Source organism: Lissotriton helveticus, chromosome 3_1, assembly GCF_964261635.1.
Source record: "Lissotriton helveticus chromosome 3_1, aLisHel1.1, whole genome shotgun sequence".
Lineage (NCBI taxonomy): Eukaryota > Metazoa > Chordata > Amphibia > Caudata > Salamandridae > Lissotriton > Lissotriton helveticus.
The window spans coordinates 298097494-298241672 of record NC_136061.1 but is presented as its reverse complement, the minus strand read 5'-3'; the positions used below and the strand labels follow the sequence as shown (position 1 = coordinate 298241672).

The 144179-nt window shown below is 45.6% G+C and overlaps 1 long non-coding RNA gene across 2 annotated transcripts; it reads right to left on the bottom strand.

The window, feature by feature from the left end:
• Positions 1-50566: 50566 nt before the first annotated feature.
• On the bottom strand, positions 50567-117556 carry LOC144824515 (uncharacterized). 2 transcript variants are annotated; one of them, XR_013608992.1, is made up of 3 exons: positions 117479-117556; positions 76644-76851; positions 50567-50773 (listed from the first exon to the last, which is right to left on the bottom strand). It is a non-coding gene; the product is annotated as an uncharacterized LOC144824515 (long non-coding RNA). The 2 variants fall into 2 exon arrangements; XR_013608993.1 differs by lacking the exon at positions 117479-117556 and adding an exon at positions 69414-69464 and having other exon boundaries at positions 76644-77710.
• Positions 117557-144179: the final 26623 nt, after the last annotated feature.

The window sequence follows — 144179 nt, the reverse complement described above, 5'->3', positions numbered from 1 at the left end:
GCCTGCGGAATCAACCTTCTGCTTTATAAGTTTTGTGGTGATAGATTTTTTTAAAAGAATCGAAACCCCTCTTGTGGTAGTTGTTTGCGAAGTTGAAACAGACAGATCTATCCACCTGTTCTTTTTTATTAAGTCTAGCAGCTCGGCTTCAACCAGGTGTGTCTCCTGGAGTATTATGACATGCGCATCTGAGTCCCGTAGATATTGAACGATCCTGTTAGATCTAGGTTTGGTGCACAGGCCTTTAATATTCCAGGAGAGAATCCTAAGCATGCTCATGGCAGGTAAGATTAATTCGACCAGTCATGCAGTCATTAACCACCAACTGAAATACAATGCCTAAAAGTGCAGTGCCTGTCCATACTATAAAGGTAGAAATAAGATAATCAACAACCAAATCGGAGATGAGGAATATTTTATGCTTTTTCCCCCAACCTTCCACAACCACATGGAAACCCACCCGCCCACCCTTGAGGAACCCTTGTTCTATCTAACTGGAACACGTCTGGTTTTTGGTACCCCTAACCCTTTTCTGAGCCCCTACAAGAGCGTATCTTATAATACTGAGGGCTGCGTGATGCTCCATTTATACTTATTTACTTTGGTGCACCCAAAAGATTTAAATCAGACCCCCTCAGTGCAAAGTGGCTACGTTTAAGTGTTGAATGTTTCAACCTCATATTTTTTTATTTTTTTTTAGTTATATCTTTTATGTATTTATATTTATATTTTTTCTTTCCTTTTTGTTTCCTTTTTTTTCCCTCTATCCCTCTTTTATATTTTTTTTCTTATTATCCTCCCCCATCTTCATTGTTCTACTCTCTCCATTATATTTTCCAAATTTCTCTTAAGCTTGTATTCACTTTCCCCCTTTCTGAGAGGAGACACTGAAATTTTGAGAAATCAAAGGATAAAGGAAAAGATTTAAAAAAAAAAAAAATCTAGCTCACATAGTTTTTATCCAGAGCCGCTTTCGGTCCCCTTTGCAGCTCCAAAGGACATCAATAAGTCATCTGCAGCCTGAACCGTATGAATACTAAACATTTTATTATTATTCATAATCTTCAGAGCTGCTGGAAATCTCAGCTGTACTGTTGCACCGAGATTTCTAAATGCCTCCATCCTTCTGCCCAATTCCCATTGCCTATTTAAGGTGGCCCTTGATAGGTCGGATCTTATTTGGAAATTAAAGCCATCTCCTGATAGGGACTTTTGTTTAAGGGTTAGATTAAGAATCTGATCCTTTAGTGAATAGGTATGGAAGTTTACTAATACCTTGCGTGGTTTGGTCCTCTGTGAACTCAGCCTAAAGGGGTCCCTATGTATTCGCTGAATATCTACAGCTAGTTCCTCTTCCGTGTGATCAAGATTAAGAGATTTCTTTAAGAGTGGGATGATGTATGCCTTAATATTTGAGTCTTAGCTGCCTTCTGGCACATTCAAGATACGAATATTACAGCGCCTTGAGTTATTCTCCAAAATCTCCAATCTGTCTGCCAAGGCTGTATCCTCTCTTTTTAGTTTAGTGATCTCTTCCTTGGCATTATCCAATTCAAGAGAGATCCCAGCAACTGTTTCTTCAAGCGCACCAGTCCTCGAAAATAGACCATCTATCTTGCTGTCTAAAGATTAGCAGTAAGATCTGATCTCTTTCTGGATTTTCGTTGACTCGACGAAGCCCCGTTTTATATCTGCTGACAAGTTAGAGAACATGGGCAATAATGAAGAGACCGTAAGATCTGGGGGGGTGTTAATGATGGAAACAGGAGGGCTAGATAACATAGCACAGGAAGAAGAGGAATTGGGTACCGACTGTAGTGGAATATTCAGATTCAAATCTAAGTTAGAGTCCCCCTCTAAGCACTGAATTTGATTTTGCATTTGGACATCAAGCTCAACAACACTACTTGATGTAGTGGGAGTTACAGATAACAAAATAGATTCCGCCGAGGACTCTCCAGTACTGATGTCATTCCCAGCATTCAGCTCTACCAATAGTGTAGTAGAAAGGGGGATGCTCGAGGTAGTTTTAGCGTCAGCCAACAGAGGACTTATAGTGGAGTCAATACGGGACATCTTAATATCATTGAGTGCAGGAATAACCACATCCAAACAACCAGATTGATCCGTCTCCATTTGTGGGTCAGAGGATGCGCTCACTGAGGGGGGATTGCTTTGTACCAGGTCTATCTAATACTTGAGGAATCGCCTTGAAATAGGAACGGAGAGATGGTGTTATCTTTGAGCTAGAGTCCAGGTCTTTTTTTCGCTGCCTTGTTTTTTTTGCTCGTTTGGCTTTCACGTCGTTAGAAAGGTGAGAGGAAATTTTAGAAGGGGTTTTAGAGCTACTTGCTATCTCAAACCACTCATTACCCACTTCAGCAATTCCTGGATCGGGCTCTCAATCTCAAAACTAACTTTCGTCTGTACTCCGATCACGGGGGATGCACTTCCGCCCCCTTTCCTTTTTTTCGTTTTACCCCCTCGATTATGGTGTTTATTGGAACCTTTTCCTCTATGCCCCTTACTGGGAATCTCAAGCTGTGTGCAAGCACTAGGACCCCCCAGCCCCCGTTGGTCCCAAATCTAAACCAAGGGCTCCCTGAAATTGACTACCACGAGCTAGCCCCCCCCTCCAGGCTTCCCCTTCACCTCGTTTATCGAAGTTACTTGTGAAGTTGCTTGTAATGTGAAGTCCGATGCTATAGCCACTGCAGGCGCTGGGGCTGCTGCTGTTGTTAGTTCTGCTTCGGCTAGATCTGCTTCCTCTACCCCCTCAAGCTGCACCACTTCCTCCACACGGTCGCAAGAGCGGAGGTCCCTACGGAGAGACCGCAAGTGTCTCCCGCGGCAGAGCTCCAAAGCGGCCCGATGCCACAGCCAAAATCCAAACAGTGAAGGTTGCTGTAAAGACTGGCTTCGGGAGAACGCCGAACCAGGTGAAAATGCGCACCTCTCCTGACACATGGAAAAGGAAAAAAGACTACCACTACCAATTAGAGAAAAACAATCCTGCGGTGCCGATATTCACTTTTCGAAGGTTTTAGTGAAAACAGCGTTTCCTGCAGAAAATAACTCCAATGTTTTCGGCAGTGGTTCCTCAGCTTTCTTACGACGAGAAAAACGCCCTCATTCTCCGTTGAGATTAGAAAAAGCGCACCTCTCCGCTAGAGCTCAGAGCGGAGTACCGCGACAGCTAGCCTGCTGCCGCCATGTTCCTCCTCCAAAAATTTGTCGGGGTTGTCATTAGTTGCGAAGTAGTAGTCAATGGCGGTTTGCAAGCTTGCCGCTTCGACTGGGTCCTGAAGAATGTGCAGAGGCAAGCACCAGGGCGGGGTCTGAGAGGCGCAGGCAGACGGGTCTTTCAAAAGAAGTTCAAGATGGGCGTTATCTGAGACAGAGATGTCAGACATGGATGCTGAGAAAGATTCGCTGATCAAGGAGTGGGAGATAAAAATGTAATCGATGCGGGAATATGAGCGGTGCACATGAGTAGTATGAATATTCGCGCGTATCAGGGGAATGGTAGCGCCAGGAGTCCAGTAGGCCAAGGTCCGATAGCTGCCTCCTGAGAGCCGAGGACATAGCTCCTGTCCCATGAAAGGAGGCGTTGGTGCGATCCATTGTAGCGTCCCGCGCAATGTTAAAATCTCCCCCTATGATTAATGAGAAGTCTGCCTGTAGGACGTGTTCCCGCAGGATCGCCCGGAGATAGGAGTCCTGCGCCTGATTAGGCATGTAGATATTACACAGTGTGAAGAGGCGGTGCCCAATCCTAACCACAACCGTGACAAAGTGGCCATTCTGGCTACGAAGTACCCTAGATTCCCCCTGCCTGATGCCAGGACTACAGAGTATCGCCACTCCAGCCATTTTAGTGGGGGCTGCAGCCCAGAATTGAAGAGGATATCGAGGGTGGGCCATACGATGGATATCCGCCTTGATAATGTGGGTCTCCTGGAGGAGGATGATGTCTGGGTTTTGTTGCAAGAGGTAGCACCATATTTGGTGTCGCTTGTTGGGGGAATTAAGGCCCTTAACATTGAGGGACAGGATCTTATGGGGAGGGGTGACAGCCATGGTTTTGTCAGAGCCTGAAGTAGTCCATCATGCCACTGTAGAGAGCAGGGTGGAGCATCGGGGAAAAAGGGCAGAGAGATGACGCTCCCGTTGAAGTGGGAAAGTCACCTTGAGAGGTACCCCCGCCCACCATAGAAAGGGATACAGAGGAAGTAGAAAGAGAAGGGAGAGAGAAAAGATAGACAGGCAACCAAAATATTTACAAATAACATAGGCCAACTGGGCCACAGTGCCCTGTTCCAGTCATGGGTCAGTCGGGCCCTGAGGCACAAGTGATCCTGGAGAAGTCACTCTTCCAGGAACAGGGAGGGGGCGGGTCTCCAGCCGTAGGTGGTGTCATCCGGGTGGACAGTCCAGCACCGTCAGCACTGCAATTGGGGAGCTGGGGTGAGGTCGACTCAGGACGCAGGACGCCAACATATCAGGGTCATGAGACAATATCAGAGTGGAATCTGGGCAGTCAAGGAGTTGAAGGCTAGGAGCTGGTTGCAGAGTGTTCCCCCTCCATAAGGCGGATATGCTGAATTATGTCATTCTTGGCTTGCGAAGGCGATTGCTCTCCAGGATGTGAAAGGCGCCGGTTGCGGCGTACTGTAGACCAGGATGGTTTGGCAGGGCCAGAGTGAGAGGCGGAAGACATGTAGGACTAGAAGGCGGCGTTAGGGAGAGGTAGAGAAGTTGCGCCGCTTCCTGGAAGGACCTCACCATCCGACGTTTGGACTCCCGCTAAAAGATGAGTGCAACCGGTTGGCCCCACTAATATTTAATATTCAAACTACGCAGCTTGTCCATCACAGGTTTAAAATCTCGGCGTCTCTGGAGCATGGTGGGTGCGAGGTCCTGGTAGATCTGTATTTTGGCACTGTTAAAGATAAGCTCCGGTTTAGAGCGTGCCGCTTTGAGAATTGCCTTCTTTTCCGTAAAAAAATGGACCCGGGTCTGAATATCAGGGAGGAGGCCCGATCGGTCGGAGGGGCCAGAGACTCGAGGTGCTCGACCCAGAGCCAATGGTGAGGCGTCGTCATCTCCCCAGACCTCGTGTAGGAGCTGCGCCACATAGGTCATGATGTCTGTCCCCTCTGCCCCAAGAGGAACCCCCTTGATGCGGAGGTTATTCCGGCGGCACCGATTGCAGGTCGATGTGTTGCTCCTCAAGGGTGGCCAGGCGCTGCCAAAGTTGTTCTTGGTCTTCTGTTCGTGCATCCACAGTCTTCTCGAGGCCATCCACTCTTTCCCAGAGGTCAGTGACCTCCTTCCTGAGCTCCCGGACACAGGAGTGAACCTCTGTACGTAAGGAACCAATTTCAGTTTTGAGCTCCGTCATGAAGCTAGCCATGAAAGCCTGGGTGACAGGTGGTGAGTCCTCCCCAGTCTGTGAGGCCATCTCCCCAGAGGCTGCTGTTCCCGATTTGCCCCATAACGCGGCAACAGAATTGTCCTTTGGGGGTGCCGCTGTGTCCTTCACTGACTTGGTGCGTGTCATCTCCTGGCTGGGACCTGTACCCACCAATGCCAGGCTTGGTGGTTAGGGGTGGTCGAGGGGCCGTGAGAAAATAGATGAGGGTACTGGCTGTGCCTGCTCCAACCCAGATGACGAGGACCGGGGTGTATCAGGTGAGGTCCCACAATCAATATGTTGAGGGGGAGGGCAGGCAGGGATGCAAAACACAGAGTTATATCTGGGTACTTGCCTATAGGCCGATCAAGCCCCAATGGTTGGGTGGTGTATGCGAAGCCACTCCAGGCCGCGCATCCAACACAGCACAGACAAGTCAATTGTGGCCCCAGGGGCAAGGGCAAGCTCGGGCCGCTGGGTCGAAGGCATGGAGCCAAGCCTCAGCCGCCAGTAGCTTCACTGTGGGAGATGAAGGGAGGATCCATCCTCATGCGTTGGCCCGCAGCTCCAGGGGCGGGCACGGCTGGTAGCGATATTACTCTTCCTTTATGGCTTGTAGGGGCTGCACCTTAAATGTCGCTCGCCTTACATGCACCGCAAAGCTCAAGGGGGCCACGCCTCGCCCACGCCATGGCATGGTCCGCTGACTCAAGATTCTGCAAGGCGCTGTATCCCACGCCTCAGAGCTGGGATAGCACCGGGTACCAAAGGCCACCAAAGGAGATCAAAAGCCTGCTAGGGCCGTATTGGTGCAGAGTAGCTTCTACAATGTCCCCAGCCAGCAGGTCCGCGAGGGCCCAGACGGTCCAATGCTGGGGCGAGTCCCCCCGTAGGGCGAGTACGCCGTGGTCAGGCCGGTTCCCCTGTAGACCGTAACCGCGTGGTCTGGTGCGGCGCAGCCCGATATGGCTGATATGGTCGGGGGAGGCCCCAGGCGGGCCCCGCGGAGGAGCGTCATGGGAAGGCAGCCAGGCAGTCAAGCATGGTGGGTAGCCGCAGCAGAAGCCTTCTCCCAGGAGCAGCAGTCAAGCCCCGGCCCCTCGCCTCTTTCAGCAGACTCTCAGCGCTCCGAGTCGAGAGCAGGTCTCAGCAGGATTAGAGCCGGGCGCTCCTCAGCCGGGGTTCTTCTGCTCACCACCACCGCCAGCCACACAGTAGCGCCACTCACCGCTGAAGGGCTCAGGTGCCAGGGAGTTTGCTTCGCTGATCGCGGCCCCGGGCGGTCCCAGTCATGGTCGGGGCTGCGCCTGGACCCAAGATGGCAGGCAGCCGGAGTGGCAGGAGAGGATCCCCCTCCGATTGTCAGCGCCACAGAGGCGTTGGCCATCTCAAATGTGCACCAGAGGCTCTGTCAGGGTCATGCAGCACTGGGGGGTCCGGAGGGGCTCAGGACATCGCTCACCAGCTACAAGGGACGCCCAGGCCTGGGAGCCACAAGATGGCGGCCGCCCTGATCCAGGCTGGTAGGCCAAAGCAAAGTGGCTGCCCTACCACTGCAGGTGAGCCCAAGTCGTCGTCCGCTCATCAGGGGGGCCCCTCACACTCCGCCACATATGCGCCCTGAAAAATGGTGCCGATAAAGCCCTAGCTCCGCTTTAATTGCTTTGAAATTCAGCGAGCGGCCGGAGCTCCCACGGCGTGCGTCTCACTCCATTCATAGCGAGACCACGCCCCGTAATTTAATTGTTTTAATTTAGATGTGGGTTGTGAATTGTGTGGTGTTATAGGGTAGGATAAAGTCACTCAAGAAGTGCTCTCGACTGTCACACCATTGTCTGCTGAGGAACTGGTTTAGGGCAGCTGTTACCAAATGAGGTTGACCATTACTGGTGTTAGGTGAGTGAAGCAGGAAAAGACTATGATGAACGGAGATTGGGCCCTAAGGGGCTATGCAAAGCTCTGAGGTATTATATATTGAAGACATAAAAATATTAAGAGCAAGTCATAGATTGGCTATAAGCTGATCCCAGTTAGCAGGAGTTCATGAAAGCCCAGTAAAGTGTATGTTGCCCCAGGCTGTCATAGGTCCATAAGTGATTCAAGAATGGCGTTAACACTATTTTTTTTGTTTGCTGGGAGGTCATAAGTTTGAGATATATATATATGTGAAGAAGTCTTTTTGACGAAACGCGTAACAAGCATTTATTAAATACAGCGACTAAGTATACCTAAGACTCCGAGTGTGTATTACTTGAAGGATTTGGAATATATGGAAATTGCAGAATCTGGGCATGATCGGCGACATGCACCAACTGACGACGGGCTCGGTTTCCAGTGACCCGATTCAATGGGAGTAAATGTATTTAATATTATAATATGTTTTCTTTGAAATTTTAATATTAAATATATTTGTATTTGAATTTTTAACATATTTATATATATTTTAATTTATTTAGATTTGTTTTCTCAGTATTTTTATTGTTCTTAAAATTTTGTTTGTTTTTAGTTTTGAATTGACTGTAGTGAGAATATTAATTGTTACTCCTCTGCAATCCGACATTTTACCTACTGTTTTGCACTCACTGGAGTGGGAATAGTAATTTTTACTTCTCCGCTATCCAACACTTTCCCTGCTGTTGCACTCACTGGAATGGGAATAGTAATTTTTACCCCTCCACTATCCAACACTCTCCCTACTGTTGCGCTCACTGGAGTGGGAATCGTAATTTTTCCCCTCCGCTGTCTAACACTTTTCCTACAGTTACAGTCACTGGAATGGAAATAGTAATTTTTACCCCTACGCTATCCAACACTTTCCCTACTGTTACACTCACTGTAATTGGAATAGTAATTTTTACCCCTACGCTATTCAACACTTTCCCTACTGTTGCACTCACTGCAGTGGGAATAGTACATTTTACCCCTCCACTATCCCACACTTTCCCTACTGATCCACTCACTGGAATGGGAATTGTAATTTCTACTCCTCAGCTATCCAACACTTTCCCAACTGTTGCATTTACCGGAGTGGGGACATTTAAGTTTTAAATAGTTTAATGTTTTAATTTATAATAGAATATTTTTTTAATTACATTTTATGTTATTGATACACACATATATATTTTTGTAAATTTTTGTATACTTTTAAAATGATAAAATAAATTAAAATGGATAGTTTATTAACTGTTTTAAAGTAAATATATACAAATGTTTATGTGTGTGCTTAACTTTTTTTAATTAAGTTTATTTATTATATTTTTTAAACTTACATTAAATCTACTTCATTTTTGTATATTTATTGTATTATACAACATATTTAATATTCATTATATTATAGTGTCGTATCTGTGTGGTTGGTGCAGTTATGGGGAGCGGAGGTGGTTCCTGCAAGGCATTATAGAGGTGGAAGCATTCCGTGAACATTTGACATCGTTGATGCGGTGCCGGACCAGCGCACTGCATCCTGGAAGCGGTAGTTCTGACGCACTGGGCGTCCTACCACGTGTATCCTGCGGCTAATGACACTCTGAGCTGTGGGGGGCGGAGTGCTTATTCACCTGGCAGGTCGGGACCAGGTACACTCACCGGTCATTTTGCCCAGATGCTGCCTGAACCACGTCGCGCTGAGGAAGGCTCAAACGGAGCCGAAATGCATTTGCTTGGACTTTGGTTCTCAGATGCAATAAAGGAAACCCCCATTTGACTCCCCTGTGTGGCCTCACCTTCTTGCTGCTGCAGAGGTATTCCGTTCATTAATTAGCGCGCACACCAGAATCACACTGTGAGAGGCCCCTGCACCGAAAAGAGGTTCCTGGCTGCTGGTATCTGCCTTGGTGGAAATTGTGATGTGCCCGAGTTATTGGGATTCCAGGAGCCCACCACTAGGAAGCGGCACGAAAACACGGCAGTGCTGGATTATTGTGCTTCACCTCGGGCACCGGATCATTGATCCCGCCCCTGTCGCATGGGACTGTCGTATCTGTGTGGTTGGTGCAGTTATGGGGAGCGGAGGTGGTTCCTGCAAGGCATTATAGAGGTGGAAGCATTCCGTGAACATTTGACATCGTTGATGCGGTGCCGGACCAGCGCACTACATCCTGGAAGCGGTAGTACTGACGCACTGGGCGTCCTACCACGTGTATCCTGCGGCCAATGACACTCTGAGCTGTGGGGGGCGGAGTGCTTATTCACCTGGCAGGTCGGGAGCAGGTACACTCACCGGTCATTTTGCCCAGACGCTGCCTGAACCACGTCGCGCTGAGGAAGGCTCAAACGGAGCCGAAATGCATTCGCTTGGACTTTGGTTCTCAGTGCAATAAAGGAAACCCCCATTTGACTCCCCTGTGTGGCCTCACCTTCTTGCTGCTGCAGAGGTATTCCGTTCATTAATTAGCGCGCACACCAGAATCGCGTTGTGAGAGGCCCCTGCAACGAAAAGAGGCTCCTGGCTGCTGGTATCTGCCTTGGTGGAAATTGTGATGTGCCCGAGTTATTGGGATTCCAGGAGCCCACCACTAGGAAGCGGCACGAAAACACAGCAGTGCTGGAGTATTGTGCTTCACCTCGGGCACCGGATCATTGATCCCGCCCCTGTCGCATGGGACTGTCGTATCTGTGTGGTTGGTGCAGTTATGGGGAGCGGAGGTGGTTCCTGCAAGGCATTATAGAGGTGGAAGCATTCCGTGAACATTTGACATCGTTGATGCGGTGCCGGACCAGCGCACTGCATCCTGGAAGCTGTAGTTCTGACGCACTGGGCGTCCTACCACGTGTATCCTGTGGCCAATGACACTCTGAGCTGTGGTGGGCAGAGTGCTTATTCACCTGGCAGGTCGGGACCAGGTACACTCACCGGTCATTTTGCCCAGCCGCTGCCTGAACCACGTCGCACTGAGGAAGGCTCAAACGGAGCCGAAATGCATTCGCTTGGACTTTGGTTCTCAGATGCAATAAAGGAACCCCCATTTGACTCCCCTGTGTGACCTCACCTTCTTGCTGCTGCAGAGGTATTCCGTTCATCAATTAGCGCGCACACCAGAATCGCGCTGTGAGAGGCCCCTGCACAGAAAAGAGGCTCCTGGCTGCTGGTATCTGCCTTGGTGGAAATTGTGATGTGCCCGAGTTATTGGGATTCCAGGAGCCCACCACTAGGAAGCGGCACGAAAACACGGCAGTGCTGGAGTATTGTGCTTCACCTCGGGCACCGGATCATTGATCCCGCCCCTGTCGCATGGGACTGTCGTATCTGTGTCGTTGGTGCAGTTATGGAGAGCGGAGGTGGTTCCTGCAAGGCATTATAGAGGTGGAAGCATTCCGTGAACATTTGACATCGTTGATGCGGTGCCGGACCAGCGCACTGCATCCTGGAAGCGGTAGTACTGACGCACTGGGCGTCCTACCACGTGTATCCTGCGGCCAATGACACTCTGAGCTGTGGGGGGCGGAGTGCTTATTCACCTGGCAGGTCGGGAGCAGGTACACTCACCGGTCATTTTGCCCAGACGCTGCCTGAACCACGTCGCGCTGAGGAAGGCTCAAACGGAGCCGAAATGCATTCGCTTGGACTTTGGTTCTCAGATGCAATAAAGGAAACCCCCATTTGACTCCCCTGTGTGGCCTCACCTTCTTGCTGCTGCAGAGGTATTCTGTTCATATATATATATATATATATATATATATCAATGCTCGAAGGTGTCCACCTTTGAGTAGCATGCGAACAGCAGCTTGGTTTATGTATAGGTGAGGACGGGGATCTACTCGTAGACGCCGCTCCGTACGGGATCTGCCCGACGCGTTTCGAAGCTCCATTTGCTTCTCTTCAGGGGCTTTAACGGAAGCGGTGTGCGCAACCGCCGACCCACTTCCCATTTTATATATAACACACCCACCGATGGGAGGCTCAAATGAGACTGTGCATTCTGGGAAGTGTGGTCCGGGAAGCACACAATCAAGTCCTGTATGGACTCCACAAGTGGGCCCGTCCTCGATTCCAAGTACGACTGCTGCTTCACTTTAGTGACCCCCAGGGTGCCGGGGTGGTGCATACTCCGCGGCTGGACGGCCGCGTATAAATCAATGCTCGAAGGTGTCCACCTTTGAGTAGCACGCGAACAGCAGCTTGGTTTATGTATAGGTGAGGATGGGGATCCACTCGTAGACGCCGCTCCGTACGGGATCTGCCCGACGCGTTTCGAAGCTCCATTTGCTTCTCTTCAGGGGCTTTAACGGAAGCGGTGTGCGCAACCGCCGACCCACTTCCCATTTTATATATAACACACCCACCGATGGGAGGCTCAAATGAGACTGTGCATTCTGGGAAGTGTGGTCCGGGAAGCACACAATCAAGTCCTGTATGGACTCCACAATTGGGCCCGTCCTCGATTCCAAGTACGACTGCTGCTTCACTTTAGTGACCCCCAGGGTGCCGGGGTGGTGCATACTCCGCGGCTGGACGGCCGCGTATAAATCAATGCTCCAAGATGTCCACCTTTGAGTAGCACGCAAACAGCAGCTTGGTTTATGTATAGGTGAGGACGGGGATCCACTCGTAGACGCCGCTCCGTACGGGATCTGCCCGACGCGTTTCGAAGCTCCATTTGCTTCTCTTCAGGGGCTTTAACGGAAGCGGTGTGCGCAACCGCCGACCCACTTCCCATTTTATATATAACACACCCACCGATGGGAGGCTCAAATGAGACTGTGCATTCTGGCAAGTGTGGTCCGGGAAGCACACAATCAAGTCCTGTATGGACTCCACAAGTGGGCCCGTCCTCGATTCCAAGTACGACTGCTGCTTCACTTTAGTGACCCCCAGGGTGCCGGGGTGGTGCATACTCCGCGGCTGGACGGCCGCGTATAAATCAATGCTCGAAGGTGTCCACCTTTGAGTAGCACGCGAACAGCAGCTTGGTTTATGTATAGGTGAAGACGGGGATCCACTCGTAGACGCCGCTCTGTACGGGATCTGCCCGACGCGTTTCGAAGCTCCATTTGCTTCTCTTCAGGGGCTTTAACGGAAGCGGTGTGCGCAACCGCCGACCCACTTCCCATTTTATATATAACACACCCACCGATGGGAGGCTCAAATGAGACTGTGCATTCTGGGAAGTGTGGTCCGGGAAGCACACAATCAAGTCCTGTATGGACTCCACAAGTGGGCCCGTCCTCGATTCCAAGTACGACTGCTGCTTCACTTTAGTGACCCCCAGGGTGCCGGGGTGGTGCATACTCCGCGGCTGGACGGCCGCGTATAAATCAATGCTCGAAGGTGTCCACCTTTGAGTAGCACGCGAACAGCAGCTTGGTTTATGTATAGGTGAGGATGGGGATCCACTCGTAGACGCCGCTCCGTACGGGATCTGCCCGACGCGTTTCGAAGCTCCATTTGCTTCTCTTCTGGGGCTTTAACGGAAGCGGTGTGCGCAACCGCCGACCCACTTCCCATTTTATATATAACACACCCACCGATGGGAGGCTCAAATGAGACTGTGCATTCTGGGAAGTGTGGTCCGGGAAGCACACAATCAAGTCCTGTATGGACTCCACAATTGGGCCCGTCCTCGATTCCAAGTACGACTGCTGCTTCACTTTAGTGACCCCCAGGGTGCCGGGGTGGTGCATACTCCGCGGCTGGACGGCCGCGTATAAATCAATGCTCGAAGGTGTCCACCTTTGAGTAGCACGCGAACAGCAGCTTGGTTTATGTATAGGTGAGGACGGGGATCCACTCGTAGACGCCGCTCCGTACGGGATCTGCCCGACGCGTTTCGAAGCTCCATTTGCTTCTCTTCAGGGGCTTTAACGGAAGCGGTGTGCGCAACCGCCGACCCACTTCCCATTTTATATATAACACACCCACCGATGGGAGGCTCAAATGAGACTGTGCATTCTGGGAAGTGTGGTCCGGGAAGCACACAATCAAGTCCTGTATGGACTCCACAAGTGGGCCCGTCCTCGATTCCAAGTACGACTGCTGCTTCACTTTAGTGACCCCCAGGGTGCCGGAGTGGTGCATACTCCGCGGCTGGACGGCCACGTATAAATCAATGCTCGAAGGTGTCCACCTTTGAGTAGCACGCGAACAGCAGCTTGGTTTATGTATAGGTGAAGACGGGGATCCACTCGTAGACGCCGCTCCGTACGGGATCTGCCCGACGCGTTTCGAAGCTCCATTTGCTTCTCTTCAGGGGCTTTAACGGAAGCGGTGTGCGCAACCGCCGACCCACTTCCCATTTTATATATAACACACCCACCGATGGGAGGCTCAAATGAGACTGTGCATTCTGGGAAGTGTGGTCCGGGAAGCACACAATCAAGTCCTGTATGGACTCCACAAGTGGGCCCGTCCTCGATTCCAAGTACGACTGCTGCTTCACTTTAGTGACCCCCAGGGTGCCGGGGTGGTGCATACTCCGCGGCTGGACGGCCGCGTATAAATCAATGCTCGAAGGTGTCCACCTTTGAGTAGCACGCGAACAGCAGCTTGGTTTATGTATAGGTGAGGACGGGGATTAACTCGTAGACGCCGCTCCCTACGGGATCTGCCCGACGCGTTTTGAAGCTCCATTTGCTTCTCTTCAGGGGCTTTAACGGAAGCGGTGTGCGCAACCGCCGACCCACTTCCCATTTTATATATAACACACCCACCGATGGGAGGCTCAAATGAGACTGTGCATTCTGGGAAGTGTGGTCCGGGAAGCACACAATCAAGTCCTGTATGGACTCCACAAGTGGGCCCGTCCTCGATTCCAAGTACGACTGCTGCTTCACTTAAGTGACCCCCAGGGTGCCGGGGTGGTGCATACTCCGCGGCTGGACGGCCGCGTATACATCAATGCTCGAAGGTGTCCACCTTTGAGTAGCACGCGAACAGCAGCTTGGTTTATGTATAGGTGAGGACGGGGATCCACTCGTAGACGCCGCTCCGTACGGGATCTGCCCGACGCGTTTCGAAGCTCCATTTGCTTCTCTTCAGGGGCTTTAACGGAAGCGGTGTGCGCAACCGCCGACCCACTTCCCATTTTATATATAACACACCCACCGATGGGAGGCTCAAATGAGACTGTGCATTCTGGGAAGTGTTGTCCGGGAAGCACACAATCAAGTCCTGTATGGACTCCACAAGTGGGCCCGTCCTCGATTCCAAGTACGACTGCTGCTTCACTTTAGTGACCCCCAGGGTGCCGGGGTGGTGCATACTCCGCGGCTGGACGGCCGCGTATAAATCAATGCTCGAAGGTGTCCACCTTTGAGTAGCACGCGAACAGCAGCTTGGTTTATGTATAGGTGAGGACGGGGATCCACTCGTAGACGCCGCTCCGTAGGGGATCTGCCCGACGCGTTTCGAAGCTCCATTTGCTTCTCTTCAGGGGCTTTATATATATAATTTGATATTTTGTACAACTATATTTTTTACATCAATAATTTAGTTCGATATTTTTGTACTTACCTATTTAAGTATAGAGAGTCGATATTTTTGCATTCTATATTTTTGCATCAATATTTTTTACTTCTATTTGGCGGATTACGGGGTCCCAATCCCGCGGACTCAAGTTGTAGCGGGATTGAGACCGCCCACCTGTTATGCCGCGGTCCCGCACCCCTAATTATGATGCGATCCCCACCGCGGCCGTCACATCTGGCTATTTATCATTTTGCCTGGTGCTGCTGGCTACAGCACCCGCCGCAATCTTAAATGGACATGTTGTGCATTTCTCTGCACAACGTGGCAGGCACCGCACGGTGCATGCCACCTTGTGCATGGAAATGTAGGGGGGTACCATGGGTCCCCTCCCAGTGCACAACTGTCCCCCCTACGAGGGGGCCTCTAACAGGCCTCCCGAACCCAGCCTCCACCAGTCTTTCCATGGCAGTTCAACCGCCATGGAAAGATGGGGGGCGGTGCCTGCAGCGCATCGAATGCCTGTGGCAGAAGCGTGGCAGGCGCTCTTTGTCACAATTCCCCCGCCATCCTAATGTGGCGGGGGGAAATGGGGGACATTGAACCCTTACTATCATGCGCATATGTGATAAACTCTGCATGACTCTTTCAAGGAAACTACTGCAAAGCACTGCTTCTGCAGAATAATAGCTGTCATCCAAAAGGTGTAAGGGACAACTTCCCTTAAGGGTAGTTTATCTATATACAGTGACACTGCAAATTGTAAGAGGATTTCTTTAAGTAATAGATTTGAACTTCTAGGTTGAGAGGCTGAGGCTAGCCCAAGAGACTAATGTAGTGACTCCCAAAACATGGAAGACCGATTCGGATATGTCTTCACTTTAAGCCATTGGAACATTCTATCACCAGCACACAACCATTTGAGAGTCCATAAAAGGTGGAAGAACTTCAAAAAACCCCAGTGAGACCAGTTACATCCACACCCATCAGAAACACCATCACAAATCCTTCTTGTATGCAGTGGTGTAACAAGGGTGCCATGGGCCCCAGTGCTAGCAAGGAAAATGGGCTGCTAGTTTGGTAATAACATACAGCAATAATCAGGGTTAAATGGAAACCTCAGTCCACTAGGCCCCAGTCCACTGCACCTGCTGCATCAATGACAGCTACACCCCTGTCTGTCTCTAATGGTCGGACAGTATGTGGAGACTGTTGTGTGTGATGGTTCATTTATGTTACCAAGGAATTCAGACACAACACTACACCCACTCCAGCCATGTGGTATATTACCATGGCAGGTGAATTTGTTGCCAAACCCACTGCATTGTGGGTGGCACACAACATAGGGTGAGGTTTTGAGCGGGGCGGAATTCCACCCAAAGTACTCCTATTGCTCTTGAAATTATCAATATTGAACACATTGGTAGTTGTAGCGGTGGAAGGCTTCTCCTACACATGTTTTTGGGTAATAGCATGAGGGAATCACATTAGGTGGCCAATAATTGAGCAGGCAGATGGTAGCATAATGTGGTGGTGATAGTGCCGCCCTTTTAAACACGGGGCAGTGCGGTGAATTGATCTGCTTAATAAGTCAATTGACAATAGCAGTGATTTTTGCATTCAATCCAGTGCCCTCGTTATTGATGGTGCAGCCTGAGCAGTGGCACCGGGTCACCACGGCTGGATGGGCCTGCTGAACCCTGCTTGTTAGTACTCAACAAGCCGTCAGGACGGGCATTTTCCTTCCTTGCACTGGGGTAGATATCAACCTTGTTACGGCACTGGTATACTCCCAATGGTTGTACCAGCTCCCATTGTTTTATCTTGTTGATATGCTGTTCTGTTAGTTTACTAAACTTAGAAGGTTTGCATTGATGCCCGTGCTCGAGCAATACGATTATCTTCTTAATATGAATTTCTGTTATTTTACTACACTGAAAATGTTTACATGTTTCAATTTATCAGTTGAAATAGCTTGTGCATGATACTGGTCTATTCTATATGCAAGCATGGTCATTGGACATTACTTACTTTAACTATGTGTAATTTACTTTGACCTGATGCCAAGATCACTTGATTATTTTCTGTGACCGTGGTAGGTGTACTTGCTATAGCACCCTGTGCTCTGCACATTACGGTTATAGGCTTGGTACGCATGCAAAGCTTTTGGGTTATGCCATTCTCTAGTCTCTTGTTTTCAGTTTCATGCCTGAACTCTGATCTCCTTGCCTGTCAGCAAATAAATGTATATATGGTTGAAGTCATACTGAGGGGAAGAATACTGACCTGCATATATGTTGCTGCTCAAAATCGACTTACCATCAAGACTTTGACAATACGTTGGTTAATATTGCAGTGTCAAAATAAATGCAGTTCGATATTAAAATTTTAATATTGTGAAAGAACACCAGTATTTGTCAATTGTCATTATTTTATAAAAACACCCCTCGCTTAATTTCAAATTCAAGACTTCTGCACCAATTTTATTTAAGGTAACATTTTACAAACCGTCAATACAAGTGTGAAGGAAAACTCTTCCTGGTGGCAGCCACTTTGATTCTCATACACAGCCTGATCCTGTATATTTCTTAGCTTGTTCTAGATCGTTGAGATTCTGGCAATAAGGTGACCACCTCCCTCCAGATTATTAAGGACACAGATTGCAGCCTTGTACTTTTGTGTGATAGCATAATTCACTGTGGGTGTTGTGGTCTTGTTCGGCTTCCATTGAACTAATTAGACTAACCCACCCAAAAATAATGATTTGTATGTGAAACGTTCGGGAGTGGGGACAATGTCCGTAATCACTTGGAGTAAAGTGGTCACCCTAATTTGACATAGTCTAGTCAAGTCAAGGACATTTGTATTGCGCACAAATCACATCTGAGGAGTCTAATGGCTCTTGCAGACAGCTCTGACAAGAGAATTAGGATGGTTTAATTTACAAAAAGCCAGGTCTTGGATGATGCAAAGATTAAGAGGCATTTTATTCCATGAGGCGGGGGCAAGAAAAGAAAAAGCGCGACCGCCATTTCTGGAGGTTTGCATTCTGAGGGGCGTCAGCAGAGACTCATTACTAGATCTGAGTTCTCTTCGAGGCTGGTACCATCTTAGCTTTTGAGACCAGTATTTTGGACCGTTTCCATACATGTGTTTATGAACCAAGCATATAGTTTTGAAAAGGATTCGTTTTTTCACCGGAAGCCAATGCAGGCTTTTTAAACAGGGGGCCGATGAGGATCTTCATGGAAGATTAAAACCCAGCCACGCTGCAGTGTTCTGAAGAACCTGGAGCCTGTTCAGGTGGTGTTCATTTATGGAGAGTAAAAGCGCATTCCCATAATCCATTCTATTTATGATTAGACCCTGAACTAGGGGTTTCCGGGCCTCAACGGGAATCCACTTACAGACCTTCCTCAAGCTGCACATCAGTCCGAAGCAAGTGCCCACGATATGATTGATTTGGTTTTTCATGGATAGTTTGTTATCCATGTAAAAACCCAAGTTCCGGACTGATTCCTTAGGCATTGGACAGTTGCCCAGATTGGTTGGCCACCAACCATGTGTCCAGTGTTCTGCAGCTTTGCCAAAAAGCATAATTTCTGATTTGCTGCCATTTAGCTGAAGGTGGTTAGAGTTCATCCATTTCTCAACATGGGTCAGGCAATGTTTGAAACGTTGTTTGGTTTCATTTGGATCTGGGCCCAATGTGATTAGAATCTGGGCATCATCGGCATAGGACAGAACATCAAAGCCGTAGGCTCTGATCACTCTGGCCAATGGTGTCATATAAACATTGAAAAGCGTTGGGCTCGGGATAGAGCCCTGCGGAACACCCATCTTAACAGGTCTTTCACCTGCTATGTTTTTGTCAATCTGGACAGCTGTTACACGGTCGGATAGGTAACATAGGCCTTATCCAGTTGACCGGACAAGACAGGTAGGGTCACTGCACACAGGGCTCAATATTCCCAGCACTGATCTACCTTGAACTCTAAGATTTTACAGATTTTATTTTGCAGAACCACTTACAATTACCAACCTCCTCTTCTCGGAATTTACTAACATCGACAGCTAGAGGCACGATTGTCCCTAGTTACCTCTGCAATTAGTCATGGAATGTTTCCATTTTTTGGACATCACCCTCTCACAGCACTTTTTTTAAAATTATTATTTTTGCATATTTCCAGTGCACCATCCCCGTACTCCTTAAATTATGCTTTTTGTCTTGATGATGACCCACTAAAACACCCCACCACAAACACCTAAGGTGAAATATTGATAAAATAAGAGGACTTACTGGGATTTTAGCGGATATTTTTTTGAAAACAGATTTTTATTGACAGATTGCACACATAGCGCAGCACTCCGCACTCCGGGGTTAACTGCCAATCAGGTACACAACATCAGAGAATTGGCAATCCATACATCGTTTTAAGTCCAAAGGTTGCATCAAACTTAACAATAGCACACCCCCCCAACCCTCCATCCCCCCAGCCCCCCAACGCCTCCCACCCGGATCCCCCTCATCCTGGTCGCACAACATCATCTCACAGTTTCCACAAACTAATCTTCGTTCTGGTAATGCATACACACCCTCCATTTTGGCCCGTTTATAATACCTCCAGGGCAACCTCCCGTTCCACCGGAGGCTCCAGCCACAGGCCCCGATAATCTGCCCAGCGCTTCCATATCTTGTGATGTTTTCGTGGGCATCCTCGGGCCACGAAGATGGGCTGTTCCAGCCCCACACAAAAGTCCAGCCCCTTCGCCCACCCCAGGACCGAGGGAGCTTGGGGATCTTTCCACGCTTTGGCTATTTCTCTTTTGGCCAGGGTTAGGCCCAGCAACAGTAAATGCCTTTTATAAATGTTACCCCCGACCCCTTCCAACACATGTAGCAGACCTAATTGCGGTGTGCAAGGGAGTTCTCACCCTAGGACCTCGGACATACAGTCCCACACCCCATTCCAGAACCTAGCCAGTGAGCTACAACTCCACACCATGTGGATCAATGTCCCCACCTCCCTACCACACCGGAGACAGTCTGGGGACGCAATGAGGCCGGCCCGCCACGGTCTCTCCCTTGTAAAGTAGACCCTATGCAAGTATTTGAATTGGATGAGCCACAAGCGCATCACTATGGCCGCACCTCTAGGGGCCGCCAGCGACTCCAGCCAGTCCTCCTCCTCCAGTGCCCCCACATCCCTCTCCCAGGACTCCCAGAGCTTCAGCAGTGTAGTAGAGCAATGTGTAACTAGCGTTTGATAAATGCGAGATATCTTTTTGTCCCCTAGGTCTCCCATAAAGACCTTGGCCTCTAACAGACTACATTCTGGGAGGGAATCAAGGCCTTCCAGGCTTGGCGTGATGGCATGGCGGAATTGCAGATATTTAAAGAATTGGGATTGGGGCATATCCTACTCGTCACGTAGATTTTGGAAGGATTTAAGTGTCGTACCTGACATTACATTTCCTAAGGTCGATATTCCAATATCATCCCAGCCCCTGAAGCCCTGGAGAGACGCCAGAGCCGGTAGACATCCATTATGCCATAACGGGGTCTCCTCGGTCAATGTGCCCCACCATCCCATGCGACGTAGTGCCTGCCTCCAGATCCGAAACACCACCTGGGTGGCCGGCGGCAACCTCTTCCGCAGCTGAGCCGCGTACAAGACCGTATGCAGGGTGTGGGAGCCCATAAGGTGACGTTCCAGGGCGTACACCGGGTCCCCCCTATCCCCATACCACCATTCATTCAGGACTAGGAGATGGGAGGCGTGGTAGTATGATAGGATATCGGAGGTCGCCAGCCTGCCACAGTAGGTTGATAGAAAACCGGTGCGCAGCGCTACCCGCACCGCTCCTCCAGCCCAAAGAAACTGCTCCAACGCCGAATCAACTTGCCAGAACCAATGGGGTGAGATCAGGTATGGATGGTTCTGTAATTGATAGAGCAATCGGGGAAGGGCTACCATTTTAAAGATGGCTGACCTGCCATAAATAGTAAGGGGCATCCGGGACCACGTCTTCATCTCCGTCCGGACCCGGTCCCAAACTAGCACCAGGTTGCGCTCCCAGGATATCGTAGGAACCTCAGAAATACACTCCCAGGTATTTAATACCCCCAACCGCTACCTGTAGCGTGGATGCCTAGTCCCCCACCCCAGAATGCCCTCCCAACACCCACAGGGTCGACTTACGAGGATTCAGATATAGCCCAGAGGTTTCGCCAAATATCTGCATAATCTCAAGTAGACGCGGCCCGAACTGCCAAGGTTTGTAAGAAAGAACAGGACATCATCAGCATAGAGGGCAATTCTACCCGATGGGCCCCGCTCCCATTCAAAATCACAAAGCTGTGCATCTATGCGCACCCAAGCTGCCAGCGGCTCCATGGCCAAGGCGAACAGGTACGGCGAGAGGGGGCAGCCCTGCCTAGTGCCGCGCCCAGTAAAGAATTTAGAGGAAATGGCCCCCGCTACCCTAACCGAGGCTGTCAGGTCTGTATACAAGAGTCGCAAATATGATAGGAAACGAGGCCCTAAGTTAAGCCGAGGCAGAAGCGCAAACATGTAGACCCAGCCCAGGGAATCAAAGGCCCTGTCCATGTCTGCGAGAAGAGCCGCTTGCTCCCCGTTATCTCGAACTGCCGCCACCGCCACATGGGCCCTGCGAATATTGTGTCTAGTCATCCTATTGGGCATGAACCCGGCCTGGTCTGGGTGGATGAGTCCCGCAATGTGGGGGAGGAGACGGTTGGCCAGCGCCTTAGCCAAAATCTTAGCCTCCACGTTTAGGAGAGATATGGGTCGGTAGGACACATGCTGCTCCGGAGGCCTGCCCGGCTTGTGGAAAACCACCACTTCCGCATGTCTCCAATCTGCAGGGAGGCTGCCCCGTTCCCTGGCTTCTTCCAGTGCCGCCCTATAATGCGCACCTAGCTGTAAGTGGTATTTCTTATAGAACTCGCTTGGAAACCCATTGGGTCCTGGAGCCTTCCCGATGTTAAGCTCCCCCAAGGCTCCTCCCAATTCTTCCTCCGTCAGTGGGAGCTCGAGGCGCTCACGTATCGTCCGTCACAACCCGTGGTGGCAAATCAGCAATAAATTTGTCTACCATGACTGCCGGGAGGCACTCGTTCGGGGCATATTGAGCAGCGTAATACGTCGCAAAGCTGTCAGCCAGCTCCTGCGGTTCCGTGATCGGGTCCCCCGCAGCATCCATGAGTCCCGGTAGGGTCTGCGTCTGGAACGTATTTTGGCAGAGCCGATGTAACATCGTCCCCTACTTGTCCCCCCACTGATAAATCCTGCTGCGCGTCCCCAGCCACACCTGACGTGCCTCGTCCAGCAGCAGGGACGTATAAGATTGCTGTGCCAAGAGGAGTTGCCCCACCGCCTGGCTGTCGCCGTCCACACTACAGCGGCGCTCCAGGGTCTCAATGTCCGCAGCGGCCCGGACCAAGCCTGCCCTTCGCTGCCGCCGCGCAGCCGCACACCACGCAATGTCTACTCCCCGTAACGTGGGCTTCAGGGCCCCCCACACCGTCCCCGCATACGTGACATCAAACATTCTCAACCCAGAAGTGTGCTATGGCCTCCCCCATGTGTTTCTCATAGTCCTCGTTCTGAAGGTGCCATGTAGAGAGGTGCCATCTATCTAGGGTGAATTCTATGGCGACAGGGGAATGATCCGAGAGCCCCCGCGACAGTACAGCCGCCGACTCCACCCTGCCAGTAGCCGCTCGAGGGACAAATATGTAATCTATTCTAGAGAAGGATTTGTGGACCGGAGACAGGTATGTGTATTCCCACCCATGTGCATGTAAATAGCGCCACGTGTCCACCCAGTCAAGACTGCGAACCATATCCCCATGTTTAGTGGATATTCCAGCTAACTGCCCACCCCCAGGCCTACATCGGTCTACCAGACCATCCATGACATCATTCCATTCCCCCCCTACCACCGCTGGTGTCTCAGAAATATCAGCCCAGACTGCAAATAACTTCTCCACCAACGACCATTGCAAAGGAGGTGGGGCATATACCATATACACTGCCCAGCAACAGGGTCTCCTCTCCCACCATACCTCTAATAAATATATATCTGCCCTGCGGATCAACCCATTGAGTGGAGTGAACATAGGAGAGTCTGCGGTGCACTAATATGGCCACCCCCCAGGATCCTCTGACAAAACCCGCATGGTAAACCTGTTGGTAGCCAAAGCGCTGTAAGCAAAGTGTCTTATTGCCTAGCAAGTGGGTTTCCTGCAGTAACAGGACATCTGCGCGCTCCCTTTTCGCCTGCCGCAACACAGCCCCCTCTTAACCTTGTCCAATACTCCCCGCACATTCCAGCTAAGGACTCGAAGGGATGCCCTGGGACCTAAAGCCCTAGTCTCTGCAATTGCCATCTGGAAAAAAGGAAAGGAAATGGCCAGATGATGGGCCACGAGGTGCATACAATTGAACGATGAAGACCCCCCAGCTATCGTGCGACTCGACCCAAACAAACCCCCGTCAACACTAAAAACTGCCCCCCCAACTCCCAACCTCCACCCCATACCTCAAAAACGCTGAAGTACCTGTCACGGTAGAGACAGCTCACAGCCCCAAACGTAGGACCTGAGGCCGTCCGTACCAATGGATCCCCCTCAAACTGCCCATATGCCCAACTCTCCCTAAACAGACCCCAAAGCACGGGGGAAAAAAGGGGGGGTCTGCCGACCAACTCAGCCACAAACATCTCCCCCACCCCGCTGCCCCACAAACATCACATTCATCATGTACCAAGAGTCTCGTCTACCGTGGCTCTCTCCCAGAGCGTCTCTACAGTGGCGCCCCATGCATACCGGTCACTGTAGAATCACATTGATATCAAAGTCTCCCCAGCTCGTGTGCCTGGTGTTCAGGGATCCCCTGTCAACGGATCAGGGGCTTCCTTTGACCCCTCCGCAGCCCCTCCCGAGGTGGAGAGCCTCCAGGATCTGGAACGCCAATTCCCTCTGCTCCGTGACCCCCGGGCAGGTTGTGACCTTGCCCCACTCTGCGAAGAATCAGAGTCTATGCCCGGCGGGGTATGCACCCTCACATTCACTGTCTCATCAGTCCATTGAAATACCTCCTCTGGAGTATCAAAGAAGTGGGTGCGAGACTGGAACACCACCCGCAGGCGGGCCGGATAAAGCAAAGCATAAGGGAGCTTGAGGTCCTGGAGGCGCGCCCTTAGCCGCCATAAACGACTGCCTCTGTTGTTGCACCAGTCTGGAATAGTCCGGGATAATAAGAATCCGCTGACCAACTCAGCCACAAACGCTGCCTCCTAGGGCGATGCCAAAATTTAGCCCCCGGCTCCACCGCATACCTTCAGGCCTTGCGAAGTAGAAGTCCCAGTGCCGCTGTAGATGGAGGGTCGGGCCCCTCACGGTGGCAGCCCGCCACAAGCCGGAGTCTCCCGGGGGCCTCGGGTGGCCGCCGAAGTTGTTTAAGGAGCACTCGTTCCCTTGGGCTTCACTCTGATCCCCTCAGCCGCCACCAGTGCACCTGGCTCGGGGAATCGCGAAACTTGAGGCCCCGGCTTCGCCACCCGGGACTAGGCCGCAGACTGCCGCGCCTCTCCCCACCGTCTCCGGGCACCTCCGCGCTCCGTAGATAGCACCAGAGCGTTGCCTCACAGTCCGGTGCAAAATACCGCACCTCTGGGCAGCAGGGCAGTTCGGGGAAACCAGGATGATTGTCGGATAATGTGCGGGCGGGACGGAGCTCCACTAGGCTGCGTCTGCCATGTTGGCCCGCTTAGCCACCATTTTAGCAGATATTTAACCCAATTATGCAGCACAAATGTTTTTATGTGCACATGGGCTTCCAACACAGCTACCATTGAAACTTGTTAAAATCACGACCACAAATGTATGTTAACCCACTCCATTTTGCAGTCAGTACTAAAGGTTGGTGAAGCATGAACTCCACCAGGAAGTGCGATGTTCCACCTGCCATTGACATCATTGCACTCTTGGCACAGGATAGAGGACATCTGCTTCTTTTTGGCGAAGACTGCATCCATTGAACACAGAGGAGGGCCAGAGGAGATTCAGAGAGCTGCGGGAGTTGACTTCTCAACCTCACAGCAAATACCACAAACGAGAAACCCCTATGTCTATAGTAAAACAAGATCTAGTAATGATGGAAAGTCTCTTTTTTAGGGCGGTTTCCCTTACCCTTCTAAGGGTGGCATGCTTCATCATAGGGTAACCTCCTCGCACTGTGAAGGCCTAGCCACGGTGCGGCCTACAACCCCCTGTCTGAGAGAGAGGAGCCTAGGGATTTTTAGTGGTGATGACTGCATCCATCCAACAGTAAATAAGCTGGACAGTGCAAATGTGCCACTGCTGTGTTGTACATCCTTCCCATTATTGTCTAATTGAGAGTTAAACCCCCTGGAATTGGGAATTAGTGTGTGGAACCAATTTTTCCAATCATAAAACGACATGAAATTCCCAATACGGTGGTGTTTAATGCATACATTTACCACCTGCTATGAGCCGGTGGTCAATATATGTGTGGACCACCAGATGAGGTTGGAGGTAAGCAAGGGGGCTGGGAGGGATTGCCAGGGTAAAGGAAGGTTATTTCTGGTAACGAGGGAGGCACAATACATGGAATGAGGTTTGACTAGTACTGCAGCCAAAGCCTTATGCAACTCTTCTGGACAGATTTATCGGCTGGATAAATCAGGTATTGTTTCCCAGCTGGAAAAAACGGGTGTTAAAACCCTATCTACTGATAATCAGACAGTGCGGAATTCCATGAATTAATTCTACTCTGTCTCACTTGTAATCAAGGCCTAAGGGCTAACTGTACACTGTGATGAACTTTGTCACATTTTACCTCACTAAGGGGTATATTTACAAGGGAAGTGACAGTGAAGCGTTAGCTTTCCTGGCTTAGTGCCTCACTCTGCCACTTCAGAAACGCAGGGCTGCAACATATTTACAAGAATATGGTGCCACCCTGCGTTTCCCCCTGCGCTGAGGCTACACTTAGCAGCCTAGCACCAATGCAGGCACCCTTGCACAATAGTGCACCATAGTGCTGGTGCTGCTCCCTATTTTAAGAGAGGAATAAAACAGCATAAGGCCAATGATTGTTTATGTACAGGAAGGTCCTCTTCCTGGACATAAACAATCTTTAAATGCCGTTATGTAACTTCCATGAGTGCTTAATGCAGCACACATACAGGGGTCGATTTCGATCCGGTAAAAAGCGCTCCGAATTGCCGCTCGGAGTGTTTTTCCCCGTACGATTCGTACCCGTAAGCGTCCCCGTACGACCGATGAAGTACGATCCGTACCAGGAGCCGTACTCCGTACGAGGCGTACAAGTCACCGTATGACTCTAATCTCCGTACGACTCTCCCTCGGAACCCGCTGTACGCGACATCAGTTCGGTTCACGGCCGATTTTTCCGACCCGGAAAGTACGATTCGTGTTGGGTACGCACCGTACGGCCCTTTTCCTACGGGAGCTGAAAACAGTCGTAAAAGCAGAGTTCGCCCTGAAACACGTACGGAACGCCCCCCCCCCCCAGGTACGGCGCGTACACCCCATGATCGCAGGGGTACAGCGCGTACCCTTGCGATCATGGGGGGTACGTGCCGTACACCCAGCGTACATGGGGTATGCACCGTACACCATGTACGCTGGGTGTACGGTGCATACCCCATGTACGCTGGGTGTACGGCACGTACCCCCCATGATCGCAGGGGTACGCGCCGTACCCCTGCGATCATGGGGTGTACGCGCCGTACGGTGTGTATGTGATTGTGCGATTTTCCGTACGAATCGCCCTTACCTGACGTGGACCGTACGACTCACGTCCTGCTACCCCGGTCAGGATCGTACTCGTAGGGTCGTACAGCGTCCGTACGAGTCGTACGGAAACGGCTCTGGATGTGAGTCGTACGGACGTAGATTTTACCGGATTGGAATTGGCCCCTAAGTTGCAAGACAGCATTTTTTTTAAATGATTGTTTATGTGCAGGAAGGGGGACCTTCCTGTCCATAAACAATCATTGGCCTTTTGCTATTTTCATGTTTTCATGTGTGCTGCGCCAGGGTAAGACCAGGTTTTCCCTGGTCTTAATTCTGGCGCTGCCTCCTGTTTACGCCTCCCTTGTAAATAGGGGCCAGCGTCAGCATTCATGAGTGTTATGGTGGAACGCCCACAGCAACACCCATTGCCCTCCCCTTTCATGCTAAGCAGAGCGTGAAAGGGGGCCTTATTTACAAGGCCACCTTGAGCCACGTCAAGTGGCTTTACGCTGCCTTGTAAATAAGGTGAAGCCCATATCACCACGGGAACATTGTAAAAAAGTGACGTTCCCATGACAGTTGGCGCTTGTAATTATGCCCCTCTGTCTTAAAATAATGTAAAATAAAAGTTCTCTACTTTGGTGCCTTTACTTTTTTTGCCCTCAATACTCAATTCAAAGTAAAGTGTTTTTCTACATTCAAGTGTTAATTAATTGTGTATACATTTATAGGTAAGGAGAAACAATGGTTTGTGTTAGTTGTATGCCTTACCAAGTTTTCTTCTGAAATACAGAATTGTCTAATTCCTTCTTCAGCCAGCATCTCGGTGATGGCACAGAAAATCACTGCAAGACATCGTAACGGTATTAACCCCTTGGCCACGGCGGTAATTCCGCCGCGGCGCTAGGGGGCAGGGGAGGCCACGCGGCGTCACCATGCTTGTGACGGAACCACTCTGTCATGAGCCGCGGTGCGCTGTGCTTGTGACGGAATGGTTCCGTCACGGCCCAGCCCGCTCAATGGAACGCTAAGCGCAGGCGCAGAATCAGCGCCGCACAGGCGCGGCGGCCGGGCCGTGACGGAACCATTCCGTCACCAGCACAGCCCCACCGTGGCTCGTGACGGAATGGTTCCGTCACGAGCACGCAAGGGGTTAATAACTGAGTTGTCATGAAAACTAGTACAGGCTGATGCTCATTTTGGCCCAAACTCAGATTCACAATGTTTATAATGCAGCGGTGAGGGCAGGGGTCCTTGCCAAAACCGCTAGCTCGTCAGATGCAGGGAAGAGACAGATGCCAGGGTGGGGCTATGAGCACGAGACCAACATTGCTGGACGCGCCGATCCTTGGCATTTTCTCTGGTGCTTCCACTGTCTCTTTTTCCACTGTGAAAAATAAAGGGAATGAAAGTTTCCTAGTTAGGTGCGTGAGTACTACTTTCTCTCTGGGATTTGTATTCAGGTCAGACTGGGACATAAAATAGGCTCGGGCACCAAAATAAAAGTGGCCCCCATTAGCGAAATAGATACCTAAAAAAGTGGCCTCTCATCTGCAAACCAGGCCAGTTTTGGACTTGTAAAGACACACTGCATAGGTGTTTTGCAAGGGAGACTACGTGCATGTGTGTTTGTTGCAGGCTATGTTTGTAGTAAAATCAGGAAAACCAACAATGATGCAGGCCCACGGGCCATAAAACAGGCCAGCAAACTGCTAAAACATTGTCCCACGCACTGATCTTTCAGACCAGCTTTTCGGGCACTGCCTCATTACCCTATAGGCCAGTTCCCTCTTGTAGTACTGTTAAATCCACTATGAAATCAATACAGCCAACCAAAAAAACTAAACTGGGTGAGCTGTTGACAGATGGACTTGGGAAACGTGAGAGCTCTGTACCTCAGAGTGGTCAAACAAGAATGGGGTGCTCAGTATTAGGACCTCACTCTGGGACACTATGTCTTGAAATGTTCGTCCTCAAATTATTGATTTCAGGTGCGTTAGTCTAATTAGTTAAATAAAAGCAAAACAAGACTACAACACCCAGAATGGATTAGACTATCACACAGGCAGGAGTCCAGGACTAGAAACACTCTGTAATAACCTTGCAGAAAGTGATCATCCAAGTGCCCAGGGGCAATACGCGTTAAGGGATAGGGACGAAAGTAGGTGGAAGAAATTGAAATTGGAGGGAAGAGAAGACAATGAGGAGCCAAAGAGGAAAGAAGAAAAAAGCAAGGCAGCACAAACAGCACAGAGCAATTTGGGCAATGGTACAGATGACGCTAAATCAACATGGGCATCTTTTACCATCCCTTGATTTCTGTTAACAGTGTGATGTATTCTAGAAGTTGTAGTCTTGGTTCACTTCAAATGAAGCAACACAGGAAGTTAAGTAATGAACACAGGCTGCCCTAATGACACAGAGCAATATGGTCATTGCTTACATGCACGGTGTGCATGAATACTGGCCTACATTTGGAAACAAAAAAGAGAAAGATCTTGAACAAACAGGAGAATTTATATTCCACATCGAGTTGCAATGAATTAGAGGTAATTTTAGGCAAAACAGCTAAAATAAAGCTATTTTTGGCTTAAAACTCTAGAGTCTGGAGTGGTGTTTGCATGTACATGTATTTGTGCATTCCTACAACCAGACTTCATGGCGAGAATGTGGCAAAGAAGTAATGCCTTCCTGCTCTTCTCACTCCTCCCAAAATAGGTCATTGACCTACAAGCCCCACCCACTAAAGGACCTGCCACTGCACCACAGCCTTTTTATATGTATGTTGGGTGACCTTTCAGTCTATCTTCTTCATAATTCCTAATGCATATCAATCTTTGAACTAGGGGGTGCCTAAAATAGCTCTCCCTACAGGGCCCAACTAGTGGCGTAGCAAGTGCGCCATGAGTCCTAGTGCAAGCAGAAACCTTAGGACCCCACTCCCCAATTTAGTATTACTACCGCTAATTGGGGTGAAAAGGACCCCTAAGACTCCTAGGCCCCAGTGCCACTGCACCTGCTGTACAACTGATAACTACACCTCAGCGCCCAATAATTACTCAAAATGGCTCTATGTACTGCGGTTAGTGTGGCCTCACAAGCACATCCGTGCCTTCCGCCGTCTGAGGACTTGGACTGCATTGCACTGCATTAACCACCGAGCTGCAGAACCGGTCCCCAAAGTGCTGCGGCTTTAGGAATCTCCCCCCAGACTCTTGCCAGCCCATCCATTTGCCTGCTGAATTTGATCAATTACTGCAGTTCACCAATTAGAGCGTGACGCCTCGGCGCATCGGAACCTGGCACCAGGAGACGTCTAGGAGGCGAGCATTAAGTGCTTCCAAATATAATAACAATCACTTTGAAGCACTTGCATACGTGGACCCATTTGACACCCCTGCCCCTCCAGATAAATAAATCACAGGGAGAAAGCTGGAGTGCACAGCAAAGTTACACTGCCCGCCACCCCATCGCCCTGCCTAATAGGGTCCTTCATTTCAGAGATTGATATTCTGAATGCATAAGTACTTAACAAATTGTTCCACTGGAGAAGAAAGCACGAATAATAAAAACAAAAGGGTTTCCGAGTTCAGTTCAAAGTCTTATTATGGCCCACTGGGCCTGAGAACAGTAAGAAGCATTCTCAAATCTGCACAAGGCTCATTTCATCAAAAATAAGGACCCAAAGTATATGTAGGCAGAGAGTGAACTCCGTCTCAACGGAGTACTTAGATATAGCTCTGTTAGCCTTACGCTATCTGTTAAGTATTAAAAAAGTAAGATATTAACAATTTCATTTTTTAGGAAAATTGGGAGGGTAAGAGGGAAAGGGGACAGAGCATAGGAAACAACTGCTACCTAGTTGGGCAACTTCAGGGTAATGCAGTACAGGGCAGATGCTCAACCTATACCACAGAATTTGTAGTGCAAGTGAACACGTAGCTCTTAAGAGATTTCACAAAAAGTAGAAAAGTTAAAGATGTGGAACGAATTCTCTATGGAGGTGTCAAAATCAATACAGTTATAGAGGCTGGTGGAAGTCTTCCGTTTCTACTGAAATTTCCAAAGTGTGGAGTTCTGAAAGTAGTTTATGTTCTCTTATACATTACTTAATACTCCACAGCAGAGGCCCATTTTTAATTTTAATTCCAACTAAACAACAGATCAACGGCTGCAGTGTACTGATTGATTGGCTTATATCGGTTCCTGGCAATTACAGGTTGTGCTAGGATCCTGGGGTTGGTGGATATCCCTGGGTTCTCAGGGCTGCATAATTACTTTGGGTTTCTGCGGCTGACAGGTGGCTCTAGGTCCTCTGAGCTGACAGCTGTCTCAGCATTCGGTAGACTGGCAAGTGGTGCTCAGGTGCTGGGGCTAAGGTTGGTGGTGGGTTCCATGGGTTGGCAGGAGCTTTGGGTCCTCCGGTGAGAGGACATAGATGTGTGTTCTGGCCACTCCCAACCTTGAGAAGGAGGGAATCCTTCAGGAACTTCTGCTGTGGCCTCTGCTGGGCAGGCTGATGGGAAACAGGTCTGGTAGGACCATGTTAAACAAACTGATTAAGATTAGCAGGCATGCTGGCACACATATGTGCAACCAAAGAAGCACCCAATGCCGTACTGCCCCCTACTTACCATTGTTGGTGCTTCCAGAGTTCCTGGCAATAGCTACGAAACACAATACCAAGCTGAGGACGGATTCCAGGATGGGTGCCCTGGGTGACATGTATATGCAAAACACACTGATCACTTTTCAAGAAATTGGGGAGGAGTACGGGATTGGAACGGGCCACTTATTGGCATTTAATGCACTGATGCACGCACTGAGACATGTTTCAGGGCAGAATGTAGCAGTGCTACAACACTCTGAGACACTGCGCTTGCTACTGTGTTGTGGCACTGTGAGAAAAGCAGTTACCTTACGGAACACTACTGACACAACCCACAGTTAAATACCCAGACCACAAAGATAAATGGACAAGCAATACTGTCCAAGAATTAACTGGTAGACAGTGGACTCACTAGAGTATGTCAAAAAGGTATCGAGATACTCTCGACTCCAATACACCCAATCCCATTATTGTCATCAGACATACCTCACTCCCAAACGTAGTAGTCGTATGTTACCAGGTGCAATAGCAAAATGCCCTAGAGGCACTTGCTCAGAGGCTGATTTCTAATGTATGGTATGGTCATGCCCTTGGATAACACAGTTCCTGGGAGCAGGCGGGAAGGGAGACTGGTAAATGGTAATCCACTTACGGTTTATGCAAGTATAAACTCTGATTAAAAGATGCATTGAAAAGGCATGGAAGCATACATTTACCCTCAACTGGTCAATTGGTACCGAATCTTAAAAAAATGGGCCACATGGAGCACATTGCTCAAATGATAAGCTATAGCCTCCCGTATGGGGTATGGGACACTCCCATACCCCAGGCGAATCTGCCTTCAAAAGGAAGCCATTTAAGGACTTTAAGGGCAGGAGAGATGCGGTTGAAACGCCTAGTGTCTGTTATAAGCCTGGCTGCAAGGTTGAGTATAGTTTTGAGGGGGGCAAGGTGGACTTTGGGGATTCCAGAGAGGATAGCATTGCTGTAGTAAATTTTCGAGAGGACTAGAGATTGGACTACTGATTTCAAATCTTCAGCAGGGATGAATAGTTTTATTTTTTTGAGTTGGCGGAGCGTGAAAAGTGCCCCTTTAGCCGATTATGGGAATTGAGAGTAAGCTTATTGTCAAAGGTAAGGCCCAGAGATTTAACTGATTTGGATAAGGAGAGTGGGCAGTTGAGGGCATTAAGGGCAGAGATCCAAGATTGGATAGGGTGTGAATTGTTTTTAGAGGAGAAAAGAATAATTTCAGTTTTATTAGGGTTGAGTTTGAGATGGTTGGAGTGGAACCAGGATTGGATCTTAGTCAAGGTGTTGTTTAGGTGTAAAACATCAGAATGGGATTTAATTTTATAATATAGTTGGGTGTCATCGGCGTATAGGTGGTAGTTAATTCCGGATTGTTTTAGTATGGCAGTGAAGGGTTCCAAAAAGAGATTGAAAAGTGCTGGAGAGAGAATAGAAACTTGGGGGACACAAAGAGAAACATGGGAGGGATTAGAGAGACAATTTTGGATTTTGATTTATTGAGTTCTGTGTTGAAAGTAGGAAGTGAACCAGTTACGGACAGGGCCATTAAGGCCGAACCGAAAATTGAGTGTATTAAGTAAGGTTGTGTGGTTGACTGTATCAAATGCGGCAGAGAGGTCGAGGAGAATGAGTAGGCAGGACTCGCCCTTATCCAGGGCATGATGGATGTCATCCACGATTTTTAGCAATGCAGTTTCCGTGCTACAGCCTTTACGGAAGCCGGATTGTAAAGGGTCAAGAAGGTTGAAAGTGTCAATGTGTTTGTCAAGTTGGAGAAGGGCGCATTTTTCAAGGGCTCTGGAAAGGAGGAGGAGGTTAGAGATAGGGCGAAGGTTGTTAGTGTCGTCAGGATCGGCTTTAAGGTTTTTGAGAATCGGAGTGATTTGTCTGAGTTGGAGGAGACAGGGACACACCCCGAGGTAAGGTAGGAGTTTATAATATTGGTCCAGTATGGGACAATGACATGTTTAAGATCTTGGACTAGGTTAGAAGGGAGAGGGTCTTTAGTGTGAGATGACGGTTTTAGTTTAGACAAGATATTAGAGACTTCAAGTTGAGAGACGGGGTGGAAATTATGCCACAAGCCTTTATTTTTAAGTTGTTGGTGGGTGGGGTTGGTTTCAGGTGCGATTGCGGTGGGAAGGTGTGGGGAGGAAAAGGGGGGCAGGATGATTAAGGACGGAAACTTCTTATCCAGGGGCTAGTATTGTCCCGTCTTGACTACAGCAATATGGTCTACCTGGGCGCTCCAGAGGCCACCCTGACTAGACTACAGCGGACACAGAACGCTGCGGCCCGTCTGCTCACGAACCTTCCTTCGAGAGTGTCAGCAAAACCAGCCCTCAAGGCCTTGCACTGGCTCCCTGTTCGCCAAAGGGTGGAATTCAAAGCCATGTGTACAACACACAAACTTATCAACGGATCTGGCCCTACTATCCTCAGCAGCCTGGTCACCCCCTACAAAGCATCCATATCCCTCCGTTCAGACAGTGAGCACCTGGCCAACGTCCCCAAATTCAAAAGGACCCGCACCGGAGGCCGACGATTCTCGGTGCAAGCGGCCGTGAGATGGAATTCCCTCCCACGCACCCTCAGACTGGAAGCCAGCTACCTGACCTTTCGCAAAAAACTGAAAACGCACCTATTCCCGAAATAACTGTTCCTCCTCCCTCCCTCTCCTTACAGGATAAACAATCTCCTTACAGCGCGGGGATGCCCTTGGGTCACCAGGCGCTATACAAATCGCTAAAATAAAAATAAATAAATAAGTACAGAAGTAGCGTCAGGGGAACCTTGACGGTTGAGGGGATCTGAATTTGCAAGAAAGATTGATCTATCTTGGCAATTTTTTCAGAGAAGAAGTTAGCAATTTCTTCACATTTGATAGTGGAGGCCGTAAGCTTAAGGGGGGTATAGGAGTTTTGTTTTCTAACAATGGTGAACAGTTATCTGGGCCTATTTTTGGAACTAGAGAGTTCCAAATGGACAAAAAGATGCCTTTTCATTAAAAATGTGTTTCTTGTAGGAAGATCTAGCAGCTCTGAGGAGAGCGAGATGGGAGGAAGAAGGGTGTCGTCTCCAGGTTTATTTCAGTCATTCAAAGAGCACGTCTTTCTTTATTAAGGTCAGAGTTTAACCAAGATTAGGAGGGGATGTTTTTTAGAGTTTTTAGTTTAGGTGGGGCAATTAGATCTAAAACCTCAGAGACCGATTTATTAAAATGGTCGGTGAGCTCATTGGTGTTAAGAGAAAGAGGGGTGAGACGAAGTTGAGCTTGGAGTTTGGACTCTAATTCTCCTGGGGGGATAAGATTAAAGTTTCCAGTTAATTTCACAGTTGTAGTGTTTTAGGTGGGAGGATAGTGAACAGAATGAGGTGGTGATCTGACCAGTCAATAGGGATGATGTTGGAAAGGGAGGCCAAGTCATTGTTAGAGATGATGACATCAAGAATGGCGCCTTTAAAGTGAGTTGGTGGGGGGGGGCGTGACCAAGATGGCGGCATAGCAGGACGTGTAGTTTAGAGCTCCTGCCTCCTGCCTGCCGAAAATAGCACCTACAGAACCCACAAGGGGGTGAAAATAGCCTGCGGGACTGACAGAGGTTCTTCCTAGTGGGGAGCCTCTAGTGCAGACCCCATAGTTCCGCTGTGGAGACCGAGAGCTGCGGCACCGTCAAGGCCAAGTGTGTGGTCCCACAGCCCTACCCTGCAGTACAGCAGAAGACGGCTTCGCCAAGGCGGTGGTCTGGTGTCCCTGGCCATCGGGCCAGCTTCTCTTCACACGGCCGTCAGATCGGTAACCCGGAAGACAAGCGGGTTACACACAACGCTGCCCAGCCGACTCTAGGGATGAGAATCACCAGGGAGTGTCGGGTCCGAGAAAAGGTGGGGGCCCCGCCTGAGCGGCTGCCGGGACAGCGGCGGCAACAACGCTGTGGCCCCAGTGCACACGAGCGCTCTGTAGTGCCCCCGGGCTGAGATCGGGGAGCCTGCTGACCGCAGGAGGTGTGCACTGGTGAGGCGAGCCCCGATTACTTCCAAGGTGTGGCCTGCTAGGCCTCAACATCCTCGGCCTAAATTTGGGTGCAGCCCACAATAGAGCAGTATCCCGGGTGAGGCCAGGGCAAGCCCCTGGACTGAAGCTGGAGGCAACCTGAGACGTACTTGTGCCTCCAACGGTGAGGAGGATATCCGTGAAGCCCTTCTGACGGCGAGGGGAGCTGACGATTCGACGTGTTGCAGTCACGCCAGGGGCCGGCTCAGCTGAAGAGGTGATTCGCGCCTGTGCGCGCCATAGAGGAGCGAAGGGGCGGAGCGATATCGGGAGCATAGAGGCCGCAGCTAGCACTGTCCCGCTCCGCGGGGAAGTCCAGAGACCCGGAGTGGTGGGCGGAGGTAGATTGGGGCGGGCCCAGAGCTTGTCCTGGGGCGCTCCTGGCCTCGCAGAGACGGACAGCAAATTTTAGTGACCCTCTAGCTATTTGTGGGGGGCCTGTGCCCCAGGGACCGCGCCGGACTATCTCGGCTACAGCTTGGGTGCGCCTGGATCTGGGCCTTGCCCTGGCAACAGCTGAGGCCTCCCTGTATTTGGCCTCGGAGTTCCCCGGCCGCAAATTCAAGGGCGGCAGTGCTGCGGCGTGGGGGCTATTGGCCGCTTTGCGGGTCTTCAATGAGGGAATTCTTTGGACTGTAGGAAATCGACCGTTGAGCTAGTATAAGTGCACCTGTGTCTGGACTGCGGGTTGCATCGCCTATCTGACTAGCCGTTGTGACTGGTGGCAGTGACCTGCAGGTACCCGCATCTGGACGATCTCACGGTAGCAGGGCCTGGTGGGGGATTGGAGACGGGTGGCCCTCTGCATGGCATAGAGGCGATACTTGTGTGCTGGTAGACATTGTTTTTACGGCAAGAAGTCTCTGCGCAGTTGGAGGGGACAGTGGGGGTCCTGTCTGCCCTGTTAGTCTCAGCATTTAACTCCACCTCTGGCTTCTGCTGGCTGCCCGGCCGCCTGGCCCTCGCCGCCGGTCGCTGCCTCTTGACTGCTTCTCACCGGAGAGAGCCATGCGGGACCCGTAAGTGCTGAATCAGCGGTGTGGGGGTGGTGCGTTTGCCACGGTTTGGGAGCGTTCCCTCTACTGGGATACCCCCCAGGGAATTAGCAGTGGGCTGCACCACGCAACGGAAGTGTCACCCACTGGACGCCCTACGGGACATGCCGGGACCCCTCTAGCACGCGCCTCTTTCTTGTCAGGGCTTGGGGATAATGCAGGGGCATGTCCTCGTCTGGGTCAAATAAGGGAAGACTCTGAAAGATATGTTTGGCTGCTCGTTGTCCAAGACCGACATCGCGGCGGTAGCACCTGTGAATGAGACCGCTAAACCCTCAGCATCCGTGGGTGACGAACTGATAACAAAGGCGTTTCTGGAATCGCTGTTCCTTACCCTCGGAGACGACATACAGTCCATTAAACTCAAATTTGCAGCCGAGGTCAAGGAGATGATGAGAGACATGGACGCTATCGGAGAGAGAGTGGCCACTCTGGAGGAGAAAAGCGATGCTACTGCGACGGAGATGACAGTGCTACAGCAGGAGGTGATCAGGGTGCAGGACCAACATGTGGATATCCAATAGCACCTGGAGGATTTGGAAAATAGGTCCCGTAGGCATAACATTAGGATTCGGGGGTGAAATCAGCAGAAGACACCAAGGATCGGTTTGCCTTCTCCAACAGCCTCTTCCGACACATCCTCGGCGACTCTCATGCATCTGACATTATCCTGGACAAAGCGCACAGGGTTGGGCCACCTCAGGCATCCAACGCCCCACCAACAGACATATTGGTCTGCGTACAGGACTTCAGGATTAAAGAAGCCATTCTCACGAAGGCCCGATCTCTGCACCCCATTTCCTTCCGTGGCTACTCCCCGGTGCTATACCAGGACTTCGCACTAATCACCCTGCAGCGTCGCCGACAATTCCACCCGGTAACGAAGCACCTTTGGCAGCAGGGAATCCCATACTCATGGGGTCACCCATTCCGCCTAATCTTCTGATACAACGGCAAGCTTCACCAACTCCGCTCACTGATCGACACGTGCCGGCTGCTGGGTCTTGCCCTATCAAGTGAAGAAGACGACGAGCACAGCGTTGGGTCGGACCAGGAGATATCCCCGTCGGGATGTCAAAGACAGGGCAGGAGAAGGCGATCCCGGAAACCACATAAGTCTGAAATTGCCAGAAGTCAGCAGGCGGCCATCACAGCAGTTTCGGAGGCCCTCACAGGGGAGGGTCCCAGCACTAGGTGACACATGGGGGGTTCTGTGTTTTCTATTTTTGTCTTGGAGTTCTAGCATGTTCCCACATGGAAGCAGGCCGGCGGAGTGGTATTCTTTCCCTTGGTCACGACGTGGAGCCCCCTCATTTTTCGGACCGGCCATCTTGGGATGGCAGACAATGTTACTTGACTTTGCATGATCGAACTGTCCCCACCTGGATGTTGGATTGGGGCCGAGTTTCAGGAGGTTTTGGGGGTTTTCTTTTTTCCTTTTCCTTTTTTGGGTTGGGTCCACTCGTCCACCCTTTCCCCCGTGCTATGCGGCTCTGCTATTCCACGGGTGGGTGCCCCCTCATGCGCCTCCGACCCTCTGCCCATACATTTGCTCATGGGGTGACACAGCTTCCGCTCTCGGATAACCTCCATGTCACATAATTCAGTTAGCATTTTGACCTTTAAGGTACGCGGCCTAAACAACCCCATTAAGCGCAGGGCCATACTTCACTACCTGGAGCACTCCAAAGCTGACATATGTCTCCTAAAAGAGACGCACCTTATTCCCAAGTACCATCACAGGATGAAGTCACGCCCTTTTCCCATACAGCTGTTTTCCTCTAACTCTACTAAATCGGCAGGGGTCGCCATTCTAGTTTTCTGCTCCTTTCTGGGCGCGCTCTTTTCATAGAACTGTACTGCTTCGCCAAGGCCTCAGGCTTTAAGGTCAACATCGACAAATCTATAGCGTTAGATATTTCCCGCTCCACTGCCACGCTGGCCCACCTGCAAGAGGAACACACTCTCCAGTGGTCGATCCTCTTTGATCCCATATTTGGGAATTCAATTGTGGCCCACCATACCAGCGAGAACTGGGACGCACCCTTAGCCATAAAGAATGGGATGGCATCTACCATAGGGCACGCCACTCAGCATACCACATGGACCTTACGGAGACAATGACTAAGGTAGCTACCTACTGGTATTACACGCCGGAACGCCTACATCAATTTGACTCACGACAAAGTGCCTTGTGCTGGAGGGGTTGTGGGGAGGTGGGTACCCTCACACACCTGTTATGGAGCTGCGACCGCATCCAGAACTACTGGTCTTACATACTAGACGAGGTGGACAGCCACTTTGATACACAGATCTCGTGATTACCCACGTAAGTCCTCCTGGGCTTACCCAATTCTATCACATATCCTCTAAAATCCAGGAGGGGCAGGCTGATAGCTATCACTCTGGGGGCGGCCACTCAGAATATTCTCGCGGACTGGCGCTCCACTCATCCACCAACTCATTCCGGATAGTTGCAGAGGCACTGGCAGGTACTGGGTATGGAAAAGCTTACCGTTACTCTAGCAGGCAGAGGGTCTGAATTTCCGGAATTGTGGTGACCATTTTTGACATTGCTCACAGCTGAATTTTGAGAATTGACATGCCCCCGATATCTCAGACTTCTTCGGCTTGCGGACACACACATCCCGACAATAGCCTCCTCACGCAACCCCAAGCAGGCATGTTGATTGCAGAGGCGCTCTCCCTCTTTCCTTTTTTTTTTCTTTTACCTGTACGTGGACGGGGGGCAATGTAGGGTTGGGTTTTAATGTTTGTTCTATGTTCCTTACCCCCATTTATTGTTTTTCTCTGTAGACCCACTCCGAGCATCTTACTTTGTAATGTTACTTTTTACGACACCATATGTCCTCACTACACTGTCTTCAGGGAGCTGGGGGTCTTTTGTTGTTTACCGGAAAATTAATAAAAGATTTAAACCATAAAGTGAGTTGGTGAAAGGCAGAGTTGTTTGAGGTCATTAATCTCTAGAAGATTAGAGAGAAGGTTAACTGAGGGGTTCTCTGGTTCATTCCAGTGGAGATTGAGATTGCCAAGGAAGAGATTTTTGGAGTTAGAGAGAGAGGATTGAGTAAGAAGGTCGGAAAAATTGTCTACAAAGTGAGGAGTGTCACCAGGAGGGTGGTAGATATTGTGTAGGCGAATCGGGGGAGCTCCTTGAACATTAAATTTGGCACCGAGGTATTAGAAAGTTGAGTAGTCAGTATTCTTAGCAAGATAGAGTTGGAGTTGGTTTTTAAAAATAATAGCTAATCCACCTCCTTTCGCCACTGGTCTGTCCTTTCTGATGATAAAGTAACCAGGGGAGCAGAGTAGGTCAAGGATGGCTGTTGAGTGATCATTGAGCCATGTTTCGGTGAGGAAGGCGATGTCAATAGCTTCATTTAGGAGGGTTTCAGCGATTTCGGATGCATGGCAAACCGCCGAACGGCAGTTAACGAGCATACAGGTTAGAGGATTAGGGTTTGTTTTGGAGGGACAGTGTGAGTGGATGGTGGTACGTTGTGGGAGGGGTCTGGGGGCGCTGGGAAAGAGGAAGATTCTGCTAGTCCCCAGGATAACTAGAATGAAAGAGTGAGGCGTGGAGGTGTTGTAGGAAGGTATGAGTTGCAGAGGACAGAGAGGTCAGAATCAGAGAGTTCGTTCAATGTGCGATGAGGCCTAAGAGTACGGCAGCGGAGGGGAGTAGTTTTCCAGTGTTTGGGATTAGGGAACTTTTGTAAGCCAGAGTGGGGAGAAGTAGAAGAAAAGTGAGGGGTCCTGTGGTTGAGGGCTTTGAGTTGTTTGAAGTGCTCTCCAAGTAGAGAGAGTTCGGTCACTAAGGTAGAAATATTTCGGTTAATGTTGATAAGTGTTTGGGTAAGAAGGGTGAGCGTGGGTACAGTAGGGGCAGGGGTGGTGAAGGGTGTATTTTCAGTATTGGTTGGTGGAGGGGGTTAGTGTTCAGGGAGGGAGAGGGGTCAGGTGTAGGGGAGAGAAGGAGACTCATGTTGAGGGATGGAGGGAGGATGTGGAGGAGGGAAGGGCACTAAAAGAGGAAGGAGAAAGGGATTGAGAAGGGGAGAGGTCAAGATGAGTGTGGGGAGAGTTAACATCAGTGTTGGGGGAAGGAGTGTAGTTTAGACAGGGAAGGGTCGGAGAAGGGGGTGAAATAGAGCAAGGGGCTGTGGGAGGGATTAGGGTGGCATGGCAGGGGAAGGAAGTGGAGTTGGGAGTTGGAGAAGTGGGGTTGGGAGTTGGAGGGCGGGGAGTTGAGTTATTAACGAGCGAGAGATTTGGGGAGATGCAGAGTGAGTTAGTGATGACAAGGGACGGGGAATCAGGAGAGAGTGATTGATTGGAGGTAGAGGCTTGAGAAGGGAATTGAGGAGAAGAGGGGAGGTCGAGGGGGGTGTGGGACGAAGTACCATCATGGTTTGGGATAATACTGTGGTTTAGAGAATGAAGAATAGGGGGAAGTGGGAGAATAGCGGGAAGAGCAATATGAAGGGCACAGGTGGTAGGGGAGGTGTTGGAAATGGGATTAGGAGTTTGAGGGCATTGGTTATTAAAGGGGGTGAGTTAGAATATTCTAAAGCATGGGAGTTGGAGAGATGTCGAGTGAGGTGGAATCGAGAGAGAGTGAGTGATTAGGAGCAGAGGCAAGATGACATTGTTAAGGTTGGAGTGTTCCCGGCGAAGGAGTGTTACAGTAGGGAAAGAAGGGAAGAACACAGGGTGATCTTGTGGAGGAGTAGGTGTGGGATTTGGATAGTTGGAAGGATAAGGTGCTGAAATGAAGTTTCAAAAATGGTAAGGTGATGTTCGGAGGCTTGTATGAGGATATTTCCAGTTTCAAAAATGGAGATGTCCATATTCCCGGAAAAGGCAGGAGAAGGAGAGGTGAATAGTTTGAATCCGTAGGGGATTTTGCACTTTTTCATGACTGGGAGGTGACATGAGAAAATACTCTTCCATTTCAAAGGGCGCTTGAAGTAAAAGACGTAATTGATTTTTATAGGGGAGGAGAGGCTATGGTAGTTATCTACAATTAAAGTTTCCTGGTGGCAGATCAGTGTTTTTTGCTTTAAATGTTTCTTCATGTTTTTGGAAAGATTGGGAGTTGGGGCCATGTCTGGTTAGTTAAGAGCGTTGGGTGGCGGAGGTGTGAATGGGAGGTAACATGTTCAGTGAATAAGAAAGAAGGAGAGGGGGGAGACATGAGGGGAGAGTGATATACAGAGCAAGGACGGTAACAGTGAATAAGGGGTAAAAGGCAGCTGTAAGAGGGGGATGCGTGCCAGTAGGGAAATTGAAGCAGCAAATTGACTAGATGATGTAAAGGAAAGAACTTTTGTGATGTGAAGTTGAGGGACAGTTTTAGCGACCTGGAGGGCCTAAAGTCAGCAGGAGCTTTGTTAATCAATGTCCCTGAGAAGGAATCTCTGGGGACCTGAATAGGACAAGTGAGAAAAGAGTATCGGGCACCACAGAGTGAGCAGGAGCCACTGGGCAAACAGGAGCCTTTAAACATGAGCATGAACATCAGAAACCTAATAGTGATCTACAGGCTCAGGAAACTAAATGAAACACTGCCCCAAAAGCAAATGTTAAAGCACAATGCACGGAGTAAAATGCTGAGGGTAAGCAGGAGCTTCAGAGATCTAGCGGTGACCCTGAGCAGAGCACAAAGGTAACTAAGCTGAGACAAAAGCTTTGTAGTATCTTACGGTGAACACAGATTTCAAGGAACTGGGGTACCCTTAAGTTTCTAGGTAATAGTGCGCAATAGCTACTGAGTCTGAGGTTAGACATGGAAAATAGGTAACCAGAAGATTAGCTGGACTCTAAAGGCACCCGAGAGTGAGCTGAAGTCTCTGGCTCTGAGTCTAGGTAGGGCCCTTAGGCAGCCCTGCCAAGTGTCATGTATCAGGGGTTATACTAACACATATGAGCCACAATACTGCACTGAAATCTTCACATCACGCATTCTGTGCTCCTTGAGATCAACGCCTACATTTGCTTTAGATACAGGTGTGAAATGTCAGTGAGCCCTAGTGTGGGACTGTGATCGTCAGCATTTAGCTGCTGCCGCCAACATGATATGCCCGGGTTGAGGAAAGATCATGAATGTCAGGAGAACTGTTTATGCTGCAGTGTAACAATGGCTTGCAACAATGGCTTGTAGCATGACTGACAGTCACCATTCTTGAGGGGTTTTACTACCTGGGCTGTGACTAAATCTGAAGCCTGAAACTGACTCTGATCTAAAGACTTGTGCATTCTACGACACTCCTAAAGACCCAGAAAGTATCAACTCCGATGCGTCTTAATTTTTGTATCAAACAAACTTACATGTGTTTATCTAGGTCTTAAGATTGCGATTTATGGAGGAGGAGCTTCGCGCGCAACCAAGGTGGCCGCGTGAGCATAGGGCTCTCGAGACCCTCGTAACCTCCCGCATATATCCTGTCGTTTATCCTGATTTTTATTGACGTCCTCGTACAGATGACCCACAGGAGAAACTAAAACTGCAACGTACGTCCCGATCGGGCCCAGGAGTCCGGAGCTGTGGTCTTGGGCAGTTTGCGGCCTTGGACTCGAGGAAGCCTGGCGCTGGAGTTGGCTGTGCGCCCGGGGTGTAATTGAACAACAACGGCCAGAGGTGGTGGTTAACATCCGGAGCTGGTTTTACTTTCACTTTCGATTTTGCCACCGGAGCCAGATTCCATCGGGGACACATGCCCGACCTGACACTCGAGTGAGACTTATATTGCTGGAAGTGCTGATCTTTGGTCGGAAGGCTGGCCGTCTCTCTCTGCTGACGCTGGTGCGGCACCCAAGTGCCATTTTTTGGGCCTCCTGCTTTTCCGCTTCACGGCCGTCCGCCGTGCTGGTCAGCATCCCTGGCTATTGGGTGTCGTCTAGTGCTCTTTGGCTGGTCTCTTCGTTGGTTTTCCCCCCCTTCGGCCCTGTCTTGGACTGTACCTGAGTATCTCCCGTAATGGCGGGGAAGCCGGAGGGAGACAAACAGAAGCCTAAACCTACCAGGCGGGGTGGATATACTCAAACCAATGTAATGGATGCCCAGGTCAAGGGGTTGCCCAGTGGACCGGGTAGGCCATTGGAAGAGGCGAGGGATGCGATGCCTCCGACAACCGACCCAACTCTGCAGGACATTATGGCAGCCATCGAGGGCATCAAATCGTCCCTCGGGAAGCAAATGGAGACTCTCGCTCATAAGCTGGACACGGTGGCGATAGATGTCAACTTGATTCGTACTGACTTGACTAAAACCAACGAAAAAGTCAAGTCCTTGGATATAAAAACTTCGAATTTGACTGGCGATGTAGTAGACTTGCAGACTGAAGTCCGCAATTTAAGGGCTTCTAATGATCTGGTTACGCGTCGCCTGGAGGATTTCGAAGGGAGGGCTCGGCGGAACAACATCCGTATCATTGGAGTTCCGGAAAAGGCGGAGGATCCGGCAGCTGACCTCTTTGTGGAAGACCTTATTACTAACCATCTGGCGCCTAAGGGAATGAGTAAATTTTTCACTGTTGAACGAGCACACAGAGTCCCGGGTGGTAAGCCAAAGGTGGGTGCCCCGCCGCGGCCTATGATAGCGCACATTTTTAACTTTCGGGACAGAGATGCTATCCTTCAGGCCTCACGATTGGGTGGACCCTTGAAATTTGAGAATTCCACCATTAGTTTCTATCCTGACTTCACCCAAGCGGTCCAGAAGCAGAGACTAAGTTTTCTTGGTGTAAAAAGGAGACTCCGTGATATGGGCCTCAAGTATGCATGCTTTTCCCCGCAAAGTTGCGGATTGAACACGAAGAGCGGGCCTATTTCTTTGATATGCATGAGGTGGTAGTTCACTGGCTGGACATTCTGCCGGCCTGACCAGACCCGGAGCAACGGTCTGGTGGAGCAGAGGGAGGGTTGCTTGAGCAGGAATGAACATCATCTATCTGGTTTCTGGGGACGCTTCGGAGACTAACATGTGGGGTCTTAATATTGCTGTATGATCATTTGTAGATAGCTGGGGGGGTATGGGGTTTCTGGTGGGTCTCTTTCCTCCTCAGTCTGACTTTTTGTAGTTTAGTTTAGATGTGGGGGCGACAGGCACACTGCAAGTTGGGGTGGCTTTCTAGTCTTATACGGGGTGCAGGGTGAGGGGTGTTCCGTGGGGTTGTTTCAGGGGGGGGAGGAGGGGTTTGTTGGGATTTCAGTTTCTCTTTTTACAAGGAACTATATTGCAAGACTCTTTCATTGAAGTGCTGGACTCTGGCCGGGGGTTGGATTTTTTTCCTTTTTCGTGATGGGGGGTAGAGGGTTGAGATTGGTGATTTGGAATGTGAATGGGTTGGGGGATAGGATCAAGCGTGGGGTTGTATTGCAATTGTTAAAACGTTATTCCCCTGATGTGGTCTTACTCCAGGAGACCCACTTGATCTGGAATACGTGCCATGCCATGAACAGGAAGGGTTATCATCTTGTTGCCCACGTAGGGTTCTACTCTGGTTCCCGGGGGGTGGGAATCCTGGTCAGGAATTCTCTCCCGCTTGAGATTGATGCTACAGTCCTTGATGATAGGGGGCGATATGTTGCTGTGTCTGGGCGTTGGGAGGGTCGGACACTTTCCCTGGTTTCTGTCTATGTTCCTCCGGGTTTGCAGTCTACAACTTTTGCTGATCTGGGGCGGGTCTTACTCGATCTCCCTGGGGGCTCTTTGATCCTGGGTGGAGATTTCAATGCTGTTGTGTCTGGTATGCTTGATAGACATCCGCCTAGGGACCTTAGAGGGGCGAACGGCTAGCTGCCTGATCTAATTGACACCCTAGGCCTGGTGGATTGTTGGAGATTACTACATCCTACCCAACGGCAGTACACGTTTCACTCTGGTGCACATGGCAGCCTCTCTAGGATAGATTACGTGTTGGTACCAGCGGCGCAGGCTTCCTCTGTTGCGGAGGTCAAACATATGGTTCGAGGTATTTCAGATCACTCCCCTATATGGCTTCGGGTCAAATTGGCGTCGGGGGCCGAGGGACGGGTAGCCCCGATTAATTCTTGGTATCTCCGAAATCCTAAGACACGTAGGGAACTGGTTAGGTCCTTAGACCTCTATTTTCAGGAGAATGAGGGTTCGGTCTCTTCCGCGGTGTCGTTGTGGGAAGCCTTCAAAACTGTGATGAGGGGACAAGCCCTGTCTTTGATTGCTGGAGTCAAGAAACAGAGAGATGAGGATATAGTGCGGGTAGAAACTGAAATAGCGGATTTGGAGTCAGATCTAGAACAAGAAGTAACCCGCGCCAAGATGCATATTTTGCGGTTGAAACAGTTGGAATATAAGACGCTAGTTACTGATACCTTGAAGGCTCTTGGTCGGGAACAACAGGGATGTCTGTATGATGTCGGAGACAAAGCGGGTAAGCTGATAGCATGGCTGGATAAAAGGGATAGAGCGAGTCGCGTGGTGCCTTTTCAAGCAGTCTACTCTCCGGTTTCGCATAGGCCGGAGGAAGACTCTCACTTACTGCTGCGAGATATCGCCCTGCCGTGTCTATCTGACGCAGACCGGGAGCGAAATACCTGCGGATGAGGTGGCATTGGCGATGCGTTCCCTACGCTCAGGTAAGGCTATGGGTCCAAATGGTTTGCCGATAGAGCTATATAAGCTTCGGCCTAATAAAATTGCTCCTTATTTACGGGATATGTTTTTAGAGTCTCGAGAGCAAGGTCTTCTCCCCCGAGATCAGCGACTTGCGACAATTGTCGTGATACATAAGGAAGGGAAGCCGAGAAACAAATGTGGATCGTATCGGTTGTTCTCGCTTTTAAACGACGAACCTAAAATTCTTGCCAAGTTGCTGGCCAATAGATTGGTTAATGTTATAAGTGACCTAATCCATCCAGATCAGTCCGGTTTTATTCCCCATCGCAACACAGCATTGAATCTCAGGCGTCTACATGGCGCTCTCGCGAGGGCTGCGACGCTGCGTGAGTCGGCCGTTTTGGCGTCATTGGACGCCACTATGGCTTTCGATACTGTGGAATTGCCGTATTTGTGGGCGGCGTTAGCTAAATTTGGTTTCGGGCCCGAATTTATTGGATGGGTGCGGCTTCTCTACAAGGACCCCCTTGCACAGATAGTTGCTAACGGTCGTGTCTCTGATCCGTTTGGTCAAGGTTGTCCTTTATCACCTCTCCTGTTTGCATTGGCCCTTGAGCCTTTGGCGGCATGTATCCGTTTGGAACCCTCTATGAGGGGTATTCTGTGGTCCCCGGAATAAGAAGATCGTATCTCGTTGTATGCGGATGATATTTTATTATATCTGACTTCACCCAGAAAATAATTGATAGTATTATGCGACGTATTGACCTCTTTTGGCAGAAACTCGGGCCTGGTTATCAATTGGACAAAGTCGTATCTCTACGTGCTCTGTGGTGACGCCCCTCTCCTCCCGCGCAATTGTCCCATCCAAGTTACACAGGAAGGGTTTAAGTACTTAGGTGTATTTGTGTCTATGGACCCCTCAAATCGATATTAAAAAAATCTTATCCCTCCTTTAGATCGTTTGAGACAGGACGTTGCGGGTTGGCGTAGGCTTCCGCTTTCGCCACTCGGACGCGCGGCTGTCTTTAAGATGATGTCCCTCCCCCGTTTTTTGTACACTCTTCAGAATACGCTTGATGTGGTTCCAGCTAGTTATTTCCGGGCGGTAGAGGGTCTTCAGAGGAAGTTGCTATGGGATGGTAGGCCTTGCATAGCGCTTGCCAAACTCACACTCCCATGGTATGACGGAGGTATAGCTCTTCCTGATATCAAACAATACTATTGGGCATCACAATTAGAGGTTATTATTCATGGTATGTATGGCCCGGAGTTGAACCCTGGTTTTGCTATGGACCGGTGGCTACTGCCTGGTGGTGGCTATTATAGGGCGTTGCACACTAAATCGGTAGTTGGCTCTTTGATGGGGCCTACGAAGTCGGACGTGCGCATTTGGAAAGACGCTACCAGCTCGTTGGGATGGAAGGATCGTTTGACATTAGCGACCCGCTTTTTGGCTCTGATAGACTAGGCAAATTGTGGAATACTAAAGGATTCGATAAGTGGGATCTCATCGGTATCACGAAGGTGGGAGACCTACGGGTCCCCGTCTGGTTCAGATGGGCTTTTCTGAGGAGGGTTTGTGTAAACGGGGTTGTGGATTGTTGGGTACATTTCTTCATATTATTTGGGAATGTCGGGAAGTTGCTGATTATTGGAAACGAGTACATGACGTGATGGAGGAGGTTACAGGTGTTGCTCTCCAGCCCGAGGCTAGGCGCTGCTTACTGAATGGTTGGGAGCCGACTGATCACAATGTTGCTCAGACTCAGTGGGTGACCTTGGGGGCCATGATCGCCAAACGCAATATAGCGCAGCTATGGGGATCACAGAAGCCTCCTACTCTTGATGTATGGATGGAAAACATGGAGTGGTGCATGTTTAGGGAGAAAATGGTCTATCTGGCCCGGGGTCGCCCCCGGAAATGGCATAGAATTTGGCGTCCTTGGAACCGATATCGGGGTGACATATGTGTTCCTCCAGCAACTACCATCATGAATGTTCCACTTTCCCCCTGACCCTAAGTTGATTCTCTTTTGTTCCCCTCTTCTCCTCCCCTTCCCCATTATTTTATTATTTGTATTACGGTAAATTAAGGGGGTTTTCCGCCTCGGTACAATCTATGCACTCTGTATTTTATATTCATGCCTTGTTTGTTGATTTTTCAAATAAAAAGAAATATAAAAAAAAATTGCGATTTATTTTGTTCTTAGTCGTTAGATTTAAAAGGAAATGGACGCGGTTCACGTAAAAAAAAGAGCCAAAGCATTCTCTAACTACCTGTGCAGCCTGCACTGTGATAGATGAATGACTCTCACGACCCTGCACATCCACAGACACACCCTTGCAATGTTCAGCACTTAGGGGCATATCAGCAAGAATCTCGTTAAAATTATCGCCGTTTTAGCGGCAGGAAACTGCAGCTAAAACGGCGATAATAGGCTTGCTAATATGCGTTATAGAATTCCAATAGAAGCCCAGGTTAGATGTGCAGGACATCTAACCTGAGCTTCTATTGGAATTCTATAACGCATATTAGCAAGCCCATTAGCGCCGTTTTAGCGGCAGTTTCCTGCCGCTAAAACGGCAATAATTTTAACGAGGTTCTTGCTAAAATGCCCCTTAGACCGCTGTCTTAGCTGCACCCCAGGAAACTGCTGGTATTAATTATTGAAAATTTTCTGTCATGAAAGTCTACTTTAACATCTATTCCCCTGCATTTACCTTTACCCTTAGCAGGCTACAGTGTCATAAGATGGCAGCGATCCACACCTGCACTTTGAGCCAGTATATTTACACTTAGAATCAGCCTATATATCCCTCAGCAGCTGGTGCTACGTCCCAGTAGTATTTACTGGACAATGTTTTACAATTCGGCTAAAGATGAATACACAAGAGACGGGCTGGAAGGAAGAGGAACATGTGTTCGGAAGAAAATGCGCAGTTGCTGCTGTCCTGGTCAAAAGGAAGATCATCCTGGAGTCATTCTGAAGTCATCTGATGGCTTCAGCTGAGCTATTCCTGTAATTATTTGGGGACATCATCCCAAACCATCCTATAGCGGAAAATATTTAAATGGGATGACTCTTACTGTAATCACAAAAACTACTTTAGGATGGTGTTCTGATGACTTCCACTGGCAGGGAGTGATTACCTTTTACAACTCCATGAATACTAATTGATAACTTTGGGATGAGTGTGAATTACACCAGGATGGGCTCCAGGCAATTTAAGGATGATTGTGGATCATTCCTGGATGATCCTATTACCGCTTTAGGGTGGAAGTTGATTACTCTGGACTGATCCCATGATAATTTCAGGATGAGTGTGGATTACTTCAGGATGATTTAATGATAACTCAAAAATGAGCATAGATTATTTAGGATTATATTGGGAAAACTACAGAATGAGCGTGGATTACTAGACAATGACTACATAAGGTCTTTAAGATGGTTATGAAATACTCTTGCAGGATTTTATGCCAACGGCAGGCCAAGTGTAGCTAGCTTCCAGGTGATTTAATGAATAAATTAAGAGTGGCTGTGGATCACTAATAAATAATTACGGGCTGAATTACACCTTAAAAATTCCATGTTACAAGCACATTAGCCGACAGCCAGTATTCCCTTGCAGGGTCCAACTATTAGTTTAGGAATATGGATTTGCTGGTAGGGAAATATTTAGAGGATCACCTCCTCAATGACCCTTCCTGTCAAAAACAGGCCTCTTGGATGCAATATGCCTTCTTTTTACAATGCCATGAATTATATGCAATGCCATGAGTTCTAAAGTAAGTGTCACAACGCAGCGCAACACCCAAATTTGCTGTGTTGCATCACAGGGTGAGAGCAGGAAAGAGGCATGTCTACCCCTCTCCCTTGCACCACTGCACCATTAGGCAGTTGAGCACCATGCACTATGGTGCAAAGGTGTCTGCGAGAGTCTAACTTAGGTTTAGTACTGGAAGGGCCCCCTTGCAGTACAAAAAATACTATGCCTAGAAAAACCTAAAAACTTTTCCCATTATGGACGAGTGTTGTAACAAATACCAATTTGTTTATAAATCCTGAAAAGATTTTGCGTCAAGTCCGCATTATAAAACTTAAGCAAACCAAAAACAAAACTTCCATAAATCTGGTCCCAATTATAAGATCGATATTCTCCTACTCTGGAAAGATTACTTTTTAAATTCTATCGTGAGATGCGGGCAATGTACACAATACATTTCAGAAACATTCCTTTTGGCTAGCTTTGTGCTGTAGAAATACCTTATGCATACAAAAGTAGTGCCTTCAACAATGTTATACTTTGCATTAAGATAAGATTAACAACTTGTGCAGCTACTCTCATGCTCCTGACTCACTGGGACTTGCCTTACTTTGAGGCACAGAGCATTATCTGCAGCTGTTTAATGTGGTGACCAGTGGCAAAAGACTGAAAAAATTAATGGTTAAATGAAAAAGCATCTAAGGGGATGTGTTAACATTTAATTTTAGTGATCGAAAACACCTTTGGCCCCATAGGAGCCAGGATACTGAACAAGAGAACATAAAGAAAGTCCAGGCCACTGTTCAAGAGGTGAAAAATGCCAGAATACTAAATAAAGAACAAAAAGGCTTAACAAAAGCCAGCAACTTCAATGATTGTTTTTAGGTTCGGGGTTTTCTTTAGTCCTCTTCCAGTATTGCAAATCTTCATAGCCAGCTTCCTTCTCATAGCTCTGTTGTCCAGTGATGGCCAGTCTTCATCCCTACACATAGACTTCATAGAGTCTGTAGGAAAAAGAAATTAACATACATCAGCATCATGTTAACACCACCATTTTAGGTTTTTAATAGGACTGGGCTGCCTTTAAAATGTTACAATCCTTTTATTTCATATAGTGTTGTATTGTAGTTCCTATAGTCCCAATAGGCTCTGCGCATTGGAATAATATATTCAGTAGTGTAGACGTAGGACTGAGGTTATCTAGGTCTTTACTGACTATATTAGACTTACGTTTTTTGCCAGCTAGCTCAGAGTTCACTAGAAACTTTCTCGAATAAGCGAGGAGGAGTTTAACCTCCCTGGATAGACAAGAAGGGATTTAGTTTCTGACAACCATAAAACATGACAACTTTGCTCTCCCTGAATAAGAGTATATCTCTAGAGTCGTGTGAAAACAAAAGACAGCTATTTCACTCAGTCAATAAGTGCGTACTTAGTTTCACCAGTTTGCAGAGAAAAAGAGAGACGGGCGTTTTCAATAAAAGGTGTTATTTATTGAGCAGTCTCTTTCCTCATACAAGAGAAATGAATTGCTGCAATTGCAATACTTATAGTTAAGAAAAGTGCATACAGTAAAAGCAGGATTATGAAATAATACTGTAAAAGCATTAATATGGTTGCTTAGCCATATGATACTTTAAAATGGATAAAATAGATACATACATATATACATTGACTAATCGTACTCAACTGGTGCTTCTAACTACGCCTACCCCGGTGTACCTGACCTAAGCCTAATACATGGGAGGGAGTAAGTAAGTAGCAGTTTAAGTTAAGTTTGGTTTGCCAAGAATCTGACTCAAGAATTCTCTGTAAGGGTTTAGTCACTTCAGTACCTGGGTATTAGAAGGCAGGAGGGCTGGTATCTCTCTCTCAGGACTCGGTATCCCAGTCACCCGCAAGGGTAAGCTGGAAACGCCGGAGGCTAGATTTCTCGGCAAGAGAAAAGACAGCGTCTTTCTCAGCGCGTCAAAAGGGAGGGGCAGCGTCCGTGGGCTCTCGCATCAGCTGGGCTCTTCGGAAGTAGTAGCTGCTCTGCTCCAGGATTACCGCCGTGTGTTTGCTTAAGGCAGCGTCGGTATATTTATACCTGAAAGGTGCCGGGGTTGACGTAAGGATGGACATAAGACGTCAATAAAGATGTCACTAAGGACTGGTCGTTCTTACAGTGCTTTACAGGAGTTCTCGGACGAAATCAAAACAATAGCATTGGGAATTTCCCAGGTTGCTGGAGGCTTGGATTTGTTTAAGAACTCGGTGTGCTTTCTAGGGGGCTGGAGGAATAGGCTTGCTTAATGTGACAGCATGCGCTATGACCGAATTATGAAAAAGGGTTTCTGTGCCGTTGCAGGGATATTATTGATTTATAACCGGACAAGGGCAAAGAATAGGATATTGATTCAGGTACCTAGATAAAACACACTACACCCACTCCACGAATTCATGTCCATAATTACTAAAACTAAGCAATAGTAAACATATCTAACGGTGCATGTGTATACCGATCCACCCCAAAATACATTATTTTGCATCTGAAATGGTATATGCGAAATACACGAAAATGAGTTCAAAAAAAGATGCACATATATCGCAGCATGAATGATTTGCTAAAATTACACATGAAATGGCTCTTAATACAGAAAAGAAAAGTGCGAGACCATTCCATCACATATAAATACAGTTTTTTGTAAATATGCTAGAGGCTGAGTTAATATATTGTCTCTAGAGTTCCTAAAAATAGAAGCTCTGTTCTCTAAGAATAGTTCTACTTTAAGCAGATGATGAGTGCCAAAAAAAAGTAAATATTTTGGAATCGGGGAAAAATAGTTTAGTTTTCAAGGGAAGAAGTCAAAACAGTTCCAAATATTTTCAGAATCTTTTGTTTTTCAAAGCTGAAGGCCAAATTCAGAGTTCAGGGAACGCTGAGTGCTCATTTTCTTAAGAGTTTATTCTTTCTGTTCGGGCGAGAACATCATTTCAGACAGACTTTCAAAAATGCTGTTTACCGCTTCAGGTGAAAGTTCGACAAAGTTGGAAAATGCCGCAACTGTGCAGTCGTGAGCGTGATTGCTATCATCGATGACAGGATTAGCAGTGCTCACAGAGGGTCGTACCTGGTTGATGCTGCTCTCATCTTGCACTTAACTACCCTTCAATCGCAGTGGTGAAGTCTCAACGAATGCCGTCATCAGGATGGGTAACCGCTGGGGACAACACGATGCATGAGCCTTTACTGGGTTCAGCAAAGTATCTGTATCCAATGGTACTTCTGATTGTAGTGTAAGACAGACGTCTAACACGCATTCTTCTCCGCACAGGTAAGATACAGTTTTGACAGATGGGTCTGAATGAAAGAAACCAGGTCATATTCAGATCTCTTAGCCGGGCTAATCCAAGGACTTTAGTTATGCGGTCCCGATAGCGTATAGCTAGGATCGTTTCTTCCATTGTTGCTGGAGTCTTGTCTGTGACATGGCTTGCCATAACGAAGCAGGAGAATCAAAAATAAAATGCCTGCTACGAGTCCCAACAGGAGTGGAAGGCCGCCAAAGAGTGAATGGACAAAATTAGGAAAGATGCCCAGGACTGCTTTGAAAGGTGTCAACAGTCCCGAAAAAATTGACTTAAATACACTCGCGATACCATTCGTATCAGAAATGTTTAAGATTTCATTTGTTGATAAAAGGTTATGAATCTCTGCCGTTGTCCTTGCAACTTGGAGATCATACGTTTCTTTTGATGACGTCAAGTGCACTGGCGTCTGTAGAAGAACAGACTTCATTCTGCTTAAAGTATCAATTCAAATAGAATAGAAGAGATTTTCAAACTGGGCCAAATTTTTCCCTCCCTGTCTGGAGTGTCGTTGGGATACAATACTTGCTCACAGCAAGTGACCCTGGACGTTACACTTACCAGATAAGCTTTTCCTGGCACCAGGCCACAACATCTGTGGTCCACTATTAGAATGTAGCTCCCGTTAGAAAGCCGTCTAAAGAATGGCTCTATTCGAGTTGCAGGTGTGCCAAGCTGGTGACATGAAAGGTTATTTGAAGTCCCCTCACAGGCCCCATGCAAATTTATGCCCTGACACAGAAGTATACCACTTAGTGATTTTTCACAATTATCACCACTAAGAAATACATTCTGTCCTTTTTCACTATAACATGTGTGTGTGTAAGGTAATTTCCATGATGACTTGATGTATCCTTTACCCAACCTTTCATACTGGCCTGCCTGTATATACTGTTGGCAGTATCGAAATTGGAAAGTCGTTATCGGAATAGTTATTATCCTGTGTATTATCCATTCAATGACAGGTCGTTCTGACATTGTCAATGGTAATCTCTCAAGTTTTTCAATGCTCAGAATTGTATATTCTGCTCCCTTTTGTGCCAAGCTGATTTGTATATCAGTAAGGTTAAAGATAGAGAATAATGACGTTGTGTTGATTAAACGCCAAGGCACGTAGCCTGAACGCAGATTTTGTAACGTCTAGCCAAGCTGTACAATAGAACGCAATTGGGACTGACCATGTTGTAACATTAGCATGTCCTGTTCTATTATATCGATTGCAGATGATACAATACTGTCCAGTGAATATATTCTGGAAGACAGAGTCATTAACCCATTGTCCACAACAGAAAGTGATTTTTCCAAATGAATACGGTCAATTTCCCGTATTTTCTCTGCTGTTTTAATTTGAGTTACTTTCCAAGCTTCATTATAAACTGCATATATAGAGGTCGCTATGAAACGTTTTTGACGCTGTTTGCGTGGTCCCATAATGAAATCACGCAAGTCAGCACCTTCTTTAAGTAAAGTTAAGTGTTGCTTAATTTCTGCCAGTGTGGATGTGTGTAGCCATTCGAGGCATAGTTTACCCACACTATATGTTGTTATAATCCCTGGATGTTGTCGCTGGGAGTATCTAGGGTCTGGCCTTGACAGTTTGAACCCCTGTATTTTGTTCAGGAATCTATCTTGGCAGTTTTTTGTGTCTGTGGGCCACATCAACCATTTCTTCCAATCAGGATGTGTTCTGTTTTGGTTAAAAATATGGGCTACGTCTATCTCAACCTCTGTAGTGCTATTACTGTCAGGTGTTGGCTTTGGAATAGACGGTTTGTTTAAGTCTATAATTTTGGCTAGGCCAAGACAGGTTGTTTGTTGAATTGTGTCATTCAAAAATATAATTTGTTCCGGGATCATGCAGGCTCTGAATAACGATTCTATACCTTGGACTTGCCAATCTTTAGTACCCCAGATCGTTTTTGTTTCAATGTTATTATTCCAGAAATCAAAACCAAATGTACTCATTTTTTCAAAAAATGATTCTGAATAGATTAATTTTGTATTTGTCAGCATGGTTTTCATTCCTGTCTTATTTAACAGTTTGAAATAAAATGTTTCTGCTTCACTTGTGTTAAACCCTGAGAAGTATGGACATTTCTCACAGAATGTTTTTGAACTACCTTTTGGTGGAGTTGCACAATGTTCCCATTGATTATAATTTAAAACATTTCTAGGCTGAGCAGATTTATGCAAATAATGGTTACCATAGTGGTTGTAGCAGTACATCTGATCATAATTCGATGAACCCTGTAAATAATCATGTTCTGTAAATTTTGCTGACATAACTAAGTCTGACATCATATCATTAATACTTTCAAAGTCCCAATCATCAGAGAATGTGCTTGGTTTTACAAAGTCACTTAATGAAACCTTAAATTGATGAGGATACTTCAAGAGTTCGACCGGGCCATATATATCGTAATCTGTTTTGTCCCATGCTACCCCACCGGGTAATGGATTGGCTGTGAAGTTTACTGAAGAAAGTTCTCTTTTCTCGATGTGTGAAGACTTGTGTGGCTTTAGGACCAGGTTGAGGTTCTGGCTTGCTGTGTCCATTGTAACATATTTTCCCTCAATGAAGTGTCCCAAGCATAGTACCATGATGAGCCAAAGCAGGAGGAAAAGTACACCTAGCACCACCCAAAATTCAATCCATGGGGAAATCAGATAGGTCTCCTTTAGTTGATGAAAGAGTTTTTTAGCTTTGTCTTTAAAAGTTGTTGTTGTTGTTGGCTGTTCCTCAGGTTCGCTCGGATCCTCAGAAAAGTCATCGAAGTTGATGAAGTAGCCTGATGCAGTTCTGTCAATTATTGGAATTGCTTCTGGATTTTCCTTGTTTTATTAGCATAGTCTGTGGCTACATCGTTGTAGACAGGTGTTTCTTGACAAATTGTTGTAATTTGGGTTTCAAGAGGCATAAGTTCCATGGCTTTGTTGCATAGTCCTTGTTGATTCACTGTAGGTTTATCAAATGTGATTAGTCTCTCAGTTTGAACCTCTTGATTTGTAGCAAATTTTGGTGTTCTGCTACTTCTTGGGAGTCCACTTGGCCTACTACTTATTATTGGCCACATGATTGTGGTTTAACCAGGTCAATGGATACAACTCGGTTCTCCTTTTTACCAGCAAGGGGCGGTAGTACAACTGATCTTGTTCCGTTGACAGCTAAGACAGGTCCTGCTTTTCTGTAAGAAGGCCCAAATTCCTTCTTCACCGTGATTTTCTCTCTGACAAGATCCCCAATCTTTGGAAATCAGACAGGCCTTGCTGGGACAGGTGGTTTCTCTTCAGTGGCTGTTGGCTGTTGTTTCAACTTTATGTTGCTCAGGTCTTTTCTTGTTTCATTTAAGTCCTGTAAAATAGCCAAACGATCTTTGATATCAAAGCATTTTCTTTCTACCACTGAAGTTTGACTATCGAGGTCATGGATATGCATTCTAGTCCCGAACAATAGTTTGTACGGACTGAAACCTTTTAGAGAATTTCTTGGCAGATTATTAAGACTACGTTGGACACTTATTAAATGTTTGACCCACCCAACACCCGAACCTAATACCTTTGCCGTTATAGATTGCTCTATGTCTCGGTTTTTTCTTTCCACCATCCCATTTCCCTCAGGAAGGAAGTGATAAGATTCCCGCAATGCAATGCCCATGCTGGTCATGGCCTCCTTATAAGCTCGAGAGCTAAAAGCAGGACCCTGGTCAGAATGTAGCATGCCAATTGCGTCTATGCCGCTATAGACTCGCAAATCTTGTTATAACAGTTCAGACGTCAGCCGAGAGCTGGGGTCTACATTTTTAAATGAATTTAGTCTTAAATAATATACATTGGGACGCATGTTTCCTGTTTAATCATGCGAATAGATCGCTTTATGCTTTCTATTATGTGTTCTGGCACTACTTCGGCCGGTTCGCCACTGCGATCTCTGTTGCAGTTTTCACAATTTTTATTGCAAATTTGTGATTATCCACGCTCATTTCCGGCCACCAGTATTCTGATTTTAATTCTGTCAGAGATTCTTTGATCATCTGATGCCTTAAACCTAATCCCATATGTGCTTCTTGTATTAAGAAGCCTCTTCTGTTCCTGTTTGGAATTACTCTATCCCCCACTCCAGGGATTTGAGCAAAAGGAACGGAGTTTGCATCGATTACGAATGTATAATTGAGTGGATAGTTGACAGGTAGCGCTGAGCAATCGCCTTTTGATGACGTTTTTACCGCCAGCATCGTTTCCCCGTCTACGTATTTTCCTGAACGCTTTTTCGTAGCTACGGAAGCCGGCTTACTTGCTTCCGCTGTGGCTGTCTCAGCCAATGAATTCCCTGGAACGTGAACGCCATCACGTTCATGACTCAATGAACAGATCACGTGAGTCTTTGGTAGTTCTTTCCGTAAAAGAACTACTTGTTCCCAAAGCGATTTTTGCTTTATTGTGGCACCTGTGTCATCTTTGTAACCGTTTTGAACCCAGTTCTGCAAGTCGTTATTGTATGATTTGACGCAGTAATATGAATCGCACACTATTAGTGTCGGGAATTCGCGCCATTTTCAACGCTATTATCTCAGTTTGTTTATCTGAATTATTTTCTACAGAGTGTGATTTTGTTACTAGAGGTCTCAATTTACCTCCGCGCCACACGTATTTAACAATCTCGCATGTGGCGTTATAGGCTTGTTTTCCCCAAACCGAAGGTTGTGCATGTCCGTCTGTGTATATTACACAGGCGTACTGTCGTATGGGCAGAATGTCGATTGGCAGAGGATATTCTCTTTCATATTCTAGATTTTTTTTTTTTTTTCATTTCCGGGTCAAAATAGTATTTCACTTTGTCTGTAGCAAGAGAATTTTCCCATTGTATCCATTTTGGATTTAATGCCACAGTAGGTATCAATCAATTTTATTTATTATGATTTTGGCTCTCCGCAGAGGGCCACATAAAATATACAAAAATACAAATACAAAACAATGCAAATGCAGAGGGTTAGCCACCCAAGAAATATCTAGCTTAGATACTGATTAATATTCACACCAAAAAATATACAGAAATACAATACAAAGCAATACAAATGCAGAGGGTTAGCCTCCCAAGAAATATCTAGCCTAGATACTGATTAATTTACCCACCAGAACAGTAAGTGATTGACAAGTCAAAAAGCATCTCCATAAAGTATCAGTAAATAGCTAAAAAACCTTTAAAAAAATTAAAAATGTAGAAGCAGAACATTTCGCTAGGAGGAAAATACAATGCATGACGAAAATCATTCAAAGTTAGGATGCCAAGACGAAAACAAATTGCTTTTATCCATCTAGTGCGCCATTTACATAACGCCGGGCAGATCAGTAGGACATGCATGCAATCCTGAATATTTAATTTACATAGATTGCACAAAGAGGAGGAGCCATACCATTTAGATAGCAGAAGATTTAAGGGTATTAAATCATAGCGTAACAAAAACCAAAATCTTCGTATGCCGTGTGGGAGGGACCATCGCACGTAAGGTTGTGGCTGCTTCATCATGTAAGTATCAAGGAGGATATCTATGTTCTTCTTTCCCTGAATTGATTTTTTGTCTGATTGGAAGCAGAGGTCCCAAGAGGCTGCTTTTAAAACAAGTTTTAACTGTATAGGTGAATACGAAAAAAGAGTAGTTTCTTCTAATTTTAGAAACTTTACGGCTATTCTGAAATTACGAACAAGTTGGGAAAACTCATTGAAACTACCTAATAGTTCCTTTTTGAGCAAAGCTCTCAGTGTCCCAACTTCCGCTCTTGCAAGACAAGCCACCCATCTTACAAGGGCACAGAGTCCCTGTACCCAACTGCTCCTTAGACCGAATTCGATCCTACAGGCGGCCAAAGAGCATGCAGTGTTTAATGAGGAGAGAGATCTTAAAAGTTTCCCCTCAATCCGATTGCAAAAGTCCCACTTTTTTACCTCTATTAACTCTATACCATAGAGAATTGTTGCCGGGATTTTGGCTCTGTACACCTCCAATAAAATCGGGAAGTGACGTTTCCCCGTTGCTTGATATAGAGAGTTTAGACCTTTGCCATGTGCAATAGCTTTGCGGGAACAGTGCTCTATGTGGAGTTTCTCACTCAGATTAGCCGTAACAATTTTCCCCAAAAAAGTATATGACTTGACAACCTCTAACTTTTGCCCCCCAATGTACCAACCAAAATCTGCTACTCGACCCCTCCTTTTACCTACTATACACATAACCTTACTCTTGGATATGTTAATCTTCATGCAATGAGCCACAGCATAACTATAAAGAGCATGTAGCCTATTTGAAAGTCCTTTGGGAGTTAGATCAAGGATGAGAACGTCGTCTGCATACATCAAACAAGGTAGAGGGGTCCCCCCCACCAGAGGGGCAATACCCTCGGTGTTAGACATGGCGGCGGGCAAATCAGCCGTATATAACGAGAATAAAAGGGGAGCCAATAGACAGCCTTGTTTGAGGCCGTTACCCGATGGAATAGGGTCAGAGAGTCCCCCTTCACCCCCCAACAGGACCCTACACCAGGTCTCTGTATGGAGGGCCCGCACCAGCTCCAACAGGTAGGGCGGGAGACCTAGAGCAGCCAATTTTCTCCACAACATTCCACGGTCCACTTTATCGAACGCGGTGGAGAAATCGATAAATGCTGCATACACCGTCCCCCTTCGCACCTGTACATATTTGTCCGTAACCACATGCAGAGCGGTAAGATTATCCAGGGTTCCGTGATTCCTACGGAACCCAGTCTGAGCAAACGGCAGAATATTGTTCTCCTCGACCCACGCGGATAGGGATCCTAGGAGGCATTTCGCGAAAACCTTCCCGATTGAGTCAAGGAGTGCGATCAAGCGATAGTTACTCGGGCAATCCCTCATTCCCTTCTTAAAAATAGGGACCAGAATACTCCCCCTCCACGAGGCGGGTACCTTTTTAGTCATAAAACATACTTTGAACAGAGGGTACAAAATTGTGCTCCACCCGAGCGTGTCCTGTTTAAGGACCGTCATGGGGAGTTCGTCTGGACCCATTGCCCCAGAGACACGCATATTTTTTATGGCCGTCTCAATTTCCTCTACTGAAGGATAATTCATTAGGCCAACCGCATCCGGACCCATGCTACTAACATCACAAAGGGTATCTTCAAGGGCGGAAGTGTCAGACATGCAGTTCCCTGCATACAGGTCCCGTATATAACTGGCCCATACTTCTTCCCCGATAGGGATAGGGGAGGGGCTTAATCTAGATCCACACCCCTTACCTATTATTGCCCAAAAATCTCTAATCCTGCCATGTACCACAGATTCCCGCAGATCAATCCAGGTAATATCTTCCTTAGCCTTTTTTATTTTTAGCTTAAGTCTATTTCTCTTTCTTTTTAACCTGGAAATCTCTCTTCCACGTTCAATGCCTCTTTCTAGATATTGTTCCCGGACAAGGTTATTAATTTCCTTGTTTAAAATACACAATGCCCTGGGAACTTCAACCCCTCTTTTCGCTCGTGAAGATTTTTTAGCACAAGAAATGACCTTACGCAAAAATTCTTCAAAATATACTATTTCGTTACCATGCCACTCATTAAGAACTAAAATGGTATTGAGTAACAATTCCTTCACCCCTTTGATGGCAAAGGAATTCCAATAGCACCTTCCCGTAAAAACATGGAAGGCAGCATCACTGCCATTAAGGGACCAGGGTGCAGTGGGCAGGCTTTTTAAGGAAATAGTTACGAGTAATGGAGTATGGTCACTCAGAGGGGTAGGTATTGTCTTGAGATCGAGAATAGATGGAAACAGGCCATAGTCCACGATGACATAATCCAAGATGGAAGACCCAAAGGGAGACTTATGGGTGAATTTTGCCGGGACGTCCGACGGGAATCTCCCATTTATTATAAGCCCATCAACGGCCATTAACTCTTCTAACAGAATCTTCCCTCTTTTATTTGTTACTGACTTTTCCGGGAAGAGAGCCTGAGGGACAAAGTGAGCCTCTTCTTTACACTTATTCCTGAAAAGCTCCAGACTAACATTGGAAATCTTACAATTCAAATCACCCATGATCATAACCGCTGGAGGAGCGGGAACATTTTTAATTAGATCTACATAGCGAAATACCCGCTTCATTACCACATTAAAACATTCTTCTGGAGGAATATAAACATTTAAAATCACAATAGGGGCCTTAATACCAGCATTAAACAGATTTTCAATAGTTACGGCATGGAAAAGTTTGCTGGAGTCAATATAATGGGAGAATCCCCATTGCACTTTATTGGATAGTAAACAGGCGATCCCCCCCCTGGCGTGACCTTTCTTGGAAGGGGCAGCGGGCACTTCCAGGACATAAAAATCTTTAGACACATTCAACATATTGACACACCAGGTTTCCTGCAAACAAATCGCATTCGCTCCCAGTGAAAAAAGAAAATCAAATTTCTCTGGGCTGCTATGAATCCCTGAAGCATTCCAAGAAATAATATTCAGCGAGCTGTTAAAGATGCTGAAACAGTCTGGGGTTGTCTTTAGTTTTTGTAGTCAAGGCTCCATGCAACCAATTCCACCGGTCCTTATCCTCTAAACAAGAGGAAGTCTGTATTGGCGGCTGCGGTTTCGCTTGTGAGACCAGACGTTTTCCCTTGGAGACCCGAATCTTCAGATCCCCAAGGGAAAGGGATACCCCCTTAGTTTTATCTCCTCCAAAAGGCTCTCCAAATGCATACTTAATGTTGCCCAAGTTAAAGATCGGGAGAATATCAATACCCGTCCGTTGGAAAATCTCTGCTTGCTGCAGTATAAGGTTTACAATGATTGGTGAGTAGAATTTAACCCTTATACTCAAAACCTTAACTTCACCAAACAGGGTGACCAACTCAATATCTCTAGTTTGGATATGGCGGAGACTTTCGCTCTCACTACAGCGCTTTAATAGCCAGGCTCTATTTAAGGGAAGGTCCACATCAAATAAAGGTAAAAAGTCCAGGACTAGAGTGTCCACTGGACCTTTAGATGTAAATTGGGGGACCTCCATGGTAGGGCCATCAACAGTGTCTATAGCCGAGGAAAAGGGGGGGGCCAATGGATTAAGAGATCCGGGTGGGAAATTACATGGGTCTCCATTCACAAGCGATAGAGACTTATTTGACAAGGGACCCCCCATTCGCAACAGCACCTCCTGAGATGATAGGGGCCCCAGTTCACATTCTCCATTTGAGGGTACAGGAGAGAAGGAGTTAGATTCAGCATCCGCCATTACGGATGGTGAGCGGAATGCTGAGTCAACTACTTCATTCTCCCCTACAATCGAACAATTTTGGAATTTTATACGGCGCTGCCTTTTCTTCTTATGTTTACGGATAGGTTTCTTTTTATTCCCTTTATTGTTACCATGTTTGCCGGTTTTTTTCTTTACAACAGGATTAGATTCATACACATCTTTTCTATTCTCAGATGTAAAGATGGGAAAAAGGTCTAAAACCCCATTCCGTCCAACACTAGAAACATTTTCCTCCTCAATCTCTAGAACCGAATTCTTAATGCAGTTAGACGCTGCCGTTAAGGGGATCGCTACAGTATGTAAATGGGGAGATGTCGACATATCCTTCGTCTTAGCAATTTGGGTATCATCATTTATTTCGCCCACTTGTAAGCAATGCTCCATCGTGGGACAAGGGGCACCTTTTAAATCAGTAGATTTTTGTAGCAGAGCCTTCAGGATTTGGGTAACTGAGTCCAAAATGCAATCTGAGCTGCCAACAAATTTCCCCAATAAGACTAATATCGAGGATAACAATTGTTCCAAAGCGATCATGGACTCAGAGATAGGTTTTTCACATGCCTCGTGAGGATGACATATACCAGATAAGTTAAACCCCAAAGACCCAGAAGCGTCTAACAAATTAGATGTGCCCTGATCATTTAAAGAGGGGGTACTACTATGCATCATAAGCTTAGAAGGGGTCACATCGGCCATAGATCTACAAGGGGCCTTAGTCTCCACTTTAACAATGTTTGCACAATGGCCGCGGGGTTCAAGGCCGGTGGATGATGACAACAAACCGCCACCCGACCCCTCAATCTGTGAAGCATAGGACAGCAATGGAAGCATCGGATGAACTCCTTCAGGTCCCACTAGTTCAACCGTGCCTTCTCCCTTCCCTTCAAGATTAGCAAGAGGCGAGGACACCGCCAATACCAAATGTGGTGCAGGAGAACGCACCAAGTTGGATGGGGGAGACATGAGAGCAGAGGTATGGATCTCCTGTCCCTTGGCACCGGTAGCTTTATTCATTGACACGTTAGTATTCTTAAGATTCGGCAGAACCCAGAGATCCAATAGTTGGGATTGACCCTTCAGTGGAGGGTTGTTCACAGATTTGTTTCTTATGCGAACAGGCTCTTTTTGTGAGGCCAAAAAGCCTCCAACTTCTCTCCCTGAACGCAATGTTTTAGCCATTTTTTTAAAAGGTACCACACAAAAAATAATACAAAGGAACCAGCCTCCAGAAGAAGTAATATAAAATATTTAAAAATATTTTTTAAGAACCTAAATAAAAATTTACAGTCCAGAGGATCCAATGATGACCGCAAAACAGAACTGTTCTGGAGGATATCACAACAATATCTGAAAATAAATAATCCTGAGATCGTGCGAGACACTCAATGCGACTCGAGTACAAACAATCCAGTTATCTCAGTCAAAGTAAGTAACCGGGCCCAGCCCAGCCTACCTCGGCCACTGAGGGCCACAGAGGGCCCGCCCTTTGCCCGGGCTTCGCTCCGCGCTTTGCTCCGCGCGCGTCCCGCTAGCGCGTCAGTAGAGGATGTTAAATAGCGGGAGGGGCGGGAAGAGGACCAGCTGCGGCGAGTTGAGCCGCGCTGCGCCTGCTGGTCCTCGCAGTCCCGACAGGTAATGCAACAAGTGGCAGGTCCCCCAGCAGTGATTCTGGTCCTTGCAAAGGTGTGTTCACCACGAGCGGCGCCCGCGAAGCGGGGGCCGCGAGGCGTGGATTGAAAGAGCGACCAGGTAACAACAGCAAAGAATCAGACTGCACACACTCCAGCGGCGTTTCCTCCTGCAGCTAGGTCAAGGGCAATGATTCACCACACAGAGTTTCCCCAAGCCGCGATATTTCAAGTTCAGGCGGGAGGGGCGGGAAGAGGACCAGCTGCGGCGAGTTGAGCCGCGCTGCGCCTGCTGGTCCTCGCAGTCCCGACAGGTAATGCAACAAGTGGCAGGTCCCCCAGCAGTGATTCTGGTCCTTGCAAAGGTGTGTTCACCACGAGCGGCGCCCGCGAAGCGGGGGCCGCGAGGCGTGGGTTGAAAGAGCGACCAGGTAACAACAGCAAAGAATCAGACTGCACACACTCCAGCGGCGTTTCCTCCTGCAGCTAGGTCAAGGGCAATGATTCACCACAGTAGGTAAATTACATGGGCTTGTTAATGCCTCAAAGGCTGATTCTGCTGTACTAACAGTAATCTGTCTGCCGTCAGCTTGGTCTCTTTCTTTTGCTACAGCTGTTTGAACCGCATGAACAATGTTTTCCTTAATGCTGAATGTTTTTTCAGCTTACGTGTACAAATGTGATTTGTACGCTATTGGTACCTTTTCTCCCTCATTAGAGGTCAGGTATGTGAATCCGCATCTTCCTGGGATGACCCGGATCACAAGGTTGCGTGTGTTATCGCGTGTTTGCAATTTTGTTTTAGCTAACATGTCTGTTTGCAATGATCTCAAAATTTCTGTGTGTTTTTGAGTCCAATTGATTGTTTTAAAATCTGGTTTTATTAGTTCATAGAGAGGTTTAACCCTCTCTGCATAATTTAGAATGTAAGTTCTTCCGAAATTCAGGAAACTTAGAATTGATTGTAAGTTTTTCAGCGTTCTTGGTGCTTGGATTACAGCACATTTCTCTAAGAAATTGTCTGCCATGCTTTTGCCTTCACTTGATAATTCATATCCTAAAAACAGGACAGTTAAATGGGCAATTTGTGACTTTTTAAAGTTGAATTTGTAACCCTCTGCTGCGAACCCAAGTATTATGGTGTTCATTCTTTTCAAGTGAGTATCCAAGTCATCATCTGTTAGATAGATGTCATCGACATAAGATAATTCCTCATCATCATACATTTGTAGTAACTCTATTATTCTCGCTGAGAATAGTCCTGGGCTGTTCTTGAACCCCTGGGGGAGTCGACAGAATTTTCCTGCGAGCCCATTATTGAGAAAGCGGTCAAATACCTGCTTTCAGGTGCTATATTTTGACAAAAGAATCCATTAGAGATGTCTAATGTTGTTTTGTACTTTTTGCGCACGATGTTATTCATTAGTGCTGCACTATGTGAGTTTTGTACTGCAAAGGTTTTGCAACATGAGTTAAGGTGTCTGTAGTCCAAAACTAGACGATATGAATCGTCTGGCTTGGGGACAGGAAACATAGGGTTATTCATTTGCGAGGTGCATGTTTCAATCACCCCCTGGTATTCAAGTTGATCTAAGATCTCCCTGACCTGTTTTTTAGCTTCTTGCTTAATTGGGTACTGCCTCTGTGCAGTTGGTTGATTTTTTAACTGGATTTTGTGAGGAGGAGAGTCCTCATCCCATCCAACATGGTTTTTATATAATGCAGGAGTTTGGGCTACTGCCCACTTTCTTGCAAGTGTATATTTTTTATGAATTGGAATGTGATTTGAGAAGGCAGGCATAATCATTTCTTCGCCATGAGGGCACTCCCTGACAAACTCCGGTGGCCAGTCTTTTTCAGCTAAAAGGATGTCATAGCCTTTGGAGAGGTTATCCCAAAATAGACCCCTTATTTTCCTAGTCTTATCTCCCTCTATACGTAATGTTATTTCGTATATTTTATGAGGTTTGCTAACTCTGGTGTCTGCAGTTTCCACCTGAATGTATTCATTCGTGTCCACTGTCTCCAGATGATTCATCAGGATCTTGCGAGCTATGCTCACTTCTGCTGCGCTGTCTAGCATTGTCTGAGCCCACTCTCCGTTTTTCAGCTGTGTCCTCAGGATCCTCGGCATGTTTGACTATTTTAATGCTGGCTACCTTCTTTTTTGGAAATTGTAGTTTTTTACTTTGATGAGCAGGTTCTTTGTCTTTGGACTTGACGTGCTCTTCCCTGTGTTCTGACCGTCCTCTTCTTTCTGCGAGGAGGTCTGAAAAGATCGAGAGGGACGTGTATCAATATCTTGATATCTATCAGGTTTCTTCAAATGATCCCTATTTCTAAGGTTGTATATTTTCTCAGAGGGCTCCCTCTGGGGAGACCTGTGTCCTTGGTCCAGAGATCTTTCTCTCCGCCGAGGAGACTTTCCTCTGGACTGGAATCTTTTTTTCTTTGGGAGTGGATTGTTTATTTACATCCCAGCTCTTTTTTGGAGTGTTTAAATTATTTTTAATAAATATTTTTTCAGGATTTTCAGTTAGTTGGGGTTTTACTGGTTTCCCACCCAAACTATCTCTTCCTAACTCTTCATAGGATTTTTCTATGATTCTGGCAAGTTCAAATGGTTGTTCTGCTATATCTGTTTCTTTCAATTTCTGGCGGATCGCCACAGATGCTGCTTCTCCTTTTATGTTAGATAATAATAAAGCTGAGACCTGCTTGAAGTCTTTCAGTAATTTCATACCCAGAGTTAAAGCAGGTTCTGGACCGTATTCATTTTGAATCTGTCTTAGCACATCGGGTATTACCGCCATGGACGGAACACCATGTGTTTTTGTGTAAATGGAAGCAAAGACTGTGCCCCAAGTGTCACAGTCCTCCACATGTGGTGCGATGCCCATTGGAAGACAGATAGTCAGAATTCTGTGTTTCTCAGTAGGGGTAGTATCCGGAAATACTGCCTCTATTTGAGTGATTTTTTGTGCCCACCAGAATGGAATTTGTTCCCGTTTTGCGGGTACTTTACCCAGACATGACTGTATGTTCTGTGGTGTAATTTTGTTTGTATTCCCCTGATGAGGGGTCAGCTGTGGAATGTTAATAGCTGGTTGGACTGTTGAAGTCTGCATTACATATTGGACTAATTGTCTATGTATTTTAATCAGTTGTTTTAACTGTACCAAAAGTTCTGGTATTGACATTTTTTCAATGTCTGGATGTGGTGTGTAGCTGGCTAGAACCGGCCACGTTGCTCCTGGTCTACCTAGTGGACCGAGCCTGGTGATGTGATTATTATGTTTTAGGGCGCCTTTAAACCAGAGCAGGTGCTCTTGGTATTTTAATGGTATTTCCACCTCCTCGAAAGGAGTGTACTCTTCCGGTGGTTCCTCTATTTTGTAATAGTGGAACTCATGTGTGACAGCGTTTGCTGCTGGAAAGTTTATCCATGAATAGAATACCTCTGTCTGCCGATATTCATGTGCCTCAATTACGAATATGACTGTACCACCTCTCGATGTCAGTCCATTTTCTATTAGTTTAATAGTTATAGTTTTTCTTATGCTGACCGGGATGAGTATTGCATCCGGGTCTTGCTGTAGGAGACTTGTGTCTTCCGCTAGGAGTTGAGCTGCTATTCTAGCTGTCTCCCTATCTCCTTCATTGTCTGACATTTTACTGACAGCAAGGTTTTTGTTGCAGATTAGGTTTTCATGGAAACAAAGATTAGGTGCACAATATTTTGGAACACTGTATCCTTCAACGTTGAATAAACCAAAAACTATACATAGAAATCTCTTCCTACTAAGTTCCGGCGGATTTTAACCTTTGACCCACTCCAGACGTCTTTGGAGTATTTACGGGAGAAAGGGTCTGTGTGAAAAAGCACGACTGAGTTACTCTAACGTCTTGCGTTAGATTTATCGCCTTACCAAACGTTGGGCGCCATGTAGTGTAGTTCCTATAGTCCCAATAGGCTCTGCACATTGGAATATTATATTCAGTAGTGTAGACGTAGGACTGTGGTTATCTAGGTCTTTACTGACTATATTAGACTTACGTTTTTTGCCAGCTAGCTCAGAGTTCACTAGAAACTTTCTCGAATAAGCGAGGAGGAGTTTAACCTCCCTGGATAGACAAGAAGGGATTTAGTTTCTGACAACCATAAAACATGACAACTTTGCTCTCCCTGAATAAGAGTATATCTCTAGAGTCGTGTGAAAACAAAAGACAGCTATTTCACTCAGTCAATAAGTGCGCACTTAGTTTCACCAGTTTGCAGAGAAAAAGAGAGACGGGCGTTTTCAATAAAAGGTGTTATTTATTGAGCAGTCTCTTTCCTCATACAAGAGAAATGAATTGCTACAATTGTAATACTTATAGTTAAGTAAAGTGCATACAGTAAAAGCAGGATTATGAAATAATACTGTAAAAGCATTGATATGGTTTCTTAGCCATATGATACTTTAAAATGGATAAAATAGATACATACATATATACATTGACTAATCGTACTCAACTGGTGCTTCTAACTTCGCCTACCCCGGTGTACCTGACCTAAGCCTAATACATGGGAGGGAGTAAGTAAGTAGCAGTTTAAGTTAAGTTTGGTTTGCCAAGAATCTGACTCAAGAATTCTCTGTAAGGGTTTAGTCAGTTCAGTACCTGGGTATTAGAAGGCAGGAGGGCTGGTATCTCTCTCTCAGGACTCGGTATCCCAGTCACCCGCAAGGGTAAGCTGGAAACGCCGGAGGCTGGATTTCTCGGCAAGAGAACAGACAGCGTCTTTCTCAGCGCGTCAAAAGGGAGGGGCAGCGTCCGTGGGCTCTCGCATCAGCTGGGCTCTTCGGAAGTAGTAGCTGCTCTGCTCCAGGATTACCACTGTGTGTTTGCTTAAGGCAGCGTCGGTATATTTATACCTGAAAGGTGCCGGGGTTGACGTAAGGATGGACATAAGACGTCAATAAAGATGTCACTAAGGACTGGTCGTTCTTCCAGTGCTTTACAGGAGTTCACGGACGAAATCAAAACAATAGCAGCGGGGATTTCCCAGGTTGCTGGAGGCTTGGATTTGTTTAAGAACTTGGTGTACTTTCTAGGGGGCTGGAGGATTAGGCTTGCTTAATGTGACAGCATGCGCTATGACCGAATTATGAAAAAGGGTTTCTGTGCCGTTGCAGGGATATTATTGATTTATAACCGGACAAGGGCAAAGAATAGGATATTGATTCAGGTACCTAGATAAAACCACACTACAGTGTGCCTGATGAGATATGGTTACAAGGGTTCATAAGTTTAACATTAAGGTTACTTGGTCAAAAAGATAATGGTGAGAGCAAGGCATTGATGAAGAGGTGGGCAGGAGTAAAAGGAAGAAGACTAACCTGTCCAAGTGAAGAAACCTCCACTGTTCACCAGACGCTGTCACGCTTCCTCTGCAAACAGAAAGCAATCAATACCAGATTTCATTTACAAAACCACCATGGAGGCAGCCATGTTGAGCCTGAACTCTACCTACAGTATTCTTATTTCGAAAACAGTCTAAAAAAATTACCATACTGACTGAAAATCCAAATAGGAGCTTACAACCAAATGCTAGGAACAGTGCAACTGATCTAATTATTGGGAGAGCTGAAACTAAATCCCAACTCAAGGCTATGCCCCAGATCTGCATGTCATTTGTAGTGCAAATTCTCAATGAGTTACAACCCCTCCCCCAATGCTCTTTTGCAGACAGCTGTTAGTTAAGTGTGAAGTAGTCTGTGTAAAATAATATGATCCAGGCCGACATATGCAAACATATATTTTAACACTGTATGTATATTCTTGTATTTTCATTGTCCTAAATCAATCAGAGTGGAAATTGTGCCAGTAGTGGCTGGGTGTCGTTCTGCTTGGGCAACAGAATTCCCCCAATACCAGTTGACAAGTACAAACAGAGCCATGAGGCCAGGCTTAGTAAGAGCAAAGCAAGGCAAGTTTGCCCCATGGCACTGTTCACCGCCATGCGAAATGGGACACAGACCACATAACTTAATGGACTAATGATTATAAGGAACAGGGCACAACGCTGTGTTCCAGACCATGGACAATGGATTAATAATGCCAGGTAACCAGTAGCTATTTCCTTTTTCAGGTTGTAAGTTGCTTAGTCTTACTGGCTGAGAAAAACTTGGAAAACCTAGGGGTTCACTATATATTAGCACATGTATTCACTATGTATATATATATATATATATATATATATATATATATATATATATATATATATATATATATATATATATATATATATATATATATATATATATATATATTACCTACTGGCGGTAGCCAGTAGGTATATATAGTTAGGATTGTTTTCCATAGGGAAATTGCAACATTCTATTGGGAATAACTTTGGCGCCGGTTAAGGAATCTTCCTGAAATTTTTCTTAACTTTGCCTCGCGGTGCTCCGCTCCTTCCCTGAAAGTTTGGGGGGATTCGTCGAGTGAGGGCCGAGATAAAAGGGGGGTCCCAAAACGTGTTTTCCCCATGTTAATTTCCATAGGGCGTTTGGACTCACTTTTAGCCCGAACGGCCGAATGGTTTTCCACCAAACTTGGCAAAATTGTAGGGACTGGTAGCCCGATGTGCCTTTGCTATGTCTCAAGATATGTGCTCCAGTGGTTTTTACGAAAATTAACTTTGAAAAAATATATATTGGGCTACATTGGGCTATATATATTGTTTGAGCCCAAATGTAGCCCAATGTAGCCCAATGTAGCCCAAAGATGGCCACCAGAGACAAAAAAAAACAAATGTAGCCCAAATATCAGCCAGATGTAGCCCAACTACAGCCCAATGACAGAATGTCCCGAGTGTTCTAAAGAACAACTAGAACGCTAACAGTCTTACTTATGACAAAAGTATGGCACACCTGAAGTCATCTTGATTGGAATAAAGTGGTAACACTTAATACATTTAATTTGAAAAGGAACAAAATGAGGGGTTTCATTTTGCCATAGAAATTTTATATTTCCTTTTTGCATTAATTTTATGGCCAATATTACCCTCTCAGGCCTGCTAGTCTACCGACCCCCTAAATCTAAGATCTCTTCCCTGCCACACCTTCTAGACTATATTCTTCAGGCCAGCTCGCGTTATGCTAATTTCACCCTACTTGGAGACTTTAATCTCCATGCGGAGGACACTTCGGATTTGACAAGCTCCAACTTTCTCTCTACACTTTTGGACGGTGGTCTAAAACAATGGATCCGTTACCCCACTCATAAGGCGGGACATACTCTCGACCTGATTTGTTCTAATTTGTCTGACTTAATCATGGGTCATCCTTACCCAGTGATTTGGTCCGACCACTTCCTTATTCCGTTTTCTCTCTGTTTATCCCATCAAAAACGACCTTGTGTTCAGGCCAAAACCTTTAGGCGCAACTGGAGTGATGTTTCTCCGGCCAGTCATCGAGCCCACCTGGGTACCACAGTCCCGAGGGAGGCCATTGATCTAGACTCTAGGTTGAACAATTTTAATAGTTGGATGTCCTCGGCTATTGATTCAATTGCTCCTATTAGGCCAATAAAAACATTTCGCTCTGCCCCCTCTGCACCGTGGTTCTCTGAAGAACTACGTAAATGTAAATCGTCCTGCAAACTCTTGGAACGACGCTGGAGACTCTCATACTCTCCTGATAGCAAAATAGAATACAAACTAGCACTTAAAAGGTACAGGAAAAAGATCATAGATCATAAAAGAACACACCATGAGGATAAAATTAATAAAGCTCATGGTTCTGCAAGGGAGATTTTTCAGACGGTGAGATCATTTACCGATCCTCTGGTCCTCAAACGCCAGTCCCCTGTCTCTCAATCCCTTTGCAATCGTTTATCCGACTACTTTGAGGATAAAATTGTCACCATCTATGACTCTTTCCCCAGTAAAAATCCTCCTGACCCTTTCCACAAGTCCACACCGATTACCACCTCTGACTTAGTACCTTCAAAGATCCTTACTAACTTTGAAGAAATTTCCCTCGATCTCTCTCTGGCAGTATTATCCAAATGCAGATCAGGTTCGCCTACCGACCCATGGCCGGTGAAACAATATAAAGCCTTGGCTCCCCTACTTAATCCTATCCTGAACGGCATTTGGAATGACTCTCTCCAGACTGGCATCTTCCCAGACTCGTGGAAGCATGCACGACTAGTTCCAATCATGAAAAAGGCTAATGCTGATCCCAACGAGCCGGCGAACTATAGACCTATATCTCTGTTACCGGCTCCAGCTAAGGTATTGGAAAAACTAGTACAAAAACAACTGGCAAATTTCCTGGAATCCAATGGGGCCTTCCATGATTCACAACATGGATTCAGACACGGCTACAGCACGGAATCAGCTCTGATAGAGATGGCCGATGCTGTTCGCTGGAAACTGGATGGAGGCTCGAAGGCGGTGTTGGTGCTGCTTGACTTGTCGGCAGCATTCGACACCGTCTCTCACTCTGTCCTGCTGGATCGGCTCCATTCCAAAGGTATTCAAGGCCAGGCCTTGAGGTGGCTATCTTCCTTTCTGACTAACAGGACCCAGGCGGTCTTCACTCCCCCGTACACGTCCAACAGCCGGCCGCTTAAGTGGGGAGTCCCTCAGGGCTCCTCCTTAAGCCCCCTTCTTTTTAATGTTTATTTTTCCCCGCTTGCTGAGATGATCGCCCAGTCCGGAATTAAAGCCACCTCATACGCGGACGATATTCAACTTATGTTCGCCTATGATAAACTCTCCCATTCCACCTTTGATCCCTTAAAAGACTGCCTGCGTAAAATATCACTCTGGATGGACAACAACTGCCTCCGACTTAACGACGGGAAAACCGAGGTCCTTTTTTTCCATCAGCCTTCCCCCCTGGACCCCAACCTTTGGTGGCCACTTGATTTAAGCTCCTCCCCTTCACCTAAGGAATCTGTAAAAAACCTGGGTGTCAGATGGGACTCCAACCTCTCTTTTCAAAACCAAGTACAGACAGTATCAGCAGCTTGCTTCTCCAAAATTAGGATGGTAAAAAAAATCATCAACTTCCTCCCTAATAACACCAGGAGAGCTATAGTCCAAGCGTTGATTACCTCTCACTTGGACTATGCCAACGGTCTGTACATCGGTTTGGCTGCAGGGCTATGCCATCGACTTCAGACAGTTCAAAACGCAGCGGTTCATTTAGTTTGTGGCATTTCCCTAAGTGAGCATATTTCCTTTCGTCGCCGCTCGCTTCATTGGCTGCCAATACAGAAGAGAGTTGAATTCAAAGCCCTCACATTGGCCCACAGGGCTACAAAAGGTCAAGGCTCAGCTTACCTGTCGTCCTGTTTGCGCCCCTACAAAAATATGAGAGCTCTTCGCTCTGATACCAAAAATCTTTTGATCATTCCTAGATTCAACAAAACTCGCTCTGGAGGGAAAACCTTCCAGGTCTGTGCCGCCTCTCACTGGAATGAACTGCCTCTTTCCATCAGGATTATCCCTGACGAGCTCCCCTTCCGCAAGGCCCTAAAAACACTCCTCTTTTGCTGATTCCCTCAGGAGTAAGATTCATCTACACTCTCAGAAGCGCCGGGACACCCCGTTGGGGTAGCCGTGCGCTATATAAAACACACTAAATAAATAAATAAATATATATATATATTCACTGAAAAAAACATAGGTTACACACCAGTTATAGTTAGGAATTAGCATTTAAAAAACCTTTGCAATTCACTGAAAAAACCATAGGTTTCACACCAGTTATAGTTAGCTGGAAATTGTACTCGCATAAAACCATTGAAATTCCCACGTTATAGTTAGTTGGACTCACTATAACTTGCACGTCTAAAATGCACTGTTGATGACGTCACATATTACATCACTCATGCATATATTTAAATATTTAAACATTACTCGCTAATATATGTATTCACTAAGATACACTTAATAAGCCAGTTAACCAATCAATTTTTTTTTTTAAAACACTGAAAAAACCATAGGTTTCAGGCCTTATATAGTTAGGAATTAGCATTTAAAAAAACGTTGAAATTCACTGAAAAAACCATAGGTTTCAGGCCTTATATAGTTAGGAATTAGCATTTAAAAAACCTTTGAAATTCACTGAAAAAACCATAGGTTTCAGGCCTTATATAGTTAGGAATCAGCATTTAAAAAACCTTTGAAATTCACTGAAAAAACCATAGGTTTCAGGCCTTATATAGTTAGGAATTAGCATTTAAAAAAACCTTTGAAATTCACTGAAAAAACCATAGGTTTCAGGAGTTATATAGTTAGGAATTCGTTTTTAAAAAACCTTTGAAATTCACTCAAAAAACTATAAGTTTTAGTGGTGTTATAGTTAGCTGGACATTTTACTCATACAAAACCAATGAAATTGCTCCTATATAGTTAGTTGTACTAACTATATTTCACGCACCCGCAATCCACTGCTGATGATGTCACATATTAGATCATTCATGACATGGTCAGTGACATCACTGATGACATCTCAAATGACATCACTGATGACATCATCCACTTGACAATCACATACACCTTTTCATACACTATTACAATTTTTCATCACTGTTTGTAAAATACAGAGTATCATATTTAAATCCATTGTCACAGCAATACAAGTATCTAAAAATCCACTCAGTGATTCATAGATGTATACACACATCTAATCACTTACCTATGGATTCACTCATACATGCTGTCAATGAACAATAGAACACTATCAAAAATACTTATACATCTATATCGACATTAAACAACAGCACGCATCCTATTCACATATGAAGTCATCCTACTCACTCATGCAAACAATGGATCATACTTACATATTTACTTAGCAAAACACTTATACAAACACCACTTCTTCTATTCATTTAGATAGTAAGTCATACTTAGTGAATTATAAAATCATTATTACAAGTATACAGTTATCCATACAGTCACTCACACAATCATTGTGTCTTATGTATACTTATTTATATACAACAACTGACACATACACTGCCTTTTATTTTTCTAGTTTTTTGGACCTGTACCTTTGAGAAATATATTTGCTCATCACCACACCCATAAAGAGATTCCCTCACCCAAACTGTTAGAACATGTAGTTTTAACTTCATATATCTACTGAATCAACTATTCACACATCTTTGGACAGTCACACCCCCCCCACCGAACCACACACACTTTCACACTCCCATACAAATACTCAGTTAACTAATCAATAACTAATATAGACTTTCACATAGCTAGTAACCAACTGTAGAATCAGTTTACACAACAACTGACAAACTGATACAGATATTCACACAGTTTAGTCACTATCCACTATATTTAGTGAGACATTATAAATTGGTCAAGTAAACAGTCAATTACACTGCTACTAAATCCTCCATCCAAATATTTATTTATATATATCCACTCATTCTTCAATGTAAATTGCTATATATATAATGCATATTTAAATAACGAAGCAAACCACATTCACTGGATGATGTCATCAGTGATGTCATTTGAGATGTCATCAGTGATGTCACTGACCATGTCATGAATTATCTAATATGTGACATCATCAGCAGTGGATTGCGGGTGCGCGAAATATAGTTAGTACAACTAACTATATAGGAGCAATTTCATTGGTTTTGTATGAGTAAAATGTCCAGCTAACTATAACACCACTAAAACTTATAGTTATTTGAGTGAATTTCAAAGGTTTTTTAAAAACGAATTCCTAACTATATAACTCCTGAAACCTATGGTTTTTTCAGTGAATATATATATATATATATATATATATATATATATATATATATATATATATATATATATATATATATATATATATATATATATATATATATATATATATTCACTATATATTAGCACATAAGTATGTTTGCCACGGTAGCATGAGAAAGGTAATATTATCGCTGCAAGGGTTCAAACATTTTAGTAAGACTGAATCTCAATGCACAGCCATGGTTGCAGTGGCTTTCACATGGCCGAGTGATGGTGCAGGTCAGAAATAGACGTCTAAGACATCCAGAGGCAGGAGAGAGATATCCTGTGTGTTCTTTTCCAGCTTGGGGAAATGACAAGTTCAGCATTTAGCAGTTGACTGATTCAATGCTGTCCCTTTACAGTTGCAGGACTGTGGCACCAAGCTCCTACAACAATCATTCAAACAAATATGCCTCTGGGAATACTATCAGGGCAGAGTGATAGCTTTCCAGGATACCAGTGATCTCTCTGCTGCATAACTATCAAAGCATTTCACATTTGTTGAGCAAGGATTCCATTCTACATCCTCCTTTCAGCATCTAAAACAGGTAATACTGAAGATGGCCACAATCTATGACACAAAAGCTGGTTCACAAAAAACAAGGCCCTAAACACCCAGCATTAGACAGAACAAGGTTCAAGGAGAGCAGGGTGCAGGCATTGTCAGTCACGCCCGCTCCTATTGCAGACAGGGAGCTGGGTGGAGTCAAGTGCGGATAAATTTGTCAGTCCGTGACAAGAACGTGGTTCGCGTTCAGTCACAGATCTGCCTAGCATTTCCCGCACTCCCTTTGTGTTGTCGACTTACCTACTCGGGTCCTGTTGTCCCGCAGTCAGGAATTTGTGGTACCTTGATTGGACGTCTCTGACATGTTACGGCTCCGAGGCGTGGGTCTTCCTCTTATAGGTGGTTGATCTCTTCTTCCTGATTCCTGTCCGCATCCATGTTTCCTCGCCGGTGGTACCAGCTTGTCTAGCTCTGTTTCTTCGTGCCGGAGTTTCTTCAGCCTCTCATCCTGTACAGAATACAATGAGAGAAGTAAGATATATTTAACCAAAGAATCCTCGTCTATCAGGTATATGGTAGGATGATGATGTTATATATGGTTAGAAGGACATAGTTACTTATCTGAAGCATCTGATCCAGGGAGAGTGGATAAACTGTTTTTCTTTGGTTTCCCTTATTTAACACAAGCTGGATATAAAGAGAAATTAGATGCAAGTTTCCTGATTTCTTAAGGAGACGCTATATTCTTATCTGACCCAGCACCTTTTTGTGTACATTTTTCATATTACATCCTATCTAGGAAAATGTTTTTTGCCTAGTATTAACTAGGATGTAAACTTTTGGGTTCTAATTAAGTGCTACAGTGGCATTTGTTAAGGTTAGTCCCTCTCATTGTTTTTTGCAATTATACATATAGCTTCTTTTACCCTAAGGTGAATAACTAAGTTCACAAAAAAGGGCCACTGCCCATTCTGCAGAACTAGGCAAACAAAGATGTGGGCTCTCAGCCATACTGCATAACCAGGCTAAGAAAAAGCAGGGCCCTGGTCGAAGGTGCATAACATAGGCTCAAATACAATATACCAGTGCTTAGCTGCAAAGAACACATTTAATTAATGCTACATACACTAGATGTGGAGCGCTGATCTGTGCAAGACACAAGAGCTCACATTTCTAATGGGTCACTGGTCATGCTTCATACTCTGACATCACCCACAGAACTAGCCTATGTTACACAGTGGCGTTTAGGGGACAAAAGAACTATAAATAGTGCCATGTTTTTTGGTTTGTGTTCACTTAAGCAGCCCTGATACCAGGAGTAGGTGCTAGTGGAGTTATAGAAGATGGTGCATATTAGTGATCACAGCAGCAGCATAAACTTCACGGTAGGGCCAGTCATGTGATGATGAACGTAGCCATATTGGAGTGCCGAAACACTGACAGGCATAGTCATGCACTGCATTTTGGAATATGTTTTGAAGTACTACTGGGGGTGGATTAGGAAGAACTAAGGAGGGGTAAAGGAAGAGGTTTAGGCAGGGAAGTGTAACCCTTTGTTTGACCCTGTAAGCCCCGTACTGGATGTGAACATAGGCCAGGGGCACTGAGACAAAAGGTGTATTGTAGCTTAACTTGATCCTCTTCCCATGATCAGGGATGCACTAATGGTCAAGCCCTGGCACTTCTGACCTATTAAAATGCCTACTCCTGGGGAGAAAAATTAAAGCTGCCCAGAAATGTAAGCTTTGAGTGCAATGCCAATATTGATTTAAGTATTGTCAATTCATTGACTGGTATTTCTGACCTCCTGTCTGTCCAGCACTTTCTGTATGCAGCTTTGTTAAACTGATGAGGCTTGGAGTCATCTGTGCTCTATTTAGGAATTCGTCATAAGCCTGAGCTTTGAAAACAATTAAATATATTAGCATATTAAGTTTATAATAAATAAACCACATAACCTATTTTTGGCATTGTATAGCATTTAGGCATACATTTTATAATGAATATTTGAAATTGTCATTACTTACATTGCACCTGGACAGGAGATACCAAGATAGCCATTGTACATTGAAGGTAGCTGTTGTAACCTAATCCTCCCCTTCCCTTACCTCCATCACTTTGGTACGTTCCTTCCCTCCCCACTCCTTTCCAGCAGATCGTACGTTCTGAAGTGCAGGTTAGAATGGTGTGAATACAGTAGGACGGTGGAGAGTGGATGACCAGAGAATAAAGACTCCTACGTACACTCTTGGCTCCTTCATCATTCTTTGTACTTTTCAACACTAGCCACTGTACATTGTTCATTTCTGTAAGAAGGTGATCGATCCAGAGCATCATGTGAACAAAAGTAAGTAGCACACAATTAGAGAGCAACAAGCATTGGCAAAGCCAATAGGCCTTGCCTATGCGAGAGCTATTGGCTTTAGCAATGCATTTTAGCCATGTTGTACACCAGTGTGGCAGCTGCTCAGCATGTCTAAAGTTGGTGGCGTGGGGTGGGTTATATTAGGGTGGAGTGGAGGGGGATATATTGGCGTAGGGTGAACTGCGGGTAGAGATAGGTGGATAGGAGGGGGTGGAGTGGAGTTGGATAGATTGCAATGGAGTCGATATTGAAGGGGGAAGAGTGGTGTGGGGTAGAATAGAGTATGGTATATTAGAATGGAGAGGGCAGATTGCAGTGGGGTGGAATGGGGTGAAGTGGGATAGACTGGGGCAAAGTGGGGTAAACGAGTGGAGCTGGGGTGATTGGAGTAAGGTAGTTTGGGTACATTTGAGTAGAGTGTGGTCGATTGGAGTTAAGTGGAGTGGGGTAGATTTGTGTAGAGTGGAGTGTGGTAGAATGCAAGAGGTAAAATGGGATAGATTGGAGTGGAGTAGATTAGAGTAGACTGGGTGTGGTAGATTGGAGTGGGGTAGAGTGGATTGGAGTGGGATATCCTGGGATAGACTGGGGAAGAGTGGAGTGCAGTGGATTGGGATAGAGTGGGGGAGTGGAGTTGGATAAATTGGAATGGAATCGAGATTGGAGTGGAGGGAGGTAGAGTGGAGTAGATTGGAGTGTAGAGTGGTACAATAGGGTGGAGTGAGGGTTGAGTACATTGCAGGGGGAAAGGCTGGATTGGAGTGAATAGGGCAGATTGGGGTGCAGTGGACTGGGGTAGATTTCAGTGGAGTGTGGAAGACTGAAATGGAATCGGGTAGATTTGGGTAGAGTGGAGTGGACTAGGATACAGTGTGCTAGCCTGGAGTGGGGTCAATTGGAGTGGAGTAGATTGATATGGCGTGGGTATAGATTGCAGTGGAGTTTGGAGTGGAATATTTTAATGCTCTGGGTTAGATTGGAGAAGACTGGGGTAGATTGGAGTACAATGAGTTGGATTGGAGTAGACTGGGGCAGAGTGTGGTAATCTTCTGTGCAGTGTGGTAGACAGAAGTGGGATGTGGTACGGTGGGTTAGATTGGAGTGGAGTAGAGTGGGGTAGATTGGAGTGGAGTAGGGTAGATTCGATCAAAGTGAGTAGATTGGGTTGGAGTGGTGTGGGATGGGGTAGATTTAGTGGGGTATATTGTTGCAAACTGAAGGGGTGGGGTATATTGGTGTGTAGTGGAGTGGGGAGGAGCGCAGTGGGGTGAGTGGAGTGGGATAAATTGGAGTGTCTTACAGTGGAGTGGCATAGTGTGGAGTATGCACGGTGTGGTAGCCAACTGCCATTACATACAACACATTTTCAATTGAAAGGTCCATTACATTTGCATCAAAATATGGCGTTACTGCATACAACCTATAATGTGTGCTAATGTCATCCCCTAGTGTATTGATGTGTCACATTCAAATATTTGTTTCCACCACACTTCAGAATTACAAAGAATATCATTTGTACTAATTCTGATACATCAGCGTAGTTCATTTTTGTAGTATGCTAGGAAGAAAAACTTCCAACATACTCTCCTCTTACATGGGTACTTAGCAGGACTGTCACATAAATGCTCTCACTTTGAAGTCAGAGAAAGAAAAATAAACACCAAGATCCTTGAAAGAGAAAGCCTGACATTTGACCTCTGTCTTTGAATGCACAGCAAATGTGATAAGATAAGAACAAGATTTAAAAGCCTGTTAGCAGATAGCAATTTTGTAAGAATTCAGTAAACAAGGTTTGGGCAACAGGAGGGGCGAACTTGAGCTGGACAGCCTAAAGCAAAAAAAAAGCCAGAAAATGTGTTACAAACCACAAAGCCAATGGTAAGCGAAGGGTGAATGCATTCCTAGGTCCGTTTTCTGAATCTCCCCAAGATGTTTTCAGCAAACCAGACAGCTGCGCTGTCTTGAAGGCTTTAACCTAAAAGGGAGCTTAGTTATGTAGATTAAAAACAATATAGGAAGTAAGATAGAAAGGAAGAGTGTGAAACATGGTAGAAGTAGCAAAATTGTGATGAAAAGATTTAAAAAAATCGAGAGGAAAGTGACAAAAGTAGAAGATGAAAAGAGAATAATAGTTAGAGAGAGGAAAAAGGAGGAGACAGAATGAGTTTCAAGAATAATTTCTTTTGCAAGTTATTCAGCCTAGGTGTTTTTACGTCTGGTGATTTCACAAAAATTATTCATGCAATAGACTTAAATTGCAAGGACGTTCAGTCAGGCCTCTTCTTCCACTGGCCTGTTGTGCCATTTACATTTTTGTCCCACTCAATGCAGCATATAGCATGGACAGCTCACTGCAACTGAATGACTAACTTCAATGTGACATCATTCTTACTTTCATAAGGTAGACATTGCGAGACAGCGTAGTTCCTTTCAGGAACTGCTATAGCAAGTGTGCTATCTCAGAACAAAAAAAATCTTAGCTTTTAGCTGTTTTTTTTAGACTCACAAGAACCCTGCAGCTTCTGCTAACGAAGTTTTGCAAAAGACATGAAGGTACACAACTAGCACAGACCAAGTCAGAAGGCTGGCGGGCAACGTCAGACCTATTTGCTTTGCCTGGTCCAGTTTCCCACTGTATTCTGTATCTATAGTGCCAGTTTTATATTCTGATAAATATGACTACAAAGTACAGAATGCAGAAAAATAAATCACATGCGCTACACATACATGGATGTGAGAAACTCAGAGGTCTGCTTGGTTCAGAAACAATCATTTAGGAGGCCAAAGTATTCTAACACTGCTTTTTAACTACTTTGACTTCTACATATATGTTTATACTGAGCATATGATGGCAGATTTTAGCATTTGAAATAGTTGGTTGCAGAGTTGAATCCAAACAGCTGGGACTTTATTACTGACACCACTGTTTCCCTTACCGCAGGAAAGACTAAAAATCAATGTCTCCAAGGCAAAGGGCACGAGTAAGGAGCACAGTCATTGTCGCAATGTGTGATTTAGTAAAACATTAGTGTAAAAAAGCGCTATCCATAGCATTTCAAGAATCAAGGTACCAGTGATAGGAGGGATGATTGGAAAGACAAACACTATTATACTGGTGGTTCCCTAATGTTGAAAATGTCTCCACCCAGTAGTGACTGAAAAATACAACCCCAAAACAACAATAGAGGAAGTATAGAGGTAATGATAGAATCACCCTCCTAACTGATCTGTATAAACAACAGGATTCTATCAATGTGTACAAGTGAATAAACTTAATGTTGGTGATGGTGGTTCAAAAAATGTGAGACGCGACCCTCTCTTGTAATGACAAGATGAGGGCACTATGTGCTTTTAAAATACCCCTCACACACTAAGAAACCCTTTAGTGTCATGCTTCATCATGGGGGTCTTCCCGTCCCTCTACGGGGCGGGGCGTGCTACGACCTACGAGCTACATGGGAGCACTAGTTGGTGTGACGATAGGCTATGTGTAGTGCAGTGAGGTGATATCAGTGAAGTGTAGGGACCTATATAAGTGAATGCAGAAAAAATTAAAAATTCCCTGGCTAGTAGAAAAAATGAAATGTATTAAGTTCTCTGGCTGGGAGCGTTAAAAAGGGGGTTTGTGTAGGTAGAGCAAGTTGCTTGCTACCTGGTCAACATGTTTCGTAAGTAGTCCCCTGCTACTTACTCATCAGGACCTCTGATGGTCCCTACAAAGAAAAATAAACTCAATTTCAAAATCTAAAGAGTATATGCCTATCGTCCTATAACTGAGTAGCAAAAATCGGCAACCTAGTTAAGCTTCCAGGCTTGAGTGGGCCCTGGGGGAAGCGTGAAAAAAATCCAACCTGATGTGGTCTCTGTAATAAGAAAAGGGAAAAGGGGAAGGAAAAAGCACAAAAAACATGTAAATCAGTGTTACATTTATCCATTCAAATGATACTCGATGTCTATTATCCACGGAGATCATATTGTCACTGCGTGTCCAAATAAGATATACGCTTACTTGGTTCGTTTAATGTACACTGGAACACAAGATTGGTTGTGTCCATCATGATGGCAAAATTCGTCATATGGTTAATATATATTTTGGGGATTCTCAACCACAAGATCTGTGGACGAGCTCATCCCATCTAAAAAAACACGTACACTCAAGTCTCAATGCACCCAAATACACACACCAAACAAGGGAATACAGGGGATTATCTGCCGATTATAGTAATGTGATGGCTTAGAAAAAACGGGTATTTACAGGGACAGTCGTTGACCCCCTTTCAATCGTTAGCTGTAGGGATTTTATACAAGCAAACGCGATTCACACGTGTGGCAGAATCAAACAGTTTTATACATACTGATTAGACACTTCTAGCGTGCCTCATGAGCTGGCAAACGAAGGGTGTTCTCCGCGGTGTACTGAAACGAGAAACCGCATCTTACAATCACTCCACGGTATTGGCGAGTTGTTGTTACCTTGGTAAAGTGCGCGACCAGTTCATTAAAGTCTCGTGGTCAGAGTCTATTACTTACATAACCGCTTCATGGAGCAATGCCTTATTCCTACCTTTGTGCCGCTCCGAGGGATGGTGTGGCCGTGTCTCTGCCGTCTTTTCACTGAACGGAGAAACTGATTAGTCATTCCTGACTCGTGCACGACCATGTAGACTAGAAAGCTCACCCAAGATGGCCGCCGTTGGTGGCACAATAGTATGAAAAAAGCGTTTTGTTGAAGTCTTTCTACTGTTTTTATGACAAAGTTTTTGGCATTTAAAATAATTAGTATTCTGGTGGTGGTGGAGACCAGTATGGATTATAAAATTATTAAAAATCAAAATACATCGATGGAGGTTAACTCTAATGTATCTAATTAAAATAATGGTATATCCTAACAGTGCAATTGGATCGTTCATGTCTGTTATGTATATTTCATCGGAGTTTCAGTCATTATCATGATGGGTGACCCATAGTGCTCCATGGAAGGTTCTTAAAAAGGCATAGGTGAGCATACATTAAAGTTGTCCCCATGGAATTTCATCGTTCAGACCAGTTTTGTTTGAGTTGATGCGGAACACCCATCTCTGCTCCTTCTCTAAAAGGTGTCTTTCGTGGGCCACTGATTCAATAATTGTCCAAGTGATGTCCTCAGGTATGTGACCGCTCTCTATGAAGTGGGTGGTCAGCTTGGTACTGTTTTTTTTGCATCTTATCGTACTTTTGTGTTCTCCTATTCTGGTCTTAATAGTCCTGCTGGTCATGCCCACATATTCCAATTTGCAGGGACAGGTGATGAGGTATACCACGTTGAGACTGTTACAATTAGTGAAGGCTCTCTGCTCCCAGGTGGCCCCATTCTGGAAAGTCAGTTCTTTGCTCCTTTTGGTTAAACAGCAAACCTTACAGTTTCCACATGGATGGTGTCCTTGTACAAAATTTGGGTTTTTGTCGTTTCTTACATCTTTAGGTCTTGTGTGGACTAATATGTCCCTTATGCTGCGCCCCTTTCTATGGGAGAAAATTGGTTTAGGTATCTGGAGGTCTCCACTGTTGAGGATTTTCCAATTTCTATTCAGAATTTTGGTGACCTTGTTGGAACTGGTGTTGTATGTGATTATACAAATAGGTCTCCGTTCCTCCTCTTTTGGTACCTTCTCTTCCAGGAGGCTTTCTCTGCAGTTGTTTCTCGCCCTCTTGTAGGCCTGGTTGATGATTCTCTCAGGATACTGGCGGATTTCCAATTTTTTCTTCAGTTCTTTTGACTGGAGTTTAAAATTCTCAAATTAGTGGGAGAGGTGTGGCGCCGCGGCCAGGGCGACTGACGCTGGAATCTGGGGATCAGGGTTCGATCCCCAGCTCCGGCGGCAGGTTAGCCCAACACCATGCGACTCTGGGCAATAGCTTGCTTAATCTTCCCGACGGCCCCCAGCGCCTAGAGACCCTAACGGGTGATTGTGCGCTATACAAATGTGGATTATTATTATTATTATTTCTGTGCAGTTTCTACGCAGGCGCAGAAATTGGCCATAGGGTAGATTATCTCGCAGGTGTTTGGGATGGAAACTCTTGTACATCAAGAGGCAGTTTTTGAGGTGTTTTTAAAATGGGTGGTGGTCATCAGTTTGCCGTTTTTAGATAAGATGTTCAAGTCAAGGAATACAAGGTTACTGTTTGAGATGGTGCTGGTGATTTTTAGGAAATCATCCTGTAGGTTCAGCCAGGTTAGAAATTGTTGGGCAGTTTTTTCATCACCATCCCAGATGATAAAGATATCATCGATGTACCTCTTCCAGGTCCTGATGTTATCTCTGAAAGGATTCCTGGGGTTCAGTATTCTCGTAACCTCTAAATGGTGAACGTAGAGGCCCGCTATACTAGGAGCAAACGTGCTTCCCATGCTGGTCCTGTGCTGTTGTAAATATAGAGTGCCATTGTATTCATAAAAATTCTCTTTTAGAGCCAATGAGCAGCACTCCATAATCACGTTTCTTGGTGTCTGATACTCCCAGTCGTCTTCAAACAGGACATCTTCAATGATGGTAAGTGTTGCATCGTGTGGGAGGCTAGTATATAGACTCTCCACATCGCAGCTCATTAGGAGCTGTGTTTTCGGATCAAAAGTCAAGTTTTCTAGAAGGTTCAGTACATCTTTTGTATCCCTGAGGTAAGTCGATGTTCGTTGAACCATTGGTCTTAGGAAAGCATCAGCGAACTTCGAGACCGGTTCCAAGACAGAGCCAATCCCGGACACAATGGGACGTCCCAGAGGGTTGTCCAGGCGTTTGTGTATCTTAGGTAAAGAGTACATGTAAGGAGTTCTAGGGTTCTTTTGGCATAGGAATTCGCCTTCTTTCTTGGTGATCCAATTGTGCGCTAATGCCTCCTCCACCATTGTGTTTATCTTTACCTTGATGCTTTCAGTAGGATCAGTTTGGAGAATTTTGAAGTTCTGTTTGTCCTGTAGGAGTCACATACACTCATTGTCATATTGTGTTTTAGTCTGTATCACCGTCGCCCCGCCTTTATCCGCTGGTTTTATCACCATTTCACTGTTGCTGCTCATTTCCTGTAATGCTTTCCGCTCTTCATTTGAAACATTTTGAAACACTTGTTTGTTCAATGGATCAAGTTCCTCAAGATCCCTCATTACCGCTTTTTCAAAGGCAAGGAGTTCAATGGGTAGTGTGTTGTCCATCGGAGTGAATTTTGATTTTGGTTTTAATCCAGTGTCTCCTCGTTCGGTGGTGATTTCCATGTCTTTAAAGATAATTTGATGTTTAAGACGTCTCATGAATTCCTGCACTTCTTTACAGAGCAGGAATTTATCCATGTTGGCAGTGGGGACATATCCTAAGCCCTTCTCCAAGACTCTTTTCTGGGCTTCAGACAATTCGATATCGGTGAGGTTAACCACAAGGCTCATTTCTGGTTCTATAATGCTCCAGTCATGCTTCTCGTGGACACCCTTGGAGGTTCTTCCTCTTCGGTGTTCCAATGTACATTGGCTCCCCTCCGGTTTCTTCCTCTGCTCCGTCCTTGGCGTGTGCCTAAAAAAGGCGTTTGATCAAAAAAGCTATAGTCCTGTTGTTGGTAACCCCATGGTGGGTATGGCCCTTGTGGATTTTGAAATGGCATTAGACCATACTGTTGTTGTGGATACATCATTTGTGGTGGATAGTTGTTCCATCCTCTCGTACCACGGTGATTTGGGCCTCGGAAGTTCCGTTTTGTGCCTTGGTACCTAGGACTTCTGCCCCTGCTGGAGTCTGAACTGCTAGATCCTGTCTCCGGTGCATCATCATCCATGGCATTGTCGCGTGATGATCTATAATCATCTTTGATATAGGGGTAGATTTTTTCTTTCGTCCAGCGGCTTGTGTCTTTTTTTAGTTTTTCATATTTGCTTAGTTTCAGTGATGTCTCAAAATCATTGAGTGTTTTGTTCAGTTCATCTAGATGTTTTTTGAGATTTGTAGGTGATTCATAGCTCTTTAGCCGTACTTCAATGGCTTGTATCTCAACTTTGAGTTCTGATGCTATGGTTTTAATTATAAGTACAATCCAATCTCGTGTACATCGCCAAGATATCTGTGACCAGTCTATTTTGAAGGTTTTGTCATCCAAGAAAATGAATGGTTCGTTTCGAAATATTAGACCTGAAGGAGCTGTGTTCATTCTCAGATATTCGGACATAAGCAGACCGTGAATGGCGGTCTTTATCTGGGTTCTTCTAAGTTCCTCTAGCTTGTCCCAATCATTGTTGCTGTCGGAAGGGCCAGCTGAATTCAAACCCTCAAAGGTCCCCAAAGATGCCATGAGGTTGGAGATTTCCTCTTCAGTAAATGCAAAGCCCTAGTCGGCCATTATTGAAAAAAAGTTTCCCTGTAGTTCCACTTATAAGGCATTTGACTAGGTGCAGATCCATGAGGTGTGCTTGAGATGGAGGATTCAATTGACTCCCGCAGCTGTGCGCTGTCAGTAACTCCAAAACAACAATACAGGAAGTATAGAGGTAATGATAGAATCACCCTCCTAACTGATCCGCATCAACTCAAACAAAACTGGTCTGAACGATGAAATTCCATGGGGACAACTTTAATGTATGCTCACCTATGCCTTTTTAAGAACCTTCCATGGAGCACTATGGGTCACCCACCATGATAATGACTGAAACTCCGATGAAATATACATAACAGACATGAACGATCCAATTGCACTGTTAGGATATACCATTATTTTAATTAGATACATTAGAGTTAACCTCCTGCGATGTATTTTGATTTTTTATAATTTTATAGTCCATACTGGTCTCCACCACCACCAGAATACTAACTATTTTAAATGCCAAAAACTTTGTCATAAAAACAGTAGAAAGACTTCAACGACACGCTTTTTTCATACTATTGTGCCACCAACGGCGGCCATCTTGGGTGAGCTTTCTAGTCTACATGGTCGCGTACGAGTCAGGAATGACTAATCAGTTTCTCCGTTCAGTGAAAAGACGACAGAGACACGGCCACACCATCCCTCGGAGCGGCACAAGGGTAGGAATAAGGCATTGCTCCATGAAGCGGTTATGTAAGTAATAGACTCTGACCACGAGTCTTTAATGAACTGGTTATTATTTATTTATTTATTTAAGGATTTGTAGAGCGCCTGGTGACCCGAGGGCATCCCCGCGCTATAAAACTGTAGGTTGGCTAAGAGGGGAGAAAGGAGGAGCGGAACTCTTTATTTGGGGAAAAGCAGCGTTTTAAGTTGTTTGCGAAAGCGAAGGTCGCAGGGTTCCAATCGCAGGCTGCGGGGGAGCAAGTTCCAGCGGGAGGCTGCCTTTACTGAGAAACGACGGCCTCCGGTACGTGCCCTCCTAAATTTGGGAACATTCGCCAGTCGTTCACTGTCCGATCGCAGGGACCTCAAGGCTTTGTACGGGGTAACCATTTCTCCTAGGATGGAGGGGCCTTGTCCATTTAGGAGCCTGTGAGCAATGCACATAGCCTTGAACTCAATCCTCTCTCGTACTGGCAACCAATGGAGTGCTTTAAGGGCAGGTCTTGCGGAAGATCTGGAAGGGAGACCAAGCAACATCCGAGCAGCTGCATTTTGGGTTCGTTGCAGCTTACCCAGGGTGGATTCGGGGGCTCCTAGATAGACAGCATTACTGTAATCCAGTCGGGCAAGAACCAGTCCTTGAATCAGTAATTTCCTGGAGAGAGGAGGGAGCAGGTGGAAGGATCTTGCGGACTGACCGCATGAGTCCAAAGCAGGTACCGGCTGTTTTAGTAGCCTGGGTTTTCATGGTTAGGTCTGGTTCAAGCCAGACCCCCAGACTCTTAAGTTCTTTTCTGGGGGTGGGCACCTCACCCATGGAGTCGGGCCAAACAGATGGTGGGATTGTTGTCCATTTCTTACCCAAACCTCTGTTTTGGACCCATTGAGCTTGAGCGAAGATTCGCACATCCAGTGGTGGATCTTCTGGAGGCAGTGCAGAAGACTGTCTGGGCGCTGGTCTAGATGTGACAGCGAGACGACCAGTTGCGTGTCGTCCGCGTAACTCACAATCTTAATTTCAAAGGGGGCAACTACATCTTCCAAAGGGGCCATATAGGCATTAAAAAGGGTAGGGCTCAGTGAAGAGCCCTGGGGAACCCCATTTATCAGAGGAAGAGAGTCAGACCGGGAGCAGCCATCCCAGACCTGAAAAGAGCGGCCCGAGAGGAAAGACTCTAACCAGGCCAGCGCTGTGCCCCCGAGTCCCGCCCTAGCCAGCCGATGGAGCAGGACACGGTGGTCCACCGTATCAAAGGCTGCACTAAGGTCCAGGAGGATCACTGCCACTGATCCCCCCGAATCCAAAATGCACCTTGCCTCCTCGATGACAGCGAGGAGGGCGGTGTCCGTGCCCTGGCCAGGGCGAAACCCCGTTTGGGACTGACGCAGCAGATTGTTTGATTCGAGAAACTGGGACAGCTGAGCGTTGACCAGTTTTTCGGCAATTTTGCTGATGCCAGGAAGGAGCGAAATTGGTCTGTAATTGGCTAGGTCGGAAGGGTCTAGTTGTTTTTTTTTTAGCAGGGCTTTGACTACCGCTCCCTTCCAGCTGGGAGGGACCATGCCTTGAGATAGAGAGGCATTGATCAGCTCCGTAACTGGAGGAACAATCACTGAGGCGACTGCTTTGAGAAACCTCATGGGTGCGGGATCTAGGGGGGAGCCACTTTTCATTTTGGCCAGGGTCTTTTCGACTTCATCCAATGTAACTGCTCTAAAGGCATTAAGAAACGGGCCAGGGGTGCTTACTGAGCTGGTGTCAGGTGCTATCGTGTCCCAGCACATTAGCTGACTAGGCTGTGGAAGTGAGTCCAGGATGGTGGTGATTTTGGAGTCAAAGAATTTAGCTAGTTCTTTACTCCTGTCTGGGGTGACACTGGACAGTGATGGAGGTTCAGGGATCTTTAGGAGTTCTTTTATTATGAGATAAGATTCTCTCGCGGAATTGGTGGCATTTTTTATTCTGTCGTCATAGTAGGAGGCTTTAGAGGTTTTCAGAGCAGCTTTGTATGCTCTGACAGTCCTCCGGTATGCATCTTTATTGGAGTGAAGCCAGTCCTTCCTCCATAATCGCTCAGCTTTTTTACAATCCTTGCAGAGGGCTCTAAGTTCTAAGTTAAACCAGGGGGCTGAACCTAACTTTCCGCTTTTATCTTCGCGAGTTTTCATGGGGATGATAGGATCAAGTGAGTCGGAGATCCACTTCCTCAGGTTACTGTCAGCTATAACCGGGTTCCCGGTAGGGATGGGGATCGATGATTCTAGAGCATTGGCCCAGTCCTTGATAGGGAGTCTGGACCATGCCCTGTCTCGGGTATACGTGATGGGCTTAGGAGGCTTCCTGAATTCTCCTGGTAAGAAGAGGGGGACCAAAAAATGGTCAGTCCAAGGGAGAGGGCATACAGGTTTGGCCAGGAGGGTACGAACATTAGTGAAGACTGGGTCTAGCAAATGACCCTTGATATGGGTTTGCTAGTTGGAGACCATAGGCAGCTAGATCTCGTGCCAGGTCAGCAGCCCCTGTGTCTAAGTGATCGTCAAAATGGATATTGAGGTCCCCTAGCACAGTGAAGTTGGAAGTGGAGTGGGCAAGAGCTGATATGGAATCCAGTAGGGAGCTAGCAAAGGGGCCAAAATGGCCGGGGGGGCGATACACCAGAATTCCTGTCAACGAGGTTACCGGAGACAGACGGATGTTGAAATGGCAGCTCTCTGAATCCTTGATGTAAGCATCGCTAATTCTGCATGGGAGAAACTCTCGATGCAGAATAGCCAGTCCGCCTCCTCTGCCACAGGGGCGTGGCTGGGATTGGATGAGAAAGCCCGGAGGCAGAGCCATGACTACATCCGAGTCAGAGTGCGGTGTGAGCCACGTTTCTGTTAAGAACAGAATGTCTAGCTCATGGTCATCAAGCAGATGGTTAATGAGCAAGGCATGCATAGGGAGCGACCTACAGTTCAGTCCTGCTAGTTTCAGGCCAGAGTGTGTGAGTGGCCCTTGAGTCAATTGTAGTTTGACCGGAGTGCAGATGGCACAGTTTGTGAAATTTCCACCTGAGTCATAAACATAGTTACAGTGTGTGCTTTTGGTGGGTCTGAGACTAAGTAAGTCACGTCTTGAGTAACTCACCCTCTTGGGATGTCCGTCTGGCAGAGCTTCTGGCCTTGGGCCCGGTCGTGCGCGGACGGGCGCAGACGGGCTTGCCTTAGGCGCGCCTTCGGCGCGCAATCGTCGCGCCCGCTGCGCTCGTCAGCTGCGCGTCCTGGTCATGCACATATTTTATGCTACTTCCGGTGAGGGGCGAGGGGGCGTGGCCTGGAAGGGGGGCGTGGCCTCCAGTTTCAGCACGCTGGTGCCAAACAACGATCACTGGCGGTCTTTCAGCAGTAAGTAAATCGGCTGCTTTCAACCCCAGGCTTTCAGCAAAGCAAAGGTGTGTTTTTAAAAGTATACACAGTATTCAGGGTGACACAAATATTTTTAAAATGAACACAGAGCCTCGCTCCCGGCTTCCGCCTCAGGAGCACAACAAACACAATTACCTGGCGCCCTAGGACGGCGTCTTAAGTATGGTTTGTGGGAGGGGGCGTGGCCTGGAAGGGGGGCGTGGCCTCCGGTTTCAGCGCGCTGGCGCTGGCGCCAAACAACGATCACTGGCGGTCTTTCAGCAGTAAGTAAATCGGCTGCTTTCAACCCCAGGCTTTCAGCAAAGCAAAGGTGTGTTTTTAAAAGTATACACAGTATTCAGGGTGACACAAATATTTTTAAAATGAACACAGAGCCTCGCTCCCGGCTTCCGCCTCAGGAGCACAACAAACACAATTACCTGGCGCCCTAGGACGGCGTCTTAAGTATGGTTTGTGGGAGGGGGCGTGGCCTGGAAGGGGGCGTGGCCTCCGGTTTCAGCGCGCTGGCGCCAAACAACGATCACTGGCGGTCTTTCAGCAGTAAGTAAATCGGCTGCTTTCAACCCCAGGCTTTCAGCAAAGCAAAGGTGTGTTTTTAAAAGTATACACAGTATTCAGGGTGACACAAATATTTCTAAAATGAACACAGAGCCTCGCTCCCGGCTTCCGCCTCAGGAGCACAACAAACACAATTACCTGGCGCCCTAGGACGGCGTCTTAAGTATGGTTTGTGAGAGGGGGCGTGGCCTGGAAGGGGGGCGTGGCCTCCGGTTTCAGCGCGCTGGCGCTGGCGCCAAACAACGATCACTGGCGGTCTTTCAGCAGTAAGTAAATCGGCTGCTTTCAACCCCAGGCTTTCAGCAAAGCAAAGGTGTGTTTTTAAAAGTATACACAGTATTCAGGGTGACACAAATATTTTTAAAATGAACACAGAGCCTCGCTCCCGGCTTCCGCCTCAGGAGCACAACAAACACAATTACCTGGCGCCCTAGGACGGCGTCTTAAGTATGGTTTGTGGGAGGGGGCGTGGCCTGGAAGGGGGCGTGGCCTCCGGTTTCGGTGCGCTGACGCTGGCGCCAAACAACGATCACTGGCGGTCTTTCAGCAGCAAGTAAATCGGCTGCTTTCAACCCCAGGCTTTCAGCAAAGCAAAGGTGTGTTTTTAAAAGTATACACAGTATTCAGGGTGACACAAATATTTTTAAAATGAACACAGAGCCTCGCTCCCGGCTTCCGCCTCAGGAGCACAACAAACACAATTACCTGGCGCCCTAGGACGGCGTCTTAAGTATGGTTTGTGGGAGGGGGCATGGCCTGGAAGGGGGGCGTGGCCTCCGGTTTCGGCGCGCTGGCGCTGGCGCCAAACAACGATCACTGGCGGTCTTTCAGCAGTAAGTAAATCGGCTGCTTTCAACCCCAGGCTTTCAGCAAAGCAAAGGTGTGTTTTTAAAAGTATACACAGTATTCAGGGTGACACAAATATTTTAAAATGAACACAGAGCCTCGCTCCCGGCTTCCGCCTCAGGAGCACAACAAACACAAAGTGGTTGCGCACTTTACCAAGGTAACAATAACTCCCCAATACCGTGGAGTGATTGTAAGATGCGGTTTCTCGTTTCAGTACACCGCGGAGAACACCCTTCGTTTGCCAGCTCATGGGGCACGCTAGAAGTGTCTAATCAGTATGTATAAAACCGTTTGATTCTGCCACATGTGTGAATCGCGTTTGCTTGTATAAAATCCCTACAGCTAACGATTGAAAGGGGGTCAACGACTGTCCCTGTAAATACCCGTTTTTTCGAAGCCATCACATTACTATAATCAGCAGATAATCCCCTGTATTCCCTTGTTTGGTGTGTGTATTTGGGTGCATTGAGACTTGAGTGTACGTGTTTTTTGAGATGGGATGAGCTCGTCCACAGATCTTGTGGTTGAGAATCCCAAAAATATATATGAACCATATGACGAATTTTGCCATCATGATGGACACAACCAATCTTGTGTTCCAGTGTACATTAAACTAATCAAGTAAGCGTATATCTTATATGGACACGCAATGACAATATGATCTCCGTGGATAATAGACATCGAGTATCATTTGAATGGATAAATGTAAGACTGATTTACATGTTTTCTGTGCTTTTTCCTTCCCCTTTTCCCTTTTCTTATTACAGAGACCACATCAGGTCGGATTTTTTTCACGCTTCCTCCAGGGCCCACTCATGCCTGGAAGCTTAACTAGGTAGCCGATTTTTGCTACTCAGTTATAGGACTATAGGCATATACTCTTTAGATTTTGAAATTGAGTTTATTTTTCTTTGTCGGGACCATCAGAGGTCCTGATGAGTAAGTAGCAGGGGACTACTTACGAAACATGTTGACCAGGTAGCAAGCAACTTGCTCTACCTACACAAACCCCCTTTTTAACGTTCCCAGCCAGAGAACTTAATTAATTAAATTGTTTCTACTAGCCAGGGAATTTTTAATTTTTTCTGCATTCACTTATATAGGTCCCTACCCTTCACTGATATCACCTCACTGCACTACACATAGCCTATCGTCACACCAACTAGTGCTCCCACATAGCTTGTAGATCGTAGCACGCCCGCCCCATAGAGGGACGGGAAGACCCCCATGATGAAGCATGACACTAAAGGGTTTCTTAGTGTGTGAGGGGTATTTTAAAAGCACATAGTGCCCTCATCTTGTCATTACAAGATAGGGCCGCGTCTCACATTTTTTGAACCACCATCACCAACATTAAGTTTATTCACTTGTACACATTGATAGAATCCCGTGACTGAAAAATAGCCATGCAAACAGCATATCCTATGTGAGGTGAAAAACAGCTGTGCTACTTGAAGACAGCCTTAAATCGCCAGCCAGCAGACGGACTCCATTGTGAAAACCATATGGACAGGGATTGCCAAATACGCAGTCCATACCCAATAAATTGAAAGCACAGACATCCTGTGATTCTCTACAATTAATGTAAGCTTCCCGGGCCCAGATTCACATAACTAACTTAAGACAAAATCCTAAACTTACTAAAAAAAATGTATTCACAGAAGGCACTTACTCATTTTGGTATTCACAGAAGGCACTTACTCATTTCGGTATTCACAAAAGTTAGGATTCCTAACTTTAGGACTCCTAAATGCCTTCTGTGAATTCCGAAAGTCTTAAAGTTAGGATTTTTCTCAGTTTAGGAGTAGAAAAGTTAGGACTCCTAACTTTAGGACTCCTAAATGCCTTCTGTGAATACCGAAAGTCTTAAAGTCGGAATTTTTCTCAGTTTAGGAGTAGTAAAGTTAGGACTCCTAACTTTAGGACTCCTAAATACCTTCTGTGAATACCGAAAGTCTTAAAGTTAGGATTTTTCTCAGTTTAGGAGTAGTAAAGTTAGCAGTGGCGGCTAGTGAACTTTTAAAGTAGTGAGACGTACTGAATTTAGTTACATAGCTGAGGGAAGGGAATTCAACACAACACTCGTGCGTGCACCGGGGCCCGACGGAGGGGGCATGAGTAACTGCTTCAGATAATCCATAGTTTCCTAATCAGAGCAGAACCATCTCTGGAACACGTGAAACACATAAATACCTGTAGATGTATCAGGTTGCTTAGATGCATACTCACAAATGCACAATGGGAAGATAGGTGCTATTTCATAATGCGCTATTGTTTATGTAAACATTATGCACTCAGCACTGTAGGGATCTTGAATCTTGAGAATGGATAATGTCTGGGGCTTTAGGACATATTAGTGACCACACATTCACGTTTGGGTTATTGCCAGACGAACTTATAATAATATGGATCTTATAGTCATATATAAGTATTTAAGATTGAGGTATTATGCAGTGCTGTGTGCAAAGTGCACTTTGTATTATAAAGTCTGTAATGTTACGAGATTAACTGAATTGCACACTAACTAAGTTTGAAATACGGTAAGATCTATAGAAACGCTAATGGACTAAGGTCCTTCTATGTCAGATAAGATTGATGCCAGAAGAAACGAAGTGAGAGATGTCATCCGTAAACAATTTGTAGAAATGCTGTAAAAAAAATACTACAAACATGGCGCTCGTAGTGACACTGTGTCTGACAATGCCTAAACCTTTAGTGTGCCCGAAAACTTATAACACACTCGTGACATCAGGCATCGCTAAAATGTTAAACAATGTGCTGCTTTGAAGGGGTGGATATACATTATTCTCCTCTTAAGTAGGATCAGGAGAGAGTCGAGGCTTGACTGTATTTTACTCAAAGCGGTCTTTTCACGTCTTCTGAAAACGTGAAAGTTTCAATAAACTACCAAAATGGCGCGTGAAGTACGTTCTTTCGTTATTAAAATGGAAAGGTAGCCTGTTATAATAATAAGTAAAAACGGAGGATAATATGTAAAGCACGATGGTTGAATCTGGTTCTAAGTGAGAAGTTTTACTCTCCTGGTTTCTGGAGATAACACTATTTCAATTTGTGTCCTGGATAGATTTCCAAGTTCAGTTTTTGCTATTTGATGCTTTTAGGTCATAGTTTTTTAGTTTTATATTTAACGCGGGGTTTCTGCAGTCGTGTCAGGATGGTATTATCCATCCTGACACGACTGCAGAAACCCCGCGTCCCGCCGCCGGAAATCGAGAGCCCTGTTAATTTCGATTGGACAGGGAGTTATTTTAAACCTCACCTTATCAACCCTATTGGAAGTAAATTAATAAGGAGATTACCTCTAACAAGATCCCCACATCATGAGGATTGCGTTATCGTAGTATCAAGTAACCAAGCCCTCTCTTGGCCTAAGTGATTCATTGATTCCGGTCGGCGGGATTAAATTATATTCTATTAAATTTTTCAGGAAATATAAAACTAAAAAACTATGACCTAAAAGCATCAAATAGCAAAAACTGAACTTGGAAATCTATCCAGGACACAAATTGAAATAGTGTTATCTCCAGAAACCAGGAGAGTAAAACTTCTCACTTAGAACCAGATTCAACCATCGTGCTTTACATATTATCCTCCGTTTTTATAAATTTTCGTGGCTGCTCCAGAAGAAGGCGCTGGTTCGCCGAAACGCGCGTAGAGAAATAACTTGCCACACTCTCTTTAACCCCCCTTTTTTTACCTTATATGTATCCATATAAACAATTGGATCTTTTTTATATGATGTTCTGAATTTTTTTATTTTTTTATTTTTTTATTGTGTAAAATTTATTATTGTTGATATTAATTTTGAAATGTGATATTGTATGTGTTTTGTCAATTCTGAATAAATTGTGGATTTTTTTAGCAAAAACTAACGTTGTAGCTCAGTTCCCTTCCAATTTCTATCCTCTGTGTTGCCTAGATTGTTACATATCAATTGTTTATTTTTCCCTGGTCTAGGAACCTCATTTCCGTGTACTCAGGGGGTCCTTGTTAAATATATGCCTATAATAATAAGTAACACATGGGTGACATATCCCTGTAAACCTACACTGAGTAGATCTCCCAGTAACTTTTCTACTCACATAGAAAATTATAAAGCTTTAGCACTAGGGCCCAGATGTAGGTAAAATAGATTTACCGATTTTAAATTACCGAATCATACCGATTCGGTAATTAAAAATCGGTAAATCTAAGGGGTTGAGATGTAGGAACATCCAGATGTTCCTGCTACCGAATCGGTAAAAATCTGTATTTACCGATTCGGTAAATACCGACCGGTAATGCCCCATTCATTCCTATGGGCTTTGAAGCCCATAGGAATGAATGGGGCATTACCGGTCGGTATTTACCGAATCGGTAAATACAGATTTTGACAAGGGTGCAGGGGGTGTCACTTTGACACCCTCTAGCACCCCCAAAAAAGATTCGGGGCCATGTGGCAGGCATACCTGCCCTAAGGGCAGGTCTGCCTGTCATATGGCACAGGTGTGCATGCACACATGTGCATGCACACCGGAATCGGTTTTTTACCATGAAGTTGGATTTCATGGTAAAATACCGATTCTGTAAGGCTTGTGGGACTCAGAAGAGTCCCACCTACATATCAAAAATACCGAATAGGTAAAAATACCGAATCGGTATTTTACAGATTCGGTAAATTTACCGATCGGTAAATTTACCGAATCTGTAAAATAATGTGTCCCTACATACCGATTACTGAATACCGGTCGGAAACGGCCGAAAATACCGATTTTCGGCCGTTACCGACCGACCTACATCGGGCCCTAGATTCTTTAAATGACAATGTACATAGACTACTAAGATGGCGCCTAGATATCGATACGGACTACAAGATTGCCATGCCAACAATATATACAAACTACAAAAATGGCGCTCGGGCGTCATTATGAACAAATTATACAATCAACCTTTGTAATTGAACCTAATTCGCGTTAATTACTCGCATCGCGAGGAGTATATAAGGGGCGACCTTAAAACAGTCATTTCAAACGAGTAAACGACTGCAGTGAGGCCGCAAGAAATTGAACACAGAGGTAAGGAGTGTTATGCTGGGCAATCTTTGAAATTCATCTAGAGAGAAGGGATGCCATTGCGCTACATGTCCTGTTCAAAAAGAAAAGGGAGAGTGTTAGTTAACATTTTTTCTTAGGAAATGTAAAACCCTCGATAAGGAAGGTTGTAAAGGCTGACAGTTGATCCAGCCACATTGTGACAACAGTTTTAATTTATGTAAATAGTGATAATGACACTTATACCTAAAATCTCTATGAGCATAAAGTAATGGAATCATACACAGCGCCCTTAGTATACCATTTTAAATATATACTACGAAGGGTGAGTACGCTTATATTTCCTGCATACTCATGTCATAGAATAATTGAGATATTTGAAACCCTGCAATATAGCGAATTTTTTGATACGCAAAGGTATGCACTTAGTTTCCTTTAGGTGCCCATATTCCTACATTCAACAAAGGAGGGGCAGTTTTTCAAGTAACTGTATGTTAGCGAATTGATTCACGCTTTCATAACTGGCATGACCATCACGGCAAGGATGGGACAAGATAAATAAATGGAAATTTAATTACCCATTTTTATAAGTAAGTGCATTAATAAAGGTATCAGAGAGATTCTTGACTAATTAGATTGATATATTGAATGTGGATAGATAGATTCTCTCTTCTATTATAGACAACAGTAGGCACTGATGCAAAGATATCGCCTTACAAGGAACTTGCGGTTAAGAGAAGGAGAAGACCCCTTGCTGCACTAATAAGAGCCCTATTATTGGCAACTCATGTAAGAAATTCATCTATTTAATTTTAGTGGTATAGACCACTCTAGTTAACTCAACTCAATATGACAATAGGCGTTTGTTTGCAAAAATAGATATGAAGAATTGTGTTTCTAACTACATGTATTTATTTTTAGATGGAAGATGCTATGTTTTTAACTGTCTGTCCTGAAGAAGGTGTATAAAAAGCACAAAAGACACCGAAACGCGTCGACAAGAGGACTATCATTGTATTGTGTTAATATTTTACATTTTTTATTTCTTTATATAAATTGAGTGTATATTTGCTATGTATGACATTATTGCACAGTAGACAGGGTCCATCAGAAAACTGAGATTTAAGATTGAGTCAAAACTGTTTGTATCAACCTTGGTGAGGACTATGTTCATTGATTTTAATTTTAATGAGGTGAATATCTCTTTTTTATGAATATGAAAAAAATATGAGTATTTTAATAATAATTAAAAAAAAACGAACCTTATCATGCAATGTTGTCTGGAGTTGTATAATGTTATAAACTAGAGGGTCTTGGTATCACTGTAGCAAATAACTGAATAGTACAGAAAGGAAACTTATTTTGTCTATTGTATTATATATGGGCTACACAGTGACCCACAGACTCCAATGAAGCCCCGGGGAATGGCACACAATGGCCCTGGTAGGTGCTGCATGGGGCGACCGGCAGATGCCCCTGCTTAGGCCCAGACCTCTCCTACACTATTGGTGTGTAATGCACGTTAGGCCGACCCTTTAATCTTATGTTTCAGCACAATTTAATTTAATTTAGAGCAATTTAAAAAAAAAAAAACTTACCTTGCCTCCGGGCCGGACTCCTGTGTTGCGCCTCCCGCTCTCTGAAAACAGCAAGCAGTAACAGCCTCCCTCCTTCCCCTAAGCCAATCACAATGCTGCAATGGCAGTGTTGTAATTGGATAGGCCGCCGTCCTTACAGGCGTCTTAGGGGAGGCCGTTTTTTTCATGCAGGCTGCGCTGCAGCCTACATGAAGAAAGTGGAGAGTGCTATGACTGGTTTGGCCGGCCCTGGGGCCAGCCAAAGAGTCAGCGCCCATAACATTGGGCTAGCCACTCCTCCCGGAACCACCCACCTGCCCGCCCACAACCCAGCTATCAGGCATACCCTTCTGCTTTCTCGCAGTGCGAGAAGCAGAAACGTAAAATGGTATTTATACCATTTTACGTTTCTGCTTCTCACACTGCGAGAAAGCAGTGGGGCAATGCCCCAACCTCCACGTGGTGGAACTGCCACTGAAAGTTAGGACTCCTAACTTTAGGACTCCTAAACTGAGAAAAATCCTAATTTTAAGACTTTCCCTATTTACAGAAGCCATTTAGGAGTCCTAAGGTTAGGAGTCCTAACTTTACTATTCCTAAACTGAGAAAAATCCTAACTTTAAGACTTTAGGTATTCACAGAAGGCATTTAGGAGTCCTAAAGTTAGGACTCCTAACTTCTGTGAATACCAAAATGGTAGTAAGTTTAGGATTTTGTCTTAAGTTAGTTCTGTGAAATGGGCCCCCCCCCGTGCCTAAAGGAAAACACAAAGACCCTGTGTAACATGGATGCCCTTGTAAAAGAGCTCCATTCCCTTCGGGTCAAGATCTGTCCCATAAAACTGAAAATCAAACCCATGTCTAAAAAACATACCCTCTTGCTATTAGAAACTAGCAGTCTCTAATAAGACGAAAGTATGTTGTTTTCAGTTTTAAGGGGCAAAACTGATCCGATGCACAATTAATATACACACCAGAAAGGCCAAAAAGTGAAAGATAAACAAGGCATTTTTTAAGCCTCAGCAAATAATGATAAACTACAAATCAGCTGTTGCGGATGAGCATTAGGAGCTAGGAAACAGAATGCATACATTTTAAATGTACAAATACACAGCTGCCCAGTTTTTGGTAAATTACAACTTACCTGTGCTTATCTCCAAAAGAATACTCAGTGAGGCCACAAATAAACCAGGAGATCACTGCTGCAGGTTTAAATAATACATTAGAAGTGATGCAATGCCACCATAAAAAATAACCTCCTCGAGCTCCCTAGAGCTGGAGTGTGAGAAATGTGTGCTCAGTGAGGGGGCGTCAATTTGCCCGCCATTTCGGACTACAATCCGTTCCCACTATTTTCCTGACCACGCTTTACCTCAAAGCAATTCGGAAACAGGAGCTGTGAAATCCTAGAGCTGCAGGTTGCTGAAAAACGCATCTGAGAAGGGCAAAGAAGAGCAGTCATTCTCCTATTTCGCATACCTCTTCGATTTTCAGGCTGCGTAACCCTCGCCTGTTCCTAATAATGTCGATACAGGTAGGTGATGTCACTTCCTGGCTGACATCTTTTCCCACGTCACCAAATGTCCGCCCCAAAGTGCTTTAGAAACGTGCTTGAGATGCATGTAGGCAACTTGTACATTAGTGGTCCAGCTGTTGCAGGTGTGCACATGTGGCATACATACATGCCCTAAGGGCATGTATGTCTGTCACATGGCACAGGTGTAAATGCACACATTTGCATTTACACAGGAATTTCTTATTTACCACCAACCAATAGTTTGTGGTAAATAACGAATCCTTAAAGCACAAAAGCACTCTTTAAAGTGCTTCCTACATCTCATTTACCGATTCGGTAAATACCGAATCGGTAAATGATGATTCGGTAAATACCGAATCGGTAAATACCGATTCGGTATTTACTGAATCGGTAAATATACCACCTACATAGGAAAAGGCTATTACCGACCGGTAAAAGCCTACCTACATCTGGCCCTTAGTTTGTAGAATTCCGATTTTTTTCAGCAAAACTAACCTTATTTTTATTTTCTTTATATTAAATGCCCTTAATGGAAGTTAGTTGGAGAAGGTATTTCTCTCGATGTTTTCGATCTCTGCAAGAGTTTTCTGTGTCATCAAGTCTAGATTGGAATGTGCAAGAACGAGGAAATGGGTGCAAAACAGGAACTGTGACATTTGTTTGAAGAGCAATGAAACTGTAAATGATTATACGCTCGCACCAAGGGATGATTTATGCATACAAAATTAGAAAAAGAAAGTGAGTTTTTTAGAATAAATGTCTAAGCAAAGGCAATTTGAGGTGGGAGACACTAAAATACAGTTGTGTGTGCCTTCAAAAAATCAGGAGTCTCCCACCTTAATCTAGTCTATTGGTACTTATGTTTATGTACCAATTAAGATACGCATATCTGACTTTTTCTGTGCAGCACATTACGTCTGGAACTGATAGTTTCACTTTTGATGACTTAAAAGCCCAGAACGCAACAAGCAATTCAGAAGAGATAAAATGTTGAGGGAAGCCACGGATAGTTATACTTTACAGAAATAGCATGTATCTTTCTCAAACACTGTAACATTCTCCCTAACTTAAAGATAACCAGTGGCTGCTCAAAAATGAATAGCATTACCAGTAGGAAATTTATAGAACGTCGTACCCTCATCAAGTGCGTAGTAGTCACCTTGGAACTTGTGTAAAGCACTTGATCTGGTGCCTCTCTCTTTATGTGGTACCAAATTCTTCCAGTGACTTAAATATTATAAAGTACAGTTGTGGGTACAGCATTCTGTTCATAAATGCAATGTATTTTGAATTTCGTTAAAAGGTTCATACTTACCATGGTAAAAGGCTATCACATAACTCTAAACTGCAATATGAGCGTTATTAATATTTCCAAATGTAGTGGCAAGCCTCAGCACCACTGCACTAATTACAAAAGCAACCTTAGGAGTGAACAGGTATGCTGCTGTCATCCTTCACTCTCAATTGCCTGGTCTGTTCCGTAACGGCCTCACACATAGTTGCTGGCCTTAGAGATCAAAGTGTCAAAAGGTTGGGGTTACAATAGGAGGTCCTCCGCCATGCTTAGCTATTGCTGTGCTTCAATTAAGATCAACATCTTCTTTATGAAGATTGGGTTCTGTTTGGATTTGTGTGGTTAGTACTCTTTACGTTCAGTGGCCTCAAACAGTTCCCAGAAGTCCTGGAGAGTGGGGTTCAGGATTTTGAACATTGTGTGCCGTGGCTTTTACAGGAGTTTTGAGGGCCCTGTCCTTCCGCGCAGGTTCATGGTGTAGGAAACTGGCTCTATGTATACTACATCAAAATGAGGTATAGTGTGTATTGAGTCCAGTTGACTCCAGAGGTAGGCAGAGGTTAAAGTTAGATGGAAACTTACTCTCTATTTGTGGTAGAGTGGTCGAGCAGTATCAGAGGACAGTGTTAAGCATTTGATGTACACATTCAGTCAGCAAATTTATTTACACACTCAAGAACTGAACTCTAGGCCAATAGTTTTTTAATAAAAATATATACTGTTGTTTTATTTTTAGAACCAAGCAAGCCTGGCACAGGAAAGCATTAAATACTTTTTATTAATAAGTTGCTGAATATAGCACAGTTTGAATTTGCAATAGAAATTGTACTTTGTTTGATTTACAGGGGATGCAGTAGGTTGCAACACTTAGCAAATACAGTACACTGAAATAAATAGGCTTTTTCAGTAAAATACAGGTAAGTTACTGTTTACATTACTTTTCTAACTCGGTGCTGGATACCGAGATTCAGCACTGGGACATTTCCTGCAAACAGGTAAGTAAATACGTTTTGGTTATTCACACAATTTTTTAAGAATATCTTTAGATTTCAAAACTCCACACTTAGAAACTTTTTTAGGAAAAACAGTCAATGTTATCCTACGGAGGAAAAATAGGTTATAGGTTCAAAGGTAAGTTATCGTCTGTGGGAGTTAAGTTTCTGGAGTTAGACTCAGTGGTCCCCCAGGGTCAGTGATGCACTTTTGTTTCACCCTCAGCGGGACCAGGGAGGCCGGGGGCAGAGTGTTGAGGCCCAATGTTATCCAATGGGGGATTGGGGGCCTCCGGTTGGTGGCTGCTGGCAAACAGGCCACTGGGTTGTGGGAGCCAAGCTCCTAGGGTTTAGGTCAGGGCAAATGTAGCACAAGAGGTGCACCCTCAGCAGCACTGGGGCAGCTGGGTGCAGAGTGCTGTTTCGACGTTGGGCGCTGTGTTGTTTTCGATGAAGTACCTCCGGTTTGCAAAAGCACTGCAGGCAGGGAGACGAAGGACTTCTGATGGCGACCACCACTTGGAGAGGTACGTTGGATGTTATGGGTTGGTTAGGCACCATCGGTTGGGCACACTAGGCCGTGGGGCGTCGGATGCAGGGGTGCCTATGGGGGTCGGATCTTCTTACCAGCTCCTGGTCGCGGTTAGGGGGGCCTTCTGGATTTAGGCTGCAGGGGTCGGCTGGAGGCTTGAGGCAGGTCAGGGGTCACTGGAGCTCGGGTCAGGATCGTCAGACCTCCTAGTGATGTTTTGCAACTCAAGCTTGGGACGGGTTTGGCGGGTGCAGAGTGGGCTGGATTCGTGGTCTCTGGCTACTGCCAGAGGTTGCAGTTGAACAAATCCGGTGTTCACTGGAAAAGCAGTCTTTGGAAGTGAAGGCAGGCAGGTCCTCCGTGATTTTTGAGGTTGCTGGCTGGAGGACACACCGGAATTTCGCAGGAGCAGGTTCGAGGGGAGACAGGCCGGTAGGGCTGGGGCCAAGACAGAGGCCGTCTTCCTCTTGTTGGCTGGCTGTACAGCTGTTCGGTCCTTCTTCTTTTCTTCTTGTTTCTTATCTGGCTCCTAGGAAGCAAAGTTCAGGGTGCCCCTAAATACTAGATTTAGGGGTGTTACAGGTGGGTAAAGAGCAGGGACCAATGGGTCCCTTCCTAGTGGGAGGGGGGCAGGAGCCTGTCCCTGGTTGGTGGGTCCCCATCCTCAAGATGGCGGGGACTCAGAGTTGTGCTTCACCTCGCCTCCCCCACCTGAGGGGTGGAGTTGGCAGAGGTGGGCACACCTCTTTTCCTCACTTGTTTTTCCCGCCGGCTTTCCCGACCAAAGTGGGGAATAGAACCAGAGGGGCCCAGCTGCTGAAAGCAGAAAATGGTCTGGGGAGGCTCACAAAGTTGGCTTGCCTTTGAAGCTTCCCCTTCGTGAACCCTGCCCATCCTGGGGGAGTGATTTGGCACTTTGTCCCAGGATGTGCATTGTTTTAGGCCCCAGAGAGCAGCAAGGTCTCGACCCTGGGCTCCAGAAACATGTCTGGTGGTGGGAGCTGAAAGCAGCCACCCATCTTGGACACTAGTAATGGGTTAGTTTTCAGGGGGCATCTCTGAGATGCCCTCTGTTTGCATTTTTCATAAAATAGCACACTGGTATCAGTGTGGGTTTAATGTGCTGAAAAGTTTGATACCAAACTTCTCAGTTTTCCGTGTAGCCATTATGGTGCTGTGGAGTTCGTAATGACAAGGTCCCAGCACCATATACTCTTAAGGGCACCTACAATGTCTAAGAATGGGCTTAGACACTGTAGGGGTACAGGGCTCATGCACCTGTACCCTCACCACTGGCATAGGGCACCCAGCTAGAGGGGTGACTGATCTATGCCAGGGCAGTGGGTTGTAGGCATGGCACACAGGGCTGTGTGCCATGTCAACTCTTTACTTTGTTCTGCACCAAAACACACAGCCTGCAAAGGCAGTGTGTGTGTGTGTAAAGGTACAGGGCCTCTAAGGGTGGCACAATAAGTGCTGCAGCCCTTAGAGGTCTTCCCTGGTCATAGTGCCCTGGGTACCTATGGTACTTTTTACCAGGAGCTGACTTTTGGCCAGAGATGCAAATTGGGTTCGTTTTGAAGAAAAGAACACAGACCATGGGAACCTGATTGGCAGGGACCCAGGACACACCAAGAAAAAGTGCATCAGTAGTCTGACAAAAAGTAGGGGGGTTACTGCAACAGAAACCCACACTCCAACACATGGTTCCAGAATGAGATTTACTGTTGGTGGTAAACGTTTTACTTAATACATCATTTGGGAGCAATTAATATTATGAGTGACCAACTTGTAGAGTACACTCAACAACCTGGATTGTCTCTCCACATTATTTAATACCTGTCCTTGTTATTGAAACCAAGGTTTTGATTTTTGTCCAGTTTTTACTGAAGTGGATGAAAGAATCAGTCACCATACAGAAATTCAAACAAGTGGCTTGCAATTCCCTACAACAAGCATTTGGCTGACTGGGCTGACTTAGAACAGGGACTATTTGCACGAGGGTCAGGTGCTCAGTAAAAGGCTGCTATTTTCCTCTAAATAATCGAATACTGGCTTCTATAAGTTACAGTCGCGTACTGCCAGAAACTCTCTTTCCCTCCCATACAATCTTTTGACAGTATTTTTTCCTTTCATCCTTTTGCTCAAGATTGTGTTATACAAATACCAAATATATACACTAGGCATGGGAAAAGTTAGGTTGCCATAATTTACGTAATTTGTGGAAATTTACGTCTGCTACATGAAATTATGCAACATTGAACGTGCAATTTGTGGTAAAAATTTACCGCAAACGAACGGGAACAACAGAACGCGAGTAGCTGTTGTTCACTGTGCATTTGTGTAAATGCAGCCTTGAACCAAATATTGACACATTTCATAGCACAACATAGTACAAAATTATGGATTTGCATTTCAAGTAATCAAGGCAATTTTTTGCCATCCCCTATATACATGTAGATATACATGATTTAGACAGACTATTTTCATGTAAAAGATAGAAAATGCAGTATTAATTGCAAGCAGTGATAAAGTCAATCGGTCTGACGTTTGATTAGAAAAGTGCTTTGTAATTGGAGGGCGAGAAGGTGTATAGTTATTTATACACTGGGATGTTCTTTGTAACCATCTCTCTATGTGATGAAAATAGAGGCAGGTGAATATGCACCCTTTACCCACAAAGTCTGGAAACACCACCATCTATGAAGATGCTGACGCTTCCCAGGATCACCAAGGCAAAGGTTTATCCCCTTACCCTGAAATGTGTACATTGGACTTTTTTCCATCCTCAGGGTGTTCCAGCCTTTGGTTTTCCAAGGTAGGACAGTTGACATGAAAAGGTGGAGACTGGGGTGACGCTCCAGTTCTGGAAGCAATTTCTATAAGGAAGTGGAACCAAGTGACTTAGCTCGGTAGCTGGAGATGGTGCATAATGTTAGACTCAGAATCTAATTAGCAAACATGTTTCAGGTAGGGTCTCTGTTGGAGACCACAGCCACCCAACGAAGGTCGCCACACTAGGTTTCTCACTGCTGCAAAATTCTGCTGAAGCTGCTATTTTGTTTAATTACTTTGCAGTATCGCACTTTGCACAATTAAAAAATGATGTAAAGTTCCAAGTGGCTCGAGCCTGTAACCCCTTTTAAAATGTCAAGTAGCTAAATTTAGCAATTTCACAGAACGTGCTGTATAATTTTGCATTCTTTGAATGTATACTTTGTTTTACCCAGCAGCATGGTTTAAAACAATACTGCCCAATAATGTTGTACTCCATCGCTGTTTAATTCCATTGACTCTACCTACAATTGATCTAGGGGAATCAAAATTAACATGTTTTGAACATTTTATTACAATGTACTTGTTAATAAGGATTATTATAAATAAAAAGGATGTAAAAGAAAAAAAACTCAACATATTTACCTGAGACTTTTTTTCATAGTCTTGTGAAGCACTCTGTATGCTAATTTGCATTTAATGAACACTCATTTAATACCTAAATAGTGTTCACTGAGTAGTAATTAGGAGATAATTCTGAAATCACTCAGCATGTTGGACCTTTCTGACAAATAATTAAAGCAAAATAGTGTGTATATTCTTGAGGTAATTGGAAATCATTCCTAAAACACCAGGAGCAATTTCATCATGTTAAAAAGAAATTATGCTTGTGGAGTTTTGGATGCTTATTTTAAAATTATCCTCACATCATCAAGAACAACAGGCCTATATGAAGTAATCAGATACTCATTCTTAAATCCTCCTGAAGTCATCAGGAATAGTCACACCTTGTGTAGTCATTGGATACTCATTTTGAAATCCTCTTGAAATCATCAGGAATAGTCACACCTTTTGAAGTCATCCGATACTCATTTTTAAATCCTCCTGAAGTCATCAGGAATAGTCACACCTTTTGAAGTCATCAGATACTCATTTTTAAATCCTCCTGAAATCATCAGGAATAGTCACACCTTTTGAAGTCATCAGATACTCATTGTCAAGTCATTCGCGAATCATCAGGCTCAAGTTTCTAAGCTCTGCTGATGACGTCAAGAGCTTGATGATGACTGATGATGTGAAAATGACTTCTACAGTAGTTGAATGATCATCCAATGACTCTTGGATGGCTTCTAAAGTAATCTTGTTTGATCTGGGTTACAGGCACTGTAGAAAACCCTATATTGTTTCTCACAGAGCACTGATGAAGTTACCTTCGCCTGGACTCTGCTATTATGTGTGCTAAAACAACCTCTCTACATGAAAGTATTAAAATGAAGATACTACACATTCAGTATTTCTAAGGATTTAAAGCCACATTTCAATATTTAAAATACATGCTAGATTCCGCCAAGATGTGTATTGCCATGAACGTTGTTCCATTTGTTGCAAAGCTGTAGCTATCTATGAGCATAACTGTCATAAGTGCAAAGAAGGCAGCAATTTAGTCTAAGGAAACCCATGAAACAGTAAATATTTAGATGCATAAAACAATATCCTTTCAGTTTATTTAATGTGTCCCGTGCACATTGGATGGGTTTGGAACCTGTGTTGCCCAAAAGGTAACAACTCTGACCACTCATTCTTATTTATTGTACACATGTAGTGTGACATTGTGCTCATCACCACCAGCTACGAATGTTGAACCCAGCTGTCAGTCATTGCACATCGTTAATGACTGCCCAAGTCCACTGAACTTGCCAGAGCATGAGTAAGTGTCCCTGTGCTGTGTCCAAGATGTCTGGGTTCTGAGTAAACCTCAGCAGAGAGCAGATGGGCTAACTGAAGACCTTTTCTTACACATGCTAGTATCCTTCAATATGTGCGATGATACTGGGCACCTGACGAGAGGGAACCAGAGAAGCATGCAACACTTCAGGCATTACACACTATGGGACATGGCAGACACCTGGTGTGTTGGCTCTACTATGGGTTTTAAACCCACCTTCTGATATCGCTCTCTTCCTTAAAAAGTAAATCGGAAGAGGATATTTTGCGTAAACTCTCGGACAAGGATTGGGCTGCTCTGTTAGCGTATCCAGCTAAGGTTTCTCAAAACTCGAGATTTAAATTCATCCAATTCTCCATTTTACAAAGAGCACACCTAACTCCACACAGTCAGCCAAATGATCCCGTTGCCACCCTCCACATGCACTCGCTGCCTTACAGCGGATGCCAATAGCCTGTTCGTGCTATGGTTGTGCCCTTCATTGTCTGCTTATTGGACAGAAATTTCCACATTAACAGAGCTTACAGGCATCACGCCCCGCGATACACCAGAACACTGTCTATTAGGGCTATATCCCAGACTGAAGTGCTCCAAAGTGGCATTACGCTTTATTGATCTGGCCCTTCTACTAGGGTGACCAACTGGCATGGGTGCAAATTCAGGACGGTGAGTGTAAAAATTCAGGACAAAGGGTCAAAATTCAGGATAAAACATCGGGACAAAAGCACGTTTTACAGACACATCAGAGGAGGTTGCACAATAGTATATAAGTAATCCCATCTATATCCAAACATATTGATTCATTTGCAGTCCTATCCATCATGTATCCTTCCATCCATCAATTCACTCATCCATCCCTCCATCCACACTTTCACTCATCCATCCATCCACCCTTTCACCCTATCCATCCATCCACTCATCCATCCGCTCTTCCACTCATCCATCCACTCATCCACCCAGCCATTTACCCTTTCACCCATCCAGCCATCCTTTCTCTTACTCATCCATCCACCCAGTCACTCATCCTTCCACACATTCACCTTTTCAGTCATCCATCCATCCTCCCTTTCTCTCTCCATTGACCCTTTCACTTCCGTCCTTCCATCCATCAATCAATCAATCAATCAATCATTTGTAAAGCACACTACATACCTGCGAGGGTCTCAAGGCGCTGGGGGGGGGGGGACTGATCGAACAGCCACGTCTTGAGTATCCTCCTGAAGGTCAGCAGGTCTTGGGTCTGTCATAGGCTCAGTGGGAGGGTGTTCCATGTCTTGGCGGTGAGGTGGGAGAAGGATCTCCCACCGGTGGATGTTCTTCCGATGCGCGGGATGGTGGTGAGTAAGAGGTCGGGGAGCGTAGCTGGCGGTTGGGGATGTAGAAAAAGAGCCGTCTGTTGAATAGGCTGGCCTGGTCTTGTGGAGTGCCTTGTGTGCGAGGGTGAGGAGCTTGAAGGATATCCTCTTGTTGACGGGGAGCCAGTGCAGGTTTCTCAGGTGGGGGGTGATGTGGCCGTGGCATGGTACATCGAGGATCAGTCGTGCTGAGGCGTTTTGGATGCCTTGTAGTCGTTTGATGAGCTTGGTCGGGGCTCCCGCGTAGAGGGCGTTTCCGTAGTGCACTCTGCTGCTAACGAGGGCCTGGGTTACTGTCTTTCTTGTATCTGTCGGGATCCATCTGTAGATCTTGTGGAGCATGCTGAGGGTGTTGAAGCAGGAGAAGGAGATGGCGTTGACTTGCTTGGTCATTGAGAGCGTTGAGTCGAGGATGATTCCCAGGTTGCCTGCGTGGTCGGTGGGTGTCGGGGCTGCCCCAGTGCCGTCGGCCACCAGGAGTCGTCCCAGGCTGAAGGGTTGGAGCCGAGGATGAGCACCTCCGTCTTGTCCGAGTTCAGCTTCAGACGTCTGGTCTTCATCCATTCGGTGACGGCCTTCCTTCCTTTGTGGCGGTTGGCTTTGGTGGTGGTGGGGTCCTTGGTGAGGGAGAGGATGAGCTGAGTGTCATCGGTGTAGGAGATTATGTTGAGGTTGTGCTGTCGGGCTACATGTGCGAGCGGGGCCATGTAAATGTTGAACAGCGTTGGGCTTAGGGAGGATCCCTGAGGTACGCCGCATCCTTCTACTCATCCACTCATGAATCCATTCATTGACCCTATCACTCATCCATCCACCCATTCACTCGCCGATCATCCACCCTTTCACTCATCCATACATCCGTTTGCTTATTATCCATCTATTCACCCTTTCATTCATCCACTCGCCCTTTCACTAATCCATCTGGCCATCCATCCATCCCTTCACTTTCCCACTCGCCCACCTTTACATATTAATTATGAGCTGAGCCTTTGTCTGCAGAGATGCATACAGAAGAGGACCATCAAGAATCTCACCCTTGCTGTAGTTCCTCAAGCAAGGGGTGGGTGGGGTAGGGTGCACTATGCCCCTGCACATAGGCAGTCTGTAAAAGTGGAAGTCATGAGTCATCCACGATGCACAGTGCCATGCCATGAGGTGACTGTGACATGGTATTGTTTCCAGGGCTTTAAGCAGGATGAAAAAAGGGGAGGGGGGGTTCCCTAAAGGGGGTGTTTGATGTAATCAAGGGCGTGGCTAATAAAAAATTAAGATAAAAATCTGGGCTCAGCATAATTTTCCGCCCTGACTGGTATTATGTTGTTTCTGTCATTGCATCCAGATATATAATACAGCAAGTATCATTACACTAACAACAAACCAGGACTATTGGCTTTGTCAATGATTGTTAGTTGCATAAAATAAAAATGCAGCAACCATGGCTTTGCATAAAATAAAAATGCAGCAACCATGGCTTCGTTGAATAGCCCCTTCTTTTCAACTTGTTTCACCAGTTTCTTTTAATGAACTGTTTCCCCAGGTAGCAGCATTGGCATGTTTGCACATTTCTTCTGTCTGACAGAATGCGCTGTCCTAGACTGTGGCAGGAAGAGGCCATCACATGCTGTAACAGCCCAGACTGGCCATTGTCATTCTGTATGTGGCAATCAGCCACAGACAGAATGACAAAGGGCGGGAGGGGCTGCTTTTGAGCTCCCAAAAAGAGTACGAGGCGGCCTCATTAGGGTGCTGAGGCTTCATGCAGGGAACAGTGCGGTTCCCTGCTTGCCCAAAATTACGGACAAAAGGCATCCGTAAAAGGGATCCTCAGGGACAACGGACGTGAGGTCCAAATTACAGACGGTCTGTGAAATTTACGGACGGTTGGTCACCCTACCTTCTACTAGCCAAGGGACTGATAACCAGACGCTGCAAGTCCCGGAAATCTCCACAGCTGATTCTATGGCCGGAGGAGGTTATACACTGGGGACAGGCAGAGAATAGCGCACTACAGCGGGACGCATATAGAGGATTGCGCAAGAGACCCATCTCACTCAAATGGGATGCTCTCCTGGAAAGGTTTCAATTACAAGATGAAGTCTCTGAAGAGGAGTAAGATGCAAGTTGTCCAAGCTACAAGTGAAATGGCTCTCGTACTTATACTGTAGTACCCCCTACTTCCTCCCTTACTACGAGGCTGAAGATGCACAGCGCCCTTCATGTTCACGGTTGTCTGGCATAATTATTATCCTGTACCGACTGGATACCAATTGTATCTCGCTACTACTTCATCATGCAACGGTCACTTAGGCTAAACACTGCCGTCTCCAAACTTGGTTAGACTAATAGATGAGTGACATCATCTAGTTGGTTGGAAGAGTGGGTGGGTAAAGTTAGTAATGCATTATTCTGTGGCAATGAGGATTTATGGACAGATGACTGTTACTTGATTAAGTTATGTATTATATATGACATGATTCTTCTGCACTACATTACCTATTTAGAACATTGTGACTGTAATAACAACAATGTGATACTATTTAATGCAATCATATTGGTGTTGAACAAAAAAAAACATATGATCAAGGCAGACTTAGCACACCTTAGATGAAGTTGGAGAGGATACGATTCTGGAACATACACACTAAGTATCCCGAAACACCAGATGCTGCTGCACTCAGTTGAACTACCTACATATGTACAATCTCATGCCACACAAATTAAACAGGATGCTTGGGACGTAGGATAAGGCATGACCCAGATGTAAGGTACACAATGTTTATTTCTTGCATATGACCTGGGTTTGTCCTGAAATAGAACAATTCTGGCAATTGGTGATATGTAAGCTGGAGCTAACCTTTCACCACACTGATCTCCTAAAGATGGAAATATGTTTATTAGTTTTGTATCCTATTCCAAGATAACTCCATAATTCTTAAGCTGGAAGGAATAAGACAGTCTAGGCTACCGTTGCATGTGAGATGTTGGTAACCTCAGTGTTGTGGATCTTAATGTTAAAAAGTGAATACATTGCCAGGTAAATGTTAATGAATATTGTTTGCAATGTACGCCGTGCCGCACAATTACAACTCTGTGGCGTCGTTAGGGACATGGAAGTTAAGAATGCCGGCTACTTCTGTAAATGGATATACAGACAGGAAAGCGCCAGCCAGTCAAACATGCTACTGCATGAATTTCCTGTGCGAAGTACCACATATAACGTTAATCCTGTTGTGTAAAGACTCGGATAGGCGTATACCCATTGTTATAAGTTGTTAAAACCAATAAAAAGCATTTTTTTTGTAAAGAGTTCTATTGGTAAGTGGCTAGTTTAGGGACCACTTGGTGGTGAGTAAACCCTTCAAGACATTTGGACTAACAGCACCCAAGGATGCTTCGCCCACAAAATCAAGACCACATGCTTTTGATATATGAATTCGCATTAGATAACCGTTTATTATTATTAGAATATGCAATTTGGCAATTGAAAGCAAAACCATTTGCCATCTTAAATTTTGAACTATAAATATAAAATCAGACCGAAACCATCAATATACTTTTCTTGTATCCCAAACTGAAATAAACTTCCCCAACATTTTCTTTACATCCTTCCCCTCAATTGTTCTCTATAAGTCCCCCCCCCCCCCCCACTAATGACTGGAGAAGCCCGCTCTAGACTTTTCCTCCCCGGAATTTTTGCCACCCAGGAAAACCAAAGAGTTTTCCTGGCCCCACCCTCTACCTAATATGAAGTGATTCACAATTTAGAAGTACACCACAAATTGACTTGTAACTCATGAGCCAGCATATCCCTGATTTCCATTAAATAATAAGCTATACCTAAGTTGGACAAATGTACTCCGTCCTCCCGAAAAAGGTGACCTTCTGTGCTTATTATATTATCGTGCGCAATACATTTGATCTGCATCACTGTACAAAATACCCTCATTGCTTTATTCAACTTTCTCCTTGCTTTCTCGACTGCAGCATGACATCCGGCATTTCTCCAAGATTGTCTATATACGAATTCAGTCCAGATGAGGCGAGTGGTCGGCCAATTGGATCTCAAGACCGCTAAATCTAATTGCATCCTCTTGATGAGCGTTAGACCAGATAAGTCCACCAAATCATTTTCTCCTAAATGGATAATGAAATAATCTGGGCAACCTCATACATGAAACATATTTGTGAGCGTCGGGAACAAATCAGCCCATTTCATATCTCCTTTGCCTTTCCACACCAATTCATGTCGTGCGCTGGGAATACCAAGAGATCTTCCATAAATCTGTTTCTCCGCAAAAAGAGCCGCCCATTTTACAAAAGAATGGCCTACCATCCACGTTTGCATTTTAAACCTTGCTGTAACTCCCCGAACAGTACCTAAATAAGAAAACAGAAATTAACCTACTGTAAAACTTGTCAATTGTCAATGCATAGTTATTTGCGTACATATCTTTTGTAACAACTGGATTTCCATCTGCCAATACGTTGCAATACGTCCAGTCCCAGGCCCAACCTAGCTGCTTCTGTAGCCGCCCCTTTTCTGAACAAATGCGTGGCAAAATTCTGCGGGTTCTCGCCTAGTAACGTTTAGGCTCTTCGCAATACCGCTAAAAATTGTATACTCGTTATTTTGTTCCCATTTTCGTGAATGAAAATGTGGCCTTGCTGAAAAGAACTTGAAGAAGAAAATTGTACCCATTCCTGTACTGGGCAGCAATGATCTATCCCGCTGTCATTCAGAAAAACCCATATACCCCTACCCAACTGATCAGCTTTTGACCTCCTAACCCATATACCTAGTTTGTGCTCAAAAACTGAAATCTCCTTGCTGCATAAACCTCGATCACTCCCCAAACCCAAAACTTCTGACACCCTGAATGTGCCAAAAAACATCCAAATCATTGCCAATCTAAAACGCCCCAATTCCCAAACATCATAACATAATAACGCCAGCTGCTCTAACAACTGTTGTAGTAGCTCAAACGTAATGGGGGCCCGTAACTGTTTAAAGTTAACTGTCCTCCTCTTGAGTCCCCTCAGCATTTTCCCAACCAAAATGTTATCTACTGGATCAAAACCCCACAACAATTGTCCATAAAATGACAAACCTGATAATTTCCCTGCAATAGTCGTGTGGGATAAACCTTTATCTATTAACATTAAAACAAAATCACAAATATTTGCACTCTCTGTATCTGCGGACCCTGTCTCACGTAAACCCTTCTTATAGTGCAAAAATTCTCTCCATGCTTGTACATAACTTCGTCTAGTCGAAGGGGCTATGGACTGCTCGACTAGCTGTACGATCCTCATTCCCCTAGGGCCCAAAGGTTGTGTGGCACCATCGTTTTGCTGACATCCGCCCCCGGCGCCAAATCTCGGAACTTCTGCCAATGAGAGCGAGAAAGGGCATCAGCAATGGAATTGTTAACTCCAGGGACATGCTTAGCTTTGAAATTCATATTGAACTGCAAACTCAATAGCATGAACATACTAAGCAATTGCAAAACTCTCACGTCTTTGGCTTTCTGGTTATTCACTAGATTTACCACTGCTGTATTATCGACGTGAAACAATACAGATCTATTTCGGAATTCATGACCCCATACCAACAGAGCAACAATCAAAGGGAACAGCTCTAAAAAGGCAATACTGCGGCCTTGTTGCTTCCAATGCTCAGGCCAACTTTCGGCACACCACCTCCCTTCCCAGAATACACCAAAACCACTTGATCCAGAAGCGTCAGAATAAATTTGTACTTGCCAAACGAAATCCTCCTCCATGAATTGCAATGGTATTCCGTTGAAACTTTCCAGGAAACATAACCACACTCTCAAATCCTCCTTAATTCCCTTAGTCATCCGAACTCTATGGTGTGGGAGAGAAGCACCTGATAACGCCATGCCCAATCGCCTACAAAATGTCCTACCTGCCCTCACTACTCTACACGCAAAGTTCAAATAGCCTAACAAGCACTGCACTTGTCTCAACTCAATCTTTCGTGCGTCTAGGACCGATAGTAAGAATGATCTGATTTCTTGTATCTTACCAGCTGGGAGGCGCGCTGTCATCTTCAGTGTATCGATCTCTATGCCTAGAAAAATCATTATCGGGCCCGGCCCCTCCGTTTCGTCAGGAGCCAATGGGACCCCTAAAGACTGAGCTTTCCCCACAAAAAGGAAATCATCTAAATAATGACAGCTGACACCTTTGGCACACACTTGAGAAAATACCCACTGAATAAACGTACTAAACATCTCAAAAAGCGCACATGAAGCCGCACAGCCCATTGGTAAAACTCTGTCCACATAGTATTGGCCTTGAAAAAACATACCCAGCAGTTCAAAATCAGAAGGGTGTATTGGTAGTAAACGGAAAGCTGATTGGATGTCACATTTAGCCATCTCCGCCCCTTCTCTCATCTGTGTCACTAATTTAATCGCTTCATCTACAGTGGTGTATGACACTGAAGTATCAATTGCTGAGATGAAATCGTTAATGGAGCCACCTTCTGGCCAGGACAGATGTTGTATCATCCTATACTCTCCCTTTGTCTTTTTCGGAATAACACCTAGTGGGGACACCATTAGATTTGGTAAAGGACAGTGCTGAAAGGGGCCCGCTATCCTGCCTTCCTGGATTTCTGCATCCAACTTATGACGGACCACCTCTGTCAACTCTTTAGCAGAACGCAAATTGTCAGCCCACCTACGATGACGGGGGCCCTGATATCCCAGCTTAAACCCATTATGGAACCCCCAAAACAATCTGGCTGCTGTGTGAGTATCTGGATACCTTTCCAACCAAGGCGTCAGACTTGACAGTCTAACTGGTGTATACGCCTTTTGGAAAAGCATGGAAAGGGGCGCCTCGTCCCCTATATGCCCAATTGTTCTGTTCATTAAATCAGTGCTGGTCACTAAACCTGTGGCCGCCAAAACCTCCCGCTGGGGAAGCACACTGCGTGAGTGGATGTCGCCCTTCACACTGTGAACATTCATGTTTAAAGCGACATGATTGTCTACTACACATTCCTCTATTGTAGTTCCAACAGGCCCCCGTTCCAGAGCTGATACCCCTTCCCCATACACCCGCCCCTGATTGAGCGGGATGCCACAGAAAGGGCCGTTAAGGAACTGGCAAACCGCTTGCCGTGTGTGTCGTTGCCAGTGGGTGAGACGTGGACATCCATTGTAGCCAAAGTCCTGAGTCCACATCCCCCCACGGCTTCTCAGCACATATACTAATACGAGCGCTAAATTCCTCGTCATAGTTCAACCATGAGTATCCTCCAAAATGCAGCTGCGCTTTCCTGACTATATCCATGCATTTATAGAGGGCAACTGACCTCTCAGGATATTTCTCGCAATAAATACTTGCATATATCAGGAAAGCCGAGGTCCAGTTTTCTATGGTACGAGGAACCCTGGGACGTCGCGCTAACTCCCATTCCTCTTCTATGGACCCCTCCTTAGCTTGCACATCACGGTGTAGTAACTTGAAAACGTCAACAAACTCGTGGTTCCATATCTTCTGTTTGGTTGTGTTTGTTAAGTGCGTCCCCAATGGCATCGCAAGACCCATGTAAGGAAGCCTTCGTTTAATATTAATGGATACTGTTTTATCAAAAACTTCGTCTTTTGACCGCCCTTCGTCTAAACTAGCTGGCTTATTCTGTGACTCTTCTGTACCTATTACGCTAAGCGGTGTCAGAACCCTTGATGATACAGACCCGTCTACCAACCCACTTTTCCCACCTTTCATTTCCACAACAGTTTTTTCAGTAGGTAAGACTTTCTCATTTCCCTTTTTTCTTTGCACATCATCCCACACTGCCCACCAATGAGGCTTACCGTAAGGTAACTGTTCTGCTCTTTGTTGCAACTCTGTCCGAGACATCCGCTCTTGATAATCTGTCGGTGTTAGTTCTGTATTAGAGGAGTCCGCACTTGACCTCTGAAACGATAAAACAGATGTTTGTGTTGCCCCTCCTCTTTTCCCCCTTTCGCTTTATATACCATACCTGAAACTGTTTGTTTAGAAACCTTTTTGCTATTAAAATTATCCTTGCCCCTTAATGACAGCCCATCCTGCTCCCTTGTACCCTGCCTAGAATTGTGCAGCATCTCACTTGTACTGGGACATACTCCATCCCCAACCCCGCCATCAAAGGTTGTCCAAGAAGAGACAGAACTCCGCTCCAGAGGTCTGCCCGACCGCACAAAATCTGCTCTAGAATCGCTAATATCGTTATACTTAAGCTCCTCAATTGTCGCTGGTACATTAGAGGTAGCCGCCTTAACAGATGGCACAGTAAACAAACCACCCATCTGCGTGTCATAAAGGTCGCGAGAACCTCGCGAAGAGCTGAAACTTCCCTTGTAATTTTTCCCATCTGCCATGTTGTCGCCAGCAGGGTTTGAGTGCTCAACTCAGACCCACTGTCCTTCCAAGCCCTTGGGCTGGGTGTCACCCATGTCCTGCGTTGAAACCGGCGGCGGGCGAGCACGTGGGAATAAGTATTCTCTATCCCATCTTCTAACTGCCGAGCCTGAACGAACTGTGTCTCTTTCTTCTTTAAGTCCCTCGTCATCTCCTCCTTCCTCCTCACTGTCTGACTCTAAGTCAACCTCCAAGTCACTTGTACAATGTGTCTCTTGACTTAAGTACATCTGTGTGTGTGCAAGTTCAAGTTCAAGTTCAGGAATTTGTATAGCGCACTACTCACCCAGAGGGTCTCAAGGCGCTTGTGGGAGGGGTGACAATGGTGGGCATTCTACTCCTGACTCTATGCTTTCCTCAATCCCACTGCTGTCCTGTGGCAGGTTGCTCCGTGTCCTGAAAAAGGCCACCTCCTTAGTAGGCTGCACCGCGAACTCTTCCCCCTCCTCGCTGTCGCTGGAATAAGCAACCAATGAACCGTCCCGCCCCCCCTCTATAAAAGTCTGTCCCATGGCGCTTGACCTGGTGTCCTGACAGGAAATGTCAAATCCCTTCTGAAAGCGCATTATTGGGGGTAGTGTAGGCATCCCTGTGGCCCCCAGCCCGTTTTGACTGACTAAAAGTGTCTTCACAGCCTTTTCCTTCCCTTTTCTCTTGAGGGCTGCCGGCTTTACACCACTAGGAACTCCCTTTTTAAACACAGGAACCTGCGCACTCTTGTCAATAAAGTCATGTACGTCATCCTCTTGACTCACCGCTGTCTGAGGTGGGAGGGAAACGCCCCTGCGCACATCCGAGACTGTCACTGTTGCGCCAAGTCTTGACGCCCCTTCAGCGCTTGTGCTCAACGAGCGCGCTCTCCTGCCTCCTTTTTTGAAAGGCGATGTTCAGCAAGCTTCCACCGCTGACTTAACTCCTTTCGCCGCTTTCCGCTGTGGAGGACGTGTGGGAGGGAGCATCTCCTGAAGGGCAGCCTGCGTCAGCATGTACTCTCTCCCCTCCTGTTGAATGACCCTCAAAGCTTCCACCAACTTCTCACTCATATTCATGTTGGGGAAAACTCTTACTTTGTTTATTACAGCCTCTGCCCGGATTTTTCTTGAAAACGCCACGCTTGAGGTGAACACCTCGCCGTCTTTTCCCTACTCGCGCCTCTGCCTAACGGCCTAGTCTCCTCACAGCCTAGCGCGCGCTAACCTGCCTGACGCTCTTTCCCTACCTCGCGCATGGACTGTTCCATGTGCGCAAACTCCCCAGGGGGAGATGGCTTGCGCCGCTCCCCCTGAGGGCCCATTGGGGTGAACAGAAGCTTACAGACAGATGCGTGTGAACTTCTGCAATGGTGTTGATCAGCGCAAGTCAGAATCCCTAAGGATGACCAAGAGTTTTAAGATCTGATAGGAAATTCAGAGATCCAAGCGTGAGTTAGGGCTTGGGGATCTAAGTGTGAGCAACGGATTCAGAGACTGGGGGGGTGAGACTTGTTGACCTGAAGGTATGCGTGAGAAGACCTGTGGTTGAGCTCAATAGAAAAAGGTGTTCGCAGTCTTGGCTAACAGGACTGGCCCTAGAGCCTTTAAAAAGCTTAATTTACCTCAAATGCTCCCTTAATTAACCCCCTGATTCTGCTTTTTCTAGATTTCTGAGAACATTCGCTTCTTTCTTTTCCAGACCGGTCGATTTTGAGCCAGTGTTTTCAGCTGAAACAATTTACAGTTTGCTGCAGTACACTTTCCTGTTCCAAAACTACTCTTACCAGATGTGGAAAATATGATGCAATCTGTAATATTATCCTGCGAGCGGACCGTGAATGCACGCAACAGAGTGGAACTGTGAAGGGCGCTTGAGGTTCGATGAGGTGAACAATTCTCGGCATTGAAAGCGGCGCCGCCTGCCAGCTAGACTGGTCGCGTGCATGAGAAGTCGCTTCCCATTGGCTGTCTCCCGCCGCTCACACCCTGCACACAGAGGGCCTTTGAGGGTCAACCCTTGGAGCGCGCCGATCCCCGAGCAGTCATTTGCCAGGTTATTCCTCGGGCTCCCTTGGAACCTGGCTCACAATTCGAAGAAGAGCTCAATGCTCACAGTGTCCGCGTGGATTTTGATTTAGTAAGAAATTGCACGGTTTCGCATTTGTCGACTTCCAGGAATAATGATTTCCTTTTATTTCTCAGACATGCTCGGGCGTTGTCTCTCTTTGGTTCTTTTTTTTTTCTCGAACTCTCTCCATATATACCACAAAACAATAACGTTGCTTTATGTTCACCGCGTGTGGGTCTACATCTATTATTTTTACATGTAGGCAAGTATTTGTTTAAAAGAATGTCGGGGGATTGTATTTTCCCCTGAGACCCTCATTAAAGCAGAGGTAGGCAATTTTCAGATCGGGAGACTGCTTAAATGATGGCGTTTTGAGCTAAAAAAAACTAGCCAACGAGTCTCCTGCTTGAATCGGGTCTGTTGGCTGTATGACAGACAGTGACAGCTGTGCTCATCAAAACACTTTATTAAAAGGCCTCATTGTGAGGATAGAACAACTTACATAAGAACTACAAGGTGATATTGTGATACATAGTGTGTGCAGCAGTGAGGGGTATATGCAGAGCTTTAAGTGGGATGAAAAAAATGGGGGGTCTCAAAGGGGCATGGCCGATGTCATTAAGGCTGTGGCTTAAAAACGCATTTGCTAAAAATCTGTGCTTAGCATAGTGTGCCGCCAAGCTGGTATCTTGCTGCTTCTATCATTGCATTCAGATATATAATACAACAAGTAACAAATATACCTACAGCAAGCCAGGACTATTGGCTTTGTCAATGGTTATTAGTTGCACAAGATAAATAAGCAACAACAATGGCTTTGTGGTATATAGCATTGAAAATGCTTCAGTTCTGACATTTAGAGCCTGTGAAAGAACTATAACGAGTGTCTTTGCCAGTGAAGGGTGGAATTGCTGCAGAGTGAAGATTTTTTTTTCCACCCTTAGGGTGAGAGCAAAATTGGAGAGCCCGATAGGGACCTTTTTTAGAACTGCTGATGCTGAACACTGACAGTTCTCGGCCCACTTAAAGCACTGAGTATATGCACATGTAGTCAAAGATAGATGTAATGAGTGTCCAATATGAATCCTAGATTTGGGTAGTTAAAAAACTTTGGGGACCATGTTTAAATTCTCTAAATTTGACAGAGCATTTGATGAGGAGATTTCAACCTGGTTATGGGCCATGTAAAAAGTAGAACCGGCCAAAGATTTGGGCAAATGGGTGTTCTCTAAAAACAAAAGTTGCTGGCTTAATGAAATTGCTCTGGAGGACATTAGGAGGGACCATCATCCCACCGCACTGGAGCATATCTCTGCCTCACACCAAATATACGCAAGGTTGGACTACTCCTGGGCACAGCAGTTGCACAGATAATGTCAAAGAGATAGAAACAGAGGCCATGTCATAGTCTGATAATGCACTATTGTCTATCACTGTGCAGTTCAAAGGTAATAAAGTCCTGTTGGACCTATGGAGGGTCATAGCTAGAATTTTTCAGTGAGATCTAAATAAAGCTGCAATATAGACCACAATCTTCCAGTATACAACAGAGAAAAATACAGGAGACGTGTTGCCAGGCATCCTTTGGGATACTCTAAAATTAGTTATTAGGATAGAATTGATATGTATCTTGTCTAGGGATAACAAATAAAGGAAAGTAAAAAGAGACAAACAGGAAAAGGTAGTGCAAGAGCAGTAAGGAATACATATGAGAGCAGGTGCTCCCAGAGTGTGGGGCAATATGAACGCAACACACGAACAACTGAAGAAATGAACTATAGTAGAATACACTCTCTTGGGAACCAAACAAATTTTTTGGGCTGATGAGTACACGTCCATTAGGGTTTGGGTAAAGAACAGGGAAGAGAAATTATAGCTATAAGTTCCAATTTCTAAGTTGCAGTCTTTGTGCAGGCCTGGTCTCTGGGTAGGGTGTTTTTCTCCATGCCTGGAAGCCTATTCTTTCCTTTTTGTACCTTTTAGTCTTGCCTTGACAACTCTCACCTCTGAAAAAAGGAGAGGCCTGGGGTAAGTGAAATGACAAGTAAATTCCTACTCACCCTTTTTCTTCCTTGGTTTGCACCTTGTCCAAGTAGGGACCCTTCCTTCTAGTCAGAATAAGGGAGTTAAACTCATAAAAAAAACCTTGGTAGCTTGGCACGAGCAGTCAGGCTTATCTTAGAGGCAGTGTGTAAAACATTTTCACATAACCAACATTAATACAGTGTAAGCACTACAAAAGGACACCACACCAGTTAAGAAAAATATCCAATATTTTTATATACTCAAGACAAGACCAAAAATGATAAAAATCCACAACTACAGTACTTAGAAATCTTCAGTTATCAAAATAACCTTGAAATACAGTTCCTTGAAGTCGATAGCTCCGTCCGGGGCTATCATGGCGTCGTGAACAAATAAGTCCAAACAGTTCTGGCTGACCGTGGTGTCACAGGCTAGCTACAGTGTTGGGAAGACCCGCAAAACAGTACCTATGGAAATGCAGGGCGTTGGCGACCTCTCGTTGAGCTTTCGAAAGTATGGTGTTCGCAGGCGGCGGTTCCGGAGGTCGGTTCCGGAGTTGTCGGGTCCTTGAAGTCACACGCGTTGCAGATCGAAATCCTCGCGGTTGAAGTCTGGAGCGCTGGCATCAGCGGGCGCCGGGTGCTGCGGTGGGTAGTGCTGCGGTGCGGCGTGCGATGCCCTCAGGTCGCGGTGCGAGTAGCGGCTTGGTGGCAGCATCAGGTGGCGGCGTCGGTGAGACCAGGTTCACGGTGTGAAGTGATGTGGTGCTCGTCGCAGTGCTGACAGGTCACAGTGCAGGCAGCAGCGTCGTCGTTGCTGAAGCGCTGTCGTCGACTGACGAACTGGAGTCGATGGCGCCGGCATTGGTAGGCTAAGGATGCGGTGCGGGATGAGGGCGATGCGTCATGTAACTTTACGAGCGGTGCCCTCGAACCACAGTGCAAGCAGCGGTGTCGATTTTGGCTTGGAGCGGCGACGGCGGGGATACCAAGGCAGTGACGTGAAGGAAGGAGATGCAAAGTGCGGTGCCCACATGTCGTGGTGCGAGCAGCGGCTCAGTGGCAGCGTCAGCAGGCATTGTTGGTGAGACCAGCGTCACGTTTTGGCGGTGCCTTCAGGACACGGAGTCGGCAGCAGCATCGTAGACGGCATCGGGTTGCTTTTTCTTCTGTTGCAGCACAAAACACACAGTCTCCAGTGCTCAAGGCAGAAGAATTTGAAGTATTGCTGTTCCTGAGACTGCTTGAACAGGTGGCAAGCTCTACCTCAAGCCCTTGGAGTTACTCAAAGAAAGAAGTTGTAGGAAGTTCAGTCCAGTCCTTTCACTGCCCAAGACAGAAGCAGCCACTGCAGGTCAACACAGCAAAGCACTTAGCAAAGTGGTAGTTCCTCCTCACAGCTTCTCCAGCTCTTCTTCTTGGCAGTCTTCTTGGTCCAAAAGAGTTGTACACTACTGGGGTTTGGGCCCCACTTTTTGTAGCCCAAAATCCTTTGTCCTCTCAAGCAGAGAGGGTCTGTGCCCAGCCAGAACCAGTTCTGCCCTCTCTAGGGTGGCTTCCTGGCAGGAGGTGGAGACGACATTGTCAGAGGCAGACCAGGCCCATTCAGGTGTAAGGAAATCTCCCTCCGCTACTCTAAATGCAGCCCAGGTCTATTCAGCCCTTTCCTGACCTACCTAGACTATCTAAAGCCACTGCTCCTCCCAGCCCCTGTTATCCAAAACCCAGACAGTAAATCCACAAACCCAGCAGAGGCCTACTGGATGGCTGAGCAAGAAAATACCTCCTGTCTAAAAGTGGTATTTTCAAACACAGAATGTAAAAATCACCTTCACTAAAAGATGCATCTTTAGATCCTGAGTTCAGTTATACTAAACTTTATTTTTCTACCTTGTTCCCAGGGCCAGTTATGTATATAAGATGTTATAAACAAACTTCCCATTTTGTCCTATGGGAACAGGTAGCCTTGCAATAGTGAAAAACTAAATTGGCAGTTTTCACTACCACGACATGCCACACACACCAAGGCATGTCCTACCTTTCACATACACTGCACCCTGCCCACAGGAGTACCTTGGGCCTACCTTAGGGGTGACTGACATGTAAGAAAGTGAAGGTTAGGGCCTGGCAATTGGGTACACTTGCCAAGTCGGCAGGCCAGAGTTAAATATAAAGGCTGCTTGTGTGGGTGGCACAATCCAGTGCTGCAGCCCACTAGCAGCATTTGATTTACAGGCCCTGGCATACTCAATGCACTTTACTAGGGACTGACAAGTAAATCAGATATGTCAATCATGGAAACACCAATCCATAACACAGTTTACAACAGGAGCACTTGCACTTTAACACTGATCAGCAGTGAGAAAGTGCGCAGAGACACTAAGCCATCAAAAACAGACTCAAAACCAGGAGGTCAGAAAGTAAAAACTCAGGGGAAACACACCAAAAGATGCCAAGTCCAACAAATGTCCCCTCCAGCTGAAGGTAGGGAGAACTACCCAACCTCCTAGGAGTTTTCTTCACTAAGGCGGAAGAACCTGGACAGACCATCTGCGTTGGCATGTTCTGTGCCAGGGCGGTGTTCCACTATAATATCCATTCCCTGTAGGGAGATGGACCACCTCAACAGTTTTGGATTCTCACCCCTCATTGGCATTATCCATCTGGGGGGGCCTGTGGTCTGTTTGAACTCGGAAGTGAGTCCTAAACAGGTAGGGTCTTAGCTTCTTCAGTGCCCAGACCACAGCAAAAGCTTCTCTTTCTATAGCACTCCACCTCTGTTCCTGGGGAAGTAGTCTCCTGCTAAGGAAGACTACAGGCTGGTCTAGGCCCTCTACGTTCAGTTGTGAGAGCACCGCTCCCACACCATGCTCTGAAGGGTCGGTCTGCACAACAAATTCCTTGGAGAAGTGTGGTGCCTTGAGGGCATCAGAAGTCTTCTGACAGGACTCAGTCTAGATCACCTTCTTGGGCTGATTCCTGTGAGTCAGCTCTGTTAAGGGGGCAACAATGGGGTCGTGGCCCTTTACAAACCTCTTATAGTAACCAGTGAGGCCTAAAAAGGTTCTCACCTCTGTCTGGTTCTTGGGGGGTTCCCAAGCCAGAATGGTGTCAATCTTGAGTTGTAGGGGCGCCACCTAGCCGCTTCCTACCTGGTGTCCCACGTATAACACGGAACCCTGCCCGATCTGGCACTCACTGGCCTTGATCGTGAGGCCTGCCCTCTGCAGCACCCTCAACACTTCCCCGAGGTGCAGCAAGTGTTCTTCCCAGCTGGAACTGGACACTGCAATGTCATCCAGGTATGCAGCGCTGAAATCCTCCAGTCAAGCCAACACCAGGTTGACCTACCTCTGAAAGGTGGTTGGGGCATTCTTCAACCTAAAGGGCATCACCCGGAACTGGTAATGTCCTTCTGGGGTAGTGAATGCTGACCTCTCCTTGGCCCCATCGAATAAGGCAATCTGCCAGTACTCAGACGTCAAATCAAACATGCTGAGGAAGCTGGCAGCTCCCAACTGATCAGTGAGCTCATCAGCTTTGGGGATTGGGAGTGCGGCAGTCCCGGTGACGGCAATGAGTCCATGGTAGTCCACACAAAACCGCAGTTCTGGAGTGTCACCGGGTGCAGCAGCCTTTGGGACCAAGACCACGGGGCTGGCCCAAGGACTGTTGGAGGGCTCGATCACCCCTAACGCCAACATCTTAGAGACCTCCTCTTTGATGCTGGCCCCGACCCGGTCAGTGAACCTGTAAATCTTGTGTTTTACAAGAGGGCGTCACCAGAGTCCCTGTCAAGGGGACAACAGTGAGTAACACCAGGGGTCAGAGAGAACAGTGGGGCAAACTGTCCCAACAACTGGTGACAGTCCCTCTGCTGCTCTGGGGTCAGTGTAGGAGAGAGGATCACACCTTCCACTGACCCATCGTGCTCCTTGGTGGACAGGAGGTCAGGGAGAGGTTCACTCTCCTCTTCCACCCCATCATCGTCGCCAAGAGCATGCTCACTTCGGACCTTTCGAAGTGGGGCTTGAGGCGGTTCACGTGCAGGACCCTCAAAGGGTTCCTGGGAGTCTGCAAATCCACCAGGTAGGTGACATCACTTTTGCGCTCCACCACCTCAAACGGCCCAGACCACTTGTCCTGCAAGACACAATGTTCCACTGGGGCATGACCCACACTTTTTGCCCAGGTTGAAATTCAACCAGAGTTGCATTCTGGTCATACCACTTCTTTATTTCTTCCTGGCTTGCTTCTACGTTCAAAAAACAGGATTAGGGAGTGAAGAGGTAGTGCCCTACGCGGACACTGGAGGTGGATACGTCCTCTAAGAATCCATAACAAAACAAAAGGATCCACCTCTAAGGAGGGTTCTATTAATTAAGTTTCTCACTGTGTCAAAAAGCTGTGTTTCCTACCTTAGTTGGACACACACAGTGTTTGCTTAAATACCCCTCACACACCAAAAGGGCCCTTGGTGTCATGCTTTATCATAGGGGTCTTCCTGCCCTGCGGCGGGACGGGGCGTGCTACGACCTGCGACTGAGACTTTTTACTGGACCTAAACTGATCGCTGTACTTTTCAGGAGTCAGTCCATACCTAGTGAGGAGAGCGTCCTTCATGTCAGCGAGGTTCTGCCCCTCACCCAAAGTTATCAGGGTATCCCTTGCTTCCTCTGGAACGAGAGGCCATAACCCTGCCCCTATTCATGGAACACCACAAAATTGAGACAGACTCTCACCCAATGGGTATGTGAGTGGTGTGGCCTATCACCTTCCTACATAAGTTTCATTATGGAATTTACAATGTGTATCCTATACACCCTCATAGACAAGAATACCATTATTATCTTTCAGTACATTTAACTCTTGAACAGTACTTTCACATATTTTAGTGACTAACAAGACCCCAGAGTTTAGCTGCTGTGCCGCTACAGTCTGAAATGTGTGAAGTAGGCGGTGATGTACCAGGACTAACCCCTGAGCTGATGTTCTTCAAGGTTCAGATCCAGCTTGGAGTAACATTCGACCCCGTTGGAGTTGGCTTTAATGTCCTCAGTGGTCAGGATCTTTTTGATGATAAGGCTTTATGGCCTCATTTTTGGTATTCTATCCACACAGGCTCTCACTTCTCAAGGTTCCTTTGCCTTTCTTTTGATGACAATAGGGTGAGATCAAGGCATTGGTTACTTAACTTTCCCAGTGACATCTGCCACCTCCAGTTTTTTTGCTCTTTTTCTACTTTGAAATGGACGTGGAATTGAATGCACCCATTCTACTGGCTCATGAGCTTTAGTGACTTGTCAATGTGAAGTCACTCCTGTTTGTTGTATAGCAGTGAATAGCTGCTTAAACTCTTCCATGATCTCATCCATTTTGCAGGTATGCATGTAAGGTCAACGAGGTGTGAGTCAGTTTCCATCAAAGTTAAAAATAATTTTGGCTCCACCTTTGTCTCACCATGTCACTTACTCAATTATTGCTTTCAATGGTTATGGTTAAGGAACGTCCCTATGTGTAGATTCTAGCCAATGTGGTTTATAGTTAAGGCCCTGCCTTTAGATGATGAAATTGTTTGACAGCAATCACATTTACCAAAGTTTTTGTGCCAATGGCAGTGGAACGTCCAGACCTTCGATAGCAAAGTTTGTCTGTTTTTCCTATCAACAAAGGAGCCAGACTTTCGACAAAAGGCATCAAGAGATTTTTGAGTGGCAGCAGAAATGTGTTGATGCCATATAATGTCTATTTACTGCTGTAGGGAAGTGCCACCACTGGCTTTGTAAGGACACTGTGTGAAGAGGTGCCTCAGCAGGCAAGGAGTCCGAAAGTATCTGTATTCCTGTCAATCACCGGTCGAGGAGAAAGGCTTTTTAATGATGATGATGATGGTTTGGCACTGTTCTCTTCAGCCAGCCTGAGAACTGAATAGTGTGCGGCCTGTAGAGGCCCACTGAAAATACTTAACCTCCTAATTAGCTTTACAGAGGGAAGAGCCCTCAGAAGACCCCTTCTCTTCTGTGCCACCTTGCTACTAATGGAGTGGCAGCTTGGGCGTCCTCTTCTTATGCTGGTTGACGGGCGAAGAGAACATCCTCCTATAACCTTTCTCTCAAAGGAGACGGTCAGCACTATAGCCAATCTCTACAAAAACACACGTGTGTCTCCTCTAATTGGCGACCAAGCACCACATCTGGTTTCCTTCCCTGATGTGAGGTCAGCGGACCACATGACCTTGCCAAATCAGTTTGGGATAGTAAGCCTGTCCGTTTTTGCATGTGAATGCACTGCTACTTTTTGAGACCTAAATGTCCATGGGGCCTCCATGATGACAGGGGCTGATGGAGTTTTGGAATCGCCAAGGGAGCAATTGTGCAGGTGAAGGGGCTCTAGCTTCACAAATTGGATATTGAGGGACACAGAAGTGTATGGTTCTCTCTCCATCAGACTCCTATTAGCTGTTCAAATAATTTGTTTACTAAATTGTGTGCCTGTGCAACGTATGTTGGTGTGTATGATAGTCATATAGTTATAATACATTTAATGCTGCCATTGGAGAGGGTGATGAGATAGCTTTATGTCCAATAGATGCCGATCTTTGGGACTTATAGTCTTGTATTCCATTTGGGCCAATCGATCAAAAGTACCACAGTAGAATAGTTTCTAAAACTAAAGAACTGTTTGCGTACATACGTATTGTTTTTGTAACGCCTAACCTAAGGTCATGAGTAATAGTGAACTGCAAATAGCAGTAGTAGAGGGTGAGGGCATGAAGGCCAGCTCATGCACTGTATAAATGGACAACATGTTGCAGACTCACACCATCAAGTTTACCGCTTCGATAGGCTGGTGGCTCATCCAGTCCATGCTGTCTCATGCAACCTCGAATTTACGATTGAATAAACATAACAATGTATACCGCAATGCAAAGAAGAAAACAGAGCAGGTCGTCTGGTTGAAATGGAGCCAGATGCTCCTCCTAGGTTTGGGAAGATTTACCTGCAGAATGTGAGGCAGAAAATAAAGGGTTAATCTGTACAAATGCCACCAAAAGTGCAGCACCTCTTGGGACTCTCACCTATTACACTAGAAAAGTTTAAGTCAAGGTAATGGATCCCAGTCAATCTCTAGTGCTGCAAAAAAACGGATGTATGTTGTTACAACGCATGCTTTTTCCACGCATGCCTTTACAACGCAGGTATTACAACGCAAGTCGTTACAACGACTTACGTTGGGGGGCGCTGGATAGTGGAATAGTTTAATTTACTATTCCAACCAGGGGCGTAGCTAGAGCTTGTGGCACCCGGGGCTATCCCTCAGATTGCCGCCCCTTGAATCTGCAGTCCTGTGATTGTGTGAGGTTAAGTCTCGACTCGAATTTTGAATCTCACCTCATTGTCAATTTTCGGGCACAGATATTTTTCACATGTATCATTGGAATGCTAGTTTTACATTGATCTATTAACTAGTGCAAGTAAGTGTTAACTATCTGAATTCGCAGTTGTGGAGGGCTGCGCACAGCAACCCCGGCCACTCGCTTAATTATACTGGTGTGATTTTTTCAAATACTTTTAAGCATATTTGTCAGCCTGCCTGACTGTGACTGCTATGTGTGTCTCGCAGGCTCTCCCGAGGCTTGCCCATCAATCATGCTATCACGCACATGCTCACTGCGGCGGCCTGAGTCGGTGAATCAGCTGACTAATGAATTTATGTTAAAGGCCTGTGGCAATTGAGATTTGTGTTAGGGGTAGGGCCTCTCACACCCTGTTAAAGTCTGGGCCCATCTCTGATTGTTTTGACCTGTGTGCCTGACGGCCTATGTCCCACCCCACCACTTGCGCAGAGACAGAACAAAACCCATAGAGGATTAGTGTTGAATTAGAATAGTGAAACATGCAAGTAAATTTTAAGTGGTCGATAAATTAGTCAGTTATTTGGATTCGGAAGGATAGAAGAGCAAAAACAAGGTTTGTATTTATATTTAGTGGAGATATGCAAGGAAGGATCAAGATAAATGTGTAGGAGACGAGGGAAAAGTGGGGAGATAAGAGGGTAGAGAAAATGAGAAAAGGGAGATGAAGAAGGAGAGAGGGAATCATGGAATGTAGCCGTTAATGGAGAATGAGGGGAGGAAAGTGGAGAGATAAAAATGGGGGCGGGTGTGGAATGTAGCATGGTAGAAAGGAAAAATAGGAAAGAGAGGGACTGGGATATTCAGACAGTGATGCAGGCACCTGGGGAAGTAAAAAGGTACAGAGAAGCAGAAGCATTGCTTTCATTAGTGCAGCGGGTGCAGTGGCGCCTTTGCTTGGGGGTGTTTGAGACCCCCTGCAGAGAGAAGGGAATAGGTGAACCGAAATAACCAGCAGCCTGGTAAATAATTTAGACACATGTGGCATCCTGTTTATATCTGCATTTAATTCCCAAGTGAGTTATCACTTCATAATCTAGTTTTAACTCGCTTTAAAAATATCTAGGCCTGAAAATCTGGTTGTACTCCGCAATAGTGAATGGCTTGTATTTCGACATAACTTCCAACACAGGAATCCTTGTTGTGAAATCTTTGTGAAAAACGTACACAAACCCTACTCGCTCCAAATCACTTACAAAGAAGAAAAGGGAATGAGAAAAAGAAACAAAAGGTTGACAGAGAGGAGTTAATGCAGCAAAATGGAATGTAAGAGTTAAAAAAAGAAAAACTTTTGAAAAACTCAAAGGAGAAGAGCCAGAAATAAAAAAAGCAGCAATGAAAGAAAATGTTGAAAAAGAGAGAAATAAAGAGGAATTAATGCAGCAAAATGGAAAGTAAGTGTTAAAAAAACGTTTCGAAAAACTATAGTATGTACACACAAGAGCAAGCAGCAGGAAAGGTAAGTCTGAGAATCAATGCAACAAACTAGAAAAGTGTGCAAACGGCAAAGCAAAAACAGGAAGTTCACAGTTTTTCCAGCAACAAATGCTTCCATATATACTGCTCTGTGTATCCCTTTTCCCCGATCCTACCTTCCAGCATTTCTCTGAATTCCTGGGCACTGCAGCCTTTCCGGGGCGATTGAAAGCCTTGTGCGAGGGCTGGGCTGGCCAAACATTATAACCAGGGCCGTCATTGGTAGCGCTTTCGCGCGCTTCAAGATTGACGGCCCTGGGACGTCACGGGACCGGACACACAACCATAAACGTGGTACGTCGCGCACCGCATCGCCATGCTGGGTGGTGGTGGTGCGTGCACTGCAGGCAGGCTTTACAAGCTGAAGCAGGTGCGCTTGCCTTCAGTGTCCCCCACATAAATTATAAAGGCTACCGTCACGGGTCACAACACAAGTGCCGCGCGGCTGCCGCCCACAGTTTAGTGCCGCCTGGGGCGGACCGCCCCCCTCGCCCCCCCTAGCTACGCGGCTGATTCCAACTCCAGTCCCCGTGGATAGTAGGGAAGGTTTTGGATAGTAAAGTAAACTGTTCCCTATCCTACAGCGCCCTCCAGCGCAAGTCGTTGTAACGACTTGCGTTGTAATACCTGCGTTGTAAAGGTACTGCGAGGTAAAAGTTTTGTTGTAAAGGATGTTTCCCTGCAAAAAACAGTACCGTTTTTCTCCGAGGCCATCGCTGCATGGCTATTTTCGTCTCAGTACCATTTATAATCACATTTGCCACAATGTTTCTAAGAATTACTTTCCTCCACGGAGCCACACACGTTATTTCCTTCAGTACCACAGTAGAATAGTTTCTAAAACTAAAGAACTGTTTGCGTACATACGTATTGTTTTTGTAACGCCTAACCTAAGGTCATGAGTAATAGTGAACTGCAAATAGCAGTAGTACAGGGTGAGGGCATGAAGGCCAGCTCATGCACTGTATAAATGGACAACATGTTGCAGACTCACACCATCAAGTTTACCGCTTCGATAGGCTGGTGGCTCATCCAGTCCATGCTGTCTCATGCAACCTCGAATTTACGATTGAATAAACATAACAATGTATACCGCAATGCAAAGAAGAAAACAGCCCCAGCTCTGAACTAGAGCAGGTCGTCTGGTTGAAATGGAGCCAGATGCTCCTCCTAGGTTTGGGAAGATTTACCTGCAGAATGTGAGGCAGAAAATAAAGGGTTAATCTGTACAAATGCCACCAAAAGTGCAGCACCTCTTGGGACTCTCACCTATTACACTAGAAAAGTTTAAGTCAACGTAATGGATCCCAGTCAATCTCTAGTGCTGCAAAAAACGGATGTATGTTGTTACAACGCATGCTTTTTCCACGCATGCCTTTACAACGCAGGTATTACAACGCAAGTCGTTACAACGACTTACGTTGGGGGGCGCTGGATAGTGGAATAGTTTAATTTACTATTCCAACCAGGGGCGTAGCTAGAGCTTGTGACGCCCGGGGCTATCCCTCAGATTGCCGCCCCTTGAATCTGCAGTCCTGTGATTGTGTGAGGTTAAGTCTCGACTCGAATTTTGAATCTCACCTCATTGTCAATTTTCGGGCACAGATATTTTTCACATGTATCATTGGAATGCTAGTTTTACATTGATCTATTAACTAGTGCAAGTAAGTGTTAACTATCTGAATTCGCAGTTGTGGAGGGCTGCGCACAGCAACCCCGGCCACTCGCTTAATTATACTGGTGTGATTTTTTCAAATACTTTTAAGCATATTTGTCAGCCTGCCTGACTGTGACTGCTATGTGTGTCTCGCAGGCTCTCCCGAGGCTTGCCCATCAATCATGCTATCACGCACATGCTCACTGCGGCGGCCTGAGTCGGTGAATCAGCTGACTAATGAATTTATGTTAAAGGCCTGTGGCAATTGAGATTTGTGTTAGGGGTAGGGCCTCTCACACCCTGTTAAAGTCTGGGCCCATCTCTGATTGTTTTGACCTATGTGCCTGACGGCCTATGTCCCACCCCACCACTTGCGCAGAGACAGAACAAAACCCATAGAGGATTAGTGTTGAATTAGAATAGTGAAACATGCAAGTAAATTTTAAGTGGTCGATAAATTAGTCAGTTATTTGGATTCGGAAGGATAGAAGAGCAAAAACAAGGTTTGTATTTATATTTAGTGGAGATATGCAAGGAAGGATCAAGATAAATGTGTAGGAGACGAGGGAAAAGTGGGGAGATAAGAGGGTAGAGAAAATGAGAAAAGGGAGATGAAGAAGGAGAGAGGGAATCATGGAATGTAGCCGTTAATGGAGAATGAGGGGAGGAAAGTGGAGAGATAAAAATGGGGGCGGGTGTGGAATGTAGCATGGTAGAAAGGAAAAATAGGAAAGAGAGGGACTGGGATATTCAGACAGTGATGCAGGCACCTGGGGAAGTAAAAAGGTACAGAGAAGCAGAAGCATTGCTTTCATTAGTGCAGCGGGTGCAGTGGCGCCTTTGCTTGGGGGTGTTTGAGACCCCCTGCAGAGAGAAGGGAATAGGTGAACCGAAATAACCAGCAGCCTGGTAAATAATTTAGACACATGTGGCATCCTGTTTATATCTGCATTTAATTCCCAAGTGAGTTATCACTTCATAATCTAGTTTTAACTCGCTTTAAAAATATCTAGGCCTGAAAATCTGGTTGTACTCCGCAATAGTGAATGGCTTGTATTTCGACATAACTTCCAACACAGGAATCCTTGTTGTGAAATCTTTGTGAAAAACGTACACAAACCCTACTCGCTCCAAATCACTTACAAAGAAGAAAAGGGAATGAGAAAAAGAAACAAAAGGTTGACAGAGAGGAGTTAATGCAGCAAAATGGAATGTAAGAGTTAAAAAAAGAAAAACTTTTGAAAAACTCAAAGGAGAAGAGCCAGAAATAAAAAAAGCAGCAATGAAAGAAAATGTTGAAAAAGAGAGAAATAAAGAGGAATTAATGCAGCAAAATGGAAAGTAAGTGTTAAAAAAACGTTTTGAAAAACTATAGTATGTACACACAAGAGCAAGCAGCAGGAAAGGTAAGTCTGAGAATCAATGCAACAAACTAGAAAAGTGTGCAAACGGCAAAGCAAAAACAGGAAGTTCACAGTTTTTCCAGCAACAAATGCTTCCATATATACTGCTCTGTGTATCCCTTTTCCCCGATCCTACCTTCCAGCATTTCTCTGAATTCCTGGGCACTGCAGCCTTTCCGGGGCGAATGAAAGCCTTGTGCGAGGGCTGGGCTGGCCAAACATTATAACCAGGGCCGTCATTGGTAGCGCTTTCGCGCGCTTCAAGATTGACGGCCCTGGGACGTCACGGGACCGGACACACAACCATAAACGTGGTACGTCCCGCACCGCATCGCCATGCTGGGTGGTGGTGGTGCGTGCACTGCAGGCAGGCTTTACAAGCTGAAGCAGGTGCGCTTGCCTTCAGTGTCCCCCACATAAATTATAAAGGCTACCGTCACGGGTCACAACACAAGTGCCGCGCGGCTGCCGCCCACAGTTTAGTGCCGCCTGGGGCGGACCGCCCCCCTCGCCCCCCCTAGCTACGCGGCTGATTCCAACTCCAGTCCCCGTGGATAGTAGGGAAGGTTTTGGATAGTAAAGTAAACTGTTCCCTATCCTACAGCGCCCTCCAGCGCAAGTCGTTGTAACGACTTGCGTTGTAATACCTGCGTTGTAAAGGTACTGCGAGGTAAAAGTTTTGTTGTAAAGGATGTTTCCCTGCAAAAAACAGTACAGTTTTTCTCCGAGGCCATCGCTGCATGGCTATTTTCGTCTCAGTACCATTTATAATCACATTTGCCACAATGTTTCTAAGAATTACTTTCCTCCACGGAGCCACACACGTTATTTCCTTCATTTTAAACTCTATTTATTTTGATTTCACATAAAAAAACATGAAAGCTGGTAACACCCTCAAACCACGAGGGGCAGAGATTTCTGGCAAGCATGTTTTCACAAATATAGTTGGTAGACCATATCGTCTGCAGAGCCAGCTAAAATAGAGAATACACGGTCCCTCCCCATCAGTGTAATCTGTTTAACTATACATTTGATTTGATTTTAAAACCATGCTATTTTCAACTTCCTTTCTACTCATGATCTTCCTGTATTTCTTCTTCACATGTATGTCAATCACTAACATATTTAACTTATTGTTCCCTAACAGGTTGATAGTCAGCATCCCGATCCTCAATGTATCTTTATCCCATAAATGTATGTATTTCACTTAATTTGCATAATGCCATAAAGTATGTATTTAAATGGGAACTTAAAGAATAGAACCCAAATACAAAAAAGTAAGTTATGACATTTCGAAGTAGCAAAAGAATGTGAAAAACTTTTTTTCAAAGGCTCTAAAGGCTCTGATTCCAGAAGCTAATCTATAGGAAGGATTATCAGGTAGAATAGCCTGGGTAGGAGAGATAATTTTAAGAGCAGGTTACCATGGTGTGCTCACGTAGTGACAGTCAGAGAATAAAAGCGCCCATACAGGGAAATGAGTTAAACTTGTATTCTCAAGCAAAGGCATTAGATTTCCAAGAAAAATGTGTACGTTCGAATAACATATTTTAATATGTTGTTGTTATAGCACTCTGTGACCATGCAAAGTATGGTGCTATCCATACGCTCAATTTAAAAGAAACTTCACAAATCAGTGAAGAAATATAGATGCAATGTTCCTCAATACGTCCCCAGGATCTATATGGCAAGTAATTTGAGCACTCCATAAGGAAAACAATATCATCCCTTCTCTGTAAAGCGCTTCCTGATATAATCACATTTTTTGATTTCTCTGCAAGTTATACTGATGACACCCATATCTACCTGAAACTAGAAAAACCTACCTACCTAGTTAGAGAGGTGTCTTGGGCAATTGCACTCTTAAAGTTTATGAATGTGTGTTCCACACCATCTGAAAGTCTCCACCGGAATAACAGAGCTCCTCACATACAGACAGTGGTCTGCCTTCCTTTTTTGCAATTACTGACCCCTAGAGCTTGAAATTTCAAGGCAATATTGTGCAAGGCAAAAAGTGATAATGCACTCTGACCACTTCATCAAACCTCAGGCAAACAAATCTTCCTTCAGTATAAAGATACTGAGACACACCCTCATTTGCCTGTCAGTGTCCAACCTATCTTTGCTCAACACTCTTCCAGTCGAACTACACCAAAGGACGATATCTTTAAACACCAGCATTCCTACAATGCAGACAACAGTGGGTGCAGAACTCTGCAGCCATGTATTTATTACGGTAAATGACCTTCACCCCGCATCCGTAACCCCGCATGCTATCACAATGGGGTTGTAACAACGACCGCATTGTGACAACGCATACCATTACCCCGCAAGTCGTTACAACGTCTTGCGTAGGGGGGAGAAGGTGTTGGATTTTAAATCCAACACCTTCCCTACAGTCCGCACAGATTGTAGTTGGAATAGTAATTTTACTATTACAAAATCCAGCGCCCCCCCTCCGCAAGTCGTTGTAACGAGATTGCGTGGTAATGGTATACATTGTCACAACGTGGTCGTTGTTACGACCGCGTTGTGATAGCATGTGGGGTAATGGTATGCGGGGTGAAGGGACATATTCATTTATTACACATGAGAGCACATTACTCCAACACTTCCAGCTCTTTGCTGACTCGCTGTGACTGGATGCATCAAGGCCGTTTGGATTGCACATCAAGCCATTAAAGTTATTAAACTCTTCTGCAGCACATGCATTACACATAGCAACCGAGAAGGAGACTCAGATCAAGAAAAACACCTACCAGTGAGAAGTCCTGAGAATGGCTGGGCAGTGAGTAGAGTGGATGTTTGCATGACATGTTGATAGACTCAGAAGGTGATCACTTACCTGATGGACACAGAAAGAAGACTGTTTCTGCCATCCTCCCCCAAGAACAGCTGGACAAGCCTTCTGTCCTTGAAAGCCAAAAGAGCATATCTTCCAGGTGTGAATCGAAATGGTGACTGCCCAGCTAATGGTAACTTAAGAAGATTGTATTTTTTTTACTAAGTACATCTACTAATCTTTCCTTCAAACATAATACTGGGGGACAAGCACATACACAGCTGCTACAGCAACTGTTCTAAACCAGTCGCGGCTGCTCCCTTTGCAACTTGGTAGGGCTGCGGATTGGGAAGACATAAATACATAAAATAGATATATATGTATATATATATATATATATATATATAAAAAAATGTAAAGTATGACTTACCTGATGCTGCGCAGCTTCATCTTTCTCCGCTAATGATCCTCGACTGGCGCACACTGCGCAGGCTCCTAGATGCCAATCCCATCGCTGCTTTCATGCTGGAATTGGTCTGAGCGGCCTACTTTGCTTCTCAGACAGTGCCTGGGAGCCCGTGGCTTTTCTCCACCCGGGTGTACAACACAGCCGGGTGGAGAAATGCTAAGTGTGCTTAATGGTTTGGCCAGCCTAAAACGGCTGACCAAACCATCATGCGCACTTAGTAGTGCCCACAACTCCTTCTCCTGAAGTTCAGGAGGATGGCCTGGCCCGCCCCAGTTACCCAGCAGAGGCAACGGTGAAAAAGAAAATGATAACACATTATTGTACTTATCATTCTCTTTTTCACTGTTGCTTCTGCTGTGTAGCAGCAGTGGGGCGATGCTCCTCTGCCACAGCGGAGGAGCCACCCCTTTTCTAAACACATAGAAAGTCAGACATCAAGTGTGTCTAAATCTTCATGTTGCTTAGGAAATCTATTTTAGCAGGCTTGGAAGCATCTCTGACAACCCAGGATGTCAATCCACCCACTTCCCTGTGACTTGGCATCCCCTGTGGTATTCCAAGAACAGGGAGGAAACAAATCGACGTGGATGATAACAATTTTGCACACCATGTACACTAGTGCTGTTTTTAAATTTAATCAATGTTTTACGTTTTGGAAAAGATCAGGGGGAGTAGGCAAAGTAATCCTGGATCACTAAAGTATCAAAAAAGCGATGGATGGAACGCAATCCAAACTATGTACTAATAGGTTGGTTCACGAAATACTGAATCACAGTGGGGGGCAGAACGACCTCCTGGTTAATATTCATTAGGCAGTTTGCTACTCCATCTGATTAGTTGCAATCACAGGAATGGTGGTCTGCAAGAGTCAGAAGACCACCATCCCCATGACAGCATTCCAAAATGAAAAACATTTTTTAAAAGGTGCCGTGTTCCTTAGAAGACACCAGTGCTGTTTTTAAGTTACAAAAATGTTTTACATTTTAAAAAGCTTCAGGGGGAGCAGACAATCATCTTCTGGATCAATAAAGTATACAAAAAAGCAATGGATAGAATGCTTGAATGAATCATTCACTTACGATTACTCAGGGCCACATCCCAGTGCACTGTTATTTTGCACAAAATGCCACCTCAATGTGGACCCAGCCGTATGAAAATCAGACTTGATACTTCTCTAATGAGAACAGTCCTGCCCAAAGTGCCAAGCCAAGTCCTCCCTGAATCAGGACCACAAGCAATCCAGGACCACAAGCAATCCAGGAGTGGTTTCATCGTTTTTAAGGCTTATCTGCCAAGTTTAGCTTGGTTCCAGTGGCACAGTGTGTACGGGACCCACTTTGGGGCACACCCATCCGACTCAGAGGGACACACTAAAGTTATCAAACAACTGATGGACAGAATTCTTGAATTAATGTTTTGCACTCCATGCCACCTCAGTTTCAACCCACTGCCTAATGCCCCTGGGGGGGCAACACAATTCCCAGAGGGGAAGGCATTCTAAGGGGACCCCATCCCTTTTTGAATCATTTACCACCCCAATTCAGGGGTCAGTGACTCATCCATGGTTTACTACCACAATTGGGGTCGTAAACCATTGACACATTTCTTTCAGAATTGGTAAAGAAATTCCCCCTTCTATTTGCAATTCAGAAAGGCTTGCTAAAGGTATGAAATAAGTCCGAAATAATTTTTTGACTCGTAAAATAGCTTTTGTACAGAAAGATGGTGAGTCCGCCAATCACAAGATTTGTGATCACAAAAAGGCTTTGTACATGAGGCCCCAAGGGTAAACACCCATTATCCCAAATCTTTCTTCCCGCATACTATCACTCCGCATACTTTTACAACAAATCTATCATGACTCCGCAATGCCATTATAACACAGTGGCATTACATTTTATATGCTTTTACCACGCATACATTTACAACGAAATTCGTTGTAAATGCATGAATGGTAAAAGCATGTTTTTTTTATATGTTAGGATAAGGTAAGTATTGGTATAGGGCAGGGGTCTTCAAATTGTGGGGCGCGACCCCCAGGGGGGCCGTGCAGTGATGGAAAGGGGGTCGCGCATTCCCGATCACACTTCTGCCCGGGGCCCATGTGACTACAGGGATTCAGACCCCCTCCTCCCCCGTAGTGTGTCTCAGCCCGAGCTGCTGTGAGCTCCGCTGGTCTGTGTCTGCAGTCTTATCTCCAGCACAGCCCGGCACCCCTGAGTTTTTCACAGGTCGTTAACAACCATTTGCATATTTACATACCTTTTGAAAACTGGTTACTGAGGCTTAGTTGTTTTTTTTTATAGTTCCAGTACCCACTGGCCCCCAACTCAGCCTTTTCCTTACATTTGTATTTTACATTTACTGCAATAGTGTGAGAATACATTTCATGAAAATAAATAAAAATTAGGGTTGCCAGAAGAAAAAAATACCAGCCATTTCTCTTGTAACACACTGTTTGCTACCTCTCACATCTTGTTTGCTTTATACACTTGCACAAGTGCCAACATTGCCTACGTAACGTTTGTTCTTGTGTTTCAGTGTCTGCCATTTATTGCAGTATTATACCTCTACTTGTACTTTGTACGCTTTTGTAACCTGCACACATCACTTTTTCCTTCTGTAATGTACCGTTTGCTACCTCTTGTATTTTGGTTGCTCACTATTGTCACTTTTGCCTCATGTAACTTAACGTTTGCTTTTGTAATTTGTTCACTTGTAATTTTCTCCTCATGTAACATTACTGTTCCTATTGTGAAGCGCTCTGACACCTTCTGGTAAAGTCCGCACTATATAAAAACGCATAAATAAATACATTCGTAATGTGACTTTTCTGTCTTTGTCCCCTTTAATTATCAGTCATGGATCATTGAGGCAGCCCTAGAACACAATTAAAAGTGCTTTCTATTTAGATTTGCTGTTCCAAGTATGCACAGATGAGTGCTGAAATATACAGCTTTAGGTGACTGCTTATTTTTGTACCGTCTGGGACATCAACATAATGAGCAGGCAACCCTAATCATAGGACTGGAAGTATGTTGCAAGATCAGCATATTATTTATTTCCTCCACCCTCGATCCCTGATTAATGTCATAATAGCAATAGTTTAACTTATATCTTAAACCCTACGCCGCCGTCAATAATATGTTGAGTTACTTCAAGTGTCTGGAAATGCACCCTGTATTCAGAGAACTCACTTCTCATTCTCGCACTTCATTTTCATGCTCACCCTGCACTCACAGCGATCACAATGCATTCATACTGATCACCATCACTCACATCATTCACCCTCTCACCCTGCACTCACATTGATCACTCTGCAATCACAATGCACTTGCGTTGTTCACCCTGTACCTCAGCCTGCAGTCACGCTACTCATCTGCACTCATCCTGCACTCATGTGACACCTCATTCACCTGCCCCCTCACTGCTCAATTTGCAACTCGCTCAAACAAGCCCATCATTAACCATGCATTCATTCATCCCACTCTGCACTTATATCCACACCCAAATTCATATGGCCACCTCACTCCCCCTGCAGTCACTCCTCTTTCCCTACTCTCACACTGTTGCATCACTCACCGTGCACTCACATGGGCACTCTTCTCATCCACAGAGGGCAGAGGGTTAATGTTCCTGCTACAAAGAATATGTACTATGCAGATCACAGAACTGAGTGTGAGTAAACTATGAGTAGCACTATAAAAACAAATGTTTGTCAGAAAGGTGCTAAAGAGAGATGAGGTGCATTGTTGGTGCCACTGCAACTTTAACCACCCACCCATTGCCTTGCCTATGCGGCCAATGACAATACCTATGCAACTACCAACCATAACACTGTACAAGTGTGACTATTTCAAGCCCCCAAAGCTATAAGAATGGCATGGATGTCAGGAGTTTATCGTTTTTAATGTATATTGAATTAATAAACAGCTGTTCTGCTCATCTCTAAATTACATAGACAGAGCCACCATGTGGCAGACGGGCATAGTGCCTGTGTGCACAATTAGGTGCCAGTGCGGAGCACCGGAAACCACCTGCTCTAATTAAGCACTGGTGCTGAGGTAACAGGGGAGAGGGACATTTCTTCAAGAAGGTGTGAAAGAACAAAGTAGAGATGTGAAAGATGAATAGGGGGACTGGAAAAGTGTAAGATACAAATAGACAACAATTTGAATGGAGAGACTTGAGGTGAATGAGAAGTGCAGATGGGCACGGGAGGTGACGGGGCCAGAGAGGCCATAAGATAAATGCGAGAAACTGTTAGAGATGAGGGCAGTGAAAAGACAGAATGGCAAGAGGTGATTAAGGGTGAAGTGAGAAGTTGAATGGGGAGAGTTCAGAAGTTGTAAAAAGGGGTGAAATAAATAAAATGCCGGCAACATGAGAGAGGGATACAGGGTTGGGAGAGGCAAGAGGGATGGAAGGGAGGGGCGAGAGGAAAGCGGCATGGGTAAATTGCTTAACTCTGCCCAAGACCGCCAGAGTTTTAGGGACCCCTGCTGCTCCCGGCCAGGGCCAGGTGAGCTTCTAATGTGGCAGCACGTATTCCTGTGGAGTGGAAGGCCCATCACAAAGGTTGACTAGACATCTTTCTGATGTTAATTGCTGTATTTTAGTTATAAACTGGTACTGTGTTACTGTGTGCAAAAAATGTCAAAATAATGAAGCAATTCTATCCCAAAATAACGTGGCATCACATAACATTATTTACATTTTCCTCACACAATTTAGTCAAGCCTTTTGTGTAATTTGGTCCTCACCTGCCTCGTAATTCCAGAAGCCCTGCCTACAGGTTTAGAAATGTTTGTCAGGAGAGGGTCCTTACGACTGAAAATGTTGACAGGGGGGTCTCAGCACCCAAAAGTTTGAAGACCTCTGGTATAGGGGTATATGTTTTGGGGTTCTGAGGTATATGTTTTGCGGTGATTGGGTATTTTAAGGGTTCAGGGATAGGTTTGGGGTTTGAGGTACTGGGGTATTTTTAGGGTTAAGGGCTAGGTTTTGGGGTACAGGGGTATTTTTAGGGTTCAGGGATAGGTTTGGTGTTAAGGGCTAGGTTTGGGTTTTGGGGTACAGGGGTATTTTTAGGGTTCAGGGATAGGTTTGGGTTTTGGGGTACAGGGGTATTTTTAGGGTTCAGGGATAGGTTTTGGGGTATAAGGATATTTTTAGGGTTCAGGGATAGGTTTGTGTGTTGGGGTACAAGGGTATTTTTAGGGTTCTGGGATAGGTTTGGGTTTTGGGGTACAGGGGTATTTTTAGGGTTCAGGGATAGGTATGGGTTTTGGGGTAGTACAGGGGTATTTTTAGGGTTCAGGGATAGGTTTGGGTTTTGGGGGCAGGGGTATTTTTAGGGTTCAGGGAAAGGTTAGGGTTTTGGGGTACAGGGGTATTTTTAGGGTTCAGGGATAGGTTTAGGTTTTGGGATACAGGGGTATTTTTAGGGTGCAGGGATATGTTTAGGTTTTGGGGTACAGGGGTATTTTTAGGGTTCAGGGGTAGGTTTGGGTTTGGGGTACAGGGGTATTTTTAGGGTTCAGGGATAGGTTTTGGGTTTGGGGGTACAGGGGTATTTTTAAGGTTCAGGGATAGGTTTTGGGTTTGGGGGTACAGGGGTATTTTTAGGGTTCAGGGATAGGTTTTGGGTTTTGGGGTACAGGGGTATTTTTAGGGATCAGGGATAGGTTTGGGTTTTGGGGTACATGGGTATTTTTAGGGTTAGTGTTTAAGGGTGATGGGGTATTTTAAGGAGTAAGGGTGGGTTATGTTTAAGGGGTTCAGGGGTATTTAAAGGGACCAGGGTGGGATTAGTTTTTAGGGTGTAAAGGGTAATTAAAAAAAATAAAAATAAAATAAATATAAATATATAAATGTAATATTAATATATATACAAATATATAATTAAATAATGCAATTTAAAAGAATACATGTTTTATTTAAATTAAAAAAATAAGTGTGTGTATATATATATATATATATGTATATATATATATATATATTCACTGAAAAAACCATAGGTTAGAGACCATATATAGTTAGCTGGACATTTTATTGACATAAAACCAATGAAATTCCATATATAGTTAGTTGCACTAACTATATATCGCGCACCCGCAATCCACTGCTGATGATGTCACATATTACATCATTCATGACATGGTCAGTGACATCACTGATGACATCACTGATGACATCTCAAATGACATCACTGATGACATCACTGATGACATCTCAAATGACATCACTGATGACATCACTGATGACATCATCTAGTGTCTGTGTGTTTTTGTAAAGTTTAAATATGTTTTACATATTGAAGAATGAGTGGATGTATGGAAGACTGAGTGTGTGTGTGGCTTGCTGGGAGGTGTGTGACTCTGTGCATATCAATGTGTACTTGTATCAGTGATTGTATAAGAGAGTAAGTATGTGTTAGTATATGTGTGAAAAAGTATGGTGGTCTGTGTTTTACTGTATAGATGAGGAAATCGAAGTGTGATTGATTCTTCACAGGACTGACTAGGTGTATGAGTGCATATGATAGTGTTGTAATAATGAGTGACTGTATGTATGAGTGATTGTATGGGTGAATGAGTGAATGTGTGTGTAGACGTAGGAATCAGTGAGTGCGTATGTAGTAACTGGTATTGGTGTGTCATGATGTCATCAGTGATGTCATTTGAGATGTCATCAGTGATGTCATTTGAGATGTCATCAGTGATGTCATCAGTGATGTCACTGAAGTATGGTGTTCTGTGTTTAACTGTATAGTTGAGGAGATGGAAGTGTGATTGATTCTTTACAGGACTGACTAGGTGTGTGAGTAACTCCATGGATGAGTGGC